The sequence below is a fragment of the Balaenoptera ricei genome, chromosome X (assembly GCF_028023285.1).
Source record: "Balaenoptera ricei isolate mBalRic1 chromosome X, mBalRic1.hap2, whole genome shotgun sequence".
Taxonomy (NCBI): domain Eukaryota; kingdom Metazoa; phylum Chordata; class Mammalia; order Artiodactyla; family Balaenopteridae; genus Balaenoptera; species Balaenoptera ricei.
Genome location: NC_082660.1, coordinates 121,838,787 through 121,982,965, shown reverse-complemented (window position 1 = coordinate 121,982,965; position 144,179 = coordinate 121,838,787).

The window sequence follows — 144,179 nt, the reverse complement described above, 5'->3', positions numbered from 1 at the left end:
TCATGTTTTCCGTGTTTATGCTGTGGTGTGACCGGGGCCTCAGAGTCCTGTTGGGGGCCTGTCCCTTTTTATGCTACATGGCTTAATCTGTCTCCATCACTTCCCAGAGTCAGACGGGAATCGGCTTAAAATGCCAAGGCTTGACTTCAGCTGTGTGGGCGCCTGCCTTTCCAAGCCACAACATCTGAACGCAGCGTCCTCCCAGGCAAGGAAACGCTCAGTAAGGAAATACCGTAGTTAGGCTCTTTGCAACTTGCTAGAAGTGTGAGGCAGCGCTTCATTTCCTGATCGCTCAGGTGGAAATTGTAAAAACAATTAAGAGCAATGACTAATCACCGAATCAAAGCAGGTTGCCCAACTCATTTGCAATTGTGTGCTCAGTTCTGTGTGCCAACAAACAAAGACTTGGGGAGTTTATTATTTAAACCAATTAAAAGCTCTCGGCAAAGCAAGTAGTCAATTTGTGGCCACGTGGTGGGAAAACATCAGTTGGAAGAGCCTGAGGAATTCCGTGAGCCGAGCCATATGGCCCAAATCGGAATGAAGCGCCCAGGATCGCTGGGAAAGTCGGCGCGGAAAGCAATTTCACAATAAAAAGCTTCACCTAGCGAGAGCAGACTTGGCTCTCTGCTCGCCTCTGCCCCGACCTCCCCCCTAACTCCACCTCCCCACCTCCCCCATATTCTAGCCTGCCTGCAAGGCTGGTAGTTCTAACCGACAGTAAAAGAAAAATGAACAGACTAAAATCCAAACTCTGACTGTTCAGCAAGAGACATTGCTAAATTTCCTGTCCACCATTTGCACTTTTATGTATTTTAGGGCTACCCAGAGAGTTCTTAAAGGCCCAGATGATGAAAATCGGCCGCCCTTCTTTCCAAATGAGGTGCACAGTCCATCTGGAGAGGGCACTCACACTTTTGCATGAAGCTGTAGGCCGTAAAACGGAAAGTAAAGAACTAAAAACTGAAGCCATTTGGTAGCCGTTATAAAAAAAAAAAAGAGGCAGAGGGAGGTAGAAGGTGGTGTGGTGGGCACAGTTACTTCAACAAATTAGATTTACAGAATGGATGTCATGGAGTAAGCCTTTACTGAAAGTTTCTTTTCACGTCCCCGTGAGATATTTTCTGCTTACATTTTTTTTTCCGGCCTACAAGTCCCTTTGCTCCTAACCACTCCCCTCCATGTCTCCCTCCCCTTGCATTTTCCTGGAAAGTCTAATAATTCTTATGTTCCCAGTGGATCTCACTTCTTAAGGTCCTGGTTCCTTTCTCCTTCAAGTTCCCTCCAAAACAAGCATTCTCAGACACTCCTGATTACAGAAGAAGGAAGAACAATTGTACCGGAACCAACTGGAAAATTTTGACAGCTAAGTCAGCTAGCTGCAGCTGTCCTGTACCATGTTGTATATTATAACTAATGCACTAAGATTAAATAATTTTTGTACATCAATAAACAATGTGGTTCATGGTATGCAGACAAGTAAATTGAGTAAATTCAGTAACAAAGAATAACAGCTGTAATGTCATTCCTTTCAAAAAGTCTAGCACTGTCAATACTTCTAAAATTAATATGGCACACCTGTTAGTGTTCTGTGGGATGGTCAAGATTACAGCTCCAACTTTCTGCAACTTGGAGGATGGCAGCAGGAAAAGGGTAGAGGGGCTGCTAGGCTCTCTACCTGAGCTTACCCAAAATCGTTATCCTTTGCTGTGGTCATCCAAGCCCACCTCATTTTATTCCAAGTTGGTAGCAGCAGAACCAGCTTGCATCACAGATTAAAGGTTCTGGTCCCTGCATTTTTAAGTCAGAGGCCTATGAAGAGTGAGATTGAAAAGCACAAAACTATAGGACCTGTGAGTTCCATTCCTGACTGCTACTGGGAGATAAAAAGTTCTCAGAAAGTCAGATTGCCTCACGGACCCGCTTGACTATCCAAAGCCTCTTCCATCCTAAACTGTCAGACATGGAAAAGACCCGAGTGATCATCTGATAGGTGCTAAAAGCATATCCCCACTTCTAAACCAGTGGGAATGGGAATGGCATGTCAGAGACAAACTGAACTGTTTTGAGTAGTGGATTTCAAAAGAGGCGATTGAGGAGTTTCAGAGCTCTTTGTTTTAGAAGAAATGTGGCCCTGTTTGCAGATATCCCTGCAGTCCAATCCTGTGCATATTTGGGATGGCCCTCCATCTGTGTGAGAACACTAGACACTCTGCCTAATTTACAAAACAGAATGACAACCCTGTCACCTGGCTGGCTGTCAAGTGTGATAGGCATTACAACTGCTAAACAAGATGTTCTTTGCTAGAAGAAGAAACACGTACAACTGAGGCATACAGAACCAGTCCCTTTGTAGTTAGGCATGGCCATGTGACTTGATTTGGCCAATGATGTGTGAGTGAAAGTGCCTGTGTTAATTCTGGGTAGAAGCATTTAATTGCTTCCATTTAAGAGCTTCCAGAGCTCTCTTGCCCTGACCTGGTAATCTCTGAAGCAAGGTGTTGAGATGATATCATGAGATGCTATGCAGTGACTACGCAGCACAAACCTGACCCAAACCTACCAACCGTTCAACCCAGATCAACACTCATATAGGGTACTACGTATCCCGATTTTACAAATGAACAAACTGAAGTTCTTCCAACTTAAGTGATTTACCTATAGCACACAGTTAGCCCTTGGCAAAACCAGGGTTCTAATCTAGATTTTCGTGGCTCAAAAGGCACACCTATTTTTTTTTCTCCATATGGATCTATTAAGTGGTTGCTGGGCCATTTGTACCCTCTCCCACTTGGGTGCCAATAGAGGCAAAAGGGTGAGACATCTGGAACCAATGAAGTTCAGAGATTGCACCAAAGGGAAATACCAAAGCAGTGGCAATAAGCAAAAGAAAAAAAAATTCTCTCAGTACTGGAGAGGCCACACAGCTACCAAAGTTTGCAATGAGAAGAAACAGCCCAACTACTACTACCACTTAGGGAACCATTTGAGTATTTCTCTGGTAATCCTTGACCCTCACCTGCTTCACTAAACTCCAAAGATGGGAAAAAAAACTCTGACCAAGTTCAGTTTTCTTAAGGTACTTTGAGATTATTCTGCTTTATGTCTGCTAATGACTGAGCCAGACCAAACCATATTTTCTGCCATGATGATGATGAAAAGTCAATATTGCATGAACTCCCCACGTGCCTGAGCTGGGATTTAACATGGCAAAATTGATGTGTGAACCAGTGTTGCTATTTAATGTGGTTTCTATAGAAGTGTTCATAAAACCTGGGGCTGCAGCTGGCCCCCATTAGGTAGTTTCTTGGTGAAAGTTTTCCAAGGAAAACTTTTTTAACAACTTCATAAAGCCAGGCACAAAAGGGCAGTGCAATGACTGGCTGAGAGACATGGGATTTTTTATCTTTGACTGAATGTTAAATGGGGACTTGCTCTGTCCATTTCTGGAAGAAAAATCGAAAGGCATCAAAGGCTACATTTTGAGTCTTGCATGATTTTATTTATTTATTCATGCATTCATTTGTTCAACATTTATTTAGTACCTACTATATGCCAGGCACTGTGCCAAATGCTGGGAGGAACAAAAAGATAAATAACATTTGGGTTCTTAGGGATGTGAAGGAGGAGAGAGACTGGCAAGAACACAAGTAACTGTAATTCAAGGCAGTCTGAGGCAAGGGTCTCAGTGGTGGAATTTGTAAAGCTGTTTGGAAAAGTGCCTGTTGCCAAGTTAAGTGCTCAGAAAATGTATGCTTATTCTGGGGACTTTCCTGGTGGTCAGGTGGGTAAGACTCCACGCTCCCAATGCAGGGGGTCTGGGTTTGATCCCTGGTCGGGAAGCTAGATCCTGCACGCATGCTGCAACTGAGTCCGCATGCCGCAACTAAAAAAGATCCCACAGGCTGCAACTGAAAAAGATCCCACAGGCTGCAACTAAAGATCCCGCATGACGCAACTAAGACCTGGCGCAGCCAAAATAAATAAATAAATATTTTTTTTAAAAATGTATGCCTATTCTACATGTACAATTAGATGCTAATACTTTAAGGATAATCATCCATTTATTGCTAAAAGGTAACTGTCAACTTCACACAAAAGATAATGTTTGGGGCACAGTTTGGGAATATGTGCTATTGTTTTAAAAGGTAGGTTTTCATCTGAACAACCAGATGCATATGTTAGTTTTATAGATAACATCACTAACCTTCCCTGTATGCCTCTGCTTTCAGGAGATTTATGTTCTGGTTTGAAGAAATCATATTCGTACCTTCTTAAGGATAAAACGTGAAAGAAGTCTTCCCACCCAGCAGACTCTCTTACCCACAGACCCAGGTTAGTTCCAGATTGGCGTAAGCATTGGCCATTCATCCAACCAACCCTTCCATTCAACCACCATAGGTAATAATGCTATAGTAGTTCAGAGGAGCAACTTGATCCCCTAGGGCACAAGGTAGTCAGGCAAGGCTCAATGAAGGAGGCAATCCTAAAGCTAGGTCTTGGGGATGGAGCTTGTACACAAGTACAAAGGAAGAAGAAAGACATTCTAGAGTGGGGATAGCCTGAGCAAAAATGCAGAAGTAGGAATGTGCTTAGCATGTTTGGAGAACAATGAATAAACCAGTTTGACAGGAACACAATTCAGAGGAATAGTGGGAAATCAAACTCATGGTAGGTAGGGTCCGATCATGAGGAACCTCAAATTCCAGTCTAAGGCACTGCATGAAATCAGTAGCCTATATATGTTGCAAACATTATACTTGGAAAAATATGGAGCAAGGATTGAGTCCCCAGATTTGTATGCATTTTGTTCTTAACAGTATCATTCTTTATACTAAGTCTCAACACTATTTGTCCTTCCAAAAGATTCCCATACTATGGAATGCATAGGACTTTGGGGTTATGAAAGAAAAGCCCTTGAGAACTGAGGGCAACACTCTTCCTGGGGAATCTGTCCTTGAGAAAAGGAACTAGCATTTGCAGACATTGTACAAAATCTTTGTACACACATTCTTTAATTCTCACCAAAAAACCCTGAGGTAGGCTCTAATATAATCCCCATTTTACAGATGAAAAAACTGAGCCTCGGATAGTAGATCAAAACAGGATTGAAACACCAATCTGTTTTATTCTAAATCCTGTATTCTTTTCACCGTACCACACTGCCTCCTGAATAGGCAAAACTTCAAATTGGGGCATCCTGTGATTAATCCATACCTCTAGTTGTTATTCTCTTGAAACTTAGTAAAATTCCTATTTGCTTGTTGTTCAAACATCCTTGAATGTCAGATAGTTTGACATTCTAGCCAAGTTAGGGAAAACAGTGAACTCAATCAAGCACTTCCAGAACAATTAATTATAAAGGTCAAACTACCCCCACATTTACTCAGCCATCAAAGGACATGACTCCATAGATCAGGGAAAATGGTACCAGCTGGAACTATTGAGGTGGCTCAGGTTGAGGGAATATCCATCAAGCAATGAGCAGATATGGATTGGCTCTGCTAATCTGGTAGGCTCTGTTGCCTAATTAAGCATCATATCACCGAAACTACAGTGAGCAATTATACTAGCAGGTAAGCTAGTATAGCACTCTACAGTTTGCAAAGGAACAACTGCCCTCTGAAACACCACCACCCCCAACTTTACAAATGAGGAAACTGAAGTTCAGAGAGACTAAGTAACTTGCTCAAGGTCACATATCTCAATAAGTGGTAAAGTTGAAAATCAAACCCTTCCTTTTGACCCCAAAGTTCACTACTCTTTAAGTGCTAAGACACTTGTCTTCATTTTGGCAAAACAACTAGTTGAAAGACTACAAAAAATCACCAACTTAACTGCTTTGATTTCTCAGTGCTAAACTTCTAGTTTCTGAGCTTCCTTTCTCCAACCCCACCTCCAACCCTCCACTGGCTGGACTGACCAGGTGGTCTGGTACCATGCAGACATAGTCTATGTGTCATATGGGCAGGGGAACTCCACCTCAAACTCCCAAATGCAATAAACTTGACTTTTAACCTTAAGGAAATCCAAAACACATGGCAACCATAAAAATGGCATTGGAGAAATTAACAACAGGTTATCAGAGAGACAAGAATTTCCAGTAGTATTATATAGATGAGTCGTGACTAGCCTCTGTCAAAAAACCTGGAGGGTATTATGATGATATAGATGCCAGAGAAAACATAGGGGCAAGATAAATAGCTACCTGATGAGCTAGGCAGAGAGACTCAAAAGGTCTATAAAAATTCTAGTCATCAAACCTAGGGGCAGGACAGGAATAAAGATGCAGACGGAGAGAATGGACTTGAGGACACGGGGAGGGGGAAGGGTAAGCTGGGACGAAGTGAGAGAGTGGCATGGACATATGTACACTACCAAACGTAAAATAGATAGCTAGTGGGAAGCAGCCGCATAGCACAGGGAGATCAGCTCGGTGCTTTGTGACCACCTAGAGGGGTGGGATAGGGAGGGTGGGAGGGAGACGCAAGAGGGAGTGGATATATGTATATGTATAGCTGATTCACTTTGTTATACAGCAGAAACTAACACACCATTGTAAAGCAATTATAGTCCAATAAAGATGTTAAAAAAAATTCTAGTCATCAAACCATTTTATTCACTAGCTACCCTACTCTGTCACATATTTTTAGTAATATATGTATACAAATGCATATGTATACGTCATTGCCTATGTCCATCAATCAGATAAACTACTTCATGATGAGAAAATCAGTAGATTACACAACCTTTACCTTTTTAGCTCTCAAGTAAGTGGTCTAACAAGTGAGAGAAAGATCCTAATCTGGGTCTTTATTGCCCAGGAACTGAATTATGCAAGAGCTTCCTATCTCACATCCTGTTATACAGTGGTTCTCAAACTTGAGAGTCCATCAGAATCACCTGGAAAGCCTGCTAAACCACAGACTTCTGGGTCCCACTCTCAGAATTTTTGATTCAGTAAGTCTGGGGCAGGGCTCAAGAATTAGCATTTCCAGCAAGTTCCCGGCTGCGCTGCTATGGACACCACTAGTCCAGAGTCCACACTTGGAGAACAAATGCTGTACAGCCATCCGAGCAGCCATCTAAAAACACGTATGACTCCATGGATCAGGGAAAATGGAGTTTGTTTGTATCACTCTTTTCAAATACTTTCAGTGGCTCACAATTGCAAATACAATAAAGTGCAGACTCTAGTGCCTGGTACTGCAAGCTCCACTCACCCTCTCTCTGCAACCTTATCTCTCAATACTCACAAACACAGACCCTCCCATCCAGCCAGCAAGGTTTCTTCACTGGCCCTGAACTTAACACTTTTACTGCTGACTTCAATCCTTGCTTCATGCTGTTCCTCTCAAAGGAAATGCCTTCATCTTTCCTTTGCCCATCAATATCCACAGCCTCTGGCTCCTGTTGTTCCACTTCCTCTAACTAGCCTTTCCTGACTGTTCTAGCTGCATTAATCTCCTATAAAGGCCAATAGCAGTTCTAATTTGTACACCTCCATTTAGCAAGCAGGAAGTTGAGTGGTTTTACATAAGTCTCCTCTTTGTATCTAAACTCAGTTTCTTCAAGGGCCATGTCCTAAGCAGTGTTTCATTAGCCTCTCCTTCAGTACCCATGGCAGTGCTAGACAAATAGTATGTACTCAATAAATACATTCCTTTTTAACATACGGTTTTATTAATTAAGGATATGTAGTACATTTTTTAAAACTGGTGGAGCTTGGCACAATAATAAATGGTATATTTTGGCTAGTTAGGCTTGTTTTGTTCTCAAGTTTTTGTTTATTTATTTATTTTACATTTCTTTAATGTTCTGAGAATTTCAGAGTACAGGTACATTTGTAAAATTAGGTTGAGAACAGACATGACAATATGAGTACAATCTATGCATTTGCTGATCACTGCCGGATATTTCCCAATATGCTTACACATGGAGCACAGACCTAATTTACAGAACTCATCTTAACCCTCTGGTAACGCAGATGCATCATAGGTGCCTTTGACCCAGATCACCAAACACTGATCTAGACATATGCTAATCAAGATTTCATTAATGACGAAAATATCCTGCCTTTGAGGGATGCCTTGGTGAAACTAGAGGGAGATTAAAAAGACAATTACATTTCTTAAATCAACCCCCTTGTTCTCTATGAAATACTTTGAGGCTGATTTGGTTTAATTCCACCTTTTCAAAAAATCTCACTGGGGGGAAAATGGGAATAGAAAAAGAATAATCTCCCAAAGCAAATTTAAGCTATTCTAACAGGGACACTGCATGTAGAAAGCAAGTTATGTCTTAAACTATGCTGTCTGGGTCCTTCCTCCCATAGAATCTGAACTGATGAAAGGAAAACAGACATAAATTGTATCTACACACATAAACTAGTTTGAATTTTTTAAAAAAAGATTGTACTCCATTTCTAAACAGATTACTAACCTCGGTTTGATTTTAGTCAACACCTGGTACTTTCAGTATCAGTTATTGTCTTCACTCCAGTCTCATATAACCACAGTTTCTAAAACATGTGAAGGAGTAATCACCTGGCAGCTGGACATCATTCCAATGACAATGCCAATGTTTCTCAACCTAACGACATTAGTGAGAATTGGCAATGGATTTTAACTTTGTTTTGGATTTCCTTTTCTCCAAAGACGCTCTCCAAGTCCAAAAACTTTGTTAGACAAGTGACTGCTTAAATGAGTGCAAAGTAACAGGCTTGTTGGTCTCTATGGCAGGACATACATAATCACCATAGACATATATAATTACACCTGTCAACCTCATCTTGTGTAATTGATTCAATGACTAACAATGTCAGTGGCAGGCTGAGCTTTGAGGTCTTGCTGTGAGAAAATACTCATACATGGCTAAACATTTTGGTGTCTTAATTGCTTGTCATACTGCCAAGGCTCCTGTGTTGTATCTATCTCCACAGCAACAGACTGGAATAGATAAAGCATATTTAATAGCCGAAAAGTGAAGTGATACTTTTTTTTCACTTTATAGGCCCTTTAAGAAAATCGTGGAGTTGTCGAAAATAATCTGGTCATACAAGTCAGACTTGAAAGAGAAGTCTAAAATATGATTCTGGGCCATCATAAAAAAATCTACAAACAATAAATGCTGGAGAGGGTGTGGAGAAAAGGGAACCCTCTTGCACTGTTGGTGGGAATGTAAATTGATACAGCCACTATGGAGAACAGTATGGAGGTTCCTTAAAAAACTAAAAATAGAACTACCATACGACCCAGCAATCCCACTACTGGGCATCTACCCTGAGAAAAGCATAATTCAAAAAGACACATGCACCCCAATGTTCACTGCAGCACTATTTACAATAGCCAGGACATGGAAGCAACCTAAGTGTCCATCGACAGATGAATGGATAAAGAAGATGTGGCACATATATACAATGGAATATTACTCAGCCATAAAAAGAAACGAAATTGAGTTATTTGTAGTGAGGTGGATGGACCTAGAGTCTGTCATACAGTGTGAAGTAAGTCAGAAAGAGAAAAACAAGTACTGTATGCTAACACATATATATGGAATCTAAAAAAAAAAAACAGGTTCTGAAGAAACTAGGGGCAGAACAGGAATAAAGACGCAGACAGAGAAAATGGACTTGAGGACACGGGGAGGGGGAAGGGTAAGCTGGGACGAAGTGAGTGAGTGGCATGGACATATACACACTCCCAAATGTAAAACCGATAGCTAGTGGGAAGCAGCTGCATAGCACGGGGAGATCAGCTCGGTGCTTTGTGACCACCTAGAGGGGTGGGATAGGGAGGGTGGGAGGGAGACACAAGAAGGAGGAGATATGGGGATACATGTATATCTAGCTGATTCACTTTGGTATAAAGCAGAAACTAACACACCATTATAAAGCAATTATACTCCAATGAAGATGTTAAAAAATACATGATTCTGTGCATTAAAAATTAGATGCATGCTATGAGCTTTTCAAAAAAGAATCATCTGATTATGATTATGAGCAGAGAGGAGCAGCCCATGCTTGAACATGTACAAAGGCACGATGTGACATGAACTTTTCATCACACTCACTGTCTTTTGAGGAGTTAGAATACATTAAAGTCCCTCTTCCACAAGCAAGAAAGCACTGGAAGCTACTGGACATTGGCAGGTTTTTTTGAGGGGGTGGTTTGGAGGTCAACATCATGGTAAGACAGAGGCCACCAACACTGGGGACCAGCACACCAACCATAATTACATGTAACGAAGATGAGGAGTCATGACTAGTGTTGTAACAAAATGCAATAGGTTACTTTTAAAATTTAACAAATTATATCCTGTAGCTAATGCTCAAAAAGTACAGTGACTAATTGAAAGTGGTCAAGAAGCCTACAGATTTGCCATGTTTTATCCAAGATTAAATAATTTTATATACTTCACAGATACAAACTAACTCTCACATCCAGGATCTACTGATCTCTTATTTCTATTTAATAAGCCATCTTTTGTACCAACCATACTGAGGCAACTGATTTCCAAGGCCACCAAATCCCATTCATTCATTAACTCAGTCATTTATTCAGTCATTCAATGTATTTTTGAGCAGTTACAATGTGTCAGGCACTGTGCTAGGTGTTGGGATGCAACAAGAGAAAATGTGTGTTATGGGAGCATATAATAATGGCATTAATGCAGACTCAGATGATCAGAAAATTTTTTTCTGAAGCAGATGACACCTAAGCTGAGTCTTAAAGGATGAGTATAATATTAGACTTGTTTTAGGGAGTAGAGAGAGGAGATCAGTCACAGTAAAAAGTCGCAGAGGTACAAAACAGCTAGAGCATGAGATGGCATAACATGAGAGAAGGGAAGAAGGAACCAGATCATGGAGGGTTCTGATATCATATGAAGGATTTTAGACCCTGATCCTGAGAACAATGGAGAACTGGTTTTTAAGTGTGTTTGGGAGGAGGGTGAGTGGGTGTATATGTAAGGAATAGTCCTTGCTGCAATGTTAAGAATAGAAAAATGCTTCCAGAAGAATAAGACTTTTTTCCTCCATTGTATTCTCCTTGACCAGAGTATTTGACACTGCTCAAAACATGGTTACTTTGATATTCTTCTCTTCCAGTTCTCTTTCTCCAGCTCCTTTGCTGGTCTTATTTCTTCTGTCAAATCAGTTGATTCTCTTTTCCCCACTGACACCAACCCTATATAGGCTCTTCCAAATTACCTTCCTAATTTGCCTCCCTGCTCCCTCCATTTTGTACTCTTCTAGAAAATTGCTCTTCCTAGTTCCACCTTCAGTGGTACAATGTGCATCTGACATTTCTAGCTGCATAGCAACCATGCCCCCACAGTTGGTAACAGCATCATGATTTTCCTTCGGAAAACAATTCCTCCCCATCGGATGCTGTCCCACCTTCCTCTGGCCAAGGGCCAGTTATGTAACTTAGGCCAAGCCAATCAGACTTTCCATAGAATTTGAATCTTGACCCAAAAGACTGAGTGTATTGGGATCTGGTTCATCTAAGAGCAGAATGCTGGAGTATGTATTTTAGTTCCTGCGGTCTTAGAGCTGTCATAGTTCTTGTCTTTGCTAAGGTCTGGATGTTGTACATTCCCTTCAGTTCTGTAAACTACGCTATAACCTTTGTGTGTGTGTGTGTGTGTGTGTGTGTGTGTGTGTGTGTGTGTGTGTGTGTGTGTGTATACATATATATGTATACATATGTAGATATATATATGTACATGTGTGTGTGTTTGTACAGCTCAGGTTAGCCACAGTACACTTCTGTTGATTGCAATGAAGAGTGCTACCTTCCTACTGGCATTAAAGGCCCTTGCCCAACTGATACCATCTCGCCTATCCAAACATATATACTATCATTAGCCAACCTAATCCCTCTGCTACAGTCCTATAAGTCTCCCTTCTCTACTCCTGCCACCATACCTACTTATACATCCCCAACTTCATACTTTTCCTTTCTCCCCTCCTGGTCTGTCCTTATATCCCATTTCACTGGACACTAATGGAGGGTACATTATATAAGTGGTATTATGATGAGGGTTGGGAAAAGAAGAGATGAGGAAAAAATAGGTCCAATCTTAAGGTACTATCTCTACTTTTTTGGCCTGAAGCTTTCCCTAGTAACCCTAGGAACAATGTTCTCTAGGTTCTAGGGATTTTGTTCTAACAATTTCCATCATACAGGTGAGAATTAGGATAGATACTGTTGAATACGGTGCTCTAATGGTGTCTTTCCTCCTTCGCATGTTTAAAGGTTCTTCAGAAAGAAGCCTCTCTTCACTACCTTTCTTCCTCCCTCCCAACCCCGCCCATCAACCTGAGATTTTGTACAGTAGCATATTGGATTAAATAATTTTTAAAATTCTAAGGAAGAAACAGAGAAAAGAGATTTCCTTCTAATTTATGCCCATCCTTGGGCCACTGGGGCCTTATTTGTTAGGTAGTATAGTATACTACAGGCATGGGTTGTGAAGTCAGACAGACCTGAGTTTCAGTTCTGGTTCTGCCACTTATGAGCTGTATGCCTATACCACTAAGCCTCAGTTCCTTCATCTGTATATTAGATGACATGATGCATATTAAAGTGTCAAGCGCAGTTCCTGGCGCATAGAAAGCATTATTACTAGATGTTAATTATTTTTATTAGAATGGTGATTGTTTTCTTAACCAATACCCCCAAACCTAATTTTATTTTCTTTAAATGCCAAATTCTGAATCTGTGGCAGCAGAAGAGGTCATACATGGGTTACTCTCTAAAATAGAGTAAAATGCATTCTGTAACTTTTTTTTTTTTTGGCCACACTGCACGGCATGTGGAACTTCTCCAACAAGGGATTGAACCTGTGCCCCCTGCAGTGGAAGTGCAGAGTCTTAACCACTGGGCCACCAGGGAAGTCCCTAAAATTTATTCTGTAGACAAGCCTAGACTATTTCTAAACCACTTCCATCTCCAAAAGTCACTGATTGACTCTCACGGAGAGATGTCTACATGTATGCATACAAGGACTAAGTCTCTCTTTATATCTTCCCTGAAGATAAGTTTCCAAAGTCTGTTCTGTGGTTATCTTACCTAGTGTGGTGGTTAGCACAGGCTTTAGAATCAAGAGAGCCTAGGTTTGAATCCAAACCCTGCCAGTTACTGACTGTGTAAAGTTGGAAAATAAACTTCTATGATCTGAAGTTGTTTCCATCTATAAAAATAGAAAGGATAGCACTTAGCTCATAGGATTATTGTGAGGATTTGATAAATATTAAGTAAAGTGTTGAGCACCATGCTTTCCCATTAATAAGTATGCAACAAAATGAAGTCGAAAAACATATCCCATGAAAGGAAAACTTGATAAATGGGACCTCATCAAAATTTTGTTTGCTCTGCAAATGACTCTGTTAAGAGGATGAAAAGGCAAGCTACAGCCTGAAAGAAAATATTTGCAAATCACATATATGCACAAAGGACTAGTATTTAGAATATATAAAGAACTCTCGAGTCAATATTTAAAAAAAAAAACAATTAAAATAGAAAGTCACCAAAATACATGAGCAGACATTTCCTCGAAGAGGATATTCAGATGGCAAATAAGCACAAGAAAAGATGTTCGACATCATTAGCCATTAGGGAAATACAAATTAAGACCACAATGAGATATTACAATGCATCTATCAAAATGACTAAAATAAAAAATATTGACAATACCAAATGTTGGTGAGAATACAGAGCAACTAAATCACTCACACATTGCTGGTGGGAATGTAAAATGGTACAGTCACTCCCGAAAAAATTTTGGTAGTTACTAAGCATGTGACATGGTTCACCACATTACCTAGAAATTGCACTCTTAGGAGTTTACACAGAGATATAAAAACATGTTCACACAAAAATCTGTAAACAGTTGTTCATAGAAGATTTATTCATATTAGCCCCAAATTGGAAACAGCTCAGATGTCCTTCCAGAAACAAGTTGTGCTACACCTATACCATGAAATACTACTCAGCAATAAAAAGGAATGAAATATTCGTACATGCAGCAACTCGAATGAATCTCCAGGGAATTATGCCAAAAGGTGAAACACTGTGTGATTTTCTTGAAATAACAAATTTATAGAAATGGAGAGACAGAAAGTAGGTTCAGTGACTGCTTAAGGCTGGGAGTAGATGAAGATCAGGACTGCTAATGGTTACAAGGTTTCTTTTTGGGGTGAGGAAAATGTTCTGGAAATAGGTTGTGGTGGTGATGGCACAATTTCACAAATGTACTAAAAATCACTGAATTGTACCCCTTAAAGGGTGAATTTTATGGTATGTGAATTATATCTCAATTTTTTTAATGCAACAGAGAGAGAAATGATAGTGGCAGAGACCAGGGTAGAAGAGGTAGAGGTGAAAAACTGGTCAGGTTCTGGATATATTTTGAAGATAAAGGTAATATTATTTGCAAATGATTAGATGTCAGATACGAGAAAAAAGAGGATATATAAACAGCGCCAAGGTTTTTGCCTTTCACTAAGGTGGGAAAGACTGTGAGAGGAGCAGGATTTAAGGATAGATGAGAATTACAATATCAGATATATTAAGTTTGAGATGCTTATTAGACATTCAAACAGTTATGTTGAATAGATGGGCAGGCAATTGTATATGGCTATGGAGTCCAGAGGTGGTCTGGGTTTAGGCAGAAGATCAAGAGAATAGTTTTGCTCGCATTATATGTGAAATGCTGGCTAGATACCTGTGTTAGTTTCCTATTTCTACTAGTGACAAATAACCACTTAGTGGTGTAAACCAAACAAATTTATTATCTTACAGTTTTGGAGGCCAGATGTCCAAAATGGATTTCACTGGGCTAAAATCAAGGGGTTAGCAGGACTGTGCTTCTCTCTGTAGGCTCTCAGAGAGAATCTGTTTCCTTGCCTTTTCCATCTTCTAGAGGTCACCTGCATTTGGCTTGTGACCCCTTCCTCAACCTTCAAAGCTAGCAGCATAGCATCTTCAAATCTCTGACTCTGACATCTGCTTCCATCATCACATCTCCTTCCCTACTCTCCTTTACTTATAAGGACATTTGTGACTACATTGGGCCCACCTGGATAATCTAGGATAATATCTGCTTCTCAAGAAGCTCAACTTAATCACATCTGCAAATCCCTGATGCCACATAAACGTTACATATTCACAGGTTCAATGTACTAGGAAGTTGACATCTTGGGCAGCGGAGGGGGGGGTGCATTATTCTGCCTATCTCAATACCCAAATAGAGCTACTGAACTGGTAGCTAGATATAGGAATGTAGAGTTCAGAAGGAAGGTCCAGGCTGGAGAAGTAAATTTGTGAGTTTCAGTATACACGTGTTATTTAAACTCATGCAACTGAATGAGATCATCAGGGAAGAGAATATATACAGTGTAAAGGTCCCAGGACTGAGAGCCTAGGGCTCTTCAATGTTACGAAGTTGGAGAGATGAGAAGAGGCAAGCACAGGAAACTGAAAAGAAGTGGCAAGTGAAATAGGAGTGGGTCACTGAGTGAGTAGGAAAACCAACAGAAAGTGGTATATTGGAAGCAATGAAAAGAAAATGTTTAAGGAGGAAGGAGGGATCAACTGACTCAAATATTGCTGCTAGGTCAAGTAAGATGAAGACCGAGACTGACTGTTGGGTTTGGCAATGTGGAAGTCACTGTTAACCATGAAAGTGCAGTTTTTGTGGAGTGGCAGGTTCAAGAGAAAAGGAAGTCTTCTGCTTCCAGCCATGATAGAGTAACAGAGATCAAATTTACCCTCTGGCCTGAAACAACTAAAAGACTTGAGAAATATATGAAACATAAGGCAATTTACTCAATGGGAGAAAATATTTGAAAATCATATATCTGATAAGATGTTAATATCCAGAATATATAAAGGACTCTTACAACTCAATAACAAAAAATAAATAACCTGATTTTAAAATGGGCAAAGGACTTGAACAGACATTTGTCCAAAGAAGACATGCAAATGGCCAACAAGCACACGAACATCACAAATCATTAAGGGAAATTTAAATCAAAAGCACAATGAAATACCACCTCACACCCATTAGGATGCTTACTACCAAAGAACAGAAAATGACAAGTGTTGTCAAGGATGTAGACAAATTGGCACCCTTGTGCACTGTTGGTGGGAGTATAAGATGTTGCAGTCGCTATGGAAAACATAGTATTGTGGTTCCTCAAAAAATTAAAATAGAATTACCCTATGATCTAGAATTTCACTTCTGGGTATATAACAAAAGAATTGCAAGCAGGGTCTCTAAGAGCTATGCGTACACCCATGTTCATAGCAGCATTATTCACAGCAGCCAAAAAGTAAAGGCAACTCAAGTATCCATCAGCAGGTGAGTGAATAAGCAAAATGTTGTCTATTCATACAATGGAATATTATTCAGCCTTAAAAAGGAAGGAAATTCTGACACATGCTACCACAGAGATGAACCTTGAGGACATTGTGCTAAGTGAAATAAGCCAGTCACAGAAGGACAAATACAAGAAAAGAGTCAAATTCATAGAGACAGAAAGAGGGTAGGAGGGAATGGGGAGTTGTTAAATGGGCATAGAGTTTCAGTTTTGCAAGATGAAAGGAGTTCTCAAGATTGATTCCACAACATTGTAAACACACCTAACACTATGGAACTGTACACCTAAAATTGTTAAGATGGTATATTTCATGTTATGTCTATTTTTACGATAATTAACAATTTTAAAAAGGAAAAACATACATGAAACAATGGTTTTCAAGACACTGAACATCAGGCAACAAAGGACAGCAACCTGGGTAGTAAACAAACAAGGTGAACCCTATGACTGCCATAGCTTACTACACGGATAAAGTTTGCAGTCCTGGGAGCAAGGAAGGGCATCCCAGGTGGAGTCTGGTGGCTGCCCTGAGTTGAGGACATGAAACTGGGAGTCCAGAGAGGCCAGAGTGGCTAAGGCTCAGACGGTAGAACCCCAGGGATGAGAGAGCTGCACTGAAAGAGAGCTCCAGAAATCTGTAGGGACTCTCCCTTAAATTTCATTGTGAGTACTTAGAAGGAAATCACACTTAAGAGGTGAGGGACAGAACCATCCCAAAAGACGAGAGACAACAATCCTCAAAATCCACAATTTTATATGTTGTGGAATATGAATACACCAGAGAAGTCATTACCACCAAAAAGGTAACAAACATATCCATCACCCCCAAAAGTTCACTGGTGTCCCTTTATAATAATCTCTCCCTGTCAGTCCTCTCCACACCCCTTCCCATCCCCAGAACATCACTGATCTCCTTTTGACATGATAGATTAATTTGCATTTTCCAGAATTTTATATAAATGGAATCAGACAGTATCTTTTTTTTTCCCTCAGGCATCTTGCACCCAGCATCATTTGGAGATTCATCCATGTTGTTGCATTTATCAATAGCTTGTTCCTTTCTCTTGCTGAGAACAATTCCATTACATGGATATACCACAATTTGTTTATTCTTTCACTTTCTGATGAACATTTGGGTCATTTCCTGTTTTTTTCCCAATTACCCGTTTTTATTTTCCTTACAAATAAAACTGCTATGAATATTCATGTAGAAGTCTTTGTGTAAACATATGCTTTCATTTCTCTTGGTTTAGCACCTTGTAGTGAAATGACTGAGTGGTACAGTAGGTTTATGTTCAACTTTAAGAAACTGCCAAGCTGTTTCCAGTGTAGTTATACATTTTGCATTCCCACCAGCAGTGTATGAGGGTTCTAGTTACTCTATGTCTTTGCCAACACATGGTCATTTTAATTTTAGACATTCTAATAGGTGTAGTGGTATCTCATTGTGGTTTTGGCTTGCACGTCTCTAATGACTGATATTGAGCGTTCACATGTCTTCCTTGGTGAAATGTCTTTTCAAATTTTTTGCTCACTTATTAAAATTGGGTTGTTTGTATTCTTATAACTGTGATTTGAGAATTATTTATGTAATATGGATATAAGTATTTTAGCAGATTATGTGATTTGTAAATATTTTCTCCTAATCTGTGACTTGTCTTCTCATTCTCTTAACAATGTTGTTCAAAGAGAAGTTCTTAATTTTGATGAAGTACAATTTATCAATTATTTCTTTGCTCACATTTTTGGTGTGATATTGAAGAAATCTTGGCCTAACTTCAGGTCACAAAGACACAAATGTTTATATATTTAATTATTATATATGGGCTTATGATCCGTTTTTTAAAATGTTTTTTTATCGTGGTAAAAGCCACATCATATAAAACATACTATTTTAACCACATTTAACTGTACACAGTTCAGTGGCACTAAGAACATTCACATTGTTGTGCAACTCTCACCATCATCCATCTCCCTAAATTTTTACCTTCCTAAACTGAAACTCTGTCCCCATTAAACACTAACTCCCCATTCCCCCTCCCCACCCACCCCCCCGCCCTCCTGCCCCTGGCATCTACCAATGTACTTTCTGACTCTGTGAATTTGACTGTTCTAGGTACTTCGTTTAAGTGGAATCAAACAGTATTGGTCTGCACCTACTGTATATTGGAATGCATTTTTAAGGTAAACTTAATATATGCGCTACAAACAGATTGTACCTTTTTTTTTTCCTTGTGCTATACAGTAGGTTCTCAATTAGTTATCTATTTTATACGTAGTAGTGTATATATGTTGAATCCCAATCTCGCAATTTATCACACCCTTTCCCCCCTTGGTATCCATACGTTTGTTCTCTACGTCTGTGTCTCTATTTCTGCTTTGTAAATAGGTTCATCTATACTATTTTTCTAGATTCCACACATATGCATTGATATACGATATTTGTTTTTCTCTTTCTGACTTACTTCACTCTGTATGACTGTCTCTAGGCCCATCCACATCTCTGCAAATGGCACAATTTCATTCCTTTTTATGGCTGAGTAATATTCCATTGTATATATGTACCACATCTTCTTTATCCATTCCTCTGTTGATGGACATTTAGGTTGCTTCCATGTCCTGGCTATTGTAAACAGTGCTGCAATGAACATTGTGGTACATGTCTCTTTTGGAATTATGGTTCTCTCTGGGTATATGCCCAGGAGTGGCATTGCTGGGTCATATGGTAGCTCTACTTTTAGTTTTTTAAGGAACCTCCATACTGTTCTCCATAGTGGCTGTATCAATTTACATTCCCACCAACAGTGCAAGAGGGTTCCCTTTTCTCCACACCTTCTCCAGCATTTACTGTTTGTAGATTTTTTGATGATGGCCATTCTGACCGGTGTGAGGTTCTACCTCATTGTAGTTTCGATTTGCATTTCTCTAATAATTAGTGATGTTGAGCATCTTTTCATGTGCCTCTTGGCCATCTGTATGTCTTCTTTGGAGAAATGTCTATTTAGGCCTTCGGCCCATTGTTTGATTGGGTTGTTTGGTTTTTTTTGATATTGAGCTGCATGAGCTGCTTGTATATTTTGGAGATTAATCCTTTGTCAGTTGCTTCGTTTGTCAATATTTTCTCCCATTCTGAGGGTTGTCTTTTCATCTTGTTTATGGTTTCCTTTGCTGTGCAAAAGCTTTTGTTTCATTAGGTCCCATTTGTTTATTTTTGTTTTTATTTTCGTTACTATAGGAGGTGGGTCAAAAAAGATCTTGCTGCGATTTATGTCAAAGAGTGTTCTGCCTATGTTTTCCTCTAAGAGTTTGATAGTGTCTGGCCTTACATTTGTCTTTAATTCATTTTGAGTTAAATTTTGTGTATGGTGTGATGGAGTGTTCTAATTTCATTCTTTTACATGTAGCTGTACAGTTTTCCCAGCACCACTTATTGAAGAGGCTGTCTTTTCTCCACTGTATATTCTTGCCTCCTTTGTCATAGATTAGGTGACCATAGGTGAGTGGGTTTATCTCTGGGCTTTCTATCCTGTTCCACTGATGTACATTTCTGTTTTTGTGCCAGTACCATACTGTCTTGATGACTGTAGCTGTGTAGTATGGTCTGAAGTCAGGGAGCCTGATTCCTCCACCTCCATTTTTCTTTCTCAAGATTGCTTTGGCTATTCGGGATCTTTTATGTTTCCATACAAATTGTGCGATTTTTTTGTTCTAATTCTGTGGAAAATGCCATTGGTAATTTGATAGGGATTGCACTGAATGTGTAGATTGCTTTGGGTAGTATATTCATTTTCACAATACTGATTCTTCCAATCCAAGAACATGGTATATCTCTCCATCTGTTTGTGTCATCTTTGATTTCTTTCATCACTATCTTATAGTTTTCTGAGTACAAGTCCTTTGCCTCCTTAGGTAGGTTTGTTCCTAGGTATTTTATTCTTTCTGTTGCAATGGTAAATGGGATGGTTTCCTTAATTTCGCTTTCTGATCTTTTGTTGCTAGTGTATAGGAATGCAAGAGATTTCTGTGCATTAATTTTGTGTCCTGCAATTTTACCAAATTCATTGATTAGCACCAGTAGTTTTCTGGTGGCATCTTTAGGATTTTTTATGTATAGTATCATGTCATCTGCAAACAGTGACCGTTTTACTTCTTTGTTTCCAATTTGGATTCCTCTTATTTCTTTTTCTTCTCTGATTGCCATGGCTAGGACTTCCAAAACTATGTTGAGTAATAGTGGTGAGAGTGGACATGCTTGTCTTGTTCCTGATCTTAGAGGAAGTGCTTTCAGTTTTTCACCATTGAGAATGATATTTGCTGTGGGTTTGTCATATATGGCCTTTATTATGTTGAAGTAGGTTCCCTCTGTGCCCAGTTTCTGGGGAGTTTTTATCATAAATCGGTATTGAATTTTGTCAAAAGCTTTTTCTGCATCTATTGAGATGATCGTATCGTTTTTATTCTTCATGAACCAAGCACTGCCCCCACAGAAAGCCTCCTCTGGCAGTGTGGGTCCAGGTAGGCTGAGCATCGCCCCCCTCCAAAGCCTTCTCCAGCTGCGCCAGCCTCTGTGGACATGCCCATGGAAGCCTGCGCCCCAGCTGGCCTGCATGGGCACATGTGCTCCGGGCCAGCTTCAGGAGCAGACGCTGGTGAAAGGAACACATGCAGAGGTGGGGCTGACACAGTGGGTCCAGAGACCTACCTAGAGGTCTTGGAGGCCTTCCTGGGGAGGCAGGGGGTTGGATGTAGCTCATCATGGGGCAAGGACACTGATAGCAGAGGCACCAGAGAATTTTTATTTAAAAAAATTTTTTAATAATTAAAAAAATTTTGCTGTTTTGTTTTGTAGTTGTTTCATTTTTATTTTTATTTTTTTCTGTTACATTTTTTATTTTTCTAATTTTATTTTTTATTTTGTTATTTTTCTGCCTTTTTTTTTTATTACTGTAACTTTATAATAAGTCTTGAATTCGGTCCTCCAAATTTGTTATTCTTCAATATTGCTTTGACTATTATAGGTCATTTGTATTTCCATATGCATTTTATAATTTGCTTATGAATTTCTACCAAAAAAAACCCAGCCCGATGAGATTTTGGTTGGCATTATGTGAAATTTGTAGATCACTTTGGAGAAAATTGACATCTTAACACTATTGAGTTTTGTGAACCATAAACACAGTATATCTCTCCATTTATCACACTGGTTGTAAACCAACAAAATTATCAAATATCACTCTTCTTGGTATTTCCTGACTTCATTCAGCAATTAGTTCTTACTCAACTCTCCAGAGTTATTTTTTAGGTTGAAGTTATATTTTTACCAAGTAATACATTTATGTTTAAAAATTCAAATAATAGTGTAAGGTTTATAATTGAAAAACAGAAATCATCTGTTTTCCAGTCCCTTCCTATTCATCTCCGTCCTTCTCCACACCCAAGTCTTACTGTCCAGGAGCCCACCAAGAGTCATCTCATTAGAACAAAAGACACTCCTATCACCCAGGAAATTCCAAGGGATTTAGAAGCTCTGAGTCAGGAATCAGGATCAAAAACCAAATATTACAACAAAAGATGCTCTTAGCACTCTTCTTATCACTTAGGAAATTACAAGGGTTTTAGGAGCTCTGTGCCAGGAACCAGGGGCAGAAACCAATATATTTTTTCTATTATTTCACATATTTCTTTTACACTAGTTTTACTTTTGTTTTTAATCTATTTGTGTCTTTATACTTAAACTGGGATTCTTGGAGGCAATAAAAAGTAGCTTTATATCCAACCTGACAATATGTGCTTTTTAATTGGTTTTTTAGACCATTTACATCTCATGCAATTATTAATATGACTGGATTTAGATCTACCATCTTGTTATTTGTTTTCTTTTTTTTTGTTTTTATTTGTTTTCTTGTTCTCATCTATTCTTTGTTCCTCTTTCTGCCTTCTTTTGGACTGAGGATTTTTAACAATTCCGCTTATCTCCTTTTTATGGCTTATTATAAAACAACATTGTTGCTTTATTTTAGTTGTTGCTTTAGGAATTACCATATGCATATTTAATATATCACATCTGCCTTCAAATGACAGTATACCACTACAAGAACTTTAGAGCATTATATCTCTATTCCATCCATCCCAGCCTTTGTGCTATTGTTGTCATACATTTTACTTCTACATATGTTATAAATCTCACAGTACATTGCTACTATTTTTGCTTTGAACAGTTCATTATCTTTTAATAATATTTAAATGATAAAATTTGTTTATATTTACTCAAATAGTTCACAATTTTCAGTTCTCTTCATTCTTTTGTATAGATCTAGATTTCTATCTGATATCATTTTCTTCTTGCCAGAAATACTTTCTTTAACATTTCTTGTAGTGCAGATGATGATTTTTTTTTCATCTTTTGTATATCTGATATGTTCTTTATTTCACCTTTTTTTTGGCTGGTGGATAATTTTTCCAGGTTTATTGAGGTATAATTGACAAAAATTATATATATTTAAGCTACACAACTGATGTTTTGATATAGCACCTTTGTTTTTGAAATATATTTTTGCTGGGCATAGTATTATAGATGGGCAGAATTTGTTTTCATTCAGCACTTGAAATGTGTTGCTCCAATGTCTTCTTGCTTGCATTGTTTCCGACTATTAATTTGCAGTCATCCATATCTTTCTTCCTATGTATATAAAGTGTCTTTTTTTCTCTGACTAATTTTAGACTTTCCCTTAGTCACTGGCTTTGAAGTGATTTGATTTTGACATGCCTTGGGGTAGTTGTCTTCATGTTTTTGAGTGAGTTTGGGACTTGCTGAGCTTCTTGTACCTGTGGGTGTTTAGTTTTTATTCAATTTGGAAATTTTTTCGCCATTATTTCCTCAGTTTTTTTCAACTACTCTTTTCTAAGACTCTAATTTTACATATCTAAGGTTGCTTGAAGTTGTCCATCAGCTTACTAATGCTCTGTTCTATATATTTTTCTTTTATTCTTTTGTGTTATGTTGAATAGTTTGTTTTCAAGTTTATGAATCTTTTTTTCTGCAGTATCTAATCTGCTCTTAATCCCATCCATGAATGTTTCATCTCAGACGTTGTAGTTTTCATCTCTAGAAATTTGATTTTGGTCTTTTCTACATCTATCTTCCATGTCACCACTTAATACGCTCAAGGTTCTTGAACACATAGAATATGGTTATAATAATTATTTTCATGTCCTTGTCTACTAACTTTATCATCTGTGTCACTTCTAGTTCAATTTCAAATGACTGAATTTTTAATCCTTACTATATGTTATATTTTGCTGCTTCTTTGTATACCTGTTAATTTTTAAGTTTTATTAAGACCTCATTCATGTGCCATAAAATTCACTCATTTAAAATATAAAATTCAATATTTTTAGTATATTTACAGAGTTATGCATCACCACAATCAATTTTAGAACATTCTCATTACCCCAGAAAGAAACCTTGCACTCCTTAGCCATGACCTCCCTCCAATCCCCCACAACCCTCCCACCCCAAACTAAGGCAACCATTAGTCTACTTTCTGTCTCTATGTCTTTGCCTTTTCTGAATAGTTCATACAAATGGAATCATACAATATGTGGTCCTTTGTGATTGGCTTCTTTCACTTGGCATAACGTTTTCAAGATTCATTCACATCGTAGCACATATCAGTATTTCATTTCTTTTTATTGCCAAATAATATTCCATTGTATGTATATAACACATTTTATTTATCCATTCATCAGTTGCTTGTTAATTTTGTTTGGATGCCAAACATTGTGAATTTTAACTGTTGAATGCTAGATATTCTTGTTTTCTTATAAATATTCTTGAGCTTTATTCTGGGGTGCAGTTAAGTTGGTTGGAAAGAGCTTATCCTTTCAGATCTTGCTTTTAATATTTGTTAGGCAGCACCAGAGAAATGTTTAATCTAAGGCTAATTTTGCCCAACTACTGAGGTAAAATCCTTCTGAGTAATCTATCAAGTGCCCCATGAATTACAAGGTTTTTCATCCTGGCTGGTGGAAACAGGAAGTACTCAAGCCCTGTGTAAGACTAGACACTGCCCCACCACCACTCCCCATGCCGCAGCCTGAAAATTCTCTTCAGGCAGTAAGCTAGGGCAATTGAGTGCTCACCTAATTTGTTTCCTGTGATACAGGGATCAGTGTCCTTCACTGTCGGATATACAGGGTCTTGAAAACCATTGTTTCGTATATTTTGTCTAGTTTTAAAGTTGTTTCAGGTCAGAGGGTAAATTTAGTCCCTTTTGCTGCATCTTGGTTAGAGGCTGAAGACTTGCTTCAGTATCATGTTTTACCCCCAAATTTAAGTTTTTTGAAGTGAAATGACTCATTTCCCAATCTTATTTCTTCTTTGGCTAGGCAAAAAGAAATTTCTCTGAACAAGCCTGTTGTTATGTTACTTTAGTGTTTTCAAACACACACACAGACGTGTGTACGTATTATATGTATGTATATAAATGTATAATCTCATTTGATATTCACAGCATCCTTCTGAAACAGATGGCAGTAGAACCCCCATATTATAAGCAAGTAAACTGAAGCTCTGAGAGTTTAAATGACTTTTTCTAAGTCATACAGTTACTATGCAGGGGAGTACTCATGTCTTCTATGACCAGATCCCTTTTTTTCCTTCATTATACCATGTGAATTGTTAACCTTTAAGGAAATGAGTTCAAATCCAACATTTTTTCCTTTCACCCATCATTATCCCACTCCTCTCCAAAGAGGAACAATGATGATATGATTGATTAGGCTCCTGGGCCCTGGATGGATCTAGTTTTCTAAGTATAAAAGTTCTTAAGATAAATAAGCATAAGCCCAACTAAGACACTACTAACTGCTTGATCCAGCATAATCTATCCCTGAAGAAGTCCCAACAAATTTTAGACATCAGGATAAGGAGCAAGGACCAGAAGAGATGGGATAAGACTGAAAATACAGGGCAGACGATGATTCAGGAATGGATCGATGACTGAGCTTGGCCACAGACTCACAGGCTAAGCAAACTCACAGGTCTGGAAGCTGCTAGTCAACTCAAGGTAGTGGTGAATTCAGATACTGAAGGCAAGAGGAAGGCTGTAGGTCACATGTGAGTAGAAGAGCCAGAGTCAGGGCACACAAAGAATAAAGGTCAGGATAAAACAAGGGGCAGAATCCAGGTACACTGACAAGAACCAGCAGGAGGAAGACCTCCAAAGGTAGAGGAAGACTGGAAGTCTGAAATCAGGGAATCCGTAACCAGAAGATCCTTAGGAACTGAAGGATAAAATTAACAAGGGACAGAAATAGCAGTAACAAGGAAGGAACGCAAGCTAAGTCAATTTTGCTTTCTCCAGTCCACAGCTTTGTTGTAGGCTCCTATTGGAGCCATCCTTTCTCTCCATAAGTTCCTTGAGAGATATGTAGATGCAAGCCGAAGCAAGGAAAACAAAGTAATGGTTTATTATTATGTGAGATTTAAGCTTTAAGTTGAGTACAAAAGTCAAGTGAGCATGGGCAGAGCACATTAGGTATTTATAACCTTTTTCCTGGGCTAGAGTCCTAAGTGTCCCTCTTCCCCAAATGCAAACCCACATCTCAGAACTTTACTTTTCAAATGAGACATTATTCCTATATCTTCTATTAGCTATTAGCTTCTATAGCTATTCCTATATCTTCTTTCCTGTATTCCAAAACTTGTCGGAAATTCTTCAGAGCTAGATTATACTGGACCAAGCAGTCAGCTCAGTTACAGCATCACATCACTAATGCCAAGGTCAGATATTTAATCTTCTTTTGAGCCACTTGGCCCAGTGCCTATTGATCACAGGGAGAACAAAAGGAGGGTATGTGGGTTAAATAGTAGAAACCTACCTTGCTATGGAGAGCACATCTTTAAGAACATGCCTGAGTGACTTTGGGTTAGCAATATCATCTCTGTGTAGGAAGGACACTGCAATAATTATTTACATGTACAAAACATGTAAATGAGTTTGAGTCCTGTCCAGAGCATGACTTTGATCATGACTATTTTCATTATGAATGATTATTTCTATTACACCATCCCTCCAAGGGATGGTACCAAAGGACTTCCTGAATCTTCTAAAATCTATTTCTAGATATCATCAATGAAATGAATACTCAGATTACTCAGATTTTCCAATTAGCTGGAAGAAGATCTACGTTGCCTTTAATATTTCTGGAACAGGAAAGCAAATGACATTACAACAATGGCATGGTGTATGTTCTGGCTTAGAAAGTAGTACTTATTAATTCAGATAACAGAGAAAATTTTTTCCCACAACATTAAGTGAGCCCTGAGGGAAGGGACAATACTGATTAATGGAAAGCATAGACATCAGAAAAGTGTTTTCCAAGTATACCATGCATTCTGATTTACCAGTTAAGTCACAAAAAAATCTTGGTTTGTAATTTCATGCTGGCATTGTGAATAAAAGTACTACTGCTGGTATAACAGCCAATAGTGTGTGTTGCAAAGCAGATCAATTTTTTTAATAAAAATTAATATTTCATCTAGTTCTTTGATGAAAGTTAGTACAAATTAATTACTTTCTATATTTAGGGACTCATTCTATTCAGTCAATCTACAAAAATTTGTCAATCATTTTTGACCTTAGAGAACCTAAGGCCAAAGAGACAATAGATTTTTGGAAAGTTTATGGGAGGTACTTTCATGAGAGAACCTAAGTCTTTGGATTTAATCTAGAGCCTTTTGGTGAGCCACTTAACCTCACTGAGTCTCCATTTACTCATCTGAAATGGTAAAATAGAATAATATAGGGCTGACCTAGGTATGCTAAATAAGCTTTCATTGCCCCTCCAGATACTTTCTTCCTGTTTCTCTACCCAGCTTTTTGGTCAGCGAGCTAACTTTGTATGGGCTGCATCAATGGACTTACTTGATTTCTGGCTTCAAGTTGGGTTCATTCTTTTTTTGTGTGTGTGTGGCTGTGTTGGGTCTTCGTTGTTGCATGCAGGCTTTCTCTAGTTGTGGCGAGCAGGGGCTACTCTTCGTTGCGGTGCACGGGCTTCTCATTGCAGTGGCTTCTCTTGTTGAGGAGCCCAGGCTCTAGGGCATGCGGGCTTCAGTAGTTGTGGCACATGGACTTCAGTAGTTGTGGCTCACGGGCTCTAGAGCACAGGCTCAGTAGTTGTGGTGCACGGGCTTAGTTACTCCACGGCATGTGAGATCTTCCCGGACCAGGGCTCGAACCTATGTCCCCTGCATTGGCAGGCAGATTCTTAACCACTGTGCCACCAGGGAAGTCCCTAAGTTGGGTTCATTCTATGGGAGGCACTGACAGGATGACAGAGGTCCTCAAGAGAATGAGGTCAGGGCTTTTATTCTCCCTAGCTCCCTCCCTGCTAGCTTATCCTGAGTCGGCTGCATCCTTTTACCTAGAGTAAGAGTCCCTTTACCCCTATCTGATAGCCCTCTCCAAATAGTTACACTCTCTACTCTCTCCTCTTGCCCCTTCAGGCCTAGGGCCCTAGAAGCTTAGGAGTGATAATGGCTACCACCTAAGAGAGCTTCAACATCACTTCTTGGTTTCCCTTTAACCTTATGGCCACACCTATAAAAATATTTCCATTATTAAATTCTCCTCAGTTATTCCAATTGAGAATGTTATTCCTGCCGGCACCATGACTGAATACTGTAGGCCACAGGTTGTCTGCAGGACTAAATGAAAGGTCATAGTGAAAAATATAAAGCATACACAAATATTGTCTTATATTTTTTATTAGAAGTCAGGTGCTGAAAAATAAATTGGCCAGTGAAGAAGATCCAGGTAGATCTAAAGCATGAGGTTATAGGAATGCAAGAGATTTCTGTGCATAAATTTTGTATCCTGCTACTTTACCAAATTCATTGACCAGCTCTAGTAGTTTTCTGGTAGCATCTTTAGGATTCTCTATGTGTAGTATCATGTCATCTGCAAACAGTGACAGTTTTACTTCTTCTTTTCCAATTTGGATTCCATTTATTTCTTTTTCTTCTCTGATTGCTGTGGCTAACACTTCCAAAACTATGTTGAGTAATAGTGGTGAAATTGGACATGCTTGTCTTGTTCCTGATCTTAGAGGAAGTGCTTTCAGTTTTTCACCATTGAGAATGATGTTTGCTGTGGGTTTGTCATATATATGGCCTTTATTATGTTGAGGTAGGTTTCCTCTATGCCTACTTTATGGAGAGTTTTTATCATAAATGGGTGTTGAATTTTGTCAAAAGCTTTTTCTGCATCTATTGAGATTATCAAATGGTTTTTATCCTTCAGTTTGTTAATATGGTGTATCACATTGATTTGCATATATTGAAGAATCCAGCTCAAAATCAAAGACAAACAACCCAATCCAAAAATGGGCAGAAGACCTAAACAGACATTTCTCAAAAGAAGACATACAGATTGCCAACAAACACATGAAAGGATGCTCAACATCACTAATCATTAGAGAAATGCAAATCAAAACTACAGTGAGGTATCACCTCACACTGGTCAGAATGGCCATCATCAAAAACTCTACAAACAATAAATGCTGGAGAGGGTGTGGAGAAAAGGGAACCCTCTTGCACTGTTGGTGGGAATGTAAATTGATACAGCCACTATGGAGAACAGTATGGAGGTTCCTTAAAAAACTAAAAATAGAACTGCCATATGACCCAGCAGTCCCACTACTGGGCACATACCCTGAGAAAACCATAATTCCAAAAGAGTCATGTACCAAAATGTTCACTGCAGCACTATTTACAATAGCCAGGACATGGAAGCAACCTAAGTGTCCATCGACAGATGAATGGATAAAGAAGATGTGGCACATATATACAATGGAATATTACTCAGACATAAAAAGAAACGAAACTGAGTTATTTGTAGTGAGGTGGATGGACCTAGAGTCTGTCATACAGTGAAGCAAGTCAGAAAGAGAAAAATAAATACTGTATGCTAACACATATATATGGAATCTAAAAAAAAAAAAAAAGTGGTTCTGAAGAACCTAGAGGCAGGACAGGAATAAAGATGCAGACGGAGAGAATGGACTTGAGGACACGGGGAGGGGGAAGGGTAAGCTGGGACGAAGTGAGAGAGTGGCATGGACATATGTACACTACCAAACGTAAAATAGATAGCTAGTGGGAAGCAGCCGCATAGCACAGGGAGATCAGCTCGGTGCTTTGTGACCACCTAGAGGGGTGGGATAGGGAGGGCGGGAGGGAGACGCAAGAGGGAGGGGATATGGTGATATATGTATACTTATAGCTGATTCACGTTGTTATACAGCAGAAACTAACACAACATTGTAAAACAATTATACTCCAATAAAGATGTTAAAAAAAATTAAAGCATGAGGTTAAAACAAAATTTGACCAGATTGTAACTAGTCAACTTACAAAAGTTAAGTTGCCAGGGCTGAAAAAACTGATAGGGAGTAAGCAGAAAGACAAACACACATGAGGTAGCCATTCGAATAAGACATGAAGCAGTGAAAACTCTCAAATAAGATAGAAGAGGGATGGGACAGGGCATAACCCAGGACAGCCTCCAAAAGCAACCTGCTACCCTTGTCCCCAGTCTCTGAGTAAAATTGTACTGCTACCATTGAGAGAACAGAAGATCATTTTTCCTCTAAAGCCCAGGCCTTGGCTTTCATTTCTCCAGTAGTTTCTGTGCCCCACGTTGTCCACTACAATAGAGCATATCCATAGTCAGTTTAAGGGCATTCACTATTTTTCTTCACTTCAGTGCAATTTTGGGATAAAACTGCTCTTTAGTCTCCTCTAGATCATCCCTGTTTCACCATTTTTATACTCTACAGCTCATCCTCTGACCCTTTGGGTTACTTGTCTTTATTGTTCATTCATACTCTTCCACTTCCAGAGGGCTGAGCTAGTTTCCTCTTATACATAAATGCTTGAAGAAGCAGACGCTTTGCCTATCCTGGGCCCAGACCCACCCTCACCTTCAAGTTCTCCTTGAAGCTTTGTGAATCCCAAGTCAGCATCCCTGGACTACGCCTGCTGAAATTTTCTGAACTAGACCATCCTCTGCCCAGTAACCAGAAGCCAATCTCTTTCTTCCCTCAACCCTGGCAGCTGCTTCAGTCCCACGATCACTCAATCCCTGAGCAGCTTCAAGACCTGACAATTATTCTCTTCAGGCTGCTATCCCTTTGACAATTCTTCCCCTCCCCCCAGCCCTTTTGTACCACCAGAAGCTCACAAACTCTCAAACCTCTTTAGAAGATGTCTCTCCTAGATAATATGAACAATACAACAATCACAATCCACAACTCAATTATAAGTCAGTTTCTCTGGCCCCAGAGAGACAGCAGCTACCGCCACATCTACATAAGAATTTGAGGGAGAGGGACTCTGCCAGGGAGCATGGAGAAAAATCAGGTTTTTGTAGTATAAGTCACATGTCACAAAGAGAGCTAGGTGGCTTTTCCTATAAACTAAAGTAGAAGCAAGATGCTCAGCATTGCTAATTATCAGAGAAATTCAATGAGGTACCACCTCACACTGGTCAGAATGGTCATCATTAAAAAGTTTACAAATAATAAATGCTGGAGAGGGTGTGGAGAAAAGAGAGCCCTCCTACACTGTTGGTGGGAATGTAAATTGGTGCAGCCACTATGGAGAACAGTATGGAGGTTCCTCAAAAAACTGAAAATAGAGTTACCATAAGATCCAGCAATCCCACTCCTGGGCATATATCCAGAAAAGACGAAAATTCTAATTCAAAAAGATACATGCACCCCAATGTTCATAGTGGCACTATTTACAATAGCCAAGACAGGGAAACAACCAAAGTATCCATTGACAGATGAATGGATAAAGAAAATGTAGTACATATCTGCAATGGAATATTACTCAGACATAAAAAAGAACAAAATAATGTCATTTGCAGCAACATAGATGGACATACAGATTGTCATACTAAGTGAAGTAAGTCAGACAAAGACAAATATCTTATGGTATCACTTATATGTGGAACCTAAAATATGACACAAATGAGCTTACTTACAAAAGAGAAACACACTCACAGACATAGAAAACAAACTTATGGTTACAAAAGGGGAAAAGGAGGAAGGGAGGAATATACTAGGATTATGGGATTAAAAGATACAACCTACTGTACATAAAATAGATAGCAACAAGGATTTATTGTATAGCACAGAGAATTATACCTAATATCTTATAATAACCTATAATGAAATATAATCCTCAAAAAAAATCACTATGCTGTACACCTGAAACTAACACAATACTGTAAATCAACTATACTTCAGTAAAAATAAATAAATAATAAAACAATTAAAAAAGAAATAGAGATCTGTGAAGCAAAATCTGTAAGCTTGATATTTTTCATAACTGAGTGCACTGCTGGGCAGCATAAAGCTGAAGGCTGATTGGCTTGAAGTACCAGAATGTAGACCCCAAAGCTGGTAGAGCAACTGGAAATTAGAAAATTGAGAGAAAATCCCTATAATCAAGAATATTACAGGGACTCCCCTAGTGGTGCAGTGGTTAAGACTCCATACGCCCAATGCAGGGGGCCTGGGTTTGATCCCTGGTCTGGGAACTAGATCCCACATGCATACCACAACAAAGGAGCCAGTGAGCCGCAACTAAGGAACCCGTGAGCTGTAAATAAGGAGCCCGCCTGCCACAACTAAGACCCAAAACAACCAAATAGATAAATATTGAAAAAAAAAAGAATATCACAGAGAAGGTGAGCTCCATTTCTGCCTAAATCCTTGGCCATTCGCCAAATTTTGCAGGCACAAGGGAGAGTCACACGGAGCCATCCTAAAAAAGCAACAGTGGGAAGGCATAAGAACAGAGCATAGGTATCAGCAAATATATCCCTTGGGGAGAAAAGGTTTACAAGTTGAATTCAGTTAACTTTATATTAGAAAAAATGATAATCTTCAGAAGAACATGAGATAGAGTGGTTATAACATACTATCTACGATAACCAGTTTTTAACCAAAAATCACTAGACATGCAAAGGGACAAGAAAGTGTGATTCATACTCAGAGAAAAAAAGACAGCCAATAGAAACTGACTCCAAGAGAGTCCAAATGTTGAATTTTTTTTTAACACCTTTATTGGAGTATAATTGCTTTACAATGCTGTGTTAGTTTCTGCTGTATAACAACATGAATCAGCTATACGTATACATATATCCCCATATCCCCTCCCTCTTGCATCTCCCTCCCACCCTCCCTGTCCCACCCTTCTAGGTGGTCACAAAGCACCAAGCTGATCTCCCTGTGCTATGCGGCTGCTTCCCACTAGCTATCTATTTTACATTTGGTAGTGTATATATGTCAGTGCTACTCTATCACTTCATCCCAGCTTACCTTTCCCCCTCCCCGTGTCCTCAAGTCCATTCTCTACATCTGCGTCTTTATTTCTGTCCTGCCCCTAGGTTCTTCAGAACCATTTTTTTCTTTTTAGATTCCATATATATGTGTATTTGTTTTTCTCTTTCTGACTTACTTCACTCTGTATGACAGACTCTAGGTCCATCCACCTCACTACAAATAACTCAATTTTGTTTCTTTTTATGGTTGAGTAATATTCCATTGTACATATGGGCCACATCTTCTTTATCCATTCATCTGTCGATGGACACTTAGGTTGCTTCCATGTCCTGGCTATTGTAAATAGTGCTGCAATGAACATCGTGGTACATGACTCTTGTTGAATTATGGTTTCCTCAGGGTATATGCCCAGTAGTGGGACTGCTGGGTCATATGGTAGTTCTATTTTTAGTTTTTTAAGGAACCTCCATACTGTTCTCCATAGTGGCTGTATCAATTTACATTCCCACCAACCGTGCAAGAGGGTTCCCTTTTCTCCACACCCTCTCCAGCATTTATTGTTTGTAGAGTTTTTGATGATGGCCATTCTGACCGGTGTGAGGTGATACCTCACTGTAGTTTTGATTTGCACCAAATGTTGAATTTATCAGACAAAGACTTCAAAGCAGATAATATAAACATGTTCAAAGACTTTTTAAAAATATGTTCAGAAATTGAAGAAAAATATGTTTCAGTGAACAGATAAGGAATCTCAACAGAGACATGAAAATTTTTAAAAAGGAAATTGTAGAGCTAAAATAACTTGCTAGATGAACTCAGTCATCAGATTGGAGATACCAGAATAAAGAATTCATAAACTTCAAAATAAATCACTCAATCCAAAGAATAGGGAGAAAAAAGACTGAATGTTAATAAAAAGAACCTCAGAGACCTGTGGACAATATGAAGCAGTTCAACAAAAGTATAATCATAATCCCAGAAAAAGAGAGGTAGAAAAAAAGAGAATTTAAAAATATTTAAAGAAACAATAAACAAAAATTTACCAGATTTGGAGTAAAATATAATTTACAGAACCAAGAAATTCAACAAACTCCAAACAGGAAAAAAAAAAAACAACACAAAGAAACTACTCCTAGATACAACGTGGTCAGTCAGCTGAAAGCGAAAGATGAGAGGAAAGTCTTGAAAGCAGCAAGAAAACAGAGACATTACAAACTTAGTTCTGGTTGCTATAACAGAATACCATAAAAAAAAAAAGAATACCATAGAGTAGATAGCTTAAACAAAGATTTATTTCTCACAGTTCTAGAGTCTGAGAAGTCCATGATCAAGGTGTCAGCTAATTTATTTCTGATGAGAGCCTTCTTCCTGTTTTGCAGAAAGCTTCCTTCTTGCTGCATCCTCACATGGCAGAGAGAAACAGGGCACTGGTCTCTCCCTCTTCTCATAAGGACACTAATCATATTGTGGGGGCCCCACTCTTATGACCTCATCTAATCCTAATTATCTACCAAAGGCCCCACCTCCTAATATTATTGCATTGGGAATTAGAGCTTTAAAATATGAATTGGGGGAGGACACACTCAGTCCATAGCAGACATGTTTCATACAGAAGTACAGATGTAAGATTAGTAGTTTGCATCTCATGAGAAATTACAGAAGCCATTGGAACAACATATTCAAAGTGCTGAAGGAAGAAACAAAAAAGTGCCAGCCAAGAATTCTATATCCAGGAAAGTTTCATTCAGTAAAAGAAAGATAAATTAAGACATTTTCAGAAAAACAACAAATGAGTGAATTTATTATCAGCAGACCTACACTACATGAAATGTTGAAGATATTTTTTTCATCTGAAAGGAAATGACACTAGATTCCAGCTCCCAGAAATGGTAAATATGTGTTTAAGTAGAAAGAGTATTTTTCTCCTTTTAATTTCTTTAGCAGACATGTAATTGTTTAAAGTGAAAATTATAACACTGTATTGATGGGTTTATAATATATGTTCATGTAATATATGTATGCATGTATATCAATACCAACACTAAGAAAGGGAGGAATGCAAATATACTACTGTAATTTTCTTATACTTTACCTGAAGTAATTCAATATTAAATCTAAATAGGTTATATTAAGTTTAAGATGCATGTTATAAATCCTAGAGCAACAAGTTAACAGGATTGCAAAGAAAAATAGCCAAAATGTCAACACAAGAATTAAAATAGCCAAAACAATCTTGAGAAAGAAGAACAAAGCTGAAGGTATCACACTCCCTCTTTCAAACTATACTACAAAGCTACAGTCTTCAAAACAGCATTGTACTGGCACAAAGACACATAGATCAATGGAAGAAAACAGAGTCCAGAAATAAACCCTCACATATATGGCCAACTAGTCTGACAAAGAAGGCAAGAATATACAATGGGGATAAGAAAGCCTCTTCAATAAATGGTGTTCAGAAAACAGAACAGCTACATGCAAGAGAATGAACTTAGACCAACATTTTCTCACACCAAATACAAAAATAAACTCAAAATGGATTAAAGACTTAAATGTAAGACCTTAAACCATAAAACTTCTAGAAGAAAGCATAGGCAGTATGCTCTTTGACATTGGTCTTAGCAATATATTTTTGGATCTGTCTCCTCAAGCAAGGAGAACAAAAGAAAAAATAAACAAATGGGACTACATTAAACCTAAAAGCTTTCACACAGTGAAGGAAACCAGCAACAACACAGAAAAGCAGCCTACTAAATTGGAGAAGGTATTTATAAATCATATATCCAATAGGGGGTTAATATCCAGACTATATAAAGAACTCATACAACTCAATATAAAAAAATCAGGGCTTCCCTGGTGGCGCAGTGGTTGAGAATCTGCCTGCCAATGCAGGGGACATGGGTTCGAACCCTGGTCTAGGAAGATCCCACATGGCGCGGAGCAACTAGGCCCGTGAGCCACAATTACTGAGCCTGTGCGTCTGGAGCCTGTGCTCCGCAACAAGAGAGGCTGCGATAATGAGAGGCCCGCGCACCGCGATGAAGAGTGGCCCCCACTTGCCACAACTAGAGAAAGCCCTCGCACAGAAACGAAGACCCAACACAGCCATAAATAAATGAATTAATTAATTTAAAAAAAAATCAAACAACCCAATTTAAAAATGGACAGAGGACCTGAATAGACATTTTTTCCAAAGAAGACATACAGATGGCCAACAGACACATGCAAAGATGCTCAACGTCACTAATCAGCAGGGAAGTGCAAATGAAAACCTCAATGTGATTACCACCTCACACGTGTCAGAATGGCTATCATTAAAAAGACAAAAAATAACAAGTGTTGGTGAGGATGTGGAGAAAAGGGAACATGCGTGTACTGTTGGTGGGAATGTAAATTAGTGCAGCCACTATGGAAAACAGGTTCCTCAAAAAATCAAAACTAGGACTACCATATGATCCAGCAATTTCACTTCCGGGTATTTATCTGAAGAAAATAAAAACATTAATTTGAAAAGATATATGCACCCCTATGTTCACTGCAGCATTATTTACAACAGGCAAGATATGGAAGCAACATAAATGTCCTTCATTAGACAAGTAGATAAAGAAGATGTAGTATATATATACAATGGAATATTACTCAGCCATAAAAAATGAAATATTGCCATTTGTGACAACATGGATGGATCTAGAGTGTATTATGCTAAGTGAAATAAGTCAGAAAGAGAAAGACAAATACCACATGACCTCACTTATATGTGGACTCTAAAAAACAAAACAAACAAAATGAAATGAAAACAGACTCATAGATACAGAGAACAAACAGATGTTTGCCAGAGGGGAGGAGAGGTTGGGTGAAATAGGTGAAGATGGTTAAGAGGTACAAACTTCCAGTTATGAAATAAATAGGCCATGAGGATGTAATATACTGCATGAGGAATATGGTCAATAATATTTTAATAACTTCATGTGGGCACAGATGGTTACTAGACTTATCGTGATGATCATTTCTTATGTAAATGTCAAATCATTATGCAGTACACCTGAAACTAACATAATATTGTATGTCAACTATGTTTCAATTAGAATAATTAAAATAAAATAACAAAAGATACATTTAATTAGTGTGAAAAGAAGAATGGAGGAAAAAAAGAGATGAAACAAGTAATAAAAAATAGTAAATTGCAAGCCTACATATAACCATATCAATAATTACATTAAATGCAAATAGATGGACTAAATCCTCCAATCAAATTGCAGTGATTGTCAGATTAAAGAAAAAAAACATATACTCTGACATGAGTAGACTAAAAGTAAAAGGCTGGAAGATTATACCATGAAAATATTAAGCATAAGAAAGCTGGAGTGAATACATTAATATCAGACAAAATAAAGTTCCAGACAAAGAATATTACAATGACAAAAGAGTTAATACAAGGTGGGTGGAAGATGGGCAAAATGAGTGAAGGTGGTCAAAAGGTATAAACTTCCACTTATAAAATAAATGTCATGGGGATATAGTGTACAGCATGGTGACAAACAATACTGTACTGGATATTTGAAAGTAGCTAAGAGTAGATCTTAAAAATTCTCACCACAAGAAAAAGAATTTTAACTATATGTGTGGTGATGAATGTTAACTAAACTTATTGTGGTAATCATTTTGCAACATACACATATATCAAATGATTATGTTATACACCTTAAACTTATACAATGTTATATATCAATTATATCTCAATTTTTAAAAACCATTTTTAAAAGAATTAATACATTAGGAATACATAAAAATTATAAATATATATGAGCTTTAAAAACCAAGAGTTTGAGGGCACAGTGGCATGAGGGAATGTTTCGAGATGAAAGATATGTTCTATATTATGATTGTGATGGTGGTTACACTACAGTATACATTTTAAAACATCAAATTTTTCACTTAAAATTGATAAATGTTAATGTTTACACCTTAATGAAAAATAATGAAATTAAAAGCAAAAAAATTCAATATAAACATAATGTATGTGAGTATGTAAGTTAGCCTTGAATGTATACACTAAGAGACAGCTGGTTTTCATTTGGAGTATCCTAATCAGAAATCTTCACTCCAGGGGAGATTAGTGTTTGAAGGACCCTAATCAGGAATCCACACCCTTTACAGACTACAGCAAGTGCTTTTAAAATCTTATCCAGATATGCACCCAAGTGTTCATTATTTAGCATAAGCGCTATTAGAAATAAACAATTTTATCGAGAAATTAATCATGTTGAAGAAAGATTAAACAGGTACCTCTGTCCTGACATGAACAAGGTATAACAATCTGGCAAATCCACCAGTCTAACAACTATGAAGAGCACCCTGAATATGTTTGTTTCCAGTTTAAGAGAGAACTCTGTCACTCTTCCAGCTAGAAAACTGACTAATCATGCCACGAGAATGTTAGTTCCATCCTCCTCAGAATGGAACTTTCACGCAAAGTGCTTGCTGGAAAATCTACAAGGACAGAGAATGGGATGCTATGTTGGTTTTTCTGCCTGCTTCCTAGTGAATATCTGTACTTGATGCAGACTTTAGGCTGAGACTTGCCATCATTGTTATATACCACCCAGTAGTATGTTGGGGCGAAGCATATTCCTGCCACCTCCAATTGTCAGGAGCCAATGATACTGTGGATAGCCAGAGAAGCTTAAATCAGTTCATAGCAGCATCCCATTTTATCCAGAAAAAGACCTCATGCTCCTTCTTTGCTGCTATAATTCAGGCAGTTTAAAATAATGTAAGTTTCTTATATCAACAAGTTCCTAGATCTAAGCTTTCCACTCAATTTCCCTGACTTCTCTAGTAAAAGCCTCTTTTCTTCTGGCTCTTGATCACAAAGGCAGCTATACCACAGGCAATTTAAAGGGAACAACTATCACTGTGATTTTAGGTGTTTTTGACTGTTACAATATTAAACTCTGCATGAAATCCTATGAACAGCATGTCTACAAGCAATAATGTTGAAGCAGGACTGTGCAAAGGACACTGATTACTCTTGATCATGGCTGCATGTTTTGTAAATATAAAGTTTTATTGGAACATAGCAACACCCATTCATTTATGTAACGCGCACGGCTGCTTTCATGCTATAATGGCAGATTTGAGTAGCTGAGACAGAGACAGAGACCACATGGCCTGCAAAGCCAAAAATATTTTCTATCTGGCCCTTCACAGAAGTTTGCCAACCCATGAACTAGAACAGTGTCACTTCTAAATCAGTAATTGCTATGTTTGACTCCATAAGAATCACCATTAATTTCTTTTTTTATATTTGCTAGTTCCCCCATTTTAGATTCTTTTCTGAAAATTTCTTCTGAATTTTTTAATGCTTTGTCCATTTATTCTAAAATTTTCTCACTTTTGAATAACTACTTAAAATTTCCTCTTCTTACCACTTCAGTTATGTTCTATATCTTTGAATGTATACTGTTCTCATTTTTGTTCATTTCGAAATAGTTTGTAAATTTATCTTGATTCCCTCTTTAGCCTAAGATTTATTTTAAAAGTTGTTTTGAAGATTCTAAGTAGATAGAACTGTTTTTTGATACACTTTCTTTACTGATTTGTTTATCACATTACATTTGAGTCAGAGAATTTGGTCTGTATGATTTTTACTTTTGGAGATTTGTAGGTCCTTTTAGCTTAACATGTAGTCAATATTTGAGACATTTCCATGTGAGTTTGAAAATAATTCGTATGCTGTTTTTTTTTTAATTTTTATTTACTTTGTTCATTTATTTTTGACTGCGTTGGGTCTTCCTTGCTGCACGCGGGCTTTCTCTAGTTGCGGCAAGTGGGGGCTACTCTTCGTTGCTGTGAGTGGGCTTCTCATTGCGGTGGCTTCTCTTGTTGTGGAGCACGGGCCCTAGGCATGCAGGCTTCAGTAGTTGTAGCGCGTAGGCTCTAGAGCACAGGCTCAGTAGTTACGGCGCACGGGTTTAGTTGCTCCGCGGCATGTGGGATCTTCCCGGACCAGGGCTCGAACCCATGTCCCCTGCATTGGCAGGCGGATTTTTAACCACTGAGCCACCAGGGAAGCCCTGTATGCTGTTTTTTGAGTACAAGGTTGTCTCTCTATATATTTATTAGATCAAATTTCTTAATTGTATTATTCAAATTCTTTATAGTCTTACATATTTTGTCTACTAGAACTGCCATGTTATGAGAAATATGTTTGTCTTAATACGTTTGGGCTGCTACCAGAAAACATACCATAGAGTAGATGGTTTAAACAACAAACAGTTATTTCTCACAGTTCTGGAAGTTGGGAAGTTCAAGGTCAAGGTGCTAGCAGATTCAGTGTTTGGTAAGGGCCTGCTTCCTGGTTCATAGACAGCCATTGTGATATAATAAGAAATATACATTTTGGTTGTTACCCCAAGCTCCTGACCAGAGCTCCCAAAAGTTTTGTAATTTCCTGAGCAATAAAGGTGCTAGGAGAATCTTTTGTTCTAATATTTGGTATTTGACCTTAGTTCCTGACACAGAGATCCTAAATCCCTTGGAATTCCCTGAGTGACAAGAGCATCTTTATTTTCTAATGAGGTGACTCTTGGTGGGCTCCTAGATAGCTCCTGTATGGGGGTGGGTCACCAGGAAGACCAAGCCATGATTAGAAGCTTAGGACTTTCAGCTCCAACCCTCATCCTCCAGGGAGGGGACAGGGGCTAGAGATTGAGTTAATAATCAAGCATGCCTACCTGATGAAGCCTCCATAAAAATCCTGAAAGTACTGAGTTCAGAGAGCTTCCAGGTTAGTGAACACATGGAGGTGCTGGGAGGGTGGTACACCTGGAGAGAGCATGGAAAATCTCTGCACCTCTCCCTCACACCTTGCCCTATGCATCTCTTCCATCTGGCTGTTCCTGAGTGGTATCCATTTATAATAAACTGGTAATCTAGTAAGTAAACTGTTTTCCAGAGTTCTGTGAACCAGTCTAACAAACTATCAAACCCAAGGAGGGGGTCAAGAGAACCTTAAATTTATAACTGGATGTCAGAAGAACCAGAGGCCCAGATTTGCAACTGGCACCTGAAGTGGGGGGCAGTCTTGTGGAACTGAGCCCTTATCCTGTGGATCTGACACTGACTCCAGGTAGATAGTGTCAGAATTGAATTGAATTATAAAACACCCAGCTGGTGTCTGCAGAGAATTGGAGAATTCCTTGGTGTAGGAAAAACCCACACACAGTTCTTGGCCAGAAGTGTGAGTGTAGTAGTACTAGAAAGTGAAGGAACAGAGTTTTTCCATTCAGCCATCTTCTTGCTGTGTCCTCACATGGTGGAAGGAACAAGGGAACTCTCTGGAGTACCTTTTACAAGGGTACTAATTCCATTCATGAAGGTGCCACCCTAGTAATCTAATCACTTCCCAAAGGTTCCCCTACCTCCAAACACCATCACACTGGAGGGTTAGGGTTTCAACATATGAAATTTAAGGAGACACAATCATTCAGTCTATGGCACTGCAGCCCTTTTCCCTCAAAACTCATGTCCTTCTTACACGCAAAATACATTTATTCCATCCCAATAGCCCCCAGAGTTTCAACTTATTCCAGCATCAACTTTAAAGTCTAAGTCTAAAATCTCACCTAAGTATCAACTAAATCAGATATGGTTGAGCCTCAAGGTATGATTCATCCTGGGAAAAATGACTCTCCCGCTGTGAACCTGTGAAACCAAATGCATTATGTGCTTCTAAAATACAATGGTGGAACAAGCATAGGGTAGACATTCTCATTCCAAAAGAGAGAAATAAGAAAGAAGAAAAGAGTGACGGGTCCCAAATAAATCCAAAACCTAATGGGGCAAATTCCATAAGACTTTAAGGCTCGAGACTAATCCTTTGGCTCAATGTTCTGCCTTCCAGGCCTCCTAGGGTGGCAACATCACCCCTATAGCTTTGCAGGACAGTTCCACAGAGGCCCTCTGCTGGGGCCCAGTGGCTCTCTTAGTTGAGGTCCCAGCAACTGCAGCTCTCACAGGCTGGGTTGCACAAGGGAAGTTCCAGCAGCCCCACCCCCATGGCTATGCTGCACAGTTCATCCCTGAGGTACTGGGTGAAGGTATCCTGGCCTTCTTGAACTGAAGAGACAACTCTACTCTTTGAAATTGCTCTGCCCCCTGGGCCCTTGCACTCTGGATCTGTGGTGGGAAGAGTAGCCCTGATGATCTCTGAATAGCCTCATGGTCATTCTCCCATGAGGGAGTTCTCTGGAGTATCTTTTATAAGAGCCCTGATCCCACTCACGAGAGCTCTACCCTCATGACCTAATCACTTCCCATAAGTCCCACCTCCAAATACCATCACATTGGGGATTAGATTTCACTGTATGAATTTTGGGGGAATACAAACATTCAGTCTAACAATATTAGAGTCCCATTATAATTGTTGATTTATCAATTTTCTCTTCTCTCTTTTCCTCTCTCCCTCACTTCTCTATCTCTCTCACTTTATTGATATCAAAATTCTGTTCTTAGATACATAAATGATCAACATTATACCACTAATCCACAAGCTAAGAACTAAACCAGTTCATATCAGAACAGGAGGAAGGAAGGCTCCACAAAGCAATCTCTTCAAGATAAAAAAATAGAACCTACGGATTTTAACCTTATGAAGAGAAGTCGTATAGTTCTGTCGGAATTTGAGAGAAGACTTAGTGATACATATACACAGAAAATTAAACAAAAAGACCAAACAACAGAAAGGGTAGCTATTAACTCCAGGAAAAATAAAAAGTTGGGTATGAAAAAAAATGTGTCCATAGCATATGTCATGGCTCAGCTATGAACAGTATCAATAGAATCATAAGAACATAAATATTGAATATCGACTTAACCAAAAGCTGTGAAATTGTAAGTCTAAATGGAAAGAAATGTGTGCAGGAGTGGTATAAGAAAGCAAAATCATCATAATCCATACGAAGATGTTAACAGAGTATGCCTAAAATGTTTTTAAAAGATAACAAAGAAATGAGAAATAGCAATATAAGCATGCCATTGAGTAATATGGAGGTAAATTCTGAAAGAAACAGTTAAAAGAGTTTAAAATGGTTGCCAGTGGTAAGTAGGACTTGGGTATGTACAGTGGAGAATGATGGCAAGGTTTAGAAAACAGACTTTCTATTTTTCAATTAGAAGTCTTATACTACTATTTGAATTTTAAAACCACATACACGTATTACTTGGTAAAAAATACAATTTCAATTAAAAAAATAACTTTGGGAAGTTGAGTAAGAAGAACTCATTGCTGAGTGGAATCAGGAAATACCAAGGAGAATGGCATTTGATTCTTGTTTTGGTTTATAACTAGTATATAACACCACATCCAGAAAAAAAATCAGAATATGAAAAAGATAACTAACACAAGGGAAATATTCAAAACATTAAGAACATATTGTGTTATCTCTAAGGTATGCCTGAAGTCTCTTCAATAAACGGTGTTGGGAAAACTGGATATCAACAAGGAAAAGAATGAAATTCGACCGTATCTTACATAACTCATAAAAATTAATGTGAAGTGGATTAAAGACTTAAATTAAAACCTGAAACCACAAAACTCCTAGAAGAAAACACAGAGGAAAAGCTTATATTGGTCTTGTCAATGATTTTTTGGGTATGACATCAAAAGCACAAGCAACAAAACAAAAAATTAACCAGTGCGAGTACATCAAACTAAAAAGCTTCTGCACAGCAAAAGAAATAGTCAACAAAATGAAAAGTAAACCTACAAATGGAAGAAAACATTTGCAAACCACATTCTGATAAGGGATTAATATCCAAAAATATAAGGAACTCAAAACTCAATAGCAAAACCACAGATAATCTAATTACAAAATGGGCAATGGAACTGAATAGACATTTTTTCAAAGAAGATAGAGAGATGGTCAACAGGCACATGAAAAGATCCTCAGCATTACTAATAATCAGGGAAACACAAATCAAAACCACATTGAGAGACTGCCTCACACCTGCTAGAATGGCTATCATGAAAAAGACAAGCGATAACAATTTCTCTGGAGGACGTGGAGAAAGGAGAAACCTGTGCACTGTTGATGGAAATGTAAATTGGTACAGACAGCAGTATGGAAAGTTCCAGACTTTCCATACTGTTGGAAAACAGTATGCATGTTCCTCAAACCATTAATAGTAGAAAAATAGTATGATGCAGCAATATCACTTCCAGTTATTTGTCTGAAAGAACTGAAATCACTATCTCACAGTGATATCTGCACCACTGTGTTCATTGCAGCATTATTAACATTAGCCAAAACATGGAAACAACCTAAATGTCTGTCAGTGGATGAATGGATAAAAGATGAATGTAATATTATTCAGCCATAAAAAAAGAAGGAAATCCTGCTTTTTGTGACAATGTAGATAACCTTGACAGCATTATGCTAAGTGAAATAAGTCAGAAAGAGAAAGAAAAATACTGAATGATCTCACTTATATGTGGAACCTAAAAAAGCCACAATCATAGAAACAGTAGATTTGTGGTTGCCAGGGGCTGGGGGCGGGGGTGAGGGAAATTAGGAGATATTGGTCAAAGGTTACAAACTTCCAGTTAAAAGATTATCAAAGACGCAAGAGGGAAGAGATATGGGAACATATGTATATATGTATAACTGATTCACTTTGTTATAAAGCAGAAACTAACACACCATTGTAAAGCAATTATACTCCAATAAAGATGTTAAAAAAAAAACTATAAAAAAAAGATTATCAAGTTTGGGCATCTAACATACAGAATGGAGACTATAGTTAATAATACTGTTTTGTATACAGTAGATCTTAAATGTTCTCATCATAACAAAAACAACAAAAAATGGTAATTATGTGAGGTGAAGGATGTGTTAACTTGACTGTAGTAATCATTTTGCATATCTAAAATCATCACATTGTACACCTTAAAGTTAGTCAATGATATATGTTAATTATATCTCAATAAAGCTGGAAAAAAAAGAGCGTATTGTGTACAACTTTGTACGAATAGATTTGACAACATAAATGAAATAGACAATTTTCTAGGCAACATATCTGCTATCAAAATTGATTCAAGTTGAGAGAGAAAACTTGAATAGCCCCGGAATCATAGAAGATGCTGAAAATGTAGTCAAATTTTCCATTTTACATATAAACTATAGTGAAATATGATTTTTAAAATCGATGTCTAAAAAAGCCTAAAAGAACACTCTCATTAAGAATAAAATCAAACATTCAAGTAATAAGAAAACTTTACGTCATGGTTTAGTTAGCACCATTCTTTTTTCCTAATGACATAACATAATGCTATATATTGGATTCAATAAAATATAGTAAATTATTCCACAACTTTGAAAAAGATGGCCTGGCCTGCTATTCAAATCAGTCAACCAGGCCAGCATAATCCGATGCCAAACAAAATTAAGGATAATACAAAAACAAAAAATATTAGGCAACCTCATATATGAGCATAAATGCAAAAATATTAAATGTCTAAATATTAAAAGTTATAAATACATATAAAAACTATTAAATAAAATATGGTTGATCCTCCAACTTTGCAAAGTTCTAATGCCAGTCATGGTTTATTAGGCCTTATTGGATCAACCATACCATAAATAAGAACTATAAATTCTAGACAAAATTTTTTTATTAAAGTATAGTTGCTGTATAATATTATATGTTACAGGTGTACAATATAGTGATTCACAATTTTTAAAGGTTACACTCTATTTATAGTTATTAAGAATATTGGCTACATTCCCCATGTTGTACAATATATCCTTACAGCTTATTTTGTACCTAATAGCTTGTATCTCTTACTCCCCTACCCCTACATTACCCCTCCCCTCTTCCCTCTCCCCACTGGTAATCACTAGTTTGTTCTCTGTATCTGTGAGTATGATTTTTGACAAAATGTATTTTTAATAAAATACTTGAAGGCCATGGGGAGCAAACAAAAGCAGTACAATTGTGGAGGAATAAACACTTGGAAACAGGGAAGAGCATTGGATGAATTTCCTGTTACATGGCTTTCAGCCTGAGGGCAGAGGTCAGTTTGCACCCTGCAGGATGGCTAAAACTCATATAGAAACCAACAGGCTTTCAGGCAACCTGTGGAACCTGAGGACAGCACCTGGATAGTTAAGAAAGATCCAGAATGGGGAATACCAAATTCTACCTGTAAACTCTGCCCAAATCTCTGGATGAGTCCTAAACCACACATACACAGTTTTTGTAGGCTGAAAAAAACGGCACCCAGGAGATATGCCTGTCAAATCCCTGAAACCTGTGAGTGTTAACCAATGCGGAAAAATTAAACTTGCAGATGTGACTAAAGATCTTGAGATGAGGACATAATCCGGGATTATCCAGGTGAGCCCTAAATCCAATGACATGTGTCCTTATTAGTGGGAGGCACAGGGGGACTTGACAGACAGACGAGGAAGAGGAAATGTGACCATAGAGGCAGAGATTAGAGTGATGTGGCCACAAGTGAAGGAATGTTGGCAGCCACAGAAGCTGGAGGAAGCAAAGAATGAATCCTCCTCTTGAGTCCCCAGAGGAAGCACAGCCCTACTGGATTTTGGAACTCTGGCCTCAACAGCTGTAAAAGAATAAATTTCTGTTGTTTTAAGCCAAAAGTATGTGGTAATTTGTTACAACAGCCTCAGGAAATTAATTTAATGAGGCACACTCCAAGCAGCCTAGATAAGACCAAGAGAACTCAACTGAAATTTCACTTGTTTACTTCCACAGGGGAGACTGAATTTGTAGTTTGAGTTCAGCCAAGCTAACTAACTGATAAAACAAACAAACCAAAATAAATATTCTTCAGAAAAACAAAACAGAACCCAGAGTCTCTAACAGTAGATCACTCAAAATGTCTAGAATACAAGAGAAAATTATTCTACATATAAAGAAATATGGAAACATCACCCATGCTTGGAAAAAGAGACAATTAATGGAAACCAACCCCAAGATGATTCATATGTTGGAATTAGCCACACAAAAAAGAGGACTGTAAAGCTATTAGTATAACTATGCTCAAGGAGCTAAAGGAAAATTTGTTTTCAAGGAGAAGATAGAAAATCTCAAAAAAGTAATGTAAACTCTAAAAGAGAAACAAATATAAATTTTATACCTGAGAAATACAGTATCTAAAAATTTTTAAATCATTTGATGGTTTTAATAGTAGATTGGAAATGATAGTAGAAATAGTCAATGAAACTGAAAACAGATCAATAGAAATTATTCAACATGAAGGTCAGAGAGAAATAAGATTGAAAACATAAACAAAATAGACAAAATCTTTGAAAAATTCAACTTATCAAAACTGACATGAGATGAAACAATATGAATATACCCATATTTTTAAAGAAATTGGCTTTAATATCAAAAATCTTTCCACAAATAAAACCCTAGACCCAATGATGAATCCTAACAGGTGCTAAAGAATGGTATCATACCAAATTTAGACAAATTATTTCAGAAAATAGAGGAGGGAACACAACTTGTTCTATGATGCCAGCATAATCCTGATACCAAAACCTGACGGAGGCATTACCAAAAAAAGAAAACTACAGATTTATAAATATACTTTCAAAATGACCTCAAGGTTCTGTGCCAGAAAGTAGTTTCATAGAGAGAGCTACTCCCCAAACCCAGGCTAACTCCTTTCTCTCCCACTCCCTAGCCCTATCCACACATCAGGGACTGCATACACGTTCATGTACATCAGCCTGAATGTCCAAGCACTGTCTGCACCCTACTCAAGCAGCCATCACTTGGTCTTACCTCAGGCCTAAGACTGTGTACAACAGCAGTGTGATCAGCCCTCATGAGGAAAGACCTGGGGAAGAAGCCTGCACACATCTTGAGAAACAGCTTAAGGCTATGTGAGCAGGGAATTCCAGCATCCTAATACCTAGGCTATGATCTAGAAAGCAGGTGGACAGGGGATCCAGATGGGCATGTCCCCGTGATACAGCGAACTTCTCACTCCATAGGAAGAGGAGCAACTCGAGGAGAGCCAGAGCAGGGCTCTCTAGAAGCCAAAAGCAGGGCACCTTTTACCCAGGTATGAGAGAATTTCTGTTAAATGTGCAAGATCTATATGAAGAAAACTAAAACATTTAATTAAAGATTATAAATTAAAAAAAAAGATCTAAAGGAGAGATATACCATGATCCAGGCTGGAGAAACTTATTATTTTAAAGATGCCATTTCTCCCTAAATTAACCTATAAATTCAGTGCAATGACAAACATTGTTCCAATGGATATTTTATGGAACTTGGCAAGGTGATTTTATATTCATCTTGAAAAATAAAAATACATGAGAATTATTTTTAAAAGATGAACAAAAAAGAACAATGAAAGGTTGCTTTATCGCATATTAAAATATTCTATAAGGCAAAAAATAGGCTATAGTAATTAAAATAAACTAAATTAATGAGATAGAATAGAAAGCCAGGACATTTAATAGATGAAAAAAGACGCATTTCAAATTATAAAGGAAACAATGGACTATGCATTAAGTGATAGAATAATTTACTGTACATTAGAAGAAAATTAAGTTCATGTTCTAACTGATACCACACACACACAAAAAACCCAGATGAACTAAAGAACTAAATGTCAGTAATGTAATTGAACACTACAGTAAGTTTTAAGAAGAAAATGTAGGAAGATATTTTTATCATAGGGTGAGGAAGATCATTTAGCAAGATTCAAACGAAGTATCCATAAAGAAAAAGAATGAACATTTAAATTACGCAATCAATACATTTAACAATAAATTATATAATTACGTTATTAATTAGTAGATGTTGTGAACTAAGTTAAGAAGGAAAGTGACAGAGTAGGAGAAATATGCAACATATATGACAAAGGATTCATATCCAGGATATACAGAAGAAAATCTAAGGAAAAAGCAAAAAATCTATTTTGAAGAGGGGGTTGGAAATGATGTGAGTACACCATTCAGAGAAGAAGAAATTTAAATGGCAATTACAAATATAAAAATGTAAATAATCTCACCAGTTATCAGGGAAAGCAATATTAAAACAACAATATTTTTGTTCATCAGATTGATAAAAATTTCCGCTTTTGCTGGAAGCCTGTAGAAGAATATGACATCTTCAGAGAGAAATTTCTTGGTTGCTATCAAAATATAAAATATGCATGCTTTTGGACCCAGCATATGTGTGCATACAAAGAAACAAGGACAAAGATGTTTATTGCTGCATTATTTTTAGTTGTAAAAAGTGGGAAACAACCTAAATGTTCATCAATTGTTAAATAACCATGTATCTATATTATGCAGTAGTTAAAAGAAATGAAGTAGGTCTTTATGCACTGACATGGAAAGGTCTCCAAGGCATGTTGTTCAGTGAGAAAAAAAAGTTGCTAAACAATTTTTATGCTATGATCTCAGTAATGTAACCAAACAAATTTGTAAGTACACATATATGTAAATCCATAGGGAATGGATTATAAAGATTCACATCAAACTGATGACAATGCTTACTTCAGGAAGGAGTACTTGAACGGTTTACTTTCTGTACTTATGAATGACCTGAACCATTCCCAGTGGAAATGTATTTGTATATTACTTTTGTAATTTTTAAACACAATAAAATTTTAAACACTAAATAAACTAGCCAATGAGAAGGCAAAGGGCAGGGGACTGCTGTTTCTCATTATAAGGCTTTGAATAATATTTGATTTTTAAAACTATGCACATGCTTTAATTTAATGAAAAAAGTAAAAGTAAAGCTTTAAAATGCATTTAAAATATACTTTTACTTAAGGCCTCATAGCAATAAGTGGCAGAGTTGGCCTTCAAATCAAGGTTGTGTTAACAGCCTGTAAAGAAAGAAATAAAAAAGAAAAAGGTTTAATCTAGTAATGCATTATAATTAAGTACTACTTTAGCTTTTACTTATATTAAGAGAAAGATGATTATGGTTCCATAATAATTTATATAATAATCTATAAGGAGTAATCTAATTTAATAGTTTTAAATAAAGCCCTTATCCACAAAATCACTTTGAGTGTTTTCTTCCTTAGTCCTCTAAATTTGGCCCTAAAACTGGTGAAGTTAGGGTTAGCATGGTGTCATCCTGCCTGTTAATTTTCAAGAATGATTCTTTTGCATGATTTATTAGCAGCAGTCTACTTTAAACATACTGTCTGCTAATCTATATCTCACTTTGAGTCCATCAGATTTAGATGAGAAAGACAATCTGTTTTGCTTTTGAGTTTGTGTATTTTTCTATGTATGAGGACATTGTTTCTACATATCTTTATTTACAGATCAGCATGTGTTCTTGGAAGTCCTTGAGTATGAGATCACATGGTTTTGATTTTCCATTTTTATAAAAAATTTTTTTGTTTTTTCGTTTCTGTACTGTAGATGAACAGTTAATGAGAAATTACCATCTTTGTTTTTAAAATGCATGAAGCAAGTTTATTCCTAAAATTTAAGAAATTAAAATATACCAAAGAGAAAGAACTTTATAAATCTTACCTTCAAAGATAGTATCTTTGTTATCATTTCAAATCCCTTATACTAGAGCACACAATGCAAAGGAAGTCAGAACTTAATGTTTAAGAAAACTGTCCAGTCCTGGGCCAGGAAAGTAGAGTGACAGTCACTGAAGCTGACTGTTTAAGAATTTAGAGCTTAAAATAAAAACAATGTCTAATATTTAGTGAGCATGTATGATGTACCAACCTCTTTTATATGGATTTTCTCTCTGACTCTTACAACAACCCTCTGAAGTAGGTACTACTATTATCCCCATTTTATAGAAGACAAAACTGAGGTTCAAAAATATTAAAGATTTATACAAAATCACACATCGAGGAAATAGTAGATCCAGGTTTTGATCCCAGAGCCTAACCTCATAATCACAGTTTTATCCAAATTTAGATTCAGATATCAGAGAATCTAGATGGCAAACTCATCATGGGATATGTGCACTGTGAACCTTCATGGTACCCATTACATCACTGTCATCACTTATAAGTAAATGAAATGACAAGAAATTAGTACTCAATGCCTTCACACAGACACCCCTCCAATTACAGGTGCAGGGGGCTCTGTTGAAGCTGTCACAGACAGGTGTTTAGGAACCATATTCTGAATTTTTTCTTTGGATGTCAGTATTTGGGATTGCTTTTACTGGAATGCTTGCTGGCATTAAGACATCGGCCTGTATTAAAGGATAAGAATAGAAAACTGCATTTCATTAGTACCAAGAAATTATTCTCTTTACAAGTATCCAAAGAATAATTCTCAGAGATGCCAATAATCTAAAAAGCTGCCCTTCTCTTGAAAAAGGAATTTGCTTGCATCTTATGAGATAATATGATTAATTTATTTGGTTAGGTTTTCCTCTTTTCCTCTGACCTCTGGGAAACTTAAAATCAAATCACCATCTCACCTCTAACAATTGCTTATGACATTTCCACGTGATGATCTTATTCCTGGTCATATTATTTTCTAGTCACTGAACATATTTGTCTTAGTCCATTCGGGCTGCTATATAACAAAAATACCACAGACTAGGTGGCTTAAATAACGCTGATTTCTCACAGTTCTGGAGGCTGGAAGTCTATCTAAGATCAAGGCACTAGCAGATTCAGTGAGGACCCACTTCCTGGTTTACAGAAGATCATCTTCTCCCTGTGTCTTCACATGGCAGAAGGGGCAAGGGAGCTCCTTGGAGTCTCTTTTATAAGGGAACCAATCTTTTCCATGAGGGCTTCACCCTTAAGACCTAATCACCTCCCAAAGGCTCCACATCCAAATACTATCACACTGGGGTTTAGGTTTCAACATATGAATTTGGGAGGGGCGTAGAAATTCAGTCTATGACAATCTTCAATATTTATTTTTATCCCTTTGCAGTATGTTAGTTAAGACTCCTTTGATTAAAAGTACCAGAAAGCCTTCTCACCACAAAAAATAAATGATAAATATGTGATGTGATGAAGATGTCAGCTAATAACTATGGTGGTAATCATTTTGCAGTATATATCAAATCAACACATTGAACACCTTAAATTTACACAATGCTGTAGGTCAAGTATGTCCCAATAAACCTGGAAAAATAGTAATGTGTACTAAGCAACCTGGTACATAGTTTGTTGCCAATAAACATAGTTTCATTCCTATCTGAGATCTACAGGTACTGGCATCTACAAATAGTTCCTGTCTTTTGGTCACTGTGGCAACCCTAGGCAAGCTCATTAAAAAAGTAGCAGAAATCCAAACAACCTTAAGCCATGCCATATACACACATACAAACATGAGCCTTCACACAAATCCATTTTTATAACTGGGATATACAAAGCATGCTAGCTTAATTTCAGATGGGCCTAAGATAGGGAAGTATAAAACATAGTTCACTAGTTCTCAACCAGGGACAACTTGGTCCTGCAAGGGACATTATGCAATGTCTGAGGTTTGAAGGGGTGCTACTGGTACCTATTGGATAGAAGACAGAGATTCTGCTAACCAACCCAAAAGGCACAGGACAGCCCCCTACCACAAAGAATTGCCCAGCCCCAAATGTCAACAGTGCCGTGATTGGGAAACCCTGTGTATAGCCACAGTGATTAGTGACCAAGCTAAACAGGGAGGAATTTAGGATAAAACAGTCTAGAGACTGTGAAACCAGGACAGTGATAGCTCTAGGATTACTATAAAGGAGTGGCTTAGAGGTGGCATTCTGATTGGAAGTGAAAACTTAGAGCTCAATTTGCTTAACACTTTTGTTAAATTGGGTAAATATTAATTGTACCCACCAAAGAGTGGGACAGAGCCCTAAAGCTCCACCAAATCCCACCTTTTTTGTAGCATTCCTGAACCAGGAAGTTAAAATAGTTATCAACTTGGATTTCTAATTCCTATGGATTACAGGGGAAGAGGAGGAAGAGAGCAAGGCCTGGATAGGGAATCTGAAGACCTGTGTTCCAGTCTCACTCTCTTTATTTTGTATGACTCTGGGCAAGTCAATTTCCCTCACTGGGTTTCAGATGCCTCCTGTGTAAACTGAGGAAATTTGGTTGCATCATTTCTAAGGCTCTTTCTACCTCTAACAGTTGTGAATCTGTGATTTCATTAATTGGGAGTAAACCAAAACAAAGCATAAGAACATTTTCTGGTGACTTATTTAGACATGTAATTCCTGAACATGGTCAGTCTTCGAGACAATTATCCTACAAGGCTGATGAAAATGGACTATACTTGCCTACTGCTAGTATGCAGATACAGTGGATTCCACTGCTGAGGATTTTACATAGGAAAGAAAACAAGTTAGGTTTATTGTACTTCCTGTTGTAGACTCACATAAGATAAAACCTTTGGTGATTATAACATATAGTAATTTCAGAACTTTTTCAGGTGTCACACATTTACCTATTGTTTACAAAGAACAATATAATTCAATAAATAGATCCATAGGTTTTTTCCTCTGTAATTGTTTCTCCATGTTTAATACATTTAGAGAAAGGGCTATGAAAAAGAAAGGTTTATAAAAGAGCTCCTCCATTGCTAGAGCATGGGAGTACTTCTTATCAGAAGCAAACTTTATCATCCCCCTTCCTGCAGGCTTAGTAATGGTTTCAATCTTTGCAACAGGGCTTTATTTAGAATGTGAAATATTTAGCAGAAAAGATCCAACGATATAGTTGAAGTGTTCAATACTCAATCCTAGGAGAGCAGAGAGGAGACCATTCGTCTTTTGTCACTTGTGCCTAAAACTCTATTTCAAAGTCAAACATTTCAGGAGGGTTTAGGGAAAGCTTGGGACTGGTATTAGGTACACAAAGCACAAATTGCCCATATGGCTGTACAAGTTGTTCAGTGCACAAGGACACTTAGCAGGGAGAGCAAGTGGACGCTGAAATCCATAGTCCTTCCTCCATTCACCTTGGCAGGGAACTGTGTCTGTGGGGAGGGGGCCCTTTTCCAATTCAAACAAAGGCACCATATACCATTAGGTAACAGAGATGCCTTCAGCAAAAACCAGTTGTAACGTAGTGTTGTAGAGTCTTATTCTAAACCACAATAGTGTAAATTCTTGAAATTGTTCAATTAACAAACTTGATGCAGGTAAAAGAAACAGTAGAGTAGGTTTAAACCGAAAATTCTCTGGGTGCAAAAACAATAACAAAAAATTGTTTCTGAATACTAGAAAGTCAGAAGACAAGCTAAGGCTATGTAGGGGAAGATTTTGAGGGAAGGAAGCAAATAACTTGGCAAAGTCCTGCTTCAGCCCTTGAGGAAATAATTAAATTTACAGAAAGTCGCCCACATCGTGTGGCCCAGGAGGTTATCAATTTGGATATCAGACATTCTGTTTTTGAAAGAGACGAATAATACATAAACAAGCCCCAATCCTCCTCAGGGCTTGTTCTAAAAAGCAACTTTTGGTCATGTCATTAGGTCAGTACATCCTCAAGCTAACTAAACTCTTACATCTGCTACACAAAGAGAATGTAGATTTACAACGATAAGCATAAGAAACTGATGTGTCTTTTAAACCACCAAAGAGAAATAACTTTTATATTAGACCTAGTTTAGATTTTGTTATTCGCTTTGTCTCCCAAATCCATGACAACTGATAACCTAAGAGTGAGATACATGCCAACCCAGCATTAGCAAGAGGACAGGTGCCCAGGACCATTCTGCAGAATGTATAACACGTATTATTGAAGATTAGAATAATGTCTAGCTATTAAAACATTCTGTTTAGAAAGTTTTTCAAATGAAATGATTCTAATTACTGATTTTTCCTATATTTCCTTAATCTAAAAAAAATTATAAGTATTCTTCAGCAAGTAGCTTAGTAATTTAAGAAAAATCTTGTTAAATGAAAAGTATAGTGACATTTTGAAATAACCTTTCCTGACTTAGTTTGAATGAAAAGTCTGATTACTTTTAATCCATTACACAGCAGATCCATATTCTCCCCATGTTTACGTCCTTCTGAACAAGCAGGAAATTCAGATCACACAGTCAGCTAGCTCTCTATTTGCATTCTTAATTTGCATGATGAGGGCTGCATCACAGTTTGTGAATATCATGTATTACATGAAACCAAAAAGGAGGCTACCCAAACCTGCAGGATGTGGTAAGCAATCAAGCAGCATAAAGGAGATGAATTGCAGGTCCTTTGAGAACAGAATCATTATGAGCTTAACAAGCATCATTCTCAGTTATATCTATTTTAGTAATGTTAGCATGATGTTCATTATTGCACTATGAGCTGTTGTGATAGCTTGAGATTTACCAAAATGATAAATATTTTAGAGTAACATCTGAATAGTCACAAGGATTTGTTATGGTGCTCTCTATTCAATACTCCATCTCCTGCACATGGACAAAACAGGGGTATATTTTTGAGCTGAGCAAAGATTAGAAAGAAAAATCAACATAATTAAGTGCAAAGAGGGTCAATGAAATTATAGAATGTCAGAGCTGAAGAGAACCTTAAATATCACCTAGTCTATTGTTTCTGCAAATATTTTAACCAAATGCTCCTATGGTAAAGAAAAGGTATTATGTAACCCCAGCAGCCTGGGAGTGCAGTCCTCAGAGACCAGGAGCATATCTGAAACATTTTTTGAAATGTCCTGTTTTATCATAAAATTTACTTTACCTCTGAGCCTCAATTTCCTCATCTGCAAAATGGTGATTATAATAGCATTTAGTCCCACTTATTTATTTTTACTTTTATCACCCTTGCCTGAGGAGACACATCCAAAAAAAGTTGCTAAGACCTATGTCAAAGAACGTATTGCCTAGGTTTTCCCCTAGGAGTTTTATGGTTTCAGGTCTTACATTTAAGCCTTTAATCCATTTTGAGTTTATTTTTTATATGGTGTAAGAAAGTGGTCCAGTTTTCCCAACACCACTTATTGAAGAGACTGTCTTTTACTCAGTGTATATTTTTGCCTCCTTTGTCATAATTGACCGTGTAAGTGTGGGTTTATTTCTGGGCTCTCTATTCTGTTCCATTGATCTATGTATCTGTTTTTGTGCCAGTACCATGCTGTTTTGATTACTGTAGCTTTGTAGTACTGTCCGAAGTCTGGGAGAGTTATGCCTCCAGCTTTGCTCTTTTTCCACAGGATTACTTTGGCAATTCTGGGTCTTTTGTGGTTCCATATAAATTTTAGGATTATTTGTTCTAGTTCTGTGAAAAATGCCACAGGTATTTTGATAGGGATTGTATTGAATCTGTAGATTACTTTGGTAGTATAGACATTTAAAAAATGCTGATTCTTCCAATCCATGAGCACAGTATGTATTTCCATTTATTTGTGTCATCTTCAATTTCCTTCCTCAATGTCTTATAGTTTTCACAGTATAGGTCTTTCACCTCCTTGTTAAATGTCTCCTCAAGCAAGGGCAACAAAAGTAAAAATAAACAAATAGGACTACATCAAACTAAAAAAGTTTTTACACAGTGAAGGAAACCATCAACAAGACAAAAAGTCAACCTACTGAATGGGAGAAGGCATTTGCAAAGGATATATCTGATAAGAGGTTAATATCTAAAATATATAAAGAACTCATACAACTCAATAGCAAAAAAAAACCCAATTAAAAAATGGGCAGAGGCCCTGAGTATAACATTTTTCCAAAGATGACATACAGATGGCCAACAGACACATGCAAAGTTGCTCAGCATCACTAATCAACAGGGAAATACAAATCAAAACCACAGTGAGATATCACCTCACACGTGTCAGAATGGCTGTTATCAAAAAGACAAGAAACAAGTGTTGGTGAAGATGTGGAGAAAAGGGAACCCTCCTGCACTGTTGGTGGGGATGTAAATTGGTGGAGCCAATATGGAAAACAGTATGCAGTTTCCTCAAAAAATCTAAAAATAGAACTACCACATGATCTAGCAATTCCACTTTGGGGCATTTATCTGAAGAAAACGAAAACACTAATTTGAAAAGATATATACAGATGTCCATTGCAGCACTATTTATAATAGTCAAGACATGGAAACAACCTAAGTGTCCATCCATAAATGAATGGATAAATAAGATGTGGTATATATATATATATATATACACACACACACACACACACACACACACACACACACACACACAATGGCATATTACTCAGCCATAAAAAAAGAATGAAATCTTGTCATTTGCAGCAACATGGATAGACCTGGATTAGGATAACTGAAGTAAGTCAAACAGAGAAAAACAATTACTGTATAATTTCACTTATACATGGAATCCAAAAAACAAAACAAATAAACAAACAAAACAGAAACAGACTCATAGAGAACAAACTGATGGTTGACAGAAGGGAGGGGCATGGGGGGGCGGATGAAATAGGTGAAGGGGATTAAAAGGTACAAACTTCCAGCTATAAAATAAATAAGTCACAGGGATGTAATGTACACATAAGGAATATTGTCAATAATATTGTAACAACTTTGTATGCTGACAAATGGTAACTGGTCTTCAGTGATCATTTCATAATGTATAAATATATTGAATCACTATGTTGTAGATCTGAAATTAATGTAATATTGTATGTTAATTATAAGTCAATAAAATATTTTTAAATAGTGTTTACTCTATGAGCTAGATTTTAAGACTAAATGAGACTTATCTATGAAACACTGAGCAGAGTGCCTGCCAGAGTAAGTGCCCAAATAAAAGTTAATATTTTTATTTATAATAAAGAAAAAACTATTGTGTTTGCCACTTGTGAAGAATGAGCAGGATGGAGGTGGGACATGGAGATTTATTGAAAATACTGGCAAGAAAGGATAGAAATCAGGACCTGGAACTTTATTCATACAAGGTCCACACAAGGTTATAGCGAGAAATGACCTTGGACTTCAGTTACCAAGCTACTTAAACTGGGACACATGTCCACCTCGCAATGCACTGGGAGTGACTTGAAACCATAGGATAAACATGGAGCACCCTCTGGAAAAGCAATTTCGTTAGATATTGATGGAGAGGGAGTGGTTATAAAAATAAACACACATATTATACAGTAAAATACAGATTTTTACATGAATCTTTCATGTAAAACAGGAGCCTTCAAAGAAACGGCTCACCGCTTCCTCTGGGGATTGAGTTTACACTGTTTGGCTGTTAGGAATACATCACTGGAAACAGGAAATGCACTGAAGACTATTCACAAACCCATTATTTGTCACTCTTCTTTCTTATAGTCTCATTTAGAAGAAACCTCTCAACTGTAAGCTCCTTGAAGCACGAATCTTTCTTATTTCAAGTTATATTCTCAGCTTTGAGTTGAGTGTTTGGAACACAGTGGAATGGGTGAATAATGGATAGCCGTATGGTTGAGAAGAATGGAAGAATGGAGGGATACATTTTGTTATTTCTTTCTTGTATCTGGAGTCTCAGGAACAGTAGTAAATTGATTCACATTGTCAACTAAATAGGGAAGCTCTAATCTGGACCTGAGACAATGTGACCATCTGGGGCTAGGGAAAGAGACAAGTATCCATGCCCGAATTCTACCCTATCCGATCCCTACAGTGTGCTCCCCAAAGCAGAAAAAGCAAGTTCTTATGATGTCAGGCCACTAGACTATTCCTAATGCTAGAACCACCACATGGCAGAGAAAAGACAGCTCTGTCTTTCCCTGGATCACAGGCAATGCTTTTCTAGGAGTGCGGCTAGCCCAGTCATCATCAGTACTTGTCCAGCCCAGAAGGAAATACGTTTAGGTTGTCAAACAAAAGGCAAGGAAGGTGTGCGTGTGTGTGTGTGTGTGTAAGCACAAGTATATGTCTGCGTATACAGATATTACTGGGATTCTTCATTAAGGCCCCTTAAAGTCTATCTTCCCTCCATTTTATGAAAGCTGCTAAACTTTCTCTGAACCTCAGTTTCCTCACTGGTAAAATGGGATAATAATACCTGCCCTGCATATTATATTGACTTTCCAGCATTGTTTTGAGACTGAAAAGCAAACTTAGATAATACACGTGAAATGATATATAAACTGTACAAAGCCACACAAGTGCTAGAGGAAGCATTCATCATATATACAGACTAGGCAGTAGCAGAATTAACAGCAATAAAGTATGCAGGCAGACCACTTTTCCCTCATTTGTTTTTTTTTAATCAATTTTTTTTTCAGTTTATAACCTATTTATTTACTTACTGTGCTGAAATCCAAAGGTAATTTATTAAATATTTTCCCATTAAATTTTTGTTAACTGTAGGATTTTCGGTTTTTTCCACCATAGTTTACCACAGGATACTGAATGAAGTTCCCTGTACTAAACAGTAGAATCTTGTAGTTCATTCTTTCTTTTTTGTTGTTGCTGTTAGTTTCTGCTTTATAACAAAGTGAATCAGCCATACATATACATATAGCCCCATATCTCCTCCCTCTTGCGTCTCCCTCCCACCCTCCCTATCCCACCCCTCTAGGTGGTCACAAAGCACCGAGCTGATCTCCCTCTGCTATGCGGCTGCTTCCCACTAGCTATCTATTTTACATTTGGGAGTGTATATATGTCCATGACACTCTCTCACTTCGTCCCAGCTTACCCTTCCCCCTCCCCGTGTCCTCAAGTCCACTCTCTACGTCTGCGTCTTTATTCCTGTCCTGCCCCTAGGTTCTTCAGAACCTTTTTTTTTTAAGATTCCATATATATGTGTTAGCATATGGTATTTGTTTTTCTCTTTCTGACTTGCTTCACCCTGTATGACAGACTCTAGTTCCATCCACCTCACTATAAAAAACTCAATTTCGTTTCTTTTATGGCTGATTAATATTCCATTGTACATATGTGCCACATCTTCTTTATCCATTCATCTGTTGATGGACACTTAGGTTGTTTCCATGTCCTGGCTATTGTAAATAGAGCTGCAATGAACATTGTGGTACATGAGTCTTTTTGAATTATGGCTTTCTCAGGGTATATGCACAGTAGTGGGATTGCTGGGTCATATGGTAGTTCTATTTTTAGTTTTTTAAGGAACCTCCATACTGTTCTCCATAGTGGCTGTATCAATTTACATTCCCACCAACAGGGCAAAAGGGTTCCCTTTTCTCCACACCCTCTCCAGCATTTATTGTTTGTAGATGATTTTTTGATGATGGCCATTCTGACTGGTGTGAGGTAATACCTCATTGTAGTTTTGATTTGCATTTCTCTAATGATTAGTGATGTTGAGCATCCTTTCATGTGTTTGTTGGCAATCTGTATATCTTCTTTGGAGAAATGTCTATTTAGGTCTTCTGCCCATTTATGGAGTGGGTTGTTTTTTTGATATTGAGCTGCATAAGCTCCTTGTAAATTCTGGAGATTAGTCCTTTGTCAGTTGCTTTGTTTGCAAATATTTTCTCCCATTCTGAGGGTTGTCTTTTCGTCTTGTTTATGGTTTCCTTTGCTGTGCAAAAGCTTTTAAGTTTCATTAGGTCCCATTTGTTTATTTTTGTTTTTATTTCCATTTCTCTAGGAGATGGGTCAAAAAGAATCTTGCTGTGATTTATGTCATAGAGCGTTCTGCCTACGTTTTCCTCTAAGAGTTTTATAGTGTCTGGCCTTACATTTAGGTCTTTAATCCATTTTGAGTTTATTTTTGTGTATGGTGTTAGCAAGTGTTCTAATTTCATTCTTTTACATGTAGCTGTCCACTTTTCCCAGCACCACTTATTGAAGAGGCTGTCTTTTCTCCACTGTATATGCTTGCCTCCTTTATCAAAGACAAGGTGACCATATGTGTGTGGGTTTACCTCTGGGCTTTCGATCCTGTTTCATTGATCTAAATTTCTGTTTCTGTGCCAGTACCATACTGCCTTGATTAATTCCTCCAGCTCCATTTTTCTTTCTCAAGATTGCTTTAGCTATTCAGGGTCTTTTGTGTTTCCATACAAATTGTGACATTTTTTGTTCTAGTTCTGTGAAAAATGCCATTGGTAGTTTGATAGGGATTGCATGGAATCTGTAGATTGCTTTGTATAATACAGTCATTTTCACAATGTACATTCTTCCTATCCAAGAACATGGCATATCTCTCCATCTGTTTGTACCATCTTTAATTTCTTTCACCAGTGTCTTATAGTTTTCTGCATACAGGTCTTTTGTCTCCTTAGGTAGGTTTATTCCTAGGTATTTTATTCTTTTTGTTGCAATGGTAAATGGGAGCATTTCCTTAGTTTCTCTTTCAGATTTTTCATCACTAGTGTTTAGGAATGCAAGAGATTTCTGTGCATTCATTTTGTATCCTGCTACTTTACCAAATTCATTGATTAGCTCTAGTAGTTTTCTGGTAGCATCTTTAGGATTCTCTGTGTATAGTATCATGTCATCTGCAAACAGTGACAGCTTTACTTCTTCTTTTCCGATTTGGATTCTTTTATTTCTTTTTCTTCTCTGATGGCTGTGGCTAAAACTTCTAAAACTATGTTGAATAGTAGTGGTGAGAGCGGACAACCTTGTCTTGTTCCTGATGTCAGAGGAAATGGTTTGTTTTTCACCATTGATTGAGAACAATGTTGGCTGTGGGTTTGTCATATATGGCCTTTATTATGGTGAGGTAAGTTCCCTCTATGCCTACTTTCTGGATGGTTTTTATCATAAATGGGTGTTGAATTTTGTCGAAAGCTTTTTCTGCATCTATTGAGATGATCATACAGTTTTTCTCCTTCAATTTGCTAATATGATGTATCACATTGATTGATTTGCATATATTGAAGCATCCTTGCATTCCTGGGATAAACCCCACTTGATCATGGTGTATGATCCTTTTAATGTGCTGTTGGATTCTGTCTGCTAGTATTTTGTTGAGGATTTTTGCATCTATGTTCATCAGTGATATTGGCCTGCAGTTTTCTTTCTTTGTAACATCTTTGTCTGGTTTTGGTATCAGGGTGATGGTGGCCTTGTAGAATGAGTTTGGCAGTGTTCCTCCCTCTGCTATATTTTGGAAGAGTTTTAGAAGGATAGGTGTTAGCTCTTCTCTAAATGTTTGGTAGAATTCACCTGTGAAGCCATCTGGTCCTGGGCTTCTGTTTGTTGCAAGATTTTTGATCACAGTCTCAATTTCAGTGCTTGTGATTGGTCTGTTTATATTTTCTATTTCTTCCTGGTTCAGTCTTGTAAGGTTGTGCTTTTCTAAGAATTTGTCCATTTCTTCTGGGTTATCCAGTTTATTGGCATAAAGTTGCATGTAGTAGTCTCCTATGATCCTTTGTATTTCTATGGTATCAGTTGTAACTTCTCCTTTTTCTTTTCTAATTTTATTGATTTGAGTCCTCTCCCTTTTTTTCTTGATGAGTCTGGCTAAAAGTTTATCAATTTTGTTTATCTTCTCAAAGAACCAGCTTTTAATTTTATTGATCTTTGCTATCATTTCCTTCATTTCTTTTTCATTTGTCTCTGATCTGATATTTATGATTTCTTTCCTTCTATAATTTTGGGTTTTGTTTGTTCTTTCTCTAGTGGCTTTAGGTGTAAGGTTAGGTTGTTTATTTGAGATGTTTCTTGTTTCTTGAGGTAGGATTGTATTGCTATAAACTTCCCTCTTAGAACTGCCTTTGCTGCATCCCATAGGTTTCGGGTCATCGTGTTTTCATTGTCATTTGTATCTAGGTATTTTTTGATTTCCTCTTTGATTTCTTCTGTGATCTCTTGGTTATTAAGTAGTGTATTGTTTAGCCTCCATGTGTTTGTATTTTGTAAAGTTTTTTCCTGTAATTGATATCTAGTCTCATAGCATTGTGGTCGGAAAAGATACTTGATATGATTTCAATTTTCTTAAATTTAGCAAGGCTTGATTTGTGACCCAAGATATGATCTCTCCTGGAGAATGTTCCATGAGCACTTGAGAAGAAAGTGTATTCTGTTGTTTTTGGATGGAATGTCCTATAAATATCAATTAAGTCCATCTTGTTTAATGTGTCATTTAAAGCTTGTGTTTCCTTATTTATTTTCTGTCTGGATGATCTGTCCATTGGTGTAAGTGGGGTGTTAAAGTCCCCCACTATTATTGTGTTACTGTCAATTTCCCCTTTTATGGCTGTTAGCATTTGCCTTATGTATTGAGGTGCTCCTATGTTGGGTGTATAAATATTTACAATTGTTATATCTTCTTCTTGGATTGATCCCTTGATCATTATGTAGTGTCCTTGTCTCTTGTAATAGTCTTTATTTTAAAGTCTATTTTGTCTGATATGAGAATTGCTACTCCAGCTTTCTTTTGATTTCCATTTGCATGGAATATCTTTTTCCATCCCCTCGCTTCCAGTCTGTATGTGTCCCTAGGTCTGAAGTGAGTCTCTTGTAGACAGCATATATACAGGTCTTGTTTTTGTATCCATTCAGTGAGTCTGTGTCTTTTGGTTGGAGCATTTAGTCCATTTACATTTAAGATAATTATAGATATGTATGTTCCTATTCCCATTTTCTTAATTGTTTTGGGTTTGTTCTTGTAGGCCTTTTTCTTCTCTAGTGTTTCCCACTTAGAGAAGTTTCTTTAGCATTTGTTGTAAAGCTGGTTTGGTGGTGCTGAATTGTCTTACCCTTGCTTGTCTGTAAAGTTTTTGATTTCTCCATCAAATCTGAATGAGATCCTCGCTGGGTAGAGTAATCTTGGTTGTAGGTTTTTGCCTTTCATCACTTTAAATATGTCCTGCCACTCCCTTCTGTCTTGCAGAGTTTCTGCTGAAAAATCAGGTGATAACCTTATGGGGATTCCCTTGTAGGTTATTTGTTGATTTTTCCTTGCTGCTTTTAATATCTTTTCTTTGTATTTAATTTTTGTTTGTTTTATTAATATATGTCTCAGTGTGTTTCTCCTTGGGTTTATCCTGTGTGGGACTCTCTGTGCTTCCTGGACTTGATTGACTATTTCCTTACTTCCAGGGAAATTTTCGACTACAATCTCTTCAAATATTCTCTCAGGCCCTTTCCGTTTCTCTTCTTCTTTTGGGACCCCTATAATTCGAATGTTGGTGCGTTTAATGTTGTCCCAGAGGTCTCTGAATCTGTCCTCAATTCTTTTCATTCTTTTTTCTTTATTCTGCTCTGCAGTAGTTATTTACACTATTTTATCTTTCAGGTCACTTATCCGTTCTTCTGCCTCAGTTATTCTTCTATTGTTTCCTTCTAGACAATTTTTAATTTTATTTATTGTGTTTTTCATCATTGTTGGCGCTTTAGTTCTTCTAGGTCCTTGTTAAACGTTTCTTGTATTTTCTCCGTTCTATTTCCGAGATTTTGGATCATCTTTACTATCATTACTCTGAATTCTTTTTCAGGTAGACTGCCTATTTTCTCTTCATTTATTTGGTCTTGTGGGATTTTACCTTGCTCCTTCATCTGCAACATAGTTCTCTGTCATCTCATTTTGTCTAGCCTACTGTGTTTATGATCTCCTTTCCTGCAGGCTGCAGGATCATAGTTCCTTTTGCTTCTGTTGTCTGCCCCCTGGTGAGTGAGATTGGTCCAGGGGCTTGTGTAGGCTTCCTGGTGGGAGGGACTGGTGCCTGTGCTCTGGTGGTTGGAGCTGAGTCTTTTCCCTCTGAAGGGCAGGGCCATGTCAGTTTTTGTGTTTTGGGTTGTCTGTGAGCTTAGTACAATTTTAGGTAGCCTGTCCGCTGATGCGTGGGGCTGTGTTCCTGTCTTGCTGGTTGTTTGGCATGAGGTGTCCAGCACTGGAGCCTGCAGGCAGTTGTGTGGGGCTGGGTCTTGGTGTTGATATGGATACCCCTGGGAGCACACACGCCAATTAATATTCCCTAGGCCCAGGAATTCTCTGGTTGTCCAGCATCCTGAACTTGGTGCTCCCACCCCAGAGGCCCAGGCCTGACCCCTTGCCATGGAACCAAGAGCCCACAAGCCCCACAGTGAAGCCAGAGGAAAAAAAAGAAAGAAAAGAAAAGAAAGCAAACAGACAAACAAAGCTCAAGGCAAATGCAAAAACAACAGCAAACAAACAGCAGCAACAACAACACAACACACACACACAGAGAAAAGAGAAAGAACAAAAACAGAAACAAGAGAACAAACAGAAGAATTCAAAAATGAGAACAGTCAGTAAGGACTAAACTAACAAAAACAAAAAATGAAAAATAAAACAAAAACAGAAAGCAAACAAACAAATAAGTGAAGAAAACATAAAATATACACATAAAAACAATCGAAAAAATAAATAAAATAGAAAACAAAGAACAAAAACAAGAAAAAAACACAAAACAACAAAAAAGTAAAGTAAAAATAGAAAAATAAGAGACTGCCCTGTCGGCGCAGTGGTTAAGAATCCGCCTGCCAATGCAGGGGACACAGGTTCAATCCCTGGTCTGGGAAGATCCCATATGCTGCAAAGCAACTAAGCCCGTGCCCCACGACTACTGAGCCTGCGCTCTAGAGCCCACGAACCACAACCACTGAGCCCGCACGCCTAGAGCCTGTGCTCCGCAACAAGAGAGAAGCCACTATAATGCGAAGCCCGTGCACTGCAACAAAGAGTAGCCCCCACTCGCCACAGTTAGAGAAAGCTTGTGTGCAGCAACGAAGACCCAACACAGCCAAGAAATAAATTTTTAAAAAAAGAAAAAGAAAATATATACATATTAAAAAATTTTTAATAAAAATTAAAAATAAAAGATAAAAAATAATAAAAGCAACAACACCAACTGAACAGAACAAAACAAACAAAAAAAAGAATAATAGTGATAAGAATATTTTCCTGGGGCCTCCTCTGTCAGTATCCTTGCTCCTACATTGAGCCAGAGCCAATCCCTGCCTCCCCAGGTGGCCTTCCAATACCTCTAGGTAGGTTCTGGACCTGCTGTGGGTACTGTGGGGCCAGCTCAGACTCTGACCTGGCCCGGCTCCTGTGTGTACTTGCCCCCAAAGTCCACTGCTGCGAAGCTAGACCAGTCTCAATTGTGGGAACATTCATTGTCTATTCAGGTATTCCACAGACACAGGATTTACCAAGTCAATCTCGGGGATTTAATCTGTGGCTTGTGCAGCTGCATGGAAAGACTTCCATTCCTCTTCCTTAGTTGCACCCCCTCTGGGGCTCTGCTTTGGTTTTGACCCCACCTCTGCATGTGCACCACCCTCAGGCGTCTGTCCCTTGCCCAGGCAAGAGGGAGTGGTAACAGTGGCTGCTTGGGGCACACTTACTCACTCAAGCTGGGGAGGTGTATGGCAGCCACAATTGGGGTGTTTGTGAGTTGCCTGCGGCAGTGGAACCAACAGGCAGTTGCAACAGACTGTGGCGTGCTCGGTCTGGTAGGAGTCCCTCCCAGTGCCCACAGAGGCAGGGGCTGGTGTGTGGGGGTGGGGCGGCCCCACCCCCCACATGCCTGTCAACAATGGCAACTCACTTTCCAGGCAGACCACACTTCCTCTAGGGGCATTCCCAGCCACGCACCCCCTCACTCCCGTCCCCTCTGCTGTATCCATGCAGCCTACAGTGGTCCTCTCCATGGATCCATTCTCCCAACCCCACGCTTTAGCACTCAGCCTCCACTAGCACTGGCAGACTCTCATCCCAGGCAGGGGCACCCAGGGCTGATTCCCAAGGAGGCTCTGGGATGGGCGGTGCTCAGGTCCCTGGAGCCCACTGGCGGAGGAGACTCCAGCCCAGGGGCAGGCAGGCCCTCTCAGATGGGAGCCCCTCCCAGTGCCCACCAAAGCTGGTGGGTGGGGAAAGGGATTATAATGGCGGCTCCACCCCTTTTGTGCCACTCAGCGATGGTATCTTGCTACTATGGTGTCCCAGGCTTTTTCTGCAGACTCTTCCAATTGTGGAGCTCCTTACTCCTGTCCCTTCAGGCTGTCTTTTCACAGCCAACAGCTGTTCCCTCCCTGGGTCCATGCTCCAAACCCCACTTTCCAGCACCCAGCCCCCCTTCGCAACAGGCGACTCACGACTCTGGCTGGAATGTGCAGAGCAGCGGTGTAGACCATGTGTGCAGTTCTTATTTTGTCCTGCCTTCCACAGACCATCTGCTGCATTCTCCTTTGATCCCCCGAAGGTCCTTTTCTGTCCCAGCTGATTTCCCCACCGTGAGGGAGTTTTTCTGAGTGCGGGGACCTCTGCTCACCTTCAGCTTCAACTCCTCACCACCAGGGTTACTTGTCGCTTTTTTGACTCCTCTTTTCTTTTTTTCTTCTTTCTTTTGTCCTACCCAGTTGTGAGGGGATTTTTCTTATCCTTTTTGGTGTCCAAAGTCTTCCGCTAATGTTCAACAGGTGCTCTATGAGAACTGTTCCATTTGTAGATGTATTCTTTTTTTAAAATTAATTAATTTATTTATTTGGCTGCGTTGGGTCTTTGTTGCTGTGTGCGGGCTTTTCTCTCTGGTTGCGCTGAGTGGGGGCTACTCTTCATTGCGGTGTGTGGGCTTCTCACTGCGGTGGCTTCTCTTGTTGCAGAGCATGGGCTCTAGGCACACGGGCTTCAGTAGTTGCAGCATGTGGGCTCAGTAGTTGTGGCACATGGGCCCTAGAGCACACGGGCTTCAGTAGTTGTGGCTCACGGGCTCAGTAGTTAGGGCTCACAGGCTCTAGAGCGCAGGCTCAGTAGTTGTGGCACACGGTCTTAGTTCCTCCGCAGCATGTGGGATCTTCCCAGACCAGGGCTCGAACCTGTGTCCCCTGCATTGGCAGGCCGATTCTTAACCACCGCGCCACCAGGGAAGTCCCTGTAGATTTATTCTTGATGCACTTGTGAGGAGAGATGAACTCTGCGTCCTCCTATTCTGTCATCTTGACTCCTACCCTCCCTCGTTTGTGATTATTGTTTTAGTTAATAGGGCTAGCAAAAACTTATTTACTGAAATTGAAAAAGATTACAGTCCAGTAGGAGAATGTCAATCATGTCTACTTATTCATATAACTTGGACTGGAGTTTCAAGCATCAAAGATTCTATGAGGGTGGGAGGCTGATTTCCTCTTTGTACTTGTATCTGTACTACCCCCACCGGGGGCCAGAAGGCAGTGACAAGACTGCCACTCTATAGGAAGCAAGAGCCCAAGCCATGGTTCTTGCTACAGACTGACATCCAGCAGCTTGTTAATTACATGTTTCCATTAATGGGATGAATCTCATTGTCTTTCTGGATGACAATCTCCCTTTTAATGCATAGATGTCTTATTTTTTTCTGTACTCCTTAGCAACACAGTGACTGTGTTCTGACACTTACATTTCCTTACTAGTCTTGAAGCTTAAAAAAAAAGGTTCCCCTTGAACAACCATTGATCTTGTTGCACTTGAGTTTTTCCCCTAAGTTTTTTAAAAATTTATTTTATTTTTATTTTTTTAATTTATTTTTAAAATTTATTTTATTGTACAGTTGATTTACAATGTTGTGTTAATTTCTACTGTACAGAAAAGTGATTCAGTTATACATATATCTACCTTCTTTTTCATATTTTTTTCCATTATGGTTTATCACAGGATATTGAATATAGTTCCCTGGGTCCCCTAAATTTTTAAAATAAGAAAGTTTTTAAAAGAACTACATTAACCAGAAACATATAAAAACAGCACAACTTTTCTACGGCAGCTTACTTCTTAAAGCCTCATCGCATTAGAATACGATTATCTTCTGTCTTTGGAGCACAAAACAAAGGACAATGTTGCAAACACACCCAGAGTTTACTACTGTGGGCTTTCTTTGGCAAGGAGACTGAATTGGCCAGATGGACTTATTCAGAAGGACCTGATTACACACCTCACAGAGTTCTTTTCTACATCGAAAAATATATGAGCTGGCAGTCACAAAAACCACAATCTAGGGAGAAATTGAGGAAGATGGAGATTTGAGAATTTTGTTCAGAGTGAATAACTGTAAAACTAAGCCTGAAAGTCTAAAACATTTTATTGGAGTATGGCATATACAAATATTTCCTCCACAATTCCTTTGCAGAAAGATAAGTATTACTACCCCAGGAGAGGATGTGACAAGATGCCCCAGGCACAAGATTAAATTTGAAATAACAGATAGATATACACACTTGAAAGGAAAATGCTCATCTTTGGGACAGACAGAAAGGAGGTAGAGATGAGGCCAAGATTAAGGGGGGGAAATGGTGATTTTGTGAGGGGACAGCCACAACATCAAACAGTAATGAATACTTGAAAGTCAAAATCATGTTTGTAAATTGGTTGTTAAAATGAATAGGAAGCTGGTGAGTAAAATGGAGTATAGGAGTAGTATAGTCCTGAGACATTATAAGTCCCTGATTTAAAGCAAAGAAGTTGTAGGCCAGGCATTACCAATTTTCTCCAGATATCACTTCAGCAAGGTCACTGATCTTTGACATTTCATTGATTTTACTCTATAGCTACAAAACTACTCCTTAAAGTGAATACCATTGCCCCAGCACATCTGAATAATGCTGTGGACTGTGTTGTTCTATCTACTTGCACATACAGAATGCTCCTTACCATGGTGGGTATATAATCTCATTCTATATAAAGAATGAGAGAAAATGCAAAGTTACTGTATTAATTTTCTATTGCTGCAAACTTAGTGGCTTAAAAAAACATCCATGTATTATCTCACAGTTTTCATGGGCCAGGGCTCTAGGCATGGTCTAGTTGGGTTCTGTACTCAGGGTCTCACTAGGCTATAGCAAGGCATAGGCTGAAGCTGTGGTCTCATTTGAGGCTTGAGGTTCTTTTCCAAGCTCACTGGTTATTGGAGAATTCCATTCCTTGTAGATGAAGAACTGAGGCCCTCTACTCCTAGAGGCTGCCTGCTACTCCCTGCCACACAATCATCACAACACAACAGTTTACTTCCTCAAAGCCAGGAGGAAAGCAGTTCTCTGGCTCCAAACCTCTCCCTTCAGGGAAGGCCTGGACATTCTTTAAAGGGTGCCCCTGATTAGGTCAGGCCCACCCCAAATACTCTCCCTTTTGATTAATTCAAAGTAAAATGAGTTGACACCTTAATTACATATGCACAATTCCTTCACTTTTGCCACAGAACATAACCTGACTACAAGAGTGAAAGCATTTCATATTCACAAATCCCACCCACACCCAAGGAGAGATTACAGGGCATATATACCAGGGAAGGGAAATATTGAGGGCTATCTTAAAATTCTGCCTATGGCAGCTAATTAGATGGAACATTTTCTTTCTCCCTATTTTTTCTTTGCCCATACTGAATGGCCTGTAAGTACATCTCTTTACAAAATCTGTAATGAGAAGTAAGATCTTTTGAGCATTTCTTTATAAATTTTTATCTTAATAAAGTTTTAAAAACATTCCCAGGACTATTTTGGTCCCACAGAGCTCCCTATAGAAACTCAAGCTTTCAGACCTTAGGTCTCCAAATTATCAAAGGGCAATTTTGCAAACACACCCAGAGCTGACTTCTATGGGCTTCCTTTGACAAGGAGATTGCATTTGATCAGGTGGAATGCTCCAGAAAAACCTGCTTTTGCACCTCAAAGAGTTCTTTTCTACATAGAAAAATATAAGAGATGGCAGTCACAGAAACCACAATCTAGGGAGAAACAGATGAGGGTGGAGATTTGGGAAAATGGAAGAGGGTAGTAATACTCACATGGGAAGGAGTAAGAGGCCTACCTGGGGAATGGCCAGTGAAAGTGGCTAGTGAGACCAAAGTTGGCACAAGTAGCACGGTGAGGAAGAAGGTTCAAGGTTCACTATCTAGGGCTCAAGAATCTTTAAGGATTCTCCGAAGAAGACATACAGATGTTCAAAAGCACATGAAAAGATACTCAACATGACTAATTATCAGAGGAATGTAAATCAAAACTACAGTGAGGTATCACCTCACATCGGTCAGAATGGCCACCATCAAAAAGTCTACAAACAATAAATGACGGAGAGGGTGTGGCGAAAAGGGAAGCCTCTTGCACTGTTGGTGGGAATGTAAATTGATACAGTCACTATGGAGAACACTGTGGAGGTTCCTTAAAAAACTACAAATAGAACTACCATACGACCCAGCAATCCCACTACTGGGTATATACCCTGAGAAAACCATAATTCAAAAGGAGTCATATACCACAATGTTCATTGCAGCACTATTTACAATAGCCAGGACCTGGAAGCAACCTAAATGTCCATCAACAGAGGAATGGATAAAGAAGATGTGGTACATATATACACAGTGGAATATTACTCAGCCATAAAAAACAATGAAATAATGCCATTTGCAGCAACATGGATGGACCTACAGGTTATCATACTAAGTAAAGTAAGTGAGACAGAGAAAGACAAATATATCACTCATATGTGGAATTTAATTTTTTTAAATGATATAAATGAACTTATTTACAAAACAGAAACAAGACTCACAGATTTCGAAAACAAAGTTATGGTTACCAAAGGGGAAACACGGGGTGGGGGGATAAATTAGAAGCTTGGGATTAACAGACACACACTACTATATATAAAATAGATAACCAACAAGGTCCTATTGAACAGCACAGGGAACTCTACTCAATATTCTGTAATGACCTATATGGGAAAAGAATCTAAAAAGAATGAATATATGTATATGTATAACTGAATCACTATGCTGTACACCTGAAACTAACATAACATTGTAAATCAACTGTACTCCAATAAAATTTTTTAAAGAAAAGCATCTTTAAGGAAAGAGCCCTTCTTGGAGGGTTATTTCTAACAGGTGAGCAGCAGGCAAGACAGCCAGCTCTCATCTCTTCTGGGGAGATTTAGGGCACCCAATATTCATTTTGCATGTTATATATGGTGCCTCTTTAGTTTCTGCCTCATTGGATAGCTGTATTAAGCCCAATAAAACTATTTCCTTTCCATTTTCCTGCCATACACATACACATACATACACACACACACACACACACACACACACACACACACACACAAGTAGACAGTGGAGATTGTGTAGTAGTAGCCTGTATTATTAGAAGAGCACATCTGGATTCAGCATAGACCTGAATATAGATTCCAGCTTACTAGCTGAGTGACCTCAGTTAAGATATTTTCCCTCTCTGTATCTCAGTTTTCCTAAGTGTAAAACGGGAATAAATAAGCTAATCTTCCAGGGTCGATATGAGGAATAAATGAGGTACTATAGAAAACTTCTAATATACCACTTGTCACATAGCACAGGGAAGCTGTTCCTATTGGTAAGTACTATTACTCTTTTCATTCTTGTTGTTACATAGAAATGCCTTTCAGGTAAAACTTGGAGAGAGCTCAGAACTTGACAAGAGCAACTGCCCATGTTTCGAGTAACCTGGGGCAGAGGGCAGATTACAGAAAAGGTGACTTGGCATAAAATGAGGACCCTTTGTCTTTACTGTTTAAATAATGTATGGCCAGCATCCTGACTCCCTGTAGCAGAAAATTATCTCCATTTAATGACACAGTGCCTGGGTACTTATGGCATTAGTATCACTGATTGAAGGGCTTATTCTTATCATTCTAAATGTCAAGATCCTGATGATTTTGTTTAACTCCACAAACATCTTTTACCTGCCTTATGCCAAGGGGGAAGGAAGCATCTAGGACAAGAAAACAGAATGAAAAGAAAAAAGCAGAAAGACTTGAATTTTTTCCCCAGTTAGTCCTAATCTTAATAATTTTCCTTGCTTTAACAGCAGTTTGGTCTCTTTAATTTATTTGCCCTGTTGAAATACATAATGCAATGCTACAAGTTCTCATGGTGGGCTCTGTTGCAGGGCAGCTGCTCATTAGTTCACTTGAGGTCCTGGGTATTTGTCTAATTTACATGGCAGATATTGCAGAGACTTCTAAAATTTGATGGAGACATCAACTAACAGCCATAGTCAGATGACTTCAGGACTGGAGGAAGAAATGAAACCTACATTTGCTTTTGCCCGCTCTCATGGCCACTTTGATTCCTTCATGCATGCTTATCCCAAAACAACTCTCTGAAACCACAGAAGCAGACAAAATAGTTTTTAAATATATTGGGAAATATTCTTGTACTACTGCCCTTTGTATAAGGGAAGGGCCAGGAAAGACTGGAAAGAGACAGACCCTCCCTTTCTATAGAATCAAGAGGAATAGCTTCCCTAAGGAATAAAATGAACTCCAGCTACCTAGTGAGTGACAGAATTCCTTCATTTAATTTTTCATCTAACTTAATAAGTGGGTAATATTCATCCCATCTTGTCACATGAATACCTCTGTGTCACAGGATTTTATCATGAAAACCACTGTTCCTCATGGCCTCTCAGGTCCCTTATAACTTGAAATTCCATGACTTTCATTAAAAATGTGCAGATGAATTCTCATGAAATGGGGGGGAAAGCCCTCAATGGATTTTCTGAGTTTACAACTTTTAGCAGGAAAGGAGTCAAGCTGGTAGGCAGGCCTGAATTGCACAAGGCATTATTCTACACCAGAAGTGCTGCTGAGTATTTCCCAGCACTTTTCTGACTTCGAGATTTCTTCTCCCTGCCCCTCACTTCCCCTCACACTAGATGAAAACAGGTTCACTGTTGCCCCCAAAACCAAGCAGCTTCCTGATTAGGTGACCTTATAAGTCTTTCCTCATCACTTCAAGTGAAAAATTATCTTTGTTTTTAACTTCAAGAACAGACCACAACATAACACCCAGCTAGAGTGGGCCTTTTATTATATAGCACTATGTTTGAGTCTCTTGAAAGTCAGGGTGGACTCCTTCAGGAGCAGCCAGAAATCTGCTAGATAATCTGTAGCATACCCTCTAGTACTATAAAAGCAGAGGGGTGCAACAGGGTGGGGGATGAGGAAAATCTGTCCAAGAGAATCACAGAATATCATATTATTTAGTCTGACTCCACTTCTTATGCAGTTGAGGCACAGAAAAAAGGCCCAGAGAAGTGACATGGTTAAGGTCATGCAGCAAGTTAGTGGAAGAGTGATAACAATCAAGGATTAATAACAACAATAGCTAACCTGTATTGAGCATTTACCATGAATTAAGTACTGTCTTGAGAGCATGTCATCTACTTTCTGACGATTTCTTCTTAAAAACATATCAACAGTAAGTTGGTTTATATACACCAAAAACCAACATCAGTTACTGTTATCAAAGTATGGAGGTTGTGATGTTTTTAACTTCAAGGTTGAGAAAGACTGCAATATTTCCACACTATCCAACTGTCCAGTGAGACACTGACATAATATTTGAAGACTAGCTGTTGCTGTAACAGTAATACATGCCTTTGGTAAAAGTAGAAAGAGAGGAGAGAAAGAGAAAGATTAAAATACTATAGAGTGGGGCTTCCCTGGTGGCGCAGTGGTTAGGAATCTGCCTGCCAATGCAGGGGACACGGGTTCGAGCCCTGGTCTGGGAAGATCCCACATGCCGCGGAGCAACTAGGCCCGTGAGCCACAACTGCTGAGCCTGTGCGTCTGGAGCCTGTGCTCCGCAACAAGAGAGGCCGCGATAGTGAGAGGCCCGCGCACCGCGATGAAGAGTGGCCCCCGCTCGCCTCAACTAGAGAAAGCCCTCGCACAGAAACGAAGACCCAACACAGCCAAAAATAAATAAATAAAATTCACATAGGCCTTAGATTTCAAAAAAAAAAAAAAATACTATAGAGTTTTCTCACCTCTCTCCACCCTTTCTCAACGATCGTCCCACTCCTTAGAGGTAATCATTTTTAAGAGATTCTTGTGTGTTCTTCAAGAAATAAACTAGATATATACAGGTATATAGATATATGTATGTTCTTTTACATAAATAAATTACACTCTACTCCTAAGATTTTGTACTTAATATTTATTAGACATTTCTCCATATCAACAAATATAGATTATTCATTTTAATGGCTATTAAGTATTCAACTACATAGATGCACCATAATTTATTTAGACAGCTGCTTTTTGATGGATATTTAGGCTATTTCCAGTTTATTAAATTTTTTGCTATTATAAATGATGCAATGAGTATATCATATGTGCAGTTATCTTTAAGAAAATCACTAAAAGTGGAACTTCTGAGTCAAAGAGTACCTGTCCTTTTAATTTGTCACAGATCCTGCCAGATTATCCTATAAAAAGATTGCCCAGCTTACTCTCTTACCAAAAATGTATGAGATGTCCATTTCCCTACACCATGGTTAATACTGGCCTCTTATCCAACTTAATATTTGACAATCTGATGAGGAAAATAAATACTATCTCAATATTATTTTCTTTGAATGTCTTTAATTATAAATGAGACTGAGCATCTTTTCTATCTTTATTATCAATTTATATTTGTTTTTCCTATGACTGTTCATATGCTTTACCTAGAGTTTTCTATGGAGTTATTTTACTTACATATTGATTTCTAGGAACACTCTGTATATTTATAATGTTAGCCCTCTGTTGTATGCACTGCAAATATTTTCCCCATTTATTGGATTTTTAAGAACATGATTCATGGTATTTTTATCAAGTAGAAATTTCATATTTTTATATAGCCAAAGTTATAAACCTACAATTTCTGGAGAAATATTTCCATGTATTTCTATCTATATTTCTATATATCTATCTACCTATCTATCTAAATTTACCCATCATTAGCCTTTAGAAAATATTGAATAAACTGACTTCCAAAGATAATGAATAGACTCTTTATTTTGAAAGTAAAGGATTTCTTTGTGGGGGAAAAATATGTTAAACCTCATAAGAGATCTCATAATCAGGACAATGATCCTGAGTTTAGTGTTGTAATTCTCTGTGTTTGACCATCATTAAATTACAGTTCAGAGTTTAATGGTACATACCTTAGAGAGGAGAAACTATATGTCTCTATGTGCCATACATCATACTAAGCAATATTAAGCACTTCCACATAAGTTATAAACTAATATCCTGTAAGATAGGTATAATTATGACCTTTTTAAAGATGGAGATATTGAGGCATGGAAAAGTTAAATAACTTGCCTAAGGTTACACAAGCTACTTACCAGCAAAGCTGGGACACAAAGTTTATATTAGATAAAGAAAACAATGGAGCTTTTCTGACTCCAAGTCTAGTGGTCTTTCTAGTAGACCACAGTCAACAAATATTTGAGTATATTCCATAACAAAGCTGCACCAAACAGAGACACAGAGGTAAATTAAAGAAACCCTGCCCTTAATAAGTTTACAGGCTAACAGGAAAAACATACATATGAATAACAAATTATAAGTACAAGCAGAAAAGTAGAAGAAAAATGGATTTTGATTTGGGGGACTGAGAAAAAGCTTCAAGGAAAAGAAATCATTTAAACGAGGTATTGGAGGGACTTCCCTGGTGGTCCAGTGGTTAAGAATCTGCCTTCCAATGAAGGGGACACGGGTTCAATCCCTGGCTGGGGAACTAAGATTCCCACATGACCCGGGGCAACTAAGCCAGCGCGCTGCAGCTACAGAGCCCAGGCACTCTGGAGCCCACGTGCCACAACTAGAGAGAAGCCTGTGTGCCGCAAGGAGGAGCCTGCGCACCACAACAGAAGATCCTGCATGCCGCAACAAAGGTGCCGAGTTCCACAGCTAAGACCCAACGCAGCCAAAAAAATAAATAAATGGATACATAAATTTTTTTTTAAATAAACCAAGTATTGGAGAACGTGTAGAGAGAGAACCAGTGGAGGATATAAGAAAAAGACATTCCAGGCAAAAAAGAACACAGCATGAGCTAAGGCCCAGAGGTAATTTGTAGCCAGACCAAAGGCTGCACTGTAAGGTAAGCTTGGGCTGGTAAGCTGGATCTTGAATATCATGTAAATAACTTTGGATTTTTTTCCTGTTTCTTTGGAAATATGAAATAAACTCATCTAATTTTTACTTTGTGATGATATATAATCATTTTTTGTAACCAAGAGTCTATTAATCTGTGTGTTAAGAAAATATTTCGCAAATGTATCACTACAAAAATGATGGAAACAACTATGGCAAAACATGACTTTCCATGTCTACAGGAATTTGAAATTCCAAGTGACTTTCACAGATTTTCATTCCTTTCAGAAAATAATAGCTAACACATAAAGTGTTCATTCTTGTCAAGGACTGTTTTAAATATTTTGCACATTTTATTAACTCATTCAATTCAGTATTTATTCATTCAAACCTCAGAACAACCCTTGAAGACAAGATTATTATCCCCACTTTACAGATCAGACAACTGAGGCACAGAGACATTAAGTAATTTGCCAAGGTCAAACCCAGGTTTCAACCTTAGGTAGTCTGGCTCTTAACCAGTATTAACCAGAGTCTGTGCTCTCAACCACTGTTTTATACTTTCGACTTATGACCCACTGCAGGGGCTTGCCTCCCACATAGCTGATACATGGGCTGGCCAGCCTCTGCTTACATGCTGCCACTGGTCAGGCCATTCTGTTACCATACAGCTGAGGTCTTCAGAGAGTCTTGCTTTATATTGCATCCCAGCCGGCCCCCCTACAACTGTGAAGCGAATATTTGAAGCCAGTTAGCAAATTCCGCCACCCCTAACCTCACTGTGGTGGGCAGAATGGTCCACCAAAGATGTCAGTGCTCTAATCCCTGGAAATGCGAACGTTACGTCACACAGCAAAAGTGATTTTGCAGATAAAAGTTAAGGACCTTAAAATTAAGGAAATGAACCTGGATTAACCAGGTGAGGCCAATCTAATCACATGAGCCCTTAAAAAGCAGAGAACTTTCTCCAGCTGAAGGCAAGAGAGATGCAGCAGTAGAAGTCAGAAAGACTCAAAGCTTGAGAGGAACTCAACCAGCCGTTGCTGAAGGGAGGCCACATGGAAAGCGTGAGAAGGAATAGGGCAACATTTAGGATCAAAGACTGGTCCCAGTTGGCAGCCAGCAAAGAAACTGAGCCCTACAACCAGAAGGAACTGAGTTCAGCTAACACTTGAATGAACTTAGAAGCAGATTCTTCCCTGGAGCCTCTAATAAGGAACACAGCCCTGCCAACACCTTAATTTTTGGTCTAAGAACCCAATCAAGCCTACCCACGCTTCTGACCTACATAACTCTTGAGATAATAGATGGGTGTTGTTTTAAGGTGCTTAATTTATTGTAATTTATCACGGCAGCAGTAGAAAACTAATACAATCACCAAGTCCCAGTTTCTTCAAGTAGTCCTGACACCACAGTGTTTCCATCCTGTCACCATCAGTCTGCCTCATTGGCCCAAACTCCAATTTGTTTATGACCCTTTGGAAAATACGATGTTGATTGTTGCCACCTAAGCCCACTGATTAATTTTAGCATCACTTAAGAGTAGGATAAACCAGACATTGTGTAACTCCTGATGGGATGCAATAGGAAGTACACTGAAGGGTCCATGAGATAGCCTTGTCAAAAATGTTTACATCCTGAATCTAATCACACCTTTAGAGCTAGTGCCAAGAGAACAGAAAATCTGGGGGATAGAGGAACAAGGTAAATGGCACCGCAAAAAAGCAATCAGAAAATCCATAATATAAGATGGGACAACTGACTGGTTTTAAAAGAAGACAACGAGAGGAAGTAATGAAGGGGAGACTGCTCTAGTTTCAAAGAGATTTGAGAGGCATTCCTAACAAATGTAGTGAGCCTTGATAGGATGCTATTTTGAAAACACCAGTTGTCTCCAAGGCAACCTGAGAAATTTAAACATGGACTGGATATTAGATGATAATAAGGAATTATTGTTAATTTGGTAGATGTGATAATGCCATGTGGTTATATAAGAAAATGCCTATGTTTTCTTACAGATGCATACTGATGTATTTAGGAGTGAAATGACAGGAAGTCTGGGATTTGCTTTAAAATACTCAGCAAGACAACTAAAGGAGGGGGACTTCCCTGGTGGTCCAGTGGTTAAAACTCTGGGCTTCCACTGCAGAGGCATTAGTTCAATCCCTGGTCGGGGAACTAAGACCCCACATGCCGTGTGGCCAAAAAAAAAAAAAAAAAAGATAGCTAAAGGAGGGTGGATGAAGCAGTAGCAAATGTTAATAACTGTTTAATTTGAGAGGAGTATATGGACATTCACGATATTATTTTCTCTACTTTTGTGTATGTTTGAAAGTTTCTATAATATGAATGTCCTTTAAAATGTAATGCCCATAACTAGCATAACACACTAGTTCAGCTTGTCTCTGAAGAGTTAGTGGAACCATCACCACCCCTGACCTGGACAATCCATCTCTATTAATGTGGCCTACATGATTCTTGGGTTTTTTAACGGTGCATTACAGTACTAACACAATCAAAACAGTGTTTTCCCATTAATACCAATAGGTTCAGTTTTCCCCCAATCTGTACTTTTGCAATCCTCTGAACTTAAATGAAAACTTTACACTTATTTTGATTAAATATAATCTCACTAATTTCAATCAATTGTTCCAATCTGTCAAAATTTCTATAATTATTTTCAGATTTATCATATATATAAATTTACTAAGCATACTTTTATGACATTTTTCCAATTACTGATATATATTTGAATAGAATATGGTCCAGGACAAAACCCTGCGGCAGCCCACTAAATATCTTTCTCCAATAATGAACATTCTCTAGAGAAAGGTAACAAATATCTTACACTTAAATTTAGAGAGCATAGGTGTATAGATTATAAGATGTTTGCACATATATAATCAAATTTAAGCCTCAAATCTAGCCTGTGAGTTGTCCTATTTTATAGATGGATAAACCAAGGCTCAAGGAAATTGAGGACAAACAACTTTTCTTGAGGTGATAGGACAACATTTAGAAGAAAGAGGTGAAGAAAGAAGATGTGTAAAAGAGCATAGAGATGTGTATATGTATGAAGGAGAGATTACCTGAGGTGTAATTAAGCAATTAAAGATGAGTAGATAGACAAATGTAGGGATTCAGACCCCTCAGGTAGAAGAAAGGAGTTGGTGGCGAAGAGACAGGTCAGTTCTTTGCGCTAGCCAGTAGAGGGCACAGAACATTCACAAATCAATTTCCTCATCTGTAAAATGGGGTTAAGATCCAGACTTGCAAGTTTCTTTATAGGACAAGTTGAGATCATGTATATAAAGTATGTGGCGTCTGAGCTTGCCCTGTGGTAGACACCCAGTAAGTTTTGCTTTCCTCTCGCCACCCCTCAATACCTTGATACTCCCAGTACACTAGAATCAGACCTACTTTTTAAAAGCTCTTAACTACTACACTAAAATATTATTATGCACCACTTAGAGGTTCCCTTTTGTTAGGTTTGTTACAATGGGGGAGGGACAAGAGGTTAAGATACTCCTCAGAGCTTGTGCTTTCTGCTTACAGACCTTCTTCCTCTTCGATTTCTTCCCATTTTTCTCTCATGGCTATTTTCCCGTCTCCATTTGGCCCCTTTCCTGATGCTTTGTAGTGTTTGAAGACCATCAGAGCATATTCTTCAGGTGCCCTTTAATAATAATCTCTTTTTTATTTCATCTTTACAGTGATTAAAGCTTTTTTCTGTTCATTTCCTCATTTGATTTTCATAATAATTTGATTCACTGAGGTGAAACAGGCAGACTAGTGGTTTGATCCACCATTGAACAGATAAGAAAACGGAGACTCAAAGAGATACATGACTTACCCAAAGTCACACAGCAAGTAAACAGCAGAACTGGAACTAGAACCATGACTATCTGACTCTAAATGCCCCTATACTCAAAAAAATATGACACTAAGTCACCCACTGTGCATCAAAAACCAAAAGGCCACCACTGAAAGCTACAACACCACCATTATTTTTCCCAAGATAAGGTTCATCATCTTCCATGAGGAACATCCACATAATGTATTGGTCTCCTAAGCAAAAGCAAAACTAACATATTCCTATATGAAAGCCACAAACATTTGAGATAAAATGTAACTTTCCTGCTTAACAGATGGATAATCATTTTGGAGAATCAATTTCCATCATCGCTATAAATGTTTCTACATTTTTTTCTGTGCTTACAAAAAAATGGTGCTCTGAATATTATTTTTCCCCATTTATACAACGTTGCATTCTGCAGATTTATTTTTTTCTTAACTCTGTCTCTAAAACAACCTCTATCGAAGTTAATGTCTGGGGTGAGATTTGCTTTCAAGATGTGAGTAAAATAGGACAGTCGTGAGTCCTTTAGGTCAATCTATCAAGTATAAAGTTCAATATCGTCTAACATAAAAATGTGCTCAGCATATCCTTTCATATTAGTGGGGAAAATGAGAATGTGGTTACATGAACCAGTATGTAATCTTATCTCTTTTATTGTCTTTTGTTATAATGATTAATTTCTTATTGGATAAAGTAACTCAGGTCATTGCATGTGGATATAGTTTTCTCAAACAAAATATTTTTATTAGTTTTAAACCTAGTTTAAAAGTTTTTTTCTGACTAGAATTAAGAATTTTCTTTGAAAGAATGAAGTAAGTATTAAAGGATCAACAGTATCCATGAGAATAAGCCATTCAATGGTTATGGCAATGGGTAGTTTGATAAAGCCCTCTCCATGAAACAGAATGGAGTGAGAAAACAGACCTGTGTATATATGAAAATATTAGTACGTAGTGAAGGTAGTACTTAAAATCAGTGGGTAGAAATGGGCTTTTCAGGAAATGATATAAGGACAATTGGCTATTCATTTCAGAAAATAAAATAGTTAGATCCCTATCTCATACCATATGCAAAAATAAATTCCAGATGTTTTAAAGAACTTATAAATATAAAGGTTAAAAAATATAAATATTATATGAAGATATAGGAGGATGTTTTCATATTCTTAAGGTGGGAAAGCCCTTCTAAAGCAAGACAAAAATTCCTAAGTCATAAAACACAAAATAAGCAAAGTTGATTGCATAAAATGTTAAAAGTTCTGTACATGAAAAGACACAGTAAGCAAAGTTAAAAAGTGACAGACCATCAAAAATAATTTCAACATATACTGTATAACAAATAATTGATATCTGGAGTATACAAAGAGTTCCAATGAGGAACAAAAAAAAAATAAGTGATATGAACAAGCAATTCACAGAAAAGGAAACCCAAATGGCCAATAAACATAAGAAAAGATGTGGGGACTTCCCTGGTGGTCCAGTGGTAAAGAATCCACCGTCCAATGCAGGGGACAACGGTTCCATCCCTGGTCAGGGAACTAAGATCCACTTGCCGCGGGGCAACTAAGCCCACGCGCCTCAACTAGAGAGCGCCCATGTGCTCTGGAACCCATGCGCCACAACTACAGAGCCCGCGCACCATGGAGCCTGCACGCCACAACTAGAGAAGAGAAAACCCGCATGCCACGACTAGAGAGAACCCCGTGTGCTGCAACAAAGAGCCTGCGTGCCACAACTAAGATCCGACGCAGCCAAAAATAATAAATAAAATAAAAATAAATTTTAAAAAAGAAAGATGTAAAAACTCACTAACAATCAGAATTTTTTTTTTTTGGCCACACTTTGTGGCATGCAGGATCTTAGTTACCTGACCAGGGATCAAACCTGCGCCCCCTGCAGTGGAAGCTCGGAGTCTTAACCACTGGACTGCAAGGGAAGTCCCCAGAATGTTTTTAAATAGAATGAGAAACTAATTTTTATATTCATCAAATTGGGAACAATTAAAATTTATAATATCCATTGGACAAGGATATAGGAAAAGGGCATCCATACACTATTGGTGATAATGTCAATTGATTAAGCCACTTTGGAGGGAAATATGGCAATATTTTAGACGTGCATACCCCATGACCCAACGATTCCACTTCTGCACAGTTACCCTAGGGAAGTACTGATACACATGTGCAGGAGGCACATTGCCCAGGACGTTCACTGTGACATTGTTAATAAGAGTAAAGAAATTGTAAACAACCTAAATAAATACCTATCAGTATAGAAATGGTTAGATAAACTGTGGTACATCCACACAATAGAATACTACACAGCAGTTTAAGAAGAACAGGTTCATTTTTTTTTAAGGAAGAAGAATGTAGATCTATATGTAGCAACATGGAATGACATCCAAGATATATTGTTAAATCAAAAGCTATTTACTTAAGAATATATAGAAAACAGTTGCTTTTATATTAAAAAGAGAATTACAATGTATGTGTATATGTACATACGATTTTGTAAATAAAGATAAAAATGTTTGTAGAGACAGAAGAAACTTTAATTGTTATTACTTCTGGAGAATGGGTTTGAGACAAAGTCTGAAGGTAACACTGGTATTATCAGATGCTTTTTATGGTGAGAATATTTTATTTGGTGGTTATACAACTGTTTATTGATAAAAGCACTCACTGCAAATGATGCTACAACCCCCTAAGGAGGTATGTCTCCACTTCCTTCTCCAGTGGAGAATAACTGAACTAAGAGGAGAAGGAAGGGGAAGCCCCTATGGACACTTCAAGCCTAGAATCTTCTTCATAATGAAGTACGACGCCAAGAACTCCTACATGGTAATTTTAATCTCTCCTACCCCTGCCCTAGAATATCTTTTCTAACCTAGTCCTTTAGATTAGACCACTGATTCAAGTAGACCTTAGTGTAAAATGCAAATGTGTCACCTACTAGAGAGTAAGCTCCATTAGGGCAGAGACCTTGCCTGTCTTAGTCATCTTGGTGTTCCCGATTTAGCACGGTCCTTGGTACCTAGATGTGCTTGCTAGAAAATAGCTCTAACCTAACTATGTCTGTGTCCCCTTCATTTATAGCCACAAACAGTTCTGTTCCACCTCTAGTGCATTTATTCAATGGCTATTTATAAGGTCCCTCTTATATGCCTGGCACTAAACATTAAATATTGTTATGTAAATGTTGAATGAGTACATTTTTTTAAATCTTACTAACATCCATTAACAGAATAGCGTCAGAGTGTGCTCATTTATAAATTTAGCTAGGTGACTGACAGGAAAGGAACAGACAACTGGGGACATAGCACAGGACACAAGGATTGAGGGAAAGGAGACCTGAGTGACCCACCTGGGATGCCACAAGAGAAGGGTTATTAGCCTGGAGGCAGGCCCTTCTTCTAGCATTATTGCTACCATGAGCAGAGTAACACATACTTCTTCATGTACGTATTCATTCAACAACTCACTGAAACTTACTCCGGCTAGAAGCCTTAGTCTCTGCCCTCAAAGACAGCATATGCCTGGGGAGTAGAATGGAAGAAATGTGGGCTTTGGGTCAGGTTAAAAGTGTTGCTGGGAGATCTGAGACCAGTTGCCTGACCTCACCGAGCCTCAATGAAATGGGATAACAATGCCTCTGACAGAGTGTTATTTTGAGGTTTTAAAATACTGTCTCGTAAAATGGCTGGTACTTAGTACATGTTAAGTAACCGATAATTATAATTATTATGGACCTAACAGCCTTAAAACCTGACACCCTAGCTGGGCTGGAGGTAGGAAAAGGGGAAAGATATTGAGATAATAACCTCTAATGCAAGGCAGAGTGAATTATAACCTACCATTGAGAAGGGGAGTCACAAGGTTGCAGATTGAGGAAAATATAATAATTTCCAACTGACTGTGGGGATTGGGGAAGGCTTCCCAGAGAATACAGCATTTCAAATTGGGCCTGAGAGGATGAGGAGAATTTCCACAGGTAGGAAGGGGAAGATACGTGCCTGTGCGCTATCATGCCCTGTAAACACAAAGGTATTACTGTACCAGACACAGAATGGAATTGGTAAGGTGATAAAGAAAAGGAGAGAGACACAGTTAAGATTATGTCTCTGTAACAACAAACATACATTTTGGCAGCGAATAAATGGATCATCATGAATCGCTTGCTTTATCCAGACTCAGGAGAAGAAAATAAAAGAAGAATTGGAGCTGAGTAACAGAATAAAGTCATTTTACTAGAAAGATGGTTTTGATTGTGAGACAATCTCCAAAGGAAAAGAAAAGAATCCTTTGCTCGTGCATTCCATTAACTAGAAAATATCTTGGATACGTCTGAATCTTTTGATTGCCCGATTGAATGAAAAGTCTTAAAACAGGTATGGAGAACATTCCTTTGGAAATTGTGCTCTGGCAGTCTAGACGGTAGCCCTGCCTTTACACATTTCAGCATTCTGTACAACAAACATAATCTATATCTTACTGCACAATGGGACTCGGTACCATACAATGGCTCATACTGTAACTGTTCCATGACTGTGCATTGCCTGACTGGCTCTGAGGTCAGGAACACCGTCATCTGTCCTTCTCAGAATCCAGAACCATCCTAGACACAGAGTCTCCTTAGCTTGAGTTTCTCCACTCAGTCATCTCCCTAGTCCATCAAAATCTTCATTATTAGGTGATAAATTTGAGTGAAAACAGGACCCATATTAGCTCATTTGTAACTGTTTTCTGGGTTGCTGGGTTTGACCCCTAAGTTTATAACTGTCAGATGAGTAGAAAATAGCATCAACTTTGGGCTCCTGTACAATATGCAGCAACAGGTTTTCCTCTAAAATCCAGAGAGGAGTGAAAATGTGGAATTTGAGAAAATTCCTAGCGGTGCAGTACCCCCAAAGTCACATAATGTGACCCAACTCAAGGAGAGAGAGGGCTTGCTTTATATGATTAGGACTGGGTAATGCAAAAGGCCTTCCTACAGCCCTCAAGCAATCAGTTCTGTTACTAACCTGTGAGCACTGGAGAGGAAACCAGCTCCACTTCTGCCTGAAATGGCAGACTATGTTGTGTCCTACAGTCCTTTGCAAGTGGCTGCTGGGAGGGCCCAGTAGGACCCCTAAACATTGCAGGAGTGGAATTGATTGAGGAATCAAAGGGTATGGCTTGGAAGAGTGGGGCAGAGTGTGACTTTTCAGTTGTCAGAGACCATCATTTAGCCTCCTCCCCTTCTTTTCCAGGAAGTTGACTACACCTTTAATTAACTGTGGACACTTGTCACTTGGGAGCTTGTTAAAAATGCAGAATCACAGGTTCCCCCTTTAACAAGATCCCCAGGTGATTCGTATGCACAGTAAAGTTTGAGAATCCTTGCATTAAATCCTCTGGACCTGTTTTCTTTTCTGTTAAATGGGGTTGAGGACACCAACCTATCCATGAGATCATGAGATCAGCTGTGGATAGCAAATGAGATAACCTGGGGCAACAGTGTGCTGGAGCCATTTGTTAAATTTCCAGCAGTTTTGTGAGCCAGTTGTTAAGCTGTTGGTAGTTTGAAATCAGGCTATGGTGGGAGTATCTGCAGACCCTACAAATCTGCAGACCCCACACATCAGGGATTGTCATTTGTTTTTCAGAAATCTGAGTTATCTGCACTCCACTATGGGGCCTTAAACAGGTGAAAGCCAAGACCTGCGGGCTGCGAGTCTGCCATGTCCAACACATGAAGGACATTTGCAGGTCCCTACAGATTTTCAGAAGCAGAGGTACCAGCTGGAGTTTGGGCCTAGGTTCTGGATACCAAAACAGGGAAGATAAAGGCACCAAAAGACAGGCTTCCCAGAATCAACCAGAGCCTCTCCGTTTGGGCTCCCCTCCAATTCCTTGGAGCCTGCACTCCACAGCTGGAGCTCATTACTGTATCCCTCACCAGTTAGCAGCTCAAAAGCCTTGTTCTGTCACACTGCAGAGTCTGCATTTTGGCAGCAAAGGAAGCCAGGCCAAGCAGAGTGCCACTGGGCCCTGTCTGAGGAACCTTTGAAAACAATTTTTCAAATCATTAAGGAAATGAAAATGAAAAACAAACTGCGAGAGAGGAGCAAATCCGCCTGCTAGCCAGGTTACTTAACACACACGGTGCATTAATGGGACATTAAGATCACACCAAAAAGAAGCCCTTTAGCCATGCAGCTCTCTAGTTGGCACAGGGCAAAGATGAAGTATGCGGCTGTGGAAGATTCATGCACTTCAAATATCTTTGCAAGACAATGATGTGTCCCTCAGAGGTACCATAAGCATTTTGTGATCCTGAGGTTGCTATGGTGGCTGCTTTTGTGTTGAATAACAAACTACTATATAAACTTGGGCAAATCTGCATAAATTGTGTCTGGCCTATGGATCCATGGCTCTCTACCTCACACACCCTGGTCCATAATTGAAGAAACATGCACGGACACAGAGCAATGGGGTATGGACATATGTTCTGCCAGTAAAGAGGCTTCTCAGGTAGTTTCATCAAGAGGGCTATTTATTTCCCTCTGGGTAATCAGCCATTGATTGCCAATACACCTTTTCTGGAATAATTTTGCAAGCCTTTTAGGACAAAGGCTATGATGAGGAGCACTTGGTATTTTTCAGATAATACAAAGCACAGCCTGGTAAGCATGTTTCCATTTTGATGCACAGAAATATAATACTCTTTAATGCACATTCAGTCCATATTTGTGACAAAATGATGTTTTAATATAAAATAAAACCCCTGAAACTTACCACTATATTGTTTCTCTGTCTTTTATCTCCTGCCTCTCTGAGCCACAACATTCCATGGAATCCAGAATTATATTATCACAACCCAACTTCCTTTTGTTCAAGCGGAGCGCATTGCAGTTCTCTGAAAATAATGCGATAGTGTCAGTTCCAAGCACCTCCCCACTTCTAACCCACACAGTTTTTGGTGCCATTACTTTTCATAAAGGAGCTGCAGTAGAACAGAATGTATGTCTATTTGTAGCTAGTTTACAGCCTCTGCAAAAGGGGTTTGCAGAGTGCCTCAAACGTATTTCATATACCCCTGACTCTTCACTTTATCTGTTGATGACCAGGATATGACATTTTCCCAGAAGCAAGATAACTACATTCCAGTTTTCACAGAGCAATGTTGTGTTATTCTGTATTTTTTTGTCCTGATGTTCAAGATAACACCTAAGCCATGAACCTTTTACTCCCTTCTGGAAATGCAGCCAACCAACAATCCACATAAAGGCAACCTCCAGCTGGGAAAGCCACTCTCATCTCAGAGGTGAGTGGAGTACAGCGATGAGTCATGAGAGCTTACAAATGGCAAAACCAGGTGTCTGGGTTTCAAAATGATGTTAAAGGATCTCCCTAACATCACTGGGACTTGAGTAGGATTGAACTCCAGCTCGGTACCAATGGCAACAGGGAAAAGTGTGCAGGCGTTTCTGATTTTCCTGTTGCATTCTTTCAAACAGCCAACTTTTACAGAGGGTAGCCACATGATTGGAGGCTGGGATTTCACTTGGCCCCAAGCCATCAGCACTAACACATGTCTAAGGACTCACAGCTGTCTCACTAGTGGGCTCCCAGCACCTCCACTGCAGATGTGGGCTTTTTCGGGGTGTGTGATGTCTGCTTCTCAAGCTTCCATGAGAGAGAGGACTAGGAAAAGAAAGGAATGGATGTGAGCTCCAACAAGTGCTCACTCACGAGTGGAAAGACATCCAGGAAGCAGGCCTGGCTAAATCCCACACTGCTAGGCATTAGACAGGTTTTCCAGAGTAGCAGCCTCTTACTGACCCCTGTTGGTCCCATTTCCACCCCTCCAAAACCCAGGTCAACCTCCAAGTTGTGGACAAAGGAACTTGACCCTGGAACTAATCACTGCACACCCCCAACAAAGCTTAGGAAAGTTCCTGAGCCATTTCTTTGTCCATGAGACCAAGACAATCAACTGGAAGCTTCCAATAATAAGCAAATAGTAATAATGAATGGAGCTTACTCCTTATCTGAAATGTCATGGTAGCATCTCCAAGCTGGACGATAAGTACATTTTCCAGTACACAGGACAAAGTTAAATCTGAGGCCTAGTTCTAGCATGTCATTGACACAATGGCTAACCTTTGGCAGGTCATTTTTGTTCTCTGTGACTCAGTTTTGCCATCTATACAAGAAGGAAGCAGGATTAGATGACCTCCAAGGCCACTTCCAGGTTTGATATTGAGTGAATCTGCGTTGCACACACTGGCCTAACATCTAGGCTGCCCCAGATGGTTATCAGAAGTTTCTCTCTCTTCCTGCCACATGCCCACTTTAGACCAACTTGCTATAATATAAGAAAAGGTTCAACATAGGTTGGTGGCAGCAAGAAGCAACAAGCTCAGCCCACACAGCAAGAACATTTGCCACCGCATGGTATTTTCTCAGCTAAACAGATTCCAGACACATCTGCACATCACCTAAGACACAAATCAACAAGAAAACATATGACCTTCATGGGTGGTCTTCTTAAGATGTTCAAAAACGTTCTAGAATATACACCCACCAGGTCTATCCCTATTCCCACCCCCTGAAAGACACAGGCTCCCTTTAACACCAGGCCCTGCCTTAGTTGCAACAATCCATCAGCCCAGGGTCTTTAGTTACCTCATACCCTAAAATCAGCTCATTTCTACCCATGAGGTCCTAGGTATCCTTGGCCACAGTCCAGGGTATGAGGTGACTAAATTTTCTCCTAGCCATAGCTGCCTCTAAAACAACAGCTGCGTGTAGAGCCTGCCTATAAGGAGCAAAGATCTGAAGTCTAATTCGAGCTATATCACTGACACGATGGCTAACCTCTGATAGGTTGCTTTTGCTCTCTGTGACTCAGTTTTCCCGTCCCTACAAGGAGAAAATTGGATTAGATGACTTCCAAGGCCACTTCCAATTCTGGTATTAAGTGAGTCTGTGTTGCAGGACACACCTCAGGCATGAAGGAGGGACATATAAATCCTGGCCTGGAAGTCAGGAGGCCCAGGTTCTAGTTCTAACTTTGCTGCTTACTAGCTGTGGCTGTCCAACTTATTAAGATGGCAAAGGACTTGGAAGTCATGGGGACCTCTGAGGTGCACCATAAAATAGTGACAACCACTTTGCCAGCGAAAACTTTCGGCTTTATTATATGTGTACATCTTTGTATAAAAATATTAATAACAACAACCATAATATCACTACTCGAAACATTTTTTAAGAAATATATTATTTCTAAGTTTTCTCTTCTACTCATTTGACAGTTCCTTACTCATTTTTTCATCTATAAGAAATCATCTCTACAAGGTCTTACCTTGTCCTTTCCCTGTTCCCACCTTCCCCTCCTGCCCCATCACCAGTCTCCCACTCATTCAGCCAGCCACTCTAGCTTTTTCTGACTTCCTAGAACATTCCTAACATGCTCCCTCCTCAGGGCCTTTGGACTTGCTGTTTTCTCTGCCTGGAATTATCCTCCCTTTCACTTCCTTCAAGTCAAATGTCACCTTCTCAGAAAGGCTTTCCTTGTCTTCCCCACCAAATATTCGAAACCCCATCCACACTTTCTATGCCCTTTGCCCGTTGGCCCAGCTTTTGTCTCCTTAGGTCTCATCACTGACATACCATCTATTTTATCTATTTATTTTATTTTTCATCTCTTCCCCCCACCCCCCGCTAGAATGTAATCTCCATAAGGGTAGGGATTTTTGTCTGCCTTTTTGTTTCACTGCTGTCTCCCCAGTGCCAAGAATAGTACCTGGTATAAAGAAGGCACTCAGAAACTGTGTTTTGGATGAAGGAATAAACAGTAGCAGGCACCAAATGTTTAATAATATTTATGGGAGAAAAAATTGTAATTGAGAAAATATATCAACAATCTGCCATGCAGGAAACGTTTTCATTATTGTCAATGAGCAGCTGGCACTTCAGTCCAGCTCTGGAAACTCCAATGATCCTCAGGAGGAGAGTTTGGAGCCCTGGGTGTAAATGCTCTCACTCCATAATGTGTGTTCTGACTTGGATTGGTTAATCCTGTCAGCTGCCTTCCCAATCAGTAATCTACACTTCTGTCTGGAAACATCCAATGATATGTCAGAACACAGAGTCCTCTGGAAATAAAAGTAACCACAGAGGAGGTTTCCTGAGCACCAGGCTCTGTGCTTGAACATATCTCTGGCACTATCGGCAAAGCTCACAAGCACCCTACGAGATGAGTACTATTTATCCCTGTTTTTCAAGTGAGGAAACTGAGCCTCAGCAAGGTTGTTTCTTGCCCAAGTGCATACAGCTAAAAGTGGTGAGGCAAGGCTTCAAATCTGGGTCTTAAACACTAAGCTCTACTCTCCTTCTCTCTTATCTCCCATTGTCTGTCTCCTTCCTGCTGTTGAAAGTCCTCTCCCCACCCCCAAGCCTGGACATTTGTGTTTGGGGATTAAAATATGTATATGTGACCACAATGACGAGGGTATATTGACAGTGGCCAACAGTCCATTTCTCTCCATGAACAGAATTAATGAGGCTGCTGCAAATGAAGAAAAGTTGAACAGAAAAAAACCTGTGTTCAAATTCTGACTCAGTCAATTTACTGCAGCAATTTACATAACCTGAGCCCAATTCTGCAACTGTAAGAAAGAGTGATACTACTGACTTTACAGCACTGTCATGAGAATGAAAATGAGATAATATTTACGAATGGGCCAAGCCCAGTACCTGGCACCTAATAGCAGCTAAGTAAATGCTGGTTTCTTTCCTGCCTTTCAAACCTCAGGTATGAGTATCCTCTGTTTTGTAGTTACTTCCAACCTCCAGGACACTGGTGTGTGAGCCATAGGGGAAAAGAACTTCTCTACCTCCAAGGTAGAGCAAAAAGATCTGCTTTTCCATTGTATTCATTTGCTTTCCCTGTCCCTTTGATGGCCCTTATATGAGAGGTATGGAATTTCAAGATGTGGAAGTGGCCTGAAAAAAAATCAGACTCTTCTTTAAAATGAGGAAGATCCAGAAATCCATTATGTTGTAATGAAGAATGCTTAATGTTTTCCTTCTTTTTGATAAGTGACAAATAACCATTCAAATCTTAACTGTACTGATCCTAGATGAGATTAGATAACAAAAATTAATATTGTAAAAAGCAACTCGTCAAGTAAAGATGGGAAAGAAAGGTTAAACCCAATACAGAATGTTTTCTATAAAAGATATGTTTCAAAATGTTTAAAGTTTAATTTTGTTGCCATGATACCATCATTTCCAACTATTTTCAGTTATCTTGAAATACTCAGAAGGGTCAAGTATGTCCTATGATATTCAAGTGTTTTCACAGGTTTATTTAAAAGCATCATTCTGTAAAGGCAACTGAATGTTTGCAGACATCTGAAGATTAATACTGACATGAAAATATTTAGCAAAATGTCTATCCTTAGATAATGCCACAATAATAATGCTTTGAATTTATCCAGTGCCTTTGTTCTGAGCAGCTCAAAGGGCTGTGAGACCATTATCTCATTAATCAAATAACACATTCCTAAGCTAGAGTATCATGATGTGGCTGGTTAGCAGTGTAAGCAGTTCCTCTCTGGAAACCACATACTGTTACTAGAGGACTACTGGAGCAAAATGAAATGATCCAGGGGAAAAAACTCACAACCATCTCAAAGTGCAAGTCCTAATACAGAGCATGCTCTCTATCAAAGTACTTTCCCAGGAATACACTAACGTTTTCTATGTTCCCAGTGTAGATATTAGGAAAGAATGCTATCATTGTCCCAAACTGGTAATGCCAAGTAGAGTGGAAATAGCAGCAGATTGAGGTCAGGAAGCCCAGTTCTCATGGAGGCTCTGTCTTTAACTTACTGGGTATCCTACCATGTGTTCTTTTCCTCTCTGGACTAAACTTTTTTTGCCTGGAAAAAGAGACGGTTGAATGGACCAGTGCCTTTTATACTGTCCTGACAACAAAATACTTTCCACCAACCAATGAGAATGCTTTTATCATTTTTATCAGTATCTGCAAAATTTCATGGGAAAAAAGTTTTAAAGTCCCTAATTCCATGTTCATAGCAGTATTATTCACAATAGGTAATAGGTAGAAACAACCTAGGTGACCATCAGTAGATGAATGGAAATATAAAATGTGGTATATACATACAATGGAATATTATTCAGCCTTAAAATGAAGGGAGTTCTAACACATTCTACCACATGGATGAACCTTGAAGACATTAGACTAAGTGGAATAAGCCAGACACAACCCAAATATTATATGATTTCACTTATTTTAAATACCTAAAATTGACAAACTCATACAGAAAGAAAGTTAAATAGTGGTTTCCAGGCGCTGGGGAAATGGAAGTTATTGTGTAATGAGGACCAAGTTTCAATTTTGCAAGATGACAAGAGTTCTGGAGATGAATGATGGTGATGGTTGCACACAATGTACTTAACGCGACTTAAAAATGGTTAAGATGGTAAATTTTGTCATGTGTATTTTATCACAATTTTTAAAAACAGAAAAATTTTAAAGTCTCACTGCTAAAGACCAGTTTGAAAATAGCAAGTCTAGTAAAATCCCTTCCAGATCTGAAGAATATCTATGTAAATCTGAAAAAAATAGTACATCAACCAGGAAAAGAGTGATTCCTTAAATTTCACCTTGTTACCGTTAGAAGATTGAGTCAATGGTGGTGGATAGCAAAGAAAATGCCCATTTCTCCATACTACCAAGGTAAGTTTGTGTTAACAAAAAACTGTTCTCAAGAGTTTTGCAGAAAGGGCTCTTAGTCACTGCTGACTTCCTTGCAGAGGGATAGTGGGCCTGGTGATTTATTTCACATCAAAGTGACCAGTATACCAGGTTGGAAGGAGTTAATGTGAGTCACTGTTTTTTCCCGAGTTGTTAGATTGGAAGAGAAGGAGAGAAGGGCAAGTGAAAATGGGATTCATGCTTAAAATACTTGAGGGCTAAAGTGGCTTACAGTTATCACGAAGTAAGTTTACTTTTGTGGGGACAGTTCAGCTAGGAGACCGTCTGAGTCTGGCTAGAGCTATAGCATCCCCCTCCCAGTCCTCCCATCCATGCCTGAGGCCAGACAAGACACAAATCCACCTCTGAGGAAAGGAACTGGTATCTTTTGCCCATGATTCCGGTCCACACTATCACCCTAATTGTGAGCCTCCCTACAGAAGGAGAGATAAACCTGGGACCCATAATGATTACCTTGTCCACCATCACCGTAATTTGAAAGAAGGGACTGAAACTCTCCCTTTAGTCCTAGTCTATTTTCCCACATTGGAAAAAAAAAAACAACTTAGAAATAATTCCCCCTGGAAAAGAAGAAAATTGTCACAAAAATTCAGGCCTGGTTGTGGCTGGGGTGGAGGAGGGGGATGGTCCATAAAGGAAATTTGGAGAAGGGGAAGGAGAGAACGGAAGGGACAGAAGTATCTGCCTTGTTCTCGGAGTAGGAGAGGCCCAGGTTACCAGGGTCTTTATACTCAAGCTTCCTTGTTAGGGGATTGGTTGAGGAAGGGCCCTGTAGTAACGCACTTCCTCAATGGAGAAGGCTAAAGGTTGCCATGGGAACCCTGGTTCTGTATTTCTCTGACTTGGATGAATGCGTAAAAGTTGCCTAGCTGGAGATTTTATATTAATCACTAAATGTCCTTTAGGAGAGGATTTGAAGAATTCTCTTCAGCAAATGCGTTTCAAAACAAAGCTAATTTCTCACTGAAAGCTAGCTGTGTGAAGGCCCAATTTGTTTAGAAGCATGGTGGTAAGGCTAGATGAGGAGTTAGAAAACTTGAGGTTCAGTCTTTGCTTGGTCACTTGCCAGCTGTGAGACATAAAGAAAACCACTTCACTGGGCCTCAGTTTCCTCATGAAATAAGGATAATAAAACTTCCCCTACAGGGTTGTTTCCAGGCCTTCTCCCAACTTGGAAAAGCAAAGGTGGAGTAGGAAAGAAAGTACTGTGCCCTGCCCCTAGGAGTGACATAGAGCTTTCCCAAGGGATTCTGTATCTGATAGTTGATATAATTACCAAGACAAGCTCGTGAACATTTTCTTTCACAGATTCTGAAAGTAGGAGGGAATTCTGACCCTTTCATTTGATAGATGAAGTTCTGGGATTAAGTGACATGCCCACAGTCACCCAGTTACAAAGTGGTAGAGCTGAGATTCAAACCAAAATTCATCTGACTCCAAATTCAGTGCTCTTTCCTCCCCACCAATTAGGTATAAGAAGAAATGTGCCTGAAAAAGAAGCTGCTCTACCTTCTAAGTCCAGGAAGGAAAAGCTAACTGTTCAAAACGCCTTTGTTGGCTTTACTGGCATATGCACACAAACACAGCATGGATGCAGCAGACAGTGTCATGATTTCCAGATCAATTTAACACCATTTTCCTAAAAAGCACAGTATTACTAAAATGGTGGGGGAAGTGTTTTCAAATAAAGTAGTTAGCTGGATTCATTTAGGTAATTTCAAAGACAGTTCCCATTTTTTTCTCCCTGTTTTGCAGCTTCTGTACTTTCATTACAAAGAAAAAAGTCTCCTTTTAGATACTTGCACGTCTCAGGATGATGCCCTCCTAATACCTCCAAAGGCACACAACAAGATCAACTAGAAAATCTGAATAAAATGGCATAAAATTAGCTCCATGATAAGAAATGCTTATTTAATGTGGTTTGTTTTCTTCTTAAATAGAGTCTATCTTTAGCCATCAACCAGTTTGAAAAACGGACCATCATTGCTTATTCTGTTTTGATATTTCTCTACACTTTAAAATTTGCCATTCCTTTCCCATGGCAAATCAAAGCTTTTACACAAAATCCTTCACAGCTAAAGTAAACCCTTAGTTATACATCCTTCTATTCTCTGATGATTAAGGCTGTGTTTTTGTTATGGTAAATAAGTATCTCATAAAAGTTCAGAAGGTTCTTTCTAGTAATCGTTTGCAAAGTCTCTGAGGAAAACAGTCTCTGCCTAACCTTTATTTTAGACCTATGCGATTCTTTCCTCCAGGAACCCTTGCACCAAGTAGCATAAGATAAGCTTTGTAACAAAGTTGGATGCGTTGGACTAAGTCTTAAGTAAATGAGTGGCCTTTTCAAGGAGATACTCTTGTTGGAGGAGAAAGATGTTCTGCACAATTAATGTTTGCAAGAGGGTCATTGAGTAGGTCAAATTTTAACTGGTGGCAATATATCACTCAACATTCAATGGTGAGCTGATGAAAGCATCTGATTGGCCTCAGCCATATGAACCCAAAGCCAGGAATTTCTGAACCTTGCAAGGAGAGAGGAACAGTGGGGGACAGCCTCTAAAACAGCTGTAAAATGTAGCAGCTCTAAACCTCCAGCGATTCCGCCCTTAAAACTGATGCCTAAAGGAGCAAGCACATTTTAGCTAGTCACTCATTCTTTGTAAGTCTGTTGACCCGAAGAAGGTTCCTGTGTACAGTACAAGAGATTCAAAGAGTTTAATCTAATTCTGTACCTGAGCTGATCCAAGTCATTCAGAGCCTCGGTACAGCTGGGTCAGTTAGCCCACCCCGCCCCACCCACAGACTCTTACAGAAAGATGAAAATCAAAACATAAGGATGCACACTTGCAAAATGTCAGAAATGGAAGGGGACTTAGATTTCAAGTCGAAACCCTCCTCTCAATTTTTCAGGTGAGGAAACCGAGGCCTCCAAAGGTGACTTGCCAAAGTGTACAAAAGCATCCTAACTCCAGACATCTGCTATTTAGTCAGTATTTTGTCCCACTTTCAAAGGGAAAATGTCAAGACTTTTGGTTTAATATTAAAACTAACTCTCTCTACTTCATAGTTTTGTTTCCAGGAGCCGCATGAAAGCCACGTCCCCCCCTCACCCTCACCCCCATCAGAACCCGTAGCTTAACAGTTCCTGTTTTCTCACTATGCCCTTGCAGCTTTGTCTCCTCCCCCCGATAAGGGTGGGCCCAATTACTTGGTAGCCCACTTAGCATAGCAAAGAGCCGCAGTCCAGAAATGTTGTGTGGAAAAACCAGAGGGCCCCCAGTTGATGCTTTGTTCCTCACAGCTGTGCTTACTTCCCAAGCTGTGGCTTCCTCCAGGTTTGGGTCAGGCCCCGGGGATACTATTATTACATAATTTTGCATTGTACCTCAAGGCAAAAAAAAAAAAAAAAGGTAATGAAGGAAAAAGCCTACACCTCTCATTCCATTTCCTTCATTGGAAAAGTGGGTATCGTCATCCGGGCTGTTCTGTGAACTGGGCCTTGCCCAGGACAATAGGCTTCTGAGGACAAGGTGATTAGGCCAGCAGTGCAGTGTGTTTGATTAGCGCCAACCAGCTCTTTGTAGAGGGACAATATCAGGCCATACAGTAACAAGATCACGTCTTTTGATTTGGGTTCGCTCCCTCTGTTGATACAACCCATTATCCTGTTTGCCTTTCTTACTACACCAAGGCATTGCACCAAGGACTTCAAGGATTTTTTTCTATAATAACCTCCAAATCCCTCAGCACCTGCCTTCTGCCAAAGAACCTCCCTCTTCACATCGGTGCTTTTCTTTGTCCTTTCAACATCACTTTGAATAGTTAGGTAAAGCGATACTCCCATCCCAAGGAAAAAGAGAACTAGGACAACAACTACAGGGCCTCATATTTAATAAGAAACAAAATTAGGCAGAGCAATTGAGTCACTGTTTGCGTAACCCTTTTCCTGCTGCCCTTGTCTTAGTTTCACGGCACCACATGCCATCTTTTCGGCCATTTAAATAGGTTTGATGAAGAAAGGAAGACACGTTCCAGAGCCTGGAGCAGCAGCCAAGAGATTCATTACTGAAATTTACCTTCACAAAGGCAACTACCATATCAATTTTCTAAAAAACACACAAACAGTATGACGCCACCTATCTCAGGCCCCTAAGCTAGCCAACTCCTAAGCAGAAAAGTGCTTCAAACCCAGAATTTGTCCAGACTCTCCAAAGCTCCTTTAGAAATTACATAAGATGAATGGAATCTCTTGAATTTTAAAGGTCCCTTCCCAACCTTGAAAACCTATTCACATTTCAAAGGTATTCACTTTTGAAAATATTTCACATCCAGAAACTTTCACAGAAAATACACACCAAAGGAAAAAATCTTGATGAGATCATTCATGGCATTTGCTTAGAGAACTGGCTGGTAGATAAGAGACCAGAGAATATCAGGAATCGGGACTTGTGGGGAGGGAATGGCTTGTGTTTTCGTGTGGACTGGCAAACCCCCTTAAGCTCTGGCAGAATTCACATAATGCAGTATCTTGTTTTCCACCACCATCACCATCACCCCTCCCCCGTCCCCCCCCACTCCCCCCTCAACCCCTGCCTTAGCATCTATGTATGTTTATGCAAGATACTCCTGCTTAATTATGATTCATTCCAATTTGGACTGTAAATAGAAGGCAAATTAATAATTTAGAGGGAAAAAAGACCTGGGCCCTTTTCTCCTCCCTTCATTCCTAGGTCAGCCAGTTCGTTTATGAATTAGTGCTCAAGCGGCCTGAATAGCAGAGAATGAATGTTTGACTAAATCCTCTAAGTATGAAAGCTCTTCACACCATTTGGTCTTGAACTGATCCAATAGCGAGGTGTAACCACTAGTGACAATAAAGCGCCATCTGGCAAAGTGAACTCTAGGCAAACAATGACAAGCAGAAGTGAAAAGAATTGCAATGATTTCCACAAACATGTGAAATACTATAAACTGTGGGACTTAGCAGCTTCCTCCCGAGGCAAGTAAACAAATGCAACACTTCGGCGGTGGCGCTGATGTGTGGGGCTCCATCTCTGGGAGCAGGCTAGGCTCCATTTGCATTTAGCGAGGGAAAATGTATGCAGATTGGCGAACAAAAAAATATATAAGCACTACTAACCAGACGTCACTTTTCCTTCGCTCTTTACTGTCAGGGTGATGTACTGGAAGTCTTTATTTCTTTCAGCTTGGGCCTCTCGGTGCCTCATTCTCCTTCCAGCCTGTTCTCATGCCTTTCTCATCACCTGCTGAGGCCTTGATCACGGACAGAGCAGACGAGCAGCGGGGGGACAATTAGAGAGGAGTTCAGACTTTGATCATTTGACCATATGTGAATACAACAGCTGACCACATGTTTTAAAAGACAACTAACTTAAATGTATTTTAAAAAATCACAAAGCAAGCATAGATACTGAAATTTACATTTTAATTATCTGGCACAATGCTGCATTCGACTTTTTCAAAATATTTAATATGGAAAAATACATCTTGCCACTTCAAAATAGGAAGAGAAAGCACTTTTCTGTGTTTTCTCCCCACCCCCACCTTTGCTCCCCCCTCAAAATGTGTTCCCTTTCAGCAGAACATTTAACCACTGTGGATGGTGGAGAATTCTGTGCCGGAGATTTCAAAAGGCACATTCAAAGCTGCCAAAAGTTGGGTATGATTACTAAAGGTAAATTAAGCTTAAAATAAGCACAATCATTTATTTTTAAAACATGATTTTATAGAAAAAATATCTGCCCAGCACTAATACCATAAACTAAGTTTGTATTTTTTTTTAATGGAGCATACTCTATGGTTTAGCCTCACTTCCCCAATTCTTTAAAATGACCATTACAAAATTCTAAAACGTGTATTCTAAACAGTGTGAAAATAAAAGAACTTTGTTGGCCAGAAAATAAAACTATATAATATTTGGTTACCTAGGAGACTCTCATTGCAGCAACCTTGCACAAATGAAGGTTTATTCATGGTTAATTCTGTCAAAACATTGATTGTCACTTCTCTTCTGGTTCTCTTTAAACGATCACAGTCTGGTTAGGTGAAATGCGGACATACACTATCCAGCTTAGGGCCAATTCTCCTGTTTTTGTATGCAATTGATGATTTATCAGTTGCTTCTAGAGATATAGGGCTCTCCTTATCTTCTCCACCTACTAGATAATTAACATATTCATGAACTGGTTATTTACTCTCAAATAGGAGGATAATAGAAAAATAACACTAATTGTTTTGACAGCAGTTTGCTTAAGAGTTATCTGGGAGAACAAATGTTTCTTTTGTAGTGTTAGGAAGACAAGCATTTATTTATTTATTAAGCTTATTTTTGTTCTTATGATAGACGAACCAAACTACTCTGGGGTAGGGGAAAAAGTCTAGAAGAAATAACTTGAGTGAAATTTTATCTGACATTCCCCAAAATATTTTGATAGTCCATTTATTTCGTCAGTTGTGAGGGAAGTTAGCAATGTGGTATACATTGTAATAGCTACATGTACTAATATATTTATTCATTATCTGTGTGTCATTGTATTTTTAAAACATATATTACCCTTTAATTTTAAAAAAATCCCACCTTGTTTTATTTCACTTTGGTACCATCTTAAATGTAACTGGTTTGCATTCGTTATCTGATGAGCTTTAAGCATGCGGATTCTTATTTTAGCACAAAATGCATTTTTACTTTGAAAGAGTTCGTGTTTAATACAACCTTTGAAACAAATGTTCCTTAAAAAACATATTCTTCTCTTAAGTACAAGTGTCTTTACGGGGCCTTGTGTGTTACCTTGAGACCTTGGGCATGTCATAGCCCCCTCTGGGCCTGTTTCCTCTTCTGTAAACAAGTTAATAAACTATTTGATCTCTAAGCACTCTTCCGGCTCCAAAGAATCTCGGATTCTATAATTTCCCTACCAAAACAAAATCAGTGTTCATACTCTTATCCTTTTCCTTATTCAACTTTTCCCTGTAGTGTGGAGAGACAGGTGAATGGGCCTATCTTTTTATCTACTATGTGCCAGGCATTTTGCAGATATTATCTCCTTTAATCCTTACAACCACTCTGCAAAGTAAGATTATCTCCATTTTATAGATGAGGAAACAGAGGCCCACAGAGGCTACGTGCCTTGCAACAAGCCGTGTAGCTAGCAACTTGTAGAACCAAGACCTATTATTAGATAGGCATTCTCATTATTACACAACACTCCCTCACAGAAAGATAATGGGTATCAGAAGATTAAGTCTCTAGTCCCACTTTATCACTGATTTCCTGAGACAAATCCTCTACCTCAATTTCCTTAGCCCATATAGGCGTTGTAACTCCAGGATCGTATCACCTACCTCATTATGGACAGAGACAAAATCAGAAAGGCAATAATAAACAAAAGGCAAACCATGTACTTCCTCCAAGATGACAAAAGAGACATTGTGCTTGCAGGTGGCAAGGGTATGGAACCACCCTTTCTGAACACAGAATAGCATTTGGTGGTTGAACTGGGATATTGAAAAAATAACTTCAATTGTGGCAGCATTCTTTAATGACATTTCTTAAGGTTAAAAGAGTTTTCCACAAAGTAGGAAAATTCTGGGAAATGTAATTCAATAGCTTCTTTTGAACTGAAATAGAATCTATGGAGAAAGAAAATCCTACAAATAAAAGAAATTGAAAAGGCTACCCTGTAAACATGCTTTATTTAAACTTCATGTGTACTCAACAGTTTTAAACACAGAGAAAATCAGCTGGATTTGAACCCAACCTAGGAGTCTTTTGAGCCACTGACAAACATGGGGTAACTTCCCAGAATGTCCATTTTTTAACAAAGATTTCGGTAAGAAATGCATTTTTTAAAGTTTTAAGACACACAGAAATAGTCTCTGTGTGCCAGAGAACAGGAGCATCCCAGGGGAAAGAAACTAGGACAGGCTCAAGAATTTGGGATGCCGGTAAGAAAGGATGTTAAGAGCTATAGATGGGGGCTGTGGGCATCTCATGAAATTGCTGTAATTTTGCAATTTTTCCGTTTTTTTTTTCTTTGTCCTTTTTGTTTGTTCTGTCTACTTTTCTTTAATGATTTGCTGTAAAACCCTCCCAGCTTTGTTTTGTAACATTTTGGAGGCCTAGACTCCCTTGGAGAATCTGAGGAAGGTTATGAAACCTCCTCCCATCCCTCCCCTGGTTGCTGAAAAATGCACAGAAGCACAAACCATTTGCATAAAATTTCTTAAGAGTCTGCTGCCCATCCAAGAACCCCAGGTTATGGTGACATACTTAAAACAAATTAAGATACCAATGCGCCATTTTCAACTATCAGATTGGCAATGAGTAAAAGGCTCAACAATTCCTAGTGTGGTTAAACAAGCAAGTTCACACACCACTGATGGAAGTATAGATTGGTGACAACTCTTTGGAGTTTTTTAAATGCACACACTCTTCGATCTAGTATATTCAACGCTGGAAAACAACCTCAATGTCTACTGATACGGGGAGACTGGTTAAATGAAGGTAGGAATATCCATATTTCTGGTGATGATTTATGTTGCATTTTTAAGCAAAGGCACTATCTTCTCTCCCTATAGGTCACTGTGGTGAGTGGCTGAGGTTGAGAGATGCAGGAGTTGAAGTTCATACTAGGGGTTTAGCTGTGAGTTACCTAATGGGCCTCCTTATAAGGCAATTAGGGAGACAATGAGGGCGCCTGTGAGGCAGTCCTGAAGGGCCATACTATTAGGGTATTTCAACAGTGGTTCTTAATCTTTGGGGGTTCAAAGACTCCTTTGAAAATCTAATGAGAGCTAAGGACCTATTCTCTAGAAAATGCACATATGCACAGATTTTGCATATAAGTTCAGGGGGTTCTTGGGCCCCCTGAAGTGGGTTCCTGGATACCAGGTGAATCCTTGCCTTAGGCTTCAAACAAAGGGAAACTTCTTTTGAGGGAGGTCTGTAGGGAAAACAACTATATGCAGCTAAGGACAGAGAATCCCACACCTGGGCACACTAGATTCCTTCTAAATTTCTGATTTCATATCTCTAATGAATCTTCAAACCTTGCACAGAAATCCTACTATATTTCTTTAGAAATCTCTCCTATTTTCTAAGACAACTATTTCAAGTCTATTCCTACCTCCCACCCTCCTTAGTGATGACCTTGCCACTTAGCACATTGAGAAAATAAAAGCCATCCAACAAGAATGACTCCTCTTCCTATTGCTAACCTACAAACCAAACTACACTTACCCCCATTTCTTCCTCTAGTTATGACTGAGGAAATGCCTCTCCTGTCCAAAGCCAACCCTGCCATTAATGCTTCTGGGTTCCTTTCTCACCTGCCTTTCCCAAGGTCTTATGTTACAATCAGAATAAAATTAAAACTCTGCCGTAGCTTACAAGGGTAACACATGATCTGATTTAAATTTTACAGACAACACCCTTATTGCTGTGCATAAATCTGGATTTGGGGAGGGATAAGAGGGAAAGCTGGGAGACCAGATATTGATTAAGCACCAGGTACTGCTCGGTGGGGATAAAGCAGTAAGAAAACCAGCATGGCCAATGTCTCAGAGAGCTTGCATTTGAACAGAGAAGTGAAGGCGCAAAGTGAATGAGGCTTTCAAGGGTCACCCAGGCTCCGTAACTTATTCAGAATCCAGAACAGCGAGTGAACCAACTCACAGATTCCACACTCTCTCCTGAAAATCTTACTGTGACTGTTACTGTAGACAACGTTCTCAAAAAGTTTCATAATATAAGGCTTGGTTCAGGGGTTCCATGAATACATGACCTACAGGAATTTTATTTAAACAACAACAACATAATGTCCATCAAGCAAAAATTTTTGAAAAGTGGGCAAAGGAAAAAACCCTAAAAGGAAATATATTAAAATAGTGTTTGAAGTTGTGTTTAAAAGCCAAGATTATGAAGATTTTAAATTTTATTTGTTTTACATATCTTCTAACATTTTTTTCTCTAATAAGTTTGAAAAAGTTAGATGTATTAAGCACTCCATAGAAACAGTAAAAATGCTATCAATGTATTGTTAAGTGAAAGGAGCAGGTTATAAATCTAGTTATACAGCATGATTGCAATAACATAAGCTACAAGTAGGTAGACAAAGATCTGTGGAGTGATAAGCAGAAATGAAAGTAGCTGTGCTGGGGTTTTTAGTTGGAATACTTGGTTGGGCAATTTTCTTGAAATCTCTGTACCTCTGTACCTCTGTTTCCCATCTGTAAAGTGGTAATAATACTTGTCCCCACCTTATAAGGTTAGTGTGACAATTAAATAAGTTAATATATATAAAATGCTTAGGCAGAGCACGGAGGACTTTTAGGGCAGTAAAACTATTCTACATGATACTATAATGATGGATACATGTCATTATGCTCTTGTCAAAATGCATAGAATGTACAACACCAAGCTTGAACAGTAATGTAAACTATGGACTTTGGATGGTGATGATGTGCCAGCTCAGGTTCATCAATGTAACAAACGTCCTACTCTGGTGGGAGATATTGATAATGGGAGATAGCGTGCCTGTGTGGAGACAGGAGGTATATGGGAACTCTTTGTACCTTCCCCTCAATTTTACTGTGAACCTTAAGTTGCTCTAAAAACTAAAGTCTATTAAAAAATGTTCAGTACACTGACTGTCACATAGGAAGCATTCAATAAATGCTAGTTATTATGTTATTACTATGACTACTATGTTATAATATACTCAGGGTCCTGGTAGGTGCTCAGTGTTACTGGTGAATAGTTGCCACAGCGGTTGCTTCCTTCCCCTTTAGACCTCTGTGCTGAGCTACAGGACTGATCATCCAAGAGGAATTCTCACTAAGCCAGCTACCCCACCCTCTCCATTGTCTATCTGTGGCCCCAGAGCAGCAGCACTTAGGCCCCCCACTGTATTATCTGTTTTCCTGCCTGTCTTCTCCTCACTACTTCATTGCAAGCTCCCCTGGGGCAGTATTATTCCTCACTCCTCTCTGTATCCCTAGCCCCCAACTCAAAGTCTGGCACTAAAGTGGGATAATCATGGTTTCGTTGGATGAATAAATTTAAAAGAAATGAATGAATGAATAAATGAATGAATGTATGAAAAGCAGGCCCTATCACAGCATGTTCTGTTGAGTTAATCTGAGCACAGTCTGTTATTCAGCCATAACAAGGAATGAAGTTCTGACACACGCTCCAACATGGATGAACCTTGAAAACATTATGCTAAGTGAAATGTCAGAGACAAAAGGACAAATACTGTATGATTTGACTTATATGAAGTATCCAGAATAGACAAATCTATTAAGGCAAAGTATATGAGAGGTTACCAGGGGCTGAGGGAGAAGAGAATGGAGAACTATTGCTTCATGGGTACAAGAGTTTCTGTTTGGGATGATGGAAACATTTTGGAAACAGATAGTGGTAACAGTCACACAACATTGTGAATGTAATTAATGCCACTGAACTGTACACTTAAAATGGTTAAAATGATAAATTTTATGTTATATATAGTTTACTACAATTTTTTTTAATAAATTTTATTTATTTATTTTTGGCTGCGCTGGGTCCTTGTTGCTGTGCACAGGCTTTCTCTAGTTGCACGAGCGGGGGGCCCCTCTTTTGCTGCGGTGCGCGGGCTTCTCACTGCGGCGGGCCCTCCCCTTGCGGAGCACGGGCTCCAAGCACACGGGCCTCAGCAGTTGTGGCACGCGGGCTCGGTAGTTGCAGCGCACGGGCCCAGCTGCTCCGCGGCATGTGGGATCCTCCCAGACCAGGGCTCGAACCCGTGTCCCCTGCATTGGCAGGCGGATTCCTAACCACTGCGCCACTAGAGAAGCCCCTAGTTTACAATTTTAAAAAGCAAATTTAAAAGCTACTATGAATTCACCAGTGCCTTACATATAAATATGACATATATTGATTATTCAATCTGCATATGGATTTGTGGACCACTTACACAGATTCTAATGTATTCAAGGCTGTATACATGGCAAATATTTATTAAATGCTTCCTCAGGAAATGGGTCTCTTTAGCACAATATCCAAGCACCAGTTCATCATATAAGCCAATTATAGACTTTGTGAATAAATGAGTGTGTATGTGTGCATGTGTGTGTGTGTGTGTGTGTGTGTGTGTGTGTGTGTGTGTATTGGGGGGAGGGGGTAGTAGATAAGTGTTATAAGAAACAGAAAGGGCCTGTCCCTGAATCCTGGCTAATTGCTTCCTTTCAGGAGAAGCACCAAGGATGGAACAGCCTGGCCTTTGCCCCATGCTGGTTCCTGCAGATGCAAAGAGAGGACTACTGCTAATGCAACAGAGATGTGCCATGCTTCACATGGCACACAGATAAACAGGCCTGGAGCCTCCAAAGCTGTCAGCCTAGTGTCTTTCATGAGCCTTAAAAGTGAATCAGAAAGAAAACAAAGAAGGGTTGTTCTTAAGATCTGTGTTTCTCACCATTGCTGGAAGTAAATATGAGGTATCTGGGAGAAACAGAGCCTATATTCAAAAGTTTACATAAAACTGAACAGGACAAGGAGGTGGGGAGGGGTAGACAGAGATGTTACACAATAAAAAAAGAGACAGAGCATCCTTTCAAAATATATTGAGAGCTTCTACCACTCATCATTCAGTAAGAGTTAATGAATCTGAATTCCTATGTTGCCACCAGTATGAACAGTACTAAACACTACCACAAGATGATTCTTTTCTCTTCACTCTTTAAAAATTAACCAAAATTCAATCTGATTTCTTCAGCTTAAATGGGTTTGCTTTTTCCTCTGGAGTGTGCATGTGAAAAGGTATTCAACTAAAAGATGTCACTGACCAATTTTTTTTTAAGTTGCTTCAAATTGCTTTCGGTGGCCATACTTTAAAGTAATTGGCATTGGAAGCATTTCAGACACATTCATTGCATTCTCTGATTTCATTAAAGTTTATCCTATTAATAAAAGGACTAAATTTCTTTATAGTTGTTGCAAAATCTGCCAAAACACAAAATTCTATTGTGATGCCTATTTTTCCACTTGATTTACATTATAGGATTGGAGACATGTTTTACTTGGGAAGAAACTGATCCTTCTATAAAATCAAGCTGCCCTTTATACTACAGCAATTCTTCTGTTAAAAATCACTCATTTCAACATATGTCTGCATGTGCATACAGAAAGCTCTGAAAGAATATACAACCAACTTTTACTGTGGTTACTTCTAGGGAGGCATGTGGGATGGGAAACAGGTCACAGTGAAATCTGAATGGGGACTTTTACTGTTTATGTATTCTGTATTCTTTGAATTTTTTTCACAATGAGTATATAATTAATAATTTAAAAATACAGACAAATGAAGTTCCATGAATTGGGGAGTGGGTGAGTAAACTAATAAAAACATCACTTATAACACCATGCAAAATAATTTACTTTTAAAAAAATTTTTTTGTTTTATATTGGAGTATAGTTGATTAATAATGTTGTGTTACGATAGTGAGAGGCCAGCGCACCGCGATGAAGAGTGGCCCCCACTTGCCACAACTAGAGAAAGCCCTCGCACAGAAATGAAGACCCAACACAGCCATAAATAAAATAAATAAATAAAAATAAAAAAAAACAGGAGCTGTTGTTTAAAAATAAAAATAATAATAATGTTGTGTTAGTTTCAGGTGTATAGCAAAGTGATTCAGTTATACATATACATGTATCTAGTCTTCCTCTAATTCTTTTCCCATTTAGGTTATTACAGAGCATTGACCAGAGTTCCCTGTGCTATACAGTAGGTCCTTGTTGGTTAGCTATTTTAAATATAGCACAAAATAATTTACTTTTTCCCCTTTTTACATAATATTAGAGAGAATAGTATCGCGAACCCCAATGTACTCATCATCCAGCTTCAACAATTATCAATCCCTGGCTAATCTTATTTCATTCATACTCCCTCATACACTTAAGCACACACACAACTAAATTTGTTAAAACAAATCCCCAACATTATATCATTTTATCTGTACATGCTTTACATATTTAGCTGAAACTACAGAACAATATAAGCAACTTTTCAGGATCATACCAACTTCCTAAAGATGTGTTTTCATAAAGGAAGAGAAGGCAAGTTTTACAAGGATAGGAATGTGATTTTCTGGGAATGAACACGACCCTCTTATTCAAATAGTAAATCATCCAAATCTAGTCCACTTAATCAATGACCAAGAAAATGCAGTCACATAGAGTGGAACCAAGGAACAGCAAGTAAGTTAGAAAAATGAGTTCAAGAAGACACATCTCGGCATGGACATATATACACTACCAAACGTAAAATAGATAGCTAGTGGGAAGCAGCCGCATAGCACAGGGAGATCAGCTGGTGCTTTGTGACCACCTAGAGGGGTGGGATAGGGAGGGTGGGAGGGAGACGCAAGAGGGAGGAGATATGGGGATATATGTATATGTATGGCTGATTCACTTTGTTATAAAGCAGAAACTAACACAACAATGTAAAGCAGTTATACTCCAATAAAGATGTAAAAAAAAAAAAAAGACACATCTCTCCATCTGCCACTTCTGAGGCCTTACAGCAAAGCGTGCAGATACTCCCTTTCTTGCCAGTTAATTCTTCACACCTAGGCCTAAGCGTTTGAGAGAAAAAATAGTTGCTGCAACCTGACAAAATGACTGATGAATTATTCATGCAGCCACTGAACTGAAATCTGCAACCTATGGCTTCCCTGAGCTTCTTCATGACAGGAAAATATAGCACGAAGTATGCTTTAAAATTTACGCCCAGGCTTATCCCATGTAATCTGCGTTGTCCATCTTCCCAGGGCTGGAGACTCTAAGATCCCTCCCGCAGAGCTGAGGAGCGGCCTGGGTAGATGCTCAGGTCTTCCCATCCCACCACACACTCCCACCTCTGCTCAAGAATTCATTTCTGGCCCGTGGCTATTGACTTTAAGAAGATCACATCTTCTCTTCAAAGCACAAGAACATTTTAGTCTAGGGATGTCGCCTTGGCTCATGACCCCTAACATCTTGCCCAAATGTGAAAGTCCTTTTGTCGCGGCAAAGCCCATTAACAATTCCCGGGAAATAAAAATAGAATCTGGGTAATAAAATAAAGTCTAACCTTTTTCTTTTCCTTTGTTTTTAGTCTAGCGTCACTTGCTCACGGACACTGCGTGCAGAGGCCTAGCACCCGGCACTTCAGAACAGAGTTCCCGGTGCAAAATGGCTGCCCGGACACCTCAGTTCAAGATGGAGACAGCGGGCTGTGTGCGCAGAATCGCTGCGCACGAAACTGCGATCTGGAGCCGTGAGCAACACGCCTGCGCTGGACGCTGGATAGCTCCTCCCCCTCACCTCCTCCCTGCCGAGAACCGATGACGCAGTCCTGCCCGCGGCCTTTCAGGGAGAGCTCGTGCTCTAGAGCAGGGGTCCCCGACCCCCACTGCCCCCCGGCCCCCTCCCCCCTCCCCCTGCCGCACAGCAGGAGGTGAGCAGTGAGCGAGCGAAGCTTCATCTTCTGCTCCCCATCGCTCGCATTACCGCCTGAACCATCCCCCCGCCCCGCCCGTGCGTAGAAAAATCGTCTTCCCCGAAACCGGTCCCTGGTGCCAAAAAGGTTGGGGACCGCTGCTCTTAGAGCGAGCTAGCACCTCTCCATTGTTTGACCACAGAAGAAAGGTTTCCTTTGCTTCTCAACAGAACTTCGTCTCGTTCTGTTGGCTGGAACGATATCGGGCTGGAGGACCTTTGAAAGTGTTGGTAACACTTTGGCTTTAAAGTTTTAAAAATTCTTTTGGGTCTTTTCCTTAGGCTCATGAAGCTGATTGAGAAACAGTTAACCTTACCGTCATCCCGAATGTGCACCAAACCAACATTCACCAACCTGGACAATTGTCTAACAAGTGGCCTATGTTAAAGCCCTTTCACATACACTATTAATTTCACACACACAGTTCTGTGGCACAATCAAGGTAAACATTTTTACCTGCATCTTACAGATGAGGAAGCAGAAGCCCACAAAGATTAACTGACTTGTCAAAGATCTCACAGCTATAGAGGATAATCAGGTTTGAACCCAGGTCTTCTGATTTCTAGTCTATTGCCCTTTCTACTAAACCAGAGACAACAATCTGCAGGCCAAACCCAGCCTCCAAACATGTGTGGCTGACATCTAAAAATCAGATGTTTTTCAGAAAAAAATCTAGATTTCCAGCTTTTTTTGAAAAATGATAGGATAGTAGCCACACTGTGCCTGCATTCCCAAAGGGATGTCATTTGGCTGCAGCTGAGGAATTTCTGGCCTCTGAAGACGGAACACATTATTTCCATTTCACCCCAGTCTCCCCTCAGCCCACTTTTCTCATTTATGTTTCTGCTCTAGCCACCCCCCCCCCCACCAGGCCTTTGAGATCCTGGCTTAAAACCAAGCTTCCTGTCAAATGTGTAAAATTTGATTTTGGAAACTTTCATGCTAAAAATATGAGATGGCTATATTGCTCAATCTGCCTTCATTTTCTTCTCTTTGTAGCACATAAGCAAATAACAAGCCCCAAATCACATGAATTTACACCCTTAGGCTGTGAGCACATCCTAAGTACCACATTACGGACTAGGCCCCCGCGGTGACTGCGATGATTGCAGCAGTCTGGATACTTAGGGAATCTCAATTTGTCCTCGTTAACTCTGTAAGTTGTATGCTCTTGAAAGTAGACTTTGCTGTTCCTTGGTCATTAGAATACTTTTTGATGAAGAGGATGATTTACCACAAGTTTGACTGTCAGTGAGACCTGAGCATTCAACAATATGCTAGGAATGGACCCAACAAAAATAGATACGAAATCAACAGGTTAGTCCTCACTACAAGCAAACAACAGTATAGACTCAGAACTGGCCATAGCTGAAGAACCAAACTGGAAAAATATACAATGTTCTGCTCCCCAGTGCTGGTCATCCGGCCCCCATCTTGCTTCCAATGCAACAGAGACTTTTTGTCAATGCACTCTATACCCATCATGGAGTGGAGATGGGAAGGGAAAGTGGGTGTTTGCAGGCCTGCCTACCACACACTTATGATAACCCGTTGTTCTCTTACTTGGGGAAGAAGTCATAACTAGTGATAACTCTGTGCCTTTATAAGTCAGCAGGTTCCCCTGGCTGGCAAATGTAATCCATGCCACCTTCCCATTTCTTTCACAGGCCTAGTGATCATAACAAGAATGGAATCAGAATTTCCTTGTCAAAACTATAGCATTTCCCTGTCAAAGCTATACAAGTTTGACACTATTGTGCTACCCTATTTTATGGCTCTTACCCTTGATTTTTCCAGGATGATATTTGTTTCAGTGGAGAGAAACAATTATGAAGGCATGTGAAAGTCTTGGGAGGGCCAGCCTGACCTTAAAAAGATAATTTTATGTGGATCCTTTAAACAGATCAAAAGCCAAAACTTAGGTAACCAGGGGGTCATTCTCAGTCCTTGAAACCTTGGGCCATATAATATGGTGAATTTACTGTGGAACAATAAACAAAAGATAATTGTCCTCAAGGGTCAATGTCAAGATACAAATATGCCACTCTAAAGTGGCCACCCTCAGGGTGTCCCCCTATAGATCACCAGAACCTACGGGTATGTAATTCAAATACCACTTCTTTTGGAAGTTGAGCACAAGAGCCTAGGTTCTATCCCTGATACTAGGGGAAATATCCTGGTTCCTGTCATTGAACCTGAGAAGGTCCATGCATCAAGTAAAATGGAAACATAGAGCTTTGGCATGGAGATGTCCGAGCATTTCACTAATGATTTGTATCTATTAACTTATTTAGGCCCTGGTACTTTCTATCACTTTAGAGTGTTCAGTGGCTGAAGTGAGGTAAAATTGATGAATTTAAGTTGGGTTTTTGTGATGGTTAATTTTATGTGTTAACTGGACTGGGCCAGGGGGTGCTCAGATATTTGGTCAATCATTATTCTGGATGAGATTAACACTTGAATCAGTAGACTGAGTAAAGCAGATTGCCTTCCCTAATGTGGGTGACCCATATCCAATCAGTTAAAGGCCTGATTAGAAAAAAAAAGCTAAGTAAGAGAGAATTCCTTCTGCCTGACTGTCATTGAGCAGGGACATTTTTTTTTCCTGGATTCGAACTTGAACTGAAACATCAGCTCTTCTGGATCTTGAGCCTGCCAGCTTTCAGACAGAAACTACACATCAGTCCTCCTTGGTCTGCAGCTTGTTGACTGCAGACCTTGGAAATTGTGAGCCACCAAAATCATGTAAGACAATTCCTTACAGTAAACCAATCTCTCTCTCTCTCTCTTTGTCACACACACACACACACACACACACACACACACACACATACACACACACACACTCTCTCTCTCTCCCAGTTGGTTCTATTTCTCTGGAGAACTCTGACTAATATAATTTTGGTGTGCCTGAAAAATTTATGAACTAGAGAAGATTTATAAATTTTAGACATAAATTGATACACTTAACATTATTTATCATGTGTCTGCTATGTGCTAGGCACTGAGCAAATTACTATGGGATGAATAAGAATGATCAAAACATTGGCTTTGTCACTCAAAAACCTAACTTATATATATAGTATGTATGTAAGTATATATATATATTATAAAATACATTCAAAGTATACAGACAACAGGCTAGAAAGTATTCAGATAACTTTTGCCTAGAAAGAATCAAGGGAGGCTTCATGGAGAAAGTGGCATTTGAGCTGTATCTTAAATAATGAATAGGGCTAACACATGCAGTAATAGAAGAAAATTCATTTGAGGAGGAGGAACTAGCAGGAGCAAGGGCAGAGAGATGGAACACATTGGCCTTTCACAGGAAGAATGGGCAATTCAATCCAGCTGGATTGTCTGGTTGAAAGGGAAGTAAGAAACAAGTCTGAAGAGGTTGGTTGGGGCCATTTTAGAGCATCACAAATGCTAGGCTAGGCAGTTTGAACTCTGTTGATTAAATACTTAGGAGATACTGAAGGGTTGGATCAGAATTGTGTTTAGGATGATGAATGTTGCAGCAATGTGTACTTTGCACAGGAATCTATTACACTAGCCCAGCAGAGAGATAACAAGATTCTGAACAAAATTTGAATGGATCTGCCAGTGCATTGGATGTGTTATTAAATGAGGAAAAGAGAAGAATCAAAGATAGCTCAGGATTAGACTCTTAATCTTAGCCTTGGAAGATACCTTTGATGTCATCTAGACCTGCTCACTGACTCTACAGATAGGAAATCTGAGGCTGAAACAGGTAAGTGATTTGTCCAGACAGCAAATAGAAGAGTCAGGACTAGAACTAAGGTCTCCTGATTCCCACCTGAAGGGACAGTAGAACTATTAATAGAAAAAGGGAGAACAAATTTTGAGGGAAAGATGAGAAGTAGGTTTTGAATGATCTGAATTTGGATGCCTCTGCAATCCAAGCAGAGACAGCCAGGGAAATTAGCTATGCAAATCTAGAATTAATCTCCTTGGACCCACTCCTACCTCTTCAGGAACCCCATTTTCCCCTGTGTTGTGTCTTCACCTCTTCCTTCTTATTTGCTTTTTCTGATAAGGATTAAAGATGCTTATATCACTCTGATCTTAACAATAAAAAATAAAACAAGCCTTGTTACCTACCACTCTCATTAATTGACTGACGCATCTATTCATTTTTATTAAGTATCTACTGTATCCAGCACTGTTCTAGTCACTAAGGATAAAGCAATAGACAAGTCAGTCACGGTTCCTGATCTCATGGGAACTTAAAGTCTTACTGGAAAGGCAAATTGTGAATAAGAAATTTACAAGAGGGTTTACAAGAAATTTACAATGAGGCATCATTATACTATTTTCCCTGGTTTTGAATTTTGAAGTTTTTCACAATAATGAAAGTTTTTTTAAATTGAGATATAATTAACATATACCTCTTAGGAGACTAAGAGTCTTGCCCAGCAAGAGAAAGAAGAGAATGAGAAAGAAAGAGAGACACAGAGAGAACTTGCCTAATGATTAGATTTTTAAGGGCATATATCTTTAAGGGTAGAAAGAGTAAGAGCTAGAGCAACCTGTGCGCCCTATGGTCAAATATACTTTTATTTGTACATTAATCAAATATTTAGTAATATATAACATATATTATAAAATTATATAACATAAATATAATATAATGTACAATTATATTTTATTATACACACACACCACACACAAAAGTTCCTATAATCTCTCTCAGGGTCACATTTTAGATTGGAGGAGATATGCATTTTTGCACAAACATTTTTGAAAAGCCTGGATTCATAGGTTGTAATCCACAAATTCTAGCCACTTGTTAAAGTATCATTGAAAAGTACTCAATAAACTTTCTAGATTTTCCATCCACTGGACACAGGATGTTAGGATCTCAACCAGTGGACAGTATATGGAATGTTTGAGAAGATCTAAAGCTCTTTCCTGTAAAGACTCCGGCCTCTACTTGTGCATGCTGCTGCTGCCCACCCCACTGTGGAAATGAGTTGGTCTTCTCACCAAGTGGGAACACAAGACTGCGTGAAACTTTCCCAATAGAATAATGGCTTTGGCCCCATCACGTTTGGAATGTCATGAGTGTCACTCTGGAACTAATCAAACACAAAAGTCATGCTTACTGCAGGTGCTCAATTCTGAATTGACCACTCCCCAGCACCTTTAGTAAACTTGCTCAGAATAATCATGACTAATCTCTAGCCCTTATGAAGTTTGATCACTAGAAAGCAAAATATCTAGATCATATAATTTGAATCATTTTGAGAAATGTCTACATAGTTGTACAATTTAACATTATACCTTCAATCTTGTAATTGATGAACAATCCATTTATTTAAGTAGAGTTGCTGTACCTCCTACAAAACTCTCACTGAAGACATTGTTGACTGTTATTCAAAGTGGTTTATAAAAGATCTGACAAAGTAAATTCCCTCTTAGGCTTAATCTCAGGAGAAAAAAACTGTGTGTACCCATACATTTATAAAATGGCTCTTCTCAGATAGGGAAAACTGTACAATCCAATCTCTTTCCCTTTTTGCCTGTGCTGCTTGGAAACAGTATAATTCACTTACCTGTCGGCATCTACTCTGCCCAATTTCTGTAAAACATATCTATTCTGTTTAATCCTTAATTCTCTTATTTTTCCTCATGTATAATTCTGTAAATTGCATCAGGTCCTCCAGAAAGTATGTGTTTTAAATAAAATACCACCTCATTTTGAAGCTATAAATACATCAGGCTTGACCCGCACAGGAATCAACAGAAATGAGCTCTTAAGAAATAACACAAATGATTGAGATCAAATTTAGGAAAGATATTTCTCATTAAGGGAAGAGCAGACAAAAATTTTAAATTTCACAGTAATTTCTTAGTTATCTACACACTGACTACAAGAAGAAGAGGCAAAGAAAACACAAAGCAACAGACCATCCTAAATTGTTTTAGTTTAATGTTGGAATCAACCAATATATATTTCTTGAACTTCTGCTGTGAGCTGAATTCAGGATTTCACTATCTAATTTGAGAGACAACAAATAATGAGAAAACTTAGCAGCAAACCTGCCACATTCAACAAATATTATCAGCCAGACTATACACATTCATCTATTGATGGACACAGGTTGCTTCCACCTTTTGGCTATTGTGAATAATGCTGCTATGAACATTGGTGTACAAATATCTGTTTGACCATCTGCTTTAAATTCTTTTGGGTATAGACCTAGGAGTAGAATTACTGGATTATACGGTAATCCTATGCTTACATTTTTGATGAACTGCCAAACTGTTTTCCACAGTAGCTGCAATATTTCATATTCCTGCCAGCAGTGCACAAGGGTTCTAATTTCTTTACAATCTCCCCAACAATTGTTATTTTCCATTTTTTAAAATAATAGTTATCCTAATGGATGTGAAATGGTATCTCATTTTGATTTTTATTTGTACTCCCTTAATGACTAATGATGTTGAGCATCTTTTCATGTGCTTATTGACCATTTGTATATCTTCATAAGGGGGAATGTCTATTCAGGTTCTTTGCTCATTTTTGAATTGGGTTGTTTGCTTTTTGTTGTTTTTGTCTCCCTTATCAGATATATGATTTGCAAATGGTTTCTCCTGTTTTGTGGGTTATCTATGCACCATGTTGATAATGTTCTTTGATGAACAAAAGATTTCAATTTTGTTGAAGTCCAGTTTATCTAAGTTTTCTTCTGTTGCTCATGCTTTTGGTGCCATATGTAAGAATCCATTGTCAAATCCAAGTACCTGAGGAATTACCCCTATGATTTCTTCTAAGTGTTTCTAAAGTTTTAGCTCTTATATTTAGGTCTTTGATCCACTCTGAGTTAATTTTTGTATATGGTGTAAGGTAAGGGTCCAAATTCATTCTTTTCATGTGGATATCCGGTTTTCCCAGTACCATTTGTTGAAAAGACTGTCCTTTCCCCATTGAATGGCCTTGGCACCCTTTTCAAAATTCTATTGACCATATAGGGGTGAGGACTTATTTCTGGGCCCTCTATTCTATTCCAGTAGTCTGTTTATCTGTCCTTATGCCAGTTCCATACTGTTTTGTTTGCTATTGCTTTGTAGTAAGTTTTTAATCAAAAAGTGTTAGTCTTCCAACTTTGTTCCTCTTTGACCCTGGTTATTCAGGGTCCCTTGAAAGTCCCTATGAATTTTATGATGGGTTTTTCTATTTCTGCAAAAAACTGTTGGAATTTTGGTAGAGATTATATTCAATCTGTAGATCACTTTGGATAGTACTGTCATCCTAATAAGTCTTCCAATCTGAGAATACAAGGTAGCTTTCCCCTTATTTAGGTCTTCTTTAGTTATTTTCAGCAGTGTTTTGTAGTTTTCAGTGTACAAGTCTTCCGTTTGGTTAAACTTATTCCTTAGAACTTTATTCTTTTTGATACTATTATAAACGGAATTTTTTTCTTAATTTCCTTTTTGGATTGGTCATTGTTAGTGTATAGAAATGCAACATTTTTTTTTGTACAATTGCTTTTTGCTGCTACTTTATTTCTTTTACCAGGAAATCATAATATGGTTGTTCAGCACTCTAATTCATTTGGCTGTTTATCTGTTTTTATGAGTGATCATATACTTACTATACTAACAATGATACTTTCTAGAGAGAAAGGGGCACTATCATGCAGGTGAAATAGGTGTTACTTTGAATTTTTCAGAGATAACATGGATGTATGGTACTCTACCTCCTGAGCATATGTAGATGGCTTCAATTATTTGTAACTCTCCTTTTAAGTGCTTTAATCACTTAACTACTTTTACCTTAGTGCTATAGTAGTTTATAAACATGTTTTATATTCTGAACCAGCCTGCCAGCTCCTTGAATATAAAAACAATTTCCCACCGTCTTTGTATCTCCCAGAACCTAGCACAGTGCTTTAAATGTAGTAAATACCCATGAAAGGTCCGTTAGATGAATTATGACCTTTATCTCCACAGAAATCCTTGGTCTTCTGCTCACAGAGTCCCTCTGACTGGGAACTACCCACACAGGAGTGCTAGTAGTAAATAAAGGGAATGTGACCTATGACCTAAGGTAAATAAAACCCTAATCATAGGGTTTAAAAGATCATCTTCAAACAAGCTACAGAACTCAGCCAACTATACAGTGAGATCCATCAAGATGGCAAAGTCATTTCCAATTTGCACAAAAATTACAGAATTCTATTGTTTTTTATTAAAAATTTGTATAGATGGCTGGTTAAGACTCCCACACTCTCAAGTCACTTCCAATAGCAACAATTTATTTGGGGATTTGGCATAACAGGTGAATTCTACAGAGAATATTATGTGTCCTCAGCCATTTTAAAACATATTCAGGAATTATACTAAATGCTAACCCAATTTATATGCTTCTCTATTCTACTAGAACCCAAGTGATGAAATATATGTGGGTTTTTCTACTGGACATATACCCTGAGAAAACCATAATTCAAAAAGAGTCATGTACCACAATGTTCATTACAGCTGTATTTACAATAGCCAGGACATGGAAGCAACCTAAGTGTCCATCGACAGATGAATGGATAAAGAAGATGTGGCACATATATACAATGGAATATTACTCAGCCATAAAAAGAAATGAAATTGAGTTATTTGTAGTGAGGTGGATGGACCTGGACTCTGTCATACAGAATGAAGTAAGTCAGAAAGAGAAAAACAAATACCGTATGCTAACACATATATATGGAATGTAAAAAAAAAACATGGTCATGAAGAACCTAGGGGTAAGACGGGAATAAAGACACAGACCTACTAGAGAATGGACTTGAGGATATGGGGAGGGGTAAGGGTAAGCTGTGACAAAGTGAGAGAGTGGCATATATACACTATATACATATATACACTACCAAATGTAAAACCCATAGCTAGTGGGAAGCAGCCACATAGCACAGGGAGATCAGCTCGGTGCTTTGTGTCCACCTAGAGGGGTGGGATAGGGAGGGTGGGAGGGAGGGAGATGCAAGAGGGAAGAGATATGGGGATATATGTATATGTATAGCTGATTCACTTTGTTATAAAGCAAAAAATGAAAAAATAAATAAATAAAAATTTGCCTCCCAAAAAACAGAAATATATATGGATTTTTTTCCCTTTGGATGATGAATACAACAGAATCAAGTTAGACCCCTACCTCACACCATATACAAAAATTAACTCAAATGAATCAACAACCTAAATGTAAGAGACAAAACTCTTAGAAAAAAAGATAAGGGTAAATCTTCATGACCTAGGATTTGGTGTATTCATACTGGCTGATGGAAAAGTAAAGTGTTGCAGCCATTTGGAGTAGGACATTATATCCAGCTGTAAGTGTGATGTTCACCCATGATCACAATTTTCCTAGATGAACCCTAGTTTTTCTTTATAACTCTTAGTAGTACCAAATCTAGTTTTTCATCTGTTAAGGGTATGACAACTGCTAAGGGGGATGCTCCTTTCCAGTTCCTGATGTTTTATTCCACAGGAGGGAGTTCAGTTATTGTGGCATTCCTAGACTCTTTCCACCTCTTCACAAACCAAACTACAGAAGAGGTGGAGTGACTTCTCTATTTAATGAATCTGGGGAGAATAAATGAAGTATGCTAGGCCCAGAGGCTTCTTCTTTCTTTTTTTTAGATCAAGCTTTCTAATAGAATGCTCTTTCATACTGTAAATTTTCTCTGGGCATGCACATTGGACCTGGTCCATTGCCACCATGAATGATCAGGTACGTATATCAGTTAGCTTTTACCATGTGACAAACCAATCCCAAATTTAGCGGCTGTATTAGTTTCCTAGGGCTGCTGTAACACAGTATCACCAACTGGGTAGCTTAAAACAGAAGCTTATTCTCTCACAGTCTGGGTGGTTAGAAATCTAAAATCAAGGTGTCAGCAAGGCCACACTATCTTTGAAGGCTCTAGGGGAGACTCTGTCACATGCCTTTCTCTTAACTTCTGGTGACAGCCAGCAATACTTGGCATTCCTTGTCTTGTAGAAGCATCACTCCAACCTCTGCCTCCATAGTCACGTGGTATTCTCCTTGTGTGTCAGTCTCTGTGTTTCTTCTCCTCTTCTTGTAAGGATACCGGTCATATTGCATTAAGGGCCCACCCTACTCCAGTATGACCTCATTGTAACTTACATCTTAATTATATTTGCAAAACCTTATTTCCAAATAAGGTCACATTCACAGGTAGCAGGGGTTTGGACTTCAACATATCTTTTTAGGAAACACAGTTCAACCCACAACAGTACTTAAAACAGTAAACATCATTCTTCATGATTCTATTGGCTAGCTGGAGAGGATCTTCTGATCAAGGTTGGCTCAGTTGGGTCTAGATGGTCTACTATAGCTTCACTCACATGTCTGGGGTCTCATCTGGGACAGCTGAGATAACTGGTACAGCTGGGACCTTTGCCCACATGATCTCTCACTCTTCAAGAGTCTAGCATGAGATTGTTCTCACAGTGATAGAAGGTTTCCCAGCAATAGAAGGGGAAAGCTTCAATGTGCAAGAGTTTTTCCAAGTATCTGCCTGTGTCATATTTTCTAATGTTCTATTGACCAAAGAAAGTCACATGGCTGAGCCCAGAGTTAAGTGCGGGAAGGGACTGCCCAGGAAGGTATGAACAAATTGGGGCCATAACTGCAACAATCTAGCACAGTAAGTATATCTAGGTCTGAGGTTAAGCATTCATGGTTCTACATGCCTTCAGATATAAGCTATGTCCTCTAACTTAACCATTAGTTAATGGTAATAAAGGTGACATTATAGTCTCTAACTGGCACTTCTTCATCTTTTTGCTCAACTTTTTTTCAAAAATAGGATGAGCAATTTATTGGAGCTCCCAGAACTACATCATTCTTTTCATCATCACTTCTAAGAAGTGATAGCATCATTTATTCATTCAATAAGCGTTTATTGCAAACCTGTTACATGGCAAGCACAAGAGATATAGTGGTGAACGAGTCAGACAGTCTCTACCATGACAAAGTTTACATTCCAACTCCCAGTTTAGAGGTCAGGTGACGGTGAAGGCAAACAGCAGCTGGGTGTGGAAAGAGGTCTAATCTCCTTCCTATAATCTCTAAAAAGCCAGCATCCCTTCAATGCCACCACAAAGAAACACAGAATCTATGAAAAAAATCTGCATGCTATGTAAACACAGTCTCAAAACTAATATTTTAGCCTCTTCCAACAAGATCCCTTCCCAGAGCCTCTTCTACGTAGAAATTCTGGAGTGGTCACCAAATTCAGTATTTCTCCAACTCTTTTATATGCCCAAACTAGTTTGGCAGCCATGCAACTGGCCAGATTGCACCAGTGGTCTGGTTTCACCGCAGCTTGAAATGCTGGTCACAAGGTAATCCCCAGAAGTCACACTTAATTTATATTTTCCACTTTTGGAAACAGCTTTATTGAGATATAGCTCACATACCATACAATTCACAATTTCAAGTTTACAATCCAATGTTTTGTTGAATATTCATAAAGTTGTGCAATCAAACCCAATCAATTCTAGAACATATTCATCACCCTAAAATGAAACACAGTACTAATGAGAAGTCACTCCCCATTTCTCCCCAAGCTCCCCAGCAATAGGCCGCCACTAATTTACTTTCTGTCTCTGTGGATTTGCCTATTCTGGACAATTCTTATAACAGGAATCATTCAATCTGTGACCTTCTATGACTGGATTCTTTCACTTAGCATAATGTTTTCAAGGATCATCCATATTGTAGTATGAATCAGTACTTCATAACTTTTTATTACTGAATAGTATTCCACTGAATAGACATTTTGTTTATCCATTCATCATTTGATGGACATTTGAGTTGTTTCCACAGTAATCTGTTCTTAATAAGGCCTATCGTCAAAGGAAACTAGTTAACCGGGGCCTAATCTGGTGGGGTATTATCAGAGCCTTACTGACCTGGGGGAAGGGACATATTCAACTCCAGCTTGTTCTAGCCTTCCAGGTGGGAGAAGGGAAATACCCAACTCTAGCCCACTCTAGCCATTCTCTTCCACATAGGACAGGAGAAAAATCTAAGACTCTCCTGTGAAATTCACAGTGCAGAGGCATAGACTCACTGAAGGACTGAGGCCTAATCATAGGACAAAAGAATGGTTGCCCTTCCCCCACACCTTAGCACCACATTACTGAAGGCTTGTTTATATCAGTTCCTTTTACCCAGTACATCATGCCTGGCAATCAAGAAAAAATCACAAGGCGTACCAAAAGGCAGAAAACACAATTTGAAGAAACAAAGCAAGCACAAGAACCTAACATGGCAGGGATGTTGGAATTATCAGATCAGGAATTTAAAACAACTATGATTAATATGCTAAGAGCGCCAATGGATAAAGTAGACAGCACGCAAGATTAGGTAGAGAATGCAAGCAGAGAGATGGAAATCATAAGAGAGAACCAGGAAGAAATTCAAGGGATCAAAAACACTGAAAGAAATGTGGAGTACCTTTGATGAGTTTTTTAGTAGACTGGACACAGCTCAGGAAAGAATCTCTGAGCTTGAGGCTATCTCAGTAGAAACCTCCAAAACTGAAAAGCAAACAGAACAAACAGTGAAAAAAAAAAAAGGAACAGAACATACAAGGACTGTGGGACAACTAGAAAAGATGTTAACACACACATAATAAGAATACCAGAAAGAGAAAAAAGAAAGCAACAGAAGAAATATGTGAAACAATAATGACTGAGAAATTCCATTCTCCTGCTCAGTCACCAGCTTCATAGGTGTTAAGAGAAAGCAGAAGCAGCAGTAAAAACTTCCTGATTAAGACTTTCTGTTCTCCCTCATACACTGTTGGTAGGAATGTAAATTGGTGCAGCCACTATAGAAAACAGTTTGGAGCTCTACTGTTTTGTGGAGACACAGGCATATACAGGAAACATACATACGAATGATGCTCACCAATTTCTTGATTGGTGGTTACCTCTAGTGGGGGAAAGAATGGGAAATATGTGTTTGTGCCATTCTGTTTCTTTACAAAAAGGGATAGTCTTTAAATGTTAACGTCTGTTTTATCCTGGGGAGTGTGTAAGTGTCTGGTATATTATATATAGTTTGAATGTTTGAAATGCTTCATAATTACAAATAACATTTTAAGAACATAATGAGTAAGTTTGTGCAAAAACTGAAGCCACCCAGCAAAAATTGGAATAAAAACATGAAATTTAAAAGTGACAGGCTAAACTTCCTAGAGAAATGTGGAGAGCTAGGGAAGGCAGGCGAACACTGAGAGGGGCTTCAGGCCTTCTGGTTACCTGTAAGAAAGGCAAGGGCAGGTGTGGGGACTTCCAGAGATCTCTGTCATTTTGTAGTTTCCCTGTGTTTGCTATTTTTCTCACTTCTTATTTGCTTTTCTTTAGTGGTTAGCTATACAAACCTTTAAGTGCTTTTGAAAGTACGTTTTTTGAGTCTCAGACCTCTGAGAAACCGATCAAAGCTTCTGATGCCTCACAGTAAAAGAATGCATACACCACTTTGCAGGTTAGGATTTACATAATGAGGCAAGAGGAAAGAATGTTCTACCTGGCTGCAACGGTTACAGTAATTCATAGGTTATGAGCTGCTTCCTGTCAGTTTGAGGTGAATCCTCTCAGCAGGTATATAATGAAAAAACTGGGCTTCCAGCACTTTCAAGTCAAGTTCCCCCTGTAGTAAAGTGTAAGGAAAGAATACAGGAGAAAGGGTCAATTATTTCCCCTTTCCCAGGCCAAACACTGTAGGGCTGCCTGGAGGTCCTTCTTCCCCTCCACCAAGGGTGTCATGGCATCCCCACAGCTCCACTCTCACCCTGGACTCTAGTGTTGAGCTGGGACCTGCAGCAGCACATCACCACTTTCAGGCTCTTTACTCATCGCAGAGTTGGAAAGAGAAAATTTCAGTGAGTGAGAGACACACTTCCCAGATGGTACAGTTCTGTGAGAGACGCTGAAAACTTCAATAAGCATCTCTCCCACCAATGGGATGCCTGTGATCATGAGCTATACACACCTTGCTGGGCTTGCAAGCATCTAAGGAAATTTCCCCAATTTCTCTTGGTACCTTATCCAGTGTTGAATACTCTTCCCTGTCCAAAACTACTTTATGAATATCAAACGTGGCTGTATGTTTTATTTTTGTTTTGTTTTTTTACAGTTCCATTTCATTGCCTTTGAGTACACCATTAGTCAAAATGGAAAAGATTCACTTAACATTCACTTCTCGTTGCTAAAGCTCCTAAAGAATTTGCTCCCTAAGTTTTTCTTCTCTTGGTTTAATAGTCCTCAGCCTCCTGGCCATATTTTCTTGCCCTTATTTTTATCTTTGTGCCTACTCCACTGCCTTCTCTCTATATTTTCCAGAACCAGTATGGTGAAGAGTCATGTGATAAATCAGGCACAGCCTAGGAATTTGAACACCCAGATTCTAGTCCCAGCTTTATTTCTTCCTACCTGTATGACCTTGGGATTTCTGAGCCTCAGTTTTTGGTCTGTAAAATTCAGATAATAAATGTCCTTAATTTACAGGGATGCAGCCCAGATTAAAACGAATAACAGGGTTGGAGGGGTTCCTGAACTACAAAGCATTATTAATAGTAAGATACTACTCTAAGGTAAAGGTCTTTCCAGTGCTAAATAAAATAGGCTTCAGATCTCCACTTCTTGTTCATACAGCGATGGATTTATCTGATTTTTAGCTCATGATCAGATTGTGGTTTGCCATGATCCCGCTACTGCAGACAAGATTATTTGTTGAAAAGATTAGAACTTGCTCAATTTACAGCTGCCCATCAAGATAGGTGTACCTTTTCTAGTACTTTTAGAAACCAAAGCTGTAGTCCTAAACCAAAGCTGTAGTCCTCAACCAAAGTTGACCCCACCTATCCCGAGGGGACTTGTGGAAATGGGGAGAGGGCAGTTTTGTCAGAACAAGGGACACTTCTAGCTTTAGTGGACAGAGGCCAGCACTAAATGCCTTGCAATGAACAGCACGAAATGAAGAACCGTTCCATCCAAATGCCAACAGTTCATAAAAATTCTCTGCCCACCCTTAAGGAGAGACTTGCATTGAAAAGCTGAAGGGTAAGTTTTGCTCATAAGGTATATACAACAACTCAACCATCTAAAAGAGGGTTGTCCTCCAGTCAAAAAATGGGGGGAAGATCTAAATAGACATTTCTCCAAAGAAGACATACAGATGGCCAAAAGGCACATGAAAAGATGCTTGACATCGCTAATTATTAGAGAAATGCAAATCTAAACTACAATGAGGTATCACCTCACACCAGTTAGAATGGGCAGCATCAGAAAATCTACAAACAACAAATGCTAGAGAGGGTATGGAGAAAAGGGAACCCTCTTGCACTGTTGGTGGGAATGTAAATCGATACAGCCACTATGGAGAACAGTATGGAGGTTCCTTAAAAAACTAAAAATAGAATTACCATATGACCGAGAAATCCCACTACTGGGCATATACCCAGAGAAAACCATAATTCAAAAAGACACATGCACCCCAATGTTCATTGCAGCACTATTTACAATAGTCGGGTCATGGAAGCAATCTAAATGCCCATCAACAGACGAATGGATAAAGAAGATGTGGTACACATATACAATGGAATATTACTCAGCCGTAAAAAGGAACGAAATTGGGTCATTTGTAGAGATGTGGATGGACCTAGAGACTGTCATACAGTGAAGTGAGTCAGAAAGAGAAAAACAAATATCGTATATTAATGCATATATGTGGAATCTAGAAAAATGGTACAGATGAACCAGTTTGCAAGGCAGAAATAGAGACACAGATGTAGAGAACAAACGTATGGACACCAAGGAGGGAAAGCTGGGGGGTGGTGGTGGGATGAACTGGGAGATTGGGATTGACATATATACACTAATTTGTATAAAATAGATAACAAATAAGAACCTGCTGTATAAAAAATTAAAATAAATTAAAATTTTAAAGATAAATTTAAAAAAATAAAAGAGATTGTCCTCTTTAATGGAGTCCTTTTAGGAAGTTGCAATCTTTTTTTTTTAGCAATTTTTAATTTTTTTTGTTATCTCCACTTTATTTTTAAAATTAGTTAATTTATTTATTATTTAGGCTGCTCTGGGTCTTCGCTGTGGCACACGGGCTCTTCGTTGCAGCATGTGGGCTTCTCTGGTTGTGGCGCGTGGGCTCAGTAGTTGCGGTGCATGGGCTTAATTGTGGTATGTGGGATCTTAGTTCCCCGACCAGGGATCGAACCTGGACCCCCTGCATTGGGAGCGTGGAGTCTTAACCAGTGGACCAGCAGGGAAGTCCTAGGAAGTTGCACTCTATTCCAACTATAAATCCAGTAGTTTTAACTTTTTTTTTTTTAAATGGGGTTTTTTCAGAATTAATGCCCCTCTCTCCCAAGAATTATTATGGCTTTCTATTTTCTTTTTTCATTCCTCTTAATGGTTAGCAAATATTCATGCTTTGGGAGTGGTTGTAATTTCTGGAACTATTCAAACCCCATCCCAAACACCTGGAGATAAGACTGAGGTCACTGTTTGGGGTCCAAATGAAATATGTCTAAAAAATGACAAGATTGTTTTTTTTCCTTCTGTGGCTTATATTTGTCGAAAATTAGAAAAAACTGAAAAGTGATGGTCCAAAATATATCAGCTCCTGAATAATCAAGACTTAACCGTTCTTTCTGTTGGAGCTAGGATGACCACCAAACAGCCACGTTATAGGTGATTTTTATTTTCCTATTAATATACACTGAGATTTCCTAGGTTTTCCATAATTACCGTGTATTACTTTTATAACGGGGAGAAATCGATTTGAGTCATAATAATTTTCTCACTATGTTCAATTTTTCCTTTCCCATCCTCCTCTCCTCCTTCCCCAGGAGAAGGGGACACACCATCCTGAGAGCTCACATTACGTACCAGTCATGACAACAGGAGAATGACTTAATAAAGAAGGATACATTTACTCACTGGGAGGTTACACAGCCATTAATAGGATCATTTTGAAGACTGTGGAAACATGGTAGCATGTATATTTAACACAGAATGAAAAATTCAAACTATAAAATAATAGTTACCTAATGATTGCAATGATGTAGAAATTTATGCATATGGATAAAAAGTCTTCAAAGATAATAGACAAAAATTAAAATATTACTCATAGGTTGCAGGGATTACGGATGGGTTTTCTTTTATCAAAATTGTCCTGGATATTTTTATATCATCTTTTCACTTATACATATTTCAAATATAAAAGGGAGATAACTATGTTCATTATATTTATTCCAATTGTCCTAATGAAGCATTTTTATAATTTAAAAAATGCACAGTGATTGATAACCTAGTGTTAAGTAATACATATAAGATGATTTCATGGATTCATTTTATGCAAAAATTATAATTAGTTAGTGAAACATAATGTCTTATCCTGTGCAACCTTGCATTTTACCTTCTATGGAAGACAACATTTTCTTTGTCTTCACTATGTCTGGATAAAGGCTGATTGCTTGTGGACTACTTCACATTTATGGATATTTGAAAAATAAAGTGGTTGATAATGAAGATGCAAGGCTTTTGCCTAATTTTTTGTTGTTGTTTTCCCCTTGAGGACTTTAAATACTCCAAACAATTCACCTGAAAAAATAGAGGCAAAGATGACTGACTTTGAAAAGATCAAAACCCAAATCAAATTATTATTTGTCCTCAATATTATCAGAGGTGTGGTTTAATTGCAAATAAAAAAAAAGACAATGATTTATGAGTCTATTTTCCAAATTATCACTAGCTTTTCTCCTACCTCTGTGATCTTAGAATAGTGCAAATTTTTTGGCCTTTATTTTTCTCTACTGAAACTGCAAATAAGTAGAAATGGATGTCCTTTTAGTGTAATTTACTATTTGGAAAGAGTCGTATGGTAATATCTCTAGTAACAAAGAAACGATGTGCCAGACCCACGTTTTGCTGCCAGAAACCTCATTACCAAAGGTAGAGATAATATCCAGGATGAGAGGATGGATCCAGAGTATGGATGCCCCCCTCCCCCACCGAGTACCCCTGCAAATCATTCCCCACTTCTCACCTAGCTCAGACCATATCTCCTCAGCCTTTTAACGAGGTGGTGAGGAGGCAATGACTTCTACTTTGGTACAGTTCCCCACCCACCAGAGATCTCAAGCTGGGACTCCCTCTGCCTCTAGTTGCCACCACACTTACCCAGCTGCTAGCTGATTGGCATTTCTTCCAATGCCTTCTGTGCCCTGGAAGACTGCATAAAAATATGCTTTCGACTCATTCATTCATTCACTCACTCAACAAATATCTATTGAATGCCTACCACCTGCCGTGTTGTCCGATGTGGATCCAGGTTTTCTGGGTCGTAAGGTTTATACAATTTGTAGGACTATCTTTAAGAAAAAGAGTACAAAAGAATGTAAATACAAAATTAAGTAATAAAATAAAAATTTACTTAGAATCTAGAAATCACAACAAATCATAAATTTTTAAAAGCTGAAATAGCACAAACATTACAAAATCCATAAAAGTAATATACTATTTATATTAATTAACTGCCTGACATATCTACATTTTCCCACTTTTAAAGCTGCATACTCTTTGATGATCTTTCCATATGACAACGATTTTGTAATATAAATTTCCATAGGGAAAATAGAAAGAGAATTCAATCTTTCCTCTAGCATGATTGATTAAATTTTGTTTTTATTATTATTGATAGTTTTGAAAAGTTTCTTTCATCAACACAAATCTTCATTATTAATATCATGTAAACTTATAGTTTTTTAATGAAAACTCTCAAGTTTCTCTCATATCCGACCTGTAAGATTTGGAAGAATTTTCTACAGACTAGCTTCTAGCTCTGTAGATTTCAGCCTCGTTTCTCCTGCATGAACCACATACTTCCAGTGATCGGCACCATGGGACACATTCAATATCATGATATTACTTTGGGGCCTGCACTTCCATGCCATGGCACCACGTGAGATGGCACAGTGAGTGGTAAAGCAAGCTGTTCCTACCCTTTATAGGTAGTTATAATTATAACCCCTGGAGACTACAAATGGCATAAATATATTCCATTAATCCCAACTAAATGTATCCCCATTTCCACAAAGTTTCAGTCATATAAAATGAATAAGTCCTAGAGATCAACTGTACAGCATAGCGTCTAGTGCTAAAAATGCCATACTGTACACAGAGAAATTTGCTATGGTAGATCTTACCAAGTGTTTTTATCATCATCATCATCATCGTCATCATCTTAAATAAAGAAAGAAGGAGGAGGAAACTTTTGGAGGTGATGAATATGTTTACGGCATAGATTGTGGTGATGGTTTCATGGGCATATACTTATCTCCAAACTCATCAAGTTGTACACATTAAATACGGATAGCTTTCTGTATGTCAATTAGACCTCAGCAAAGTTGTTTAAAAAATGTATCCCCACTTCACCTTCCTCTTATCCCAACCCCCAAAATACCTGCAGCCACTCAAATGCCACTCTACAAGAAGGCAGGTATGATGGAGAGGAAGTTGAAATGGAGAGACAATGTCTTAACTATTTTCAAATTTTGCAAAACATAAGACCACATGAACACATTGCCTTGGGAGGGACCATGTAAATGATGGGCCCTGACATTTATTCCTAATTTGCTTTATAGTAAATCCGCTATTTATGGTAAATCTGCTTATTATATATATAAAATTTCTTATCTCTGTCCACTGAGGGGGGCCTAGAAACCTTAACATCCAAGCAGCAATGAACACACCTAGTTCCCAGATCTTGGTGCTTTAAATAGCATTCTCCAATGAATGGAGAGAAATGGCTGATTGTAGACCTGGGAAAGGGAAAAAGACAAGTTGAGTCTGGGATATCTAATTGTGCCAGAAAGTAAGAAAGTGTCCCCAAAATGATGAGGGCACGTCAAAAGGACACAGGAACCAACCTGAGGTGGTTCTCATTGACCAAATCTGATATAATTTGAACATCAAAGTAAATAATGATGGTAACATATTATAACCCAGTTTGTAAAATAGAAATTCATATTTTATACCATATTTTTATAAGTAAATAGGGAAGAAATTTTATGCCATATTTTTATAAATAAATAGGGAAGAAAGGAAAGATGTTCCTTACAGTAGAATGCTAACTAATAAATGGTAGAATTAGAAAATCACCATTGGAACAGGATATCTACATAGTCTCAAAGTATCCCCTCACAAAGTACTTATTTATAGCAAAGGGAAAATAGTAACTTTTTAGTGAAGAAATCTGATGGATATCACCTTAACCAGTGATTAAAGTTAACATCACTAGTAATGGGACAATTCAATGTACCTCCTGATAGGATAAACAGAAAAACACAACGTTACTTCTGTTATATTTTTGTCAAAAAATGCATAAGTGGATCTACTCATAAGGAAATATCAGACAGACCCAAACTGAGGGACAGGCTATAAAACCACTGAACTGTACTCTAAAAAATGTCTAGGTCATGAAAGACAAGGAAAAACTGAGAAAATGTTCTAGATTGAACAGAACTAAAAAGGTGTGACAGCTAAATGTAACACATGATCCTGGATTGGATCCTGGACCAGAAGAAAAAATATATTTTATTTATTGACTAATTGATTGCTTTAAAAGACATTATTGGACCATAGGTGAAATTCAAGTAGAGTCTGTGGTACGCCTGAAACTAACACAACATTGTAAAGCAACTATACTTCAATAAAAACAAAACAAAAAACACCAGAAAAACAAATTGAGTCTGTGGATTAGATGGAAGTATTGTAAAAATATCAATTTCCTGATTTTGATGGTAGCACTGATTATACAGAAGAGTACCTTTGTCTTTTAGGAAATACACACTGAACTATTCTGGGGGCAATGGGCATATCATATTTGCAACTTACTCAAGATTAGTTAGGAAAAAATAATAAAATATATTTTTATTTAAAGAGAGAATGAGAGAGTTGCCTGGCGGTCCAGTGGTTAGGACTTGGAACTTTCACTGCTGTGGATGCAGGTTCAATCCCTGGCTGGGGTACTAAGATCCCGCAAGCTCACAGCACAACCAAAAAAAAATAATAATAAAAAATAGAGAATGAGAAAGCAAACTGAATAATTGGTGAATCTAAATGAAAAGTATATGGAGCTGTGTGTACTATTCTTGTAACTTTCCTGTAAGTTTGGAATTCTTTCAAAATAAAAATTTAAGAAGAAAACAGCTGGATACACATTGCAAAATATTAGATTAAGGAATGGGTTGTCTACTTAATCAAACTAGTCTACTTTAAACACTACTACACTTATTCATTAACTACTTTGAGTAGTAAGAGACCTCAAGGAAAACAATTCATAACATAAAGGATCTTAACATAATTATAAGAGTCAGTGTAAAAATATTGTTCCCCTCTTGACCTATCCTTAATCATACAGAACTTCTCCAACACTTCTGGAGTGTAAAGTGAGCTATACCTCTTTCTGCAAATCAGTCATGTCAATTAGCCCTGAGCTAGAGTTACTGGATGTGTTAAGTGAACAATGGAGGTGGATAGAAGATATTAATAAAAAGATAGAGAATCTGATTGTAACAGTAGCATTGGCATTCAGTTCCGATGTTCCTTGACAAAAGTCTTAAAAATGAAACCAAGGGGTCTGTTAAAGACATAAATACACAAAAATCTATCTAAAAGACTGACTACAAGTCTCAAGTATCTAGGAGAAAAAAGCTACAAAATACCAGCTAGTGATCTTGTGACTATTGTCATTATGCTTATTAACAATTTTCTCAAGAACATGATTGCATTACCTCTGCAGTGTGTCCAAATGCAGTGGGGCAAGGAGAAGGAGGACATTCTCTTTAGGGATTTCCCTTGTGGTTATAGAAGCAAAAACCTAAGATGGGACAGCAGTTTGGGACCTTATATCAACTCTTGGTAAGATGCCTGATATGTGTATATATCCTGTAAGGCTACTGAGGATATAAGGGCTGGGAGGGTCCCACTTAAGAGATTAGGTCTGCTACAAGACCTTGATTTGACCGAAACTGGTTAGTGGCAGAGTTAGTTAGGGTTTTAAACACAGTCCTTCCCTAATCCAGGCCACTCTGCCCTTCTGATGTAAATAAATTATTTTCAGAAATCAGACGTTTCCTTTAGAAACCTGTAACGCTTACAAAAAAATCTTAACCCTACGCCAAGCATAGAAGCTGGCTTGAGTACTAAGCAGTGACAGTTAATATGAGCACTGTTATTAGGGAAAGTGTTTAGGCCACTTCTTTCCTACCTCACTGAATGTTTACTCCCCAAATCTCAATAAAACAAAAGTAAACGGAACCACCATCCACTTCCGGGGTTCAAGTTGGAAGGACTATTATCAATGAGCAACATCAACAGAAACCCTAAGATCCTCTTTGAACACATCTCTCATCTGAGCCGTATTACAAGAAAAATCAGAGTCTTTTGTACAGGAGAAAAATCTCTGTGAGAAATATGCAGAGGAATCATTTCATTTCTTTGCATCTGCCCTCCTGGTGGGAGGTATCAGGCTTTGGGTAGCCCAAGAAGCTATAGGAAGCATATTACAGAGAGTTTAATTTATTCAAAGAAAATCAGAATCAACTAATCAGAAGGAAGGGGAAAATGCATTAATTAAACAGCTTTACTCATGCAGAAAAGCTGCCAGCATGAGCATTTCAAATTACCTGGGCACACCTAATGCATTTGCATTTGCTCGGGAGAAATGCGTTCTGCCCTACAAAGCCACGAACATTTCATAATTCCATTTGAGCGAATAACAAAAGGGAATTGACAGCTAAGAACCACCTTCCACACTTGGGGGCTATAGCCTTTTCCTAGGAATTTTTAGCTCATGCAGAAATTCTCTTCTTGACTAGATGTAGAGAGAGGAAGTTTAAAGTCTTCTGTAAAGTAAAAGGCTAAAAGGGAACCCCCTCCTCTCCACCCCACCAACAAAGGAGGTGGGGCCTTTACTGGCAGGAGGCTAACAGCATTCCTTTGTTAGATATTAACATAAAATAAGGCAGTAGAAATGGATGTCCATCAACAGAATTAGAAGGAACTAAGTAAGTTTTAAGAACAAAAGGTTTACTTCTTTAAATTACAGGAGTTGAGAAACAGCTGGGAATGCAATTTCTTTCCCAGAGTAAAGAACTATAAAATGATTCACTGTAATTATGTTGCAATATAATTTTATTATTTCAGACTGAATGTGTATAATCATTCTAACTAAAATAAACCTATAGGCAATACTTGAACATAGGTATTTATATGCTTTATCTTAACTTTTTTCAATTCAACTTATTTATCAAATAGCACAATATTTTATTTTGGTATTTACTCCTCAGAAAGCTTTTCAATGTGACATTCAAGCATATGATATTAACCAATGAGATCTACCTTTAAATTCTGTTAAAGATGCATTATGTTCTCTGTTGCTTTACTTTTTTACATCACATTTTTCCATTACATTTTGCACAAGAAAATATGTTACAGTTACGAGTAGGGTTTATTACTCTGGATTTTTACAGAAGACAATAATAGAAATCACCATTAGAAAAGTTCTTAGAATTTTCCTTTCTACTTCAGGAAGGAAAATGTTAATTTGAAATCCAAAAGAACTAGTAAAACAGGAGAAATACCCAACTGTGGTCTACTTAATGCATAACGCATATAGTAAAAAACTTGTATTTGTTGTCAAGAGGCATATGAAGTAGGCAACATTAGATAGAGAGATGGATGGATGGATAGATAGATAAATGATAGATAGATAGAGATGTATTCCCCTGAAGTATAATTTGTCACATAGTGCTTACTAAAACATTCTGTAGTTTTGCCTAAAATGCCTTATCTGTGCGAATTGGGATCAAGCTTCTAACTAGATTGTCTCAGTTCTGCCTGTAAAAGTGCAGTTTAAAATGATCAAGGCTGAACTGTCAATACATATGCAGGACATTTCCTCTGGATCAAAAAGACTAATAGAAGTTAGGCAGAAAGTAGGCATATATCGCAGAGGCCTATAAAAAACCTCCCATCTAGATTGTGAATGTTTTTGGAAACTCAACTCTTATATTTTCACACAGTCTGATCACATTTTATGAAGCTCTTTTGTGCATCTTCAATCCGCTAACTAAAATAAACTGCTTTTGTGGAATATCTTTCCATGAATTCCTTTGAATGCAGTCACCGTTTGTGGTAGATAACAGACAATAATTTCAAATACTGAAGGGCTTAAAGTCAGTGGCCCCTTAAATCGCAAACACCTTGGCAGGACACTGCTGACTCTGTAGCCTAGGTTTCAGTGCATTTAGGACCTTCATCTGGAAAACAACCTTTAACAATTTAACATACTAGGGTATCAATGTACCGGTGAGACAGGTGTGTGATATATGAATGAAGGTTTGAATATTCAGTTTTAAATATACTCATAAAAGAAACTACAAAGACGTGTCATTGATCTGATTAATACTTGTTTGCACATTCCTTAGAGCTGTGCTTGAAGTATAATAGGATTTCTATGGGCCAAAACAACAAAAGGTGTAAACTGCCTTTTCAATTGCAAACTTTGTTCATTTATTCCATTGGTAAAAGTATGCAAATTTTCAGTCATTTTTTGTTAACTGACATCAAGTCTTTCTCACTAAACTTTTTTTCAAAGAGACAAGGGTAAATTTCAGAGTAAAGTCAAGCTTCTTCCCCTGAAAAAAAGGCAGTTTAAAGAAATTTCACTGAATTATCCCTGTCAATTAGGACCTGCCATTTAAATTAATTCTAGTGCTTGAGGTATTTTAACACACCTGAAGATATGTATAATTTAGGAAGATAGATATGGGTATTCAAGAATCTGAACACTATTTTCTATAAATGTTTGTAATGCAATATAAACCAAATGACAGCAACATCTTTCATGAGTTTGCACAAACCAAAATATCCATATACCTTGAGTTAACTTCCTAGTAACTATTTACCTAAGAATATAACGGGAGAATTAAGATATTTCACTCACTGTTATAACTATTTCTAAAGGACAAAGAAGCAGCTAAATTGTAGGTGGTCAATAAAATTTGAACAACTGGCCAAACGGTCAACATAAAGAAGAAAGACGGAGGATTCAGCAGACAAGAAAAATGAAGGAAAGGCAAAAGTAGAAAAGAGGCAGAGAAGAGGAGGAGAAAATGATATTTGTAACCATAAATCTGAGGCAGGAGACAGATGGCTCCCGGGGCAAATGGTTTGAGTTTATTCCTTGTGGACCGATACTCCGAGACAGGAATAACAGGACAATTGAGAGAGGAGGCTCGCCCCTGCCCAGATAGAAGATAAGAGACCACATATTCCTCATTCCCGAAGTCAGGAGACCTCCCCCCACCCCGACTACACATATGCAGCAAGGCTCCTTGGAGGTCAAAAGGGGAGTGATGCTAACTGATGCCAACTGATGCTCACTACCCATAGGCCTCTTCGGTAGAATCCATCTTGGCTAAGAGATGCGCACGCACACATGGGAAAATCCTTAGATATACCAAATACGGGCTTTGAACCAGGCAAATCAAAATGATTGGCCAAAGGAAACCTGGAAGAAATGACCCATAAAAGTGATTCAAACTGCCACGAGGGCACGACTCTCTCTCTGAGCCCACCCGTGTGTCTATCCACACGTACTCTTTTTTTCTCTTAATAAATACTTGTTTCACTACTTTCCATCTTTGTGGGAATTCTTATTCTGCAAAGTCATAGGGCCAGGGCCTTGTCACTGGCCACTGGTCTAGTGTCTAGGATTTGGTGCTCTCACTGCTGCAACCTGACCTCAATATCTGGCCAGGAACTGAAACCCTGCTTCAAGCCGCAGCAGGCCGAGGCCACCCAAGATCAAATCTGGTCATTTCTCTCAACTATTTCAAATGATTATTTCAACTAAAAAAAAAATCTGATTTTATTAGTGTTGAATTCAATCCCTAATTTACATATACAAGTCACTTTAAAAGGTACTACAGGTGTCCAAAAAGTCAATGTTAATAACAAAGTTAACTAGTTTTTACTCACATAGACTGTACCAAATTCTGTAGGTAATTAATGTGGATTCTTTCCTCTTACCTGCACTCCAGGGTTTTATCTATAATTACCTCTAAGCCCCAAGTTGCATTACCTTAGTTAACTCAGAAGTTAATTTATCTGTCCCAGATTGGAGACTAAGGAGACATGACAATGTCAAGGTGGAAAAAGTTTTCCTATATCCTCTAAAGTTAACTCCTTGGGGGTCTGTGAATTAAACTAACAAAAGACAAGTTAACAAGAGAAAAGGCATACAATTTTTACTAATATTTTACATGCATGGGAGTTCATGGAAAAGAAATGAAACTCAAAGAAGTGGCTAGGCACTGGGAATTATATACCATTTTAACAAAGGAAAGGGGGGTTGGGCTTCAAGAAACAATAAATTGTGGAGAAGTGCCTAGGAAATATATGGGGGAATCAATGGAAGATAAGGGTTATTTTAGTAAGGTTTGTCTATGCAGATTCATCTCAGTGTCAACTTTCCATCTCTGGTGATGAGTTGCTCTCTTACTGATACAGGAGAGGGGGACACCTTCACGATGGGAAATTTATGCCCTGCTTTTAGGCAGATATAGAGAGGGCAGAAAACTCTTCCAGCACTTGTTGATTCTCAGTTGCCTTCAGCTCAAAATAATCCTTATGTCAAAGCAGCATAATTTGGAGTAGCAAATCCTAATTCCCTTCACCAACCAAAAGCAATGTGGGTTCCAAAATTGGATTCTGGACCAGACAAAGGATATTAGTGAGACAACAGCCAAAATCTGAATGTCAATATCTGCACTGTGTAATACAGTCATCACTAGCCACATGTGGCTACTGACCATTGGAAATGCGAAAAGTCCAAATTGAGATGTGCTCTAAGTGCAAAATACATACTAGATTTTGAAGACATAGCATTAAAAAAAGAATGTAAATATATATTATTAACATTAATTTCACCTGTTTCTTCTTACTGTTTAAAATATGGCTGCTAGAAAATTTAGAGATACATATGCAGTGAGCCTTATATTCCTATTGGACAGAGCTGGTCCAGAAATTCACACTAAGGAGTTTGTACTTCATCCTGGGCAGCCACTGTAGGTCCTTGAGCAGGCATCTGAGATTGGCGTTTTGGGAGTATAGTCTGGCTGTGGCCTGGAGGATGGCCTAGAGGGAAAGCCATACTAGCTGGCAGCACACTGTGGGAGTCCAGGAGGGAGGTGACACAGTTCTGGACTAAGGCCATAGCTATGGGGATGGAAAAGAAGGATATAATCTAAGAGAACCCCAGGTCCTCCTGGACCCCTGCTCCCGTTATGAAAAGGGAAGAATGACACCGAAGGCCATCCAGAGATCATCAGGGCTGCCGCTCCCACCACAGGCTGGGGAACAGGGCCAGTTCCTCCTAGGTTTCAAAGAAAGGGTGGGACCACCGCTCCAGGTTGGCAGGCCAGCATGACCCTCCCCAAGTACCTCAGCAACAAGGTCCCTGCAGCCACTCTCAGTATGGGCAGTGTTCTGCTGAGCCATGGGGGTGACATTGCCACCCCAGTGGTCTTAGAGGGCAGAGCATTAGACCAAAGAGGATAATTCTCGAGACTTAAGGTCTCGTGGAATTTCCCTTACAAGGTTTTGGACTTGCTTGGCACCTACCATCCCTTTCTTCCTTCCCTCTGGAATGTGAGTGTCTATCCCATGTCTGTCCCATCACTGTATTTTAGAAGCACGTAACATATCTTGCTTCACAGGTTCATAGCTGGAGAAGAATTTTGTCTCAGGGTGAATCTTACCAAGATGATATTTAGATGAGACTTTGGACTTTAGACGTTAGAGTTCATGCTGGAATGAGTTAAGATTTTGGGGACTGTTGAGATGAAATGCATGTATTTTGCATGTAAGAATGACATGAATTTTGGCGGGGCAGAGACAGAATGTTTCAGGCTGTTTGTGCCCCCTCCCTGAAATTCACGTGTTTAAGCCCTAGGCCCCAATTTGTTGGTATTTAGAAGTAGGGCCTTTGGTAGGTAATTAGATTTAGATTAGGTCATGAGAGTCGGACCCTTATAAAAAGAGGAAGAGAGAGAAATCTCTCTCCAGGAACACCCACCAGATAAAGGCCACGTGAGCACACAGTGAGAAGGCAGCTGTCTGCAAACCAGAAGGAGGGCCCTTATCAGATACCAAATCTGCCAGCACCTTGATCTTGATCTTCCCAGCCTCCAGAACTGTGAGAAATAAATTTCTGTTGTTTAAGCCACCCAGTCTACGGTATTTTGTTATAGCAGCTGGAGCAGAGTAAGATACTAGCTAAATTATGAACTCCTTGAGGATAGACACTGTGTTATACCTTTTTCTGTACTCACGTTATATGCCAGAAGAATGCTGGACATAGAGGTTCCCTCAAAATGTCTTGATTGATAGAAAAATTATAACAAACAATATACTGTGTAAATTAAGTTTGTCGCCTAAATCTATTTATTTGAACCACTGCTCCAAAATCTAAAACACTCTCATGGTTGATATCATGAATAGGCACAACATTTTAATTGTTCTCACAAATGTTTGCTTAATATAAAAGAACAAAATGGAAGCTTTCACAAGATTGCATACTTGTCATCAAGCTGTAGCCCTTGCTCCACTACTTAGTAGTTTTGTGATTTGAGGCAAGTCATGTAAACTCTCAGACTTGGTTTTCTCATCTACAAAGTGAGGCTTATCATGCCTTACCTATCTCACATGGTTGTTGTGGGGATCAAAGGAGGTCGCAGAAAAAAGCATTAAACTTTTGCAATCACAGAGCCCTAGGTTTGAGTCCAGCCTCTACCACTTACTGGGTATGTGACCCTTATCAAATTACTTAACTTGTTTATATCTGTTTACTCATTTGCAAATATAGGCACCATAATATCTAAATCTCAGTATTATAGCAACTTGAGGTATGAGGTATAGTGACTTGAGGTATACGTATAGACTTGAAGTATGTGAGGAGCTTAGCACATTGCCAGAGATATTGACGTCACTCAGTAGGTGATGGGTCTTATGAAGATGAACAGAGTGCTATGAACACGTGATTATTATTCAGTATTAATATTCACAAAATTATCTGATATGAAAGCATATGGCTAACTATTCTGGGCACACTGTATTATTGACTTATTTCCATTAAATTCAAAAGAAGTCTTCCATGTTAAAGTATACAAGAATTTATAGGATTGGAACAGTGATCAGAAATGAACTCCATCTTTATACGTAAAACTCTTGATTGTTATTTTTAAAGATTACTTTATTTTACTTGGAACTTTGAGAATCAAATAAAATAGCTCTTCTGGATTACTTATATGTCTTTTTAGCTTTAAAGAAAGTGTTTAAATTGATTCCAAGAAAGAATATAATTTAAAGTAAGAAATTAAACTCTGTATTTGTAGTCTGGGAAGGATCGTCTATATGACCCTAGCTCATCGAGTCATAGAAGCATGGAATGTATTAGTTGGAAGGGCTATCAGGGATCATCTGCCAAACTCCTGACTTTACAGATGGAGAAATTGTGGCCCAGAAAGGAGACACAGCATGTGAAAAGTACCAAGACGAGAACCTCCATCTCCTGATTAAGACTGTCTTCTTTCTATTGCTCTATCTTTTACTGCAAAAGATATCATTTTTTCCTTCAAGCCTGTAGATGACATAAGTGAAGAGATTTAGAAAAAAAGTCTTTAAATGTGTAACTTGATCTTTTTTTGGGTAATAAATTTATTTATTTATTTATTTTTGGCTGCATTGGGTCTTCGTTGCTGTGCACGGGCTTTCTCTAGTTGTGGCGAGCTGGGGCTACTCTTTGTTGCGGTGCGCGGGCTTCTCATTGTGGTGGCTTCTCTTGTTGTGGAGCACGGGCTCTAGGCACGCAGGCTCAGTAGTTGTGGCACTCAGGCTCAGTTGCTCCGTGGCATGTGGGATCTTCCTGGACCAGGGCTCGAACCCATGTCCCCTGCATTGGCAGGCGGATTCTTAACCACTGCGCCACCAGGGAAGTCCCTGTAACTTGATGTTGAACATACCCAGAAAATTCCAACTCTTTAGCCAGATCCCATTTGCTCATGAGCAGTCAGTCATTGGATGAAATCTACAAGAAGGAAATAAGCTGGTATCAATGCATATGATTTGCAACTGAATGACCCCTCCCACATCTCTCTCATCTAAATTATGTAACCTGGTGTGCAAGTCTTGTTAGAGACTTATCCCAAATCATTTATATTAGCTGTCAAATCCATGTGAGAGTGATGAATCAAATGTCTTTAGAGGCTTGTACGTAAACTGTCCTAGCATGGAGGCTGCCTCCAGTTTTCTCATCATTAAATCGGTAATAATATCAGTCACATACCTACATTTATATTATTGAGTCCATTCAATTAGCATTTTTTCACTAGAATGTAAGCTCTGTGACAGCAGAGGTTTTTGTCCATTTTGTTTGCTGCTGCATTGCCTAGAACAATGCCTAGCTTTTAGGAAAAGCAGAGCAGGTGTTATTTTCTGAGTCCCAGTTTTTTTGTTTTTTTTTTTTTTTAAAGGTTACAGACTTTTTTTTTTTTTTAAATTTTTATTTATTTATTTATTTATGGCTGTGTTGGGTCTTCGTTTCTGTGCGAGGGCTTTCTCTAGTTGCGGCGAGCGGGGGCCACTCTTCATCGCGGTGCGCGGGCCTCTCACTATCGCGGCCTCTCTTGTTGCGAAGCACAGGCTCCAGACGCGCAGGCTCAGTAATTGTGGCTCACGGGCCCAGTTGCTCCGTGGCATGTGGGATCTTCCCAGACCAGGGCTCGAACCCGTGTCCCCTGCATTGGCAGGCAGATTCTCAACCACTGCGCCACCAGGGAAGCCCCCCAGTTTTTAATATTTAAATTTCCTTCTTATCATGACTTAATTCAATATTAAAATGAGGCTATAATGTAATTGTTGCATAGAAACTAGCAGAGTATCCAAGATGGCACTACATACTAGAGATTTTCTCATTTTCTCATGAACTTCTTGATTCCTCGTAGCAGTTACAGAGATCTTTTCAGAACTTTCTTAAGACAGTACTTTTACGACCCTTTAACAGGAACTCCAGTCAATGAGGAAGTGGGTCTAGAACCTGGCTGTCAATAAACTCACACTTTTTCCCATAAATATTTTATCCGTCTCTTTAAAGAGTAAAACTGGTAATTAGGAAAAATGTCTAATTGTCTCTTTTATACAGCACCTTATTATGTCAAGCAATGAATTCTAAATGAAGTCAAATGAATTCTAAACATGAAGCAATGAATGTTTAGTAAAACCATGAGAAACCCACAGAATGCAAATATTATTTATAAATAAGGATTTTAGCTCTTTTCTCTTTTTTCTGGCACCTGATACTACTAATGTGACCACTGTCATATAACTCTATCATATTTAAACTAGAAGCATAGGGTAGAACAAAAGGAAGATTACTAAATAAGACAGAGCAGTACTTAGGATGGCGACTGGAAGATAGAGGTGGGAGGGGGGTAGAGAGATGGGAGGAGCAGCTTTCCAAGTGGTTCATAAATAATGGACTGCATCCCATCTAACAACATATAAGAATAAAAGGAAACTAATACATTTTGTTATCGTTTAGAAATGGGATGAAATTTTAAAACGTTTCAAATGCACAATTTCACCCTCACATTAGTGCTCTGGGGACTGCTTGGGCTTCTCTTTTGTCTCTTCCTGTTGCCTTGAATGGTGATCAGCAATGCATGATCAGCCAAGTGGCATCAGCTCTAATGCTATCATCATATGCCAGCCAGAGGGCGTGTGAAAGGGGAAATGGGATTTGCCGCTGCAAATGCCATCTCGATTAATAAATATCTGAGACGCACCAGGACAGAAAAAAAATCTCTCTTTTTTCTTTCTGCATGCACCTTGCCTTTTGGGTTGTATTACTTGTATAATAAACCTTTTCTTAGAGCCTGTTGTGTTTCCAGGCAGCTGACAAGCAGATCAAGCCTCCCCAAAAAGGGTCATGTTAATCACTGTTTCAAACAGAGATCTAAAAATGCATTCTAACATGCCTTTGCAAAGGTATAATTCAAATGATTACCTCATGTGTTCCAGAGGGGAATTGGGTGGTGTCCTGTTTCCATAGCACTCAATTTCACAACATTTTGCAGAACTGCTCTGTGTGATGTCTTCCTTCAAGAGTAGCAATATCATGGTCATAACTTTCTAAATTTGGGTCTGCAGTAATGACAGACTTTGAATGAATGCTTTCCTATGGTATGGGAAAGAAGCACAAGTTCAAAAAATTAGACTTTTCCCAGCTTTAAGCTCTAAGCTATACTAAGGTGATTTATCTTCCTTTTGATCTATGTGAAATACCTGGCCTTTGACTGGATTAGAAGGTCAGAATTCACTCTACTTTCTGCACTTGGCTGTTGTTTGAATATTTTTACAATGATCACTTTTATAATCAGAAAAAAATACATAACATATATTGTGAGAACATATACCTATGAGTACCCATTACTCTTTCTTATTACAGAATCTTGTCTGAAAGAGGCAAAAATGAGAGTGAAGAGATGTGGGTTCAAATCCAGAGTCTGCCTATAACTAGCTTTTTGAACTTTGACTTGTTTATTAAGCTCTCCAAACCCAAATTTCCTGATCTGCTAATAAAAAGTCTCTAAGGACTTCTCCATCTTAAAAAAAAAGGTAGTAAATAACTTCTGTACAAAAAAGAGGGAATTTGTGCCCTAGATGTTAAGTTTCCAGATGTACTCTAACCTAAAATTTAAAGATATTTGATATTGTGTGTTTGTTTGTTATTTAGGAATTTTGAAAATTGTGGTTTTTTTCATTTATTTCAAAAGCATCACACTGAAAGGATGGGGAATAAAGGAGCTGACTTAAGTAAAAAAAAATTTTTTATACATCATAATTCAGTTTCATGATCAACAAATTCTGAGTTGTCAGGAAGAATTTTTTCTACTCTTTTTACCTTGCTCTGTCTAAAATGGTAAAATTAAAGTATCATTGAAATCAATGATTTCCGCTCAGAAATTATCATGCAAAAATTGTTCTCCTCATCATAATATTTTCTAACACTTTCTCGTTAGAAATTGTACATGTACGAAAAAGCTCAACTAAATATGAAGTGGAGTATTATGATTTTTAAAAATTTTATAGTAAAACTCCATTCTGCTAAATCTGTCCTCTTGTGTTCTACATGTTCAACATAGCTGTTCACCTTTAGTTCTCTGTCTGCTATCTGGTAACTATAGCCAGAAGACCTAACCAGGTATTGATTAAAGCCAAGAAGTTCCACGAAAACAAAACAAAACTAACTCCCAAATACTATCCCTTAATCTAAACAGCAAAAAAATATGTCTATATCACATAACAGGCAAAATGTGGCTGGTCTCTATGATTTTTATTCTTGCACATTAAATAGCAGTAGTTACTAAAACCAACGGAAACTTACCATCTAGGGAACTTTACTCTTTAAAGTTTGGATATCATAAAATGTGTCAGACTATTAAAAAGCAAAGTCTAGAGTGTATGTGCTAGAGATGTTTGACCATGCAAGGTTCAGTGAGCCCTAGAAGAAAGGGATGCCTCTCATACAAGTCTTAAACAAGAGCCAATCCAACTACTTTGTTTGATTGCAGGTCTGGTGTGTTTGTCTGTTTTTAACATTTGACTTGGAGTGTCTACAGTTTTGATGAAAGCATTTTTTCTTTGGCAAAGTTTATTATTGTGATTTTGGTTGTAATAATTGTAATTCTTTTCCAAGATGCTACCACCAATTGGCTAGATGTGGATGATCTTACTTTTAGCTGTTTATATTTGCATAATATTGCTGAGTGGTGTTTATTCTCCTGTTCCCCACATCAACAGTAGAATCAAACTAGAACCTAGAGTCTTGATCTAGTTTTTAAAAATTTTGACTGAGGATATAGCAGTGAAACAAAAAGACACCTTCCTTGCAGGTAAAAAAACAGCACATGCAAGAGTCCTGTGGCTGAGCCAAATCCCTCCACTATAGACTCTCATGACATATTTTGTTGTAGTACTTGTCACAGTTGAAGCTTTACATTTAGGTGTGTGATTATTTAATTAATGTCTATATCTCTGTAGAATGCCATTCAAGGTCTTCAATCATATCTTAAGAATTTTGGTCTTTACCCTAAAGATAATGAGAACCCACCCACTGAAGGGTTTTAAATGTATTGCTGAGAAGGAGGTGATAGGATTGGATACACCCTTCAGAAAGGGCACTCTAACTTCCATGTGGGGAATGGAATGGAAAATAGCCTAGAGTGGCTCAGGGAAAAACAAGTATCTACTGTGACTCTCTCACTCAGGGTCAATTGATTTTTGACAAGGGTGCCAAGACAATTCAATGGGGAAAGAATAGCCTTTTTGAAAAATGGCTCTGAAACAACCAGACATCCACATGCAAAAGCATAAAGTTGGATTCTTACTTAATGTCTCATATAAATATTAACCCAAAATGGACCTAAATATAAAATTTAAAATATAAGAGCTGAAACTATAAAATGCTTCAAAGAAAACATAGATCTAAACCTACATGACCATGGGCTAGGCAAAAGCACAATCATTCAAAGAAAAAAATAGATAAATTGGACATCATCAAAATTATAAAGATTTATGCTTTGAAGGACACTATATAATGAAAAGATGACCCCCAGAATGGGACAAAAGTATTTGCAAACTATTTGCATCTGGTAAAAGAAGACATGTGTCCAGAATATATAAAGAGCTCTTATAACTCAATAATAAAAAGACAAATGACCTGATTTGCTGGATGGGAAAAGGAACCATGTAGACATTTCTTCAAAAAAATATGCACAAACATCCAGTAAGCACATGAGTAAATAATTAGTCATTCAGGAAATGCAAATCAAAACCAATGAGCTACCACTTCATACCCACTAGGATGGCTTGAATCAAAAAGTCCACTCCTAGGTATATATCTGAAAACAATGAAATCACTAATTCAGAAAGATACATGCACCCCAATGTTCATAGCAGCATTATTTACAATTGCCAAGATATGGAAGCAAACTAAGTGCCCATCAACAGATGAATGGATAAAGAAGATGTGGTATATATATACAATGGAATACTACTCAGCCATAATAAAGAATGAAACTTTGCCATTTGCAAGAACATGGATAGGCCTGGAGGGTATTATGCTAAGCGAAGTAAGTCAGACAGAGAAAGACAAATACTATATGATATCACTTATATGTGGAATCTAAAAAATACAACAAATACAACTAGTGAATATAACAAAAAAGAAGCAGACTCATAGATATAGAGAACAAACTAGTGGTTACCAGTGGGGAAGAGGGAAGGGGGAAGGGGTAATAGAGGGGTAGGGGAC